Source organism: Sapajus apella, unplaced genomic scaffold, assembly GCF_009761245.1.
Source record: "Sapajus apella isolate SASKATOON/1434 unplaced genomic scaffold, GSC_monkey_1.0 scaffold32, whole genome shotgun sequence".
In the NCBI taxonomy this organism is placed as follows: Eukaryota; Metazoa; Chordata; class Mammalia; order Primates; family Cebidae; genus Sapajus; species Sapajus apella.
In genome coordinates, this window is record NW_022436972.1 from 5400457 (window position 1) to 5544635 (window position 144179).

The window sequence follows — 144179 nt, forward strand, 5'->3', positions numbered from 1 at the left end:
TTTTATGCAAACATTATCTCCGAGTTGTGTGGAAATGATGTGTACACAAACAGCCTCATTCTCCCATCATGCTGTCACTGTGTCTCCTATGTTTGATTGTCACTTGATTACAAGATCATGGGCCTCACTGATGTGGCAGTGCCATTTGGTTCAAGACACCGTCCTTTGTTTCCAGGACCATTGCAACTGCCCCATCACTGACTTACCTGCTACCTTAGTTCATTTTCTATTGCCATAACAGAACACCACACACGGGGTACTTTATATAGTAAAGAGGTTTATTTTCTTTTCTGAAGGCTAGAAATCCAAGAGCATGGAGCCAACATCTGGTGAGGGCCTCATGCTGCTTTATAACATGGCAGGAGGTATCTGTGGTGGAAGAGGAAGCCAAGGAAGCCAAATTCAAAGTCACTTTTGTAACAACCCACTGTCATGATAACTAAATCCCTCCCATGAGATCTAACTCACTCCTGTGAGAACAGCATTAATCCCTTCATAAAGGCAGAGCCCCTGTGACCCAAACGTGTTTTGGAGGTCCCACCACATCTCAAGACCACATTTCCGACCAAATTTTAACACAAGTTCTTGAGGAGGAACAAACTATATCCAAACCGTAGCACCTTCTGCCATCCTGGACCCCTCAGAATTTATTCCCCTGATTGCTGCCAGTCCACTTTCTGAAACAACAATTTCATTGCATTATTCTCTGCTTAAACCCTCGATGGATTTCTTTTTCACCTCAGCATAAAGTCCAAATTCCTCAAGGGACATGTATGACTCTTCAGGACCCACCGCTACTCACCTCCCAGGCTTGTCTCCTGCTGCTAAGACTCAGATCCAAGCCCAGCCAGACCGAGCATTATGGGATGCACACCTAGGCCCTCGCTCATGTCACTCCTGCTAGAATGCTCTTCCCCTCCCCATCTTCACCTGTGTTATTCCTGCTCATTCTTTGTCCTTCTCGAACCTCAATCTTGGGTTAAGTACCTTTTCCACATTCTAGAGTATTCCACATGATCTATCCTGTGATACTTCATATACTGTTTCTACAAACAGACAAATCTAAGGCAATTTTTCTAAAGGTTCTTAGTTAATTGGGGGGACTAATTTAATTCTAAAAATTCTTGAGAAATATTTTCCAGTAAAAATATCACATTGGTATGCAGAATTATCTAAAAACTAATCACAAAATCTTAAATCAATACACAACAGTTTTCAAACATCTAAGAAAATTATTTCACTTTAGAAAATTCCTATTTAAAATTATTTTCACTATACTGCAAATATAAAATTTGTTCTGATTTTTTGAGTTTAAAGAAAGCCCTTTTTTTGATGTTAATTTACCTATGAACTCCTTCCAAATTGTCTTTATGAAGAAATTGATGGCTTAGATATTATTTCTCTTTGCACAGTGAAAACCACCAGCTGATATTTGGAAAGGTGATCAATGCTACCCTGGTTAAACCCTGGTGGTTTCCAATTATGTACTGGCTTCCTTTGCTCTACTTCCTAGAATACTGGTATGACAAGAATTTTTAATGACATGAATGAACTAACAATATAATTATTTAATATATTTCATGTTTAATACAAAAGAAATTTTAATGTTCTTTTCACTTGTATCAAAGTAAAGGAAGAAAGTAAAAGAGTTGGGTAATAAAATGTGATATAAAGTTTTATTTCAGGTCTTACAGGACATGTTTTGGGGCAATAAATTTTTATGCTGTATGTCAGTATTTTTGTTGAAGCTACTAACAACTCCATTAGCAGATGGGAATTCTCTCACTCGATGTACCAAACCTGTGAATCTCCTCCTCAGATAAATTTTATACAGAATATTTTTCATATTTATATGAAACGGAGACTAAGTGGCCTTTGTAAATATCTTCATGGAAGATAAAGTCTGCTTCATAAAGGAACAGTACTTCTGCCATTAATGTCTGAATTTTCTTGTTTGTAGCAGTCTAATGGTATTTTATGATAGCTGAAAAGAAGCTTTCATATTTTGTGCAACCCTCGCGATAGCAAACTTCAAAAAGACCCAGAGAGTGAAGTGAAAATATACTTTCCACTGTGCCTACTGAAATGTTGAGCATAAGTCACATGTACAACTATTTGATTTATGAAGTATATCCTTCATGCTCATATTTCAGCTGGAATCCAACTATTCATTGAATAAGAATGGAAGTATGGAATTCAGATTTTTGGATTCTAGTTCCCTCTTGCTAACTACCTGTGTGATCAGGCACAGAATCTTTTATTTTTCTGGGGCCTTGGGTTTCTCTGCTGTGAAATGAGTTGAACTAGATGATTTCTAAGATCTAATTTTCACAAAGCCTGAAAAGTGATTAAATGAATTATATAAAAATTATACATCACATCAACAGAATATTTCCCTTCCTTGAGCCACCAAGATTTTATATTTTAATAATTCAGAATTTGCCTAGAATGCTTTCTGCCAGGTTTTTGCCCCTGTGGGAACTGAAAAGTAAAGTTAAATGGAATCTACTTGGAGGAAGTATTGATCTTATTTTTCTGTGAGATTAGAACCTGAAGAACAGTGTCTATTATTGTAGCATTTGGTTAGAATTCCAATTATACACCTGCTTGCCAAAATTTCCCAAAATGTATTCTCTTGAACACTAGCTCGGCGTGAGTTAACAGATACTCTGCTCTCACAGAAAGAGTCCTGATGTCAAATAATTTGGAGAAATGGTGGATCAGCAAAATTAAACCAGTCTCATTACCACATTCAGAACATTAAACTTGTGAATGCTACTTTGATTCTCCAATATAGAAATGTAGTGTGCTGCAAAGGAGGGGCGTAGCCTGCTGCCATCAGTAGGTAACCCCCTCCCACCACATATAAATCCCAGCATGAGTAATCAGATCTTGGCCCGAGCAACCAGGTATGTAGATGCTAAACTACACCCAGATTTATTAGAAGTAGTAGAGAGGGCAGATCTTGAACCAGTCCCAAAATGTTCCATTTAAGCAATTTGCAGTTTAATTTAAAGAAAGACTCTCTAAGAATGAGAGATAAGCAAAAATGGAAAGGACTTTTCTGGAGGCAGTGTGCTGTGTTCACAGGAAATGTTCACACTGAGGTCATCAAGAAGTGCAGGAGCCACATACTCTGGGCATTTCCCAGGGGAAAGGTGGGTTGTGCTTTTGGTTAAGGGGACCCTATTCATCAATGCAGATACCTTGTGAAGGTCAGGTGCTTACTCAGCCGGGGCTCTCATGGCAGGGCTCTGCTACCCAGTCATTTTGCTGGAAGGCTGTGGGGTGGTACTCACTCCAGGATCAGAGCTCATTGGTACAGCCTCAGGGACCTGGCTAACCATGAGGCCAAGGGAGGAATATCACTCCCCCTGAAGCTCATCCTAACCTCAGCATGTTCTTCCCCTGCTACCATGGATACCCAGCCAGCCTGACCCCATGTACTGCTCACAGAACAAAGTTCGGAAATAAGGCAGTGGAGCTTAGAAATTAGAGCACGGCTTTTGGAGTCAGATTCCCTGGGTTAGTGTTCTCAGCAGTGTGTGAACTATCTGTATCCCAGTTTCCCCATCACAAATGAGGGGATTATTTAAAGAGCTACTATGGAGTCATTTGAGAATTGAATGAGTTAGTCCACATGAAACGATTCATAGATATTATTATTACTTTGCTTTACTACAGCAGATTCAGTTTTTTAAATATTTCTAAATTTATTCTATTTGAATCTTATAAAACACTATAAATTAGGGCAAATGTTCTGCTTTTTTTTGAGATGAGGAAATTAAAGCACAAAGCAGCTGAATGACTTAGATGGTTAAGAGCTTTAGAATCAGGGATAATTGGTTTTGAATCAGATTCTACCACCTGCTAGCCCTATGACCTTTAGTAAATGACGTAACCTGTCTGTATCTCTATTTGTTCATCTCTAAAAGAGAAATAACAACGGCATTTACTTCATAATGTTGTGAGAAATCAGAGTTAGTAAATGTCAACGCATTTATGACAATTCCCGGCAAATAAGAAGTCAGTTTTATCATTGTTTTTACTATTTCTCCCCTAATCAGTCTTACTCTGTCCCTTCTGCCCCAATGCTTGGTATAATACTTGGTACATAATAGGTGAAAAATAACATTTTATTGAATAAAAATGATTTTATGAAGGAGGTGGGGCTTGGGTTGGCCTCACGGATGACTAGAATTTAAATATGTGATGGAAAACACATTAGCATTTTTATAGGTGACAGAAGAAAGAATATATGTTATACATATACTCCTGGATTTATACATTTGCTAGTATATATTTACTCCTGAATTTAACACATTCAACCTTGTATTATTAATTTTCTCCATTTCCGATTAATGGCAAAACCTATTCAAAGCAGATTATAAAATATAACTTTACCTTACACATATGTTTTATGCATTTGCCGTAAGTTTCATTTTATATAATCAGGCATCAAACTGAATTCATCATCATAAGACATTGTGGGAAAAAAGCAAACTCAAAAACCTTGGGGATATTGCTCAGATGCATTATAAGAAATGATCCACAATAATTTCACAGAGAACTTTCATTTTATCAAAATTTTATTTTTGCCAAGTGAGTCCAGTTACAACTCTGCTTCTATCAGTAACTTGGGATTTTTTTTTTTTATGGTTACAGGCAAAACCTCACGTTTAATTTGCCTAGAGTAAAATTTCTTCTTCAACGGTCAAAGAGACAGCTAAGCTATTATTATGGTTTTTACTTATTATTTGCTACCAATCCTTGAGTATGTTGATTTTTTTGTTCTGTATATGTCTGCCATCGCCGGTAGAGGTACAGTACACACATTGTGGCATCATTAACACTGAATGCTCTTCAGAAAATACAAAAGTGTTTTTTGTTTTGTTTTATTTTGTTTTTAAACCTGTATTTGTAGCCCTTTCCACCCTATAACACAATAGTCAAATACAAATGCAGAAGGACAAGCAACCTGCAGGACATTGCTGTCTATGTTGTTGGCGTCAGATCACCCCCTTGTTTCTGACACTCCAGAGGATCAGCTGAGATTCGCACTGTCAGACTTGACCTAATCACTCCCGTTTGTTCCCCTCCCTCTCCAATTTTTTCTATTCATGGATAATTGTATCCACTGGGCTCTTTCTTCCTTTCTGCCATAATTCTTAACCACTTCAGTATCCACATAGATGGTTGATTCAGCGTCTTGGCCTCTCAAATCCTCAGGCTCTTTGTTTCCAATGACCCGCCACTTCCTCCCACCTCAGCAGCACATATGGAATCTTTAAAAGGCTCTCTTCTGGATAACCACAGCCTTTCCTTCCAACCCTTCTACTCTGTAGTGCCACCCAAGGAACTGTTGGGCCTACCAAAGCATCAACCCAACCATTTTCCTCCAGGGTCAGAGGTGCCCTTCTGGTGCCCTTCTGCCCTGTCTGGTGCCCTTCTGCCCTGTCTAACCCAGCATAGACCCCATGGACCATGATTATAAACTTGGCCCCCTCACTCCTGCCTTCCTCCCTTCACTGACCTTGCAAAGCTGAAAGTTTACTTAAGCCCCACTAGCCACCTGCTTTCCACCTGCAACCAAGTAACTCAATAGCACCAGGGCAAATACACAACTAATCAGACCAACTTCTCTTTAAGTTCATAGAGAGGCTCTCAAATGAGCACACAACCCCGTCCGGCACTCCTAGCATATTTCAAATGTTTGCCTGGACATTACTTCATATGTTACTAAAAGAAATATAGACAATCAGATGGGCACAGAATTGGCTCACTTTACCTGGACTCACCTACATTAAGAATATCGCTATTGGGTGCAATAGGTAGATCATAGAGAATACATTTTAAAAGTATAACTACATTTTTTGTTTCCCTGAATTTGTTAATTGAAAATACTATACCTGCAATAAAGGCAGGCTACTTGGCAGTATCGTTTAAATCTTCATTAGATTTGTTTTAAAAAATACTGCTACATTATACTACAGTTAAGCATATTCCTACGGGTTTGGATAAAAAAATTCCAGCATTATTTGAAGGTGAAGGATCAGTGGCAACAAGAAACTGGTCTATAGGGAACAGGGTTCTGTTCTTGTAACTGTGTCTTTGATTTTTTTTTAATGAATGAGTTGGATGAAGATACACAAAGCCAGCTTATCAGATTCACAGATAGCAGAAAGTTGAATGCAAAAACTAATATGCTGGATCAAAAGACAATGGTAAAAATCTAACATGCTACAAGCACGGGCCAAAACAAGATAAAATTTAACAAGAATAAATATAAAAATGTTCACTTAGGTTTAAAAGCAAGTCTGTGATACAAGTTGAGGATGTAGAACACTGAATGAACAGAAAAAAAAATATACAAAATGCAACAAACCACCACAGCACATGTATACCTACGTAACTAACCTCCACATTATGCATATGTATCCCAGAACTTAAAGTAAAACTTTTTTTTAGAGTATAAAAGTTTTGTTGCATTTATATAAAATTTATGTTCATCACAAAGAAAGTAATAGACTTCCCCTTTATTCCATCCTAGGCACAGGGCAGACCACAGCTGAAGAACAGGGTTCAATTCTGTGGATATGATTTCAAGAGAGATGAAAAGTCTATAGCTCATCAAATAAAGGGGAGACAGGATAGGGTAGCATGGAGACCTTGTGGTGGGTGTGAAGCACATATCTGAGGGGCTACAGAGCAGGCCCTGCAGTGGCTGAAAGACAAATCCGAGGCCATCTGGCATAGTTGAGTCTGGTGTCCACCAGCTTCCCAGCTCTGCAAGTGACTCATGCAACCTCTCCAAGCCTCAGTGGCTTCACCTACAGAAACACTTGGGAGGGATATTATTAATATGAACAATCACTTCATGAAAATGGTATAGAAACTAAATGAGAGGATAATCCATTTGAAGAAATTAGCCCAGTCGTGGCACATAATAAGTACTCCACAAATATCTGTTATTGGACAAGGGCAGAGCTGGCAGAAGGCATAGAATAAAAGTAGATTGCTTCTGTGTAGCCCAAAGTTGGTACTTCCAAAGTTCAGTACGTTTTATATTCAGAAAATATTTCTTTGTTGGGAGGCTCTTTGGTTGCTTGTTTTTGCATTTTGTGTTTTGTTTTTGTTGTACTTTTTACTCTGACAATTTTAGTTCTAGTTAGGGAGGAAAGTTGATAATACTATGTTTTTTCTACATTCAGTCCAGAGAACAGAGGGAGAGAAGTCGCTCTGAACATATCAGGTGTTATGATAATAAGAACCATGATGGGGAGACAAACACGAGGAAACTGTCAAGACCTGCCTGGTTTCCGTCCCCCAGAGTCTCATTCTGAAAACCTTCTCTGCTCCTGCTTTGGAGATGTGAGTTTTGTTTACACAAGGGTGATATTTCCTTACCTGTTACATTCAGGAGGACTGGAGGACAGACAGTAGGAGAGACTCAAAGCAGTTATTTGTCTTAAGCCCCTGCCACTGTGTAGCTTGTCCCAGGCAGAGAGCTGTGAGCCTCTCCTATAATCTGTCAGGAATGATGTCGCAGGGCCTCATTGCTCCATTAAATAGGGTACTCAGACCCTCTCACTGATGTTAACCATGTTCTCCCCTTATTTGTCCCTGGAGAAGAAAAAGAAGTGCTAATCACTTCTCCTTCAGAAACAGTACACACTACAAAACTAGCCAGATGCTTCAATTCCATTTTCTTCCCTAGATCTCCTCTGAGAGACTTAGTCCATTTTCCGTTGTTGTAACAGAATACCACAGACTACATAATTTGTAAAGAAAAGAAATTTCTTACATTTCTGGAGGCTGGGAAGTCCAAGAGCATGGCACCAATATCTGGTGAAGGTTTTCTTGCTGCATCACAACATGGTGGAGGGCATCACAACATGGTGGAGGACATCACACAGCAAGAGGGCCAGGGTGTGCGTATCAGCTCAGCCTCTCTTCTTTTTATAAAGCTATCAGTCTCATGATGGTGGTGGCCCCAGCTTGATTATCTTATCTAATACTAATTACCTCTCAAAAGTCCAACCTCAAATCAACATATATATTTGAGGATTAAGTTTCCAACACATAAAATCTGGGGTACAGATTCAAACAATAGCACGCATATTACAGATTCAAACAAGAGCATGCTCAATGCATTTCCACTCTCCTCTGTTTGACGTCTCAATCGGTCTTTTTAGAAATGCCTTTCTTGAAAGATTATACACTATTGGGGGGAATGTAAATTAATACAACCTCTATGAAAAACAGTATGGAGATCTTTCAAAGAACCAAAAATAGAACTGCCCTTTAATCCAGCAATCCCACTACTGGGTATCTACCCAAAGGAAAAGAAATCATTATATAAAAAGACCCTTGCACTCATATATTTATGGCAGCACTATTCATAATAACAAAGTCATGGAATCAACCTAAGTGTCCATCAGCAGATGATGTGTACCATGGAGTACTATCAGCCATTAAAAAGAATGCAATCATGTCTTTTGCAGTAACATGGATGGAACTGGAGGCCAAATCCTTAGTGAAGTGACTCAGAAACAGAAAATTAAAAACCATTTGCTCTCATTTATAACTGGGAGTGAAACAGTGGGTACACATGGACATAGGGAGTGAAACAATAGACACTGGAGACTTTGAACAGCAGAGGGTGAAACACCACCTATTTGGTACTACGTTCACTATTCAGGTGATGGGTACACAGAAGCCCAGGCTTCAGCACAACAAAATACATCCATGTAACACAACTGCACTTGTACCCCTACATCCATAAAAATTAAAAATTTAATTTCAAAAAGAGAAAAGAAAAAAAAATGCCTTTCTTGTCTTCTTCTCTCTCTGGACTGCCTCACTCGCTTTCTTCTGTCCTTTGGAATTAAATTTCATGAAAGAGTGCTTCTCAGAGCCAGACAGAGGAAGTGCTGTGGTCATGTTCTGTTCTTTAGTTGGTGATGGGTGGGGATACTCATTTCATGACTGTGTCTTACAACTTACATGTATGTTACATATGTGCTTTTATAAACATCAATTAAGACAAAAGAAAAAAATAGTAGCCTTCATGTGTCTCTGTTGCCTTCTTGCGTATTTGCTCCTTAACACACAGGAATCTGGACCCTTCCCCAGAACTCCACTGAAATTTCTCTGCTAACGTGACCAATGGCCTCTTCATCACTAGGTAGCTGTTCTTATTTCACTGGAACTCTATGAGGTATCTGATGGGATTAAGGCTCCATGACTCTCTTTTCCCCAGTTTTATTAGAGTATAATTGACAAAACTGTATATATTTATGGTGTACATGATGTTTATGTATATATTATTTAGTCAAGCTAATTAACATATTAATAATCTCACATAGTGTTTTGTTTGTTTAAGGTCTACTCCCGTGACTCTTAAACGTGTTGCTTCCTATTTTCTGGGCAACCTCTCTCCATCCTAGTTTGTCATTTTCTCAATATTTCCTCCTAGGTCCTCTTTTTCTGCTTAAACACCTGTAGCAGATGCTGTTGGTTAGCTAATCAGCCTTCATTCCCGGTGGCCTCCTCCCTGACCACTTCCCAGGCAGGATAGACCATTAAGAGAGCTCCGATGAATGAAGTTTATGCAGGAGGCCGTAAGGTTTACAGCGAGGCTTTGCTTTCCTCATACTTTCACTATTCTCCGTCCCTCCTGCTAGAATGCAGACAGGATGACTGGAATCACCCCAGCAAACCTATAACTAGATGCAAAAGGAAAATGTAAGTTAAAGAGATTTCTACACTGACTAAATACCCAACTCAAGACTTGATAAAAAAGGATAAAATCCTATTTTTTTTAAGCCACAATTCAGGCTTTCAGTTGGAGCCAAATGCAATCCTAACTGACATACTCTCAAATGTTATCTCAGAGCTCTATTCTCAGTTCCTTTTTCTTTTCATTTAATACACTCTCCCTGACTGATTGAACCAAAACCACTGACACCAATACTGATGATGGAGAAATCTACAGCTCTACCCCAAACCCTTTCCCCTCTTCTATGAAGGTACGTTGAAGTACCTTAAATTCAATGTGTCCAAAGCTTCCCCCCTAAGCCTCTTCTCTTATACTCACTCCTGGTTACACATTCCCTCTTTAAGCAAAGAGAAAATAACCGTAAGATCTTCTCAATTACCTCTTAATTCTATAACCAAGTAGGGAATAAATCCTCTTCAATTTCATTCAGCCTCCCAAATTTCCTTCTCCTTTACGTTGAAGGATAATTTCACTGGATACAGAATTTTAGGTTGATGATTGTTTTAACACTAAATATTTCACCCCACTCTCTTCTTGCATAGTTTCTCTTCAGGGCAAGTCTGCTTAAGAACAGAATACTCTGGGCATATTTTTAAATGACTACTTTTCCCCTCCCGCTGCCAGAAGCACAAAGGAATTTTTCTCTGCTCTTCAGAGAAGCAGATACGGTTCCTGGAGGTAAAAGTCATAAAAGTGTGGAAGCTCCTTTAAGACTGGGACCTCCTGGAGTTTTTAACTCTCAAACTTGTCCACACTGACTTTCTCTAGCGATTTGTCAATCACAGATTATGTTTTCCTGCCCCAGTACTGGTTCCCACAGAGTTTTTGTTCCTGGATTCTGCTCTGGTAGGTAGTGATTCTCTGTAGATGCCTATCTAACAATTTGGCCGCATTGATTTAGCTAAGACCTCAGTTCTCTGATGGATCTAAGTTGTTGATTTTCTGTTTGTTCATTTTTTTTTCTTTTTGCCTGAACAAGACAAATGACTTCCCTGCTCTTTGCATGCCAGGCTGGAAACCAGAAGTCCTGAATTTGTTCCTAAACTATCTCAACCAAACAGCCATTGCCTTTGTTCAGGCCACCATCATCTATCCCGCACATTGATGCAACAGCCTTTGTACTGCCTCCCTTTGTAGCATCAACCCTCTTACATTCATGTATTTATTCAAACAGAGCATTTATGGAACACCTGCTTTGCATCAGGCACAAACTAAGACCACCAATGATGCAGCCTAAGCACCAATTTCTGGAGTGAAACTAATCAGCTCACTTCCCTGCTTAAAATCCCCCATTACTCCTCATGAGCAGGAGGTGGAGGCCCAACTCCACAGCAAGGAGTTGTTGCCCTTCTGTCTGTGACTACGGGTCATCTATTTCAGACCCATCTCTCCTCTCTTACTCTGCAGTTCTAAAGACCCTTCTCCCACCTCACATCATGAAATGTCATCCTCTGTGCCTCTGCCACTTATTCCCCCTGCCTGGAATGCTCTTTCCCTATCTTGCCTAACCCCTCCTAATCCTTTAAAGTTTAGCTTAAAAGTTAGTGGATCCTTGCCAGAAGGATAGTTTTAAATAAAAGATACCAAGGGATCCATTTAAAAAAGAAACCACTTGAGGGTCCAACTGTAAGTTCTCTCATAAGCTCCATTTTTTATTGTAAAATAATGCTTTAAATTTTTATAAACTATATGTTTGTTACAGAAAAGACAAACAGAAAAAGCATAACAATGGGAAAAAAACACCCATGATACCTCACTCAACAAAAAAAATGCAGATAACATTATGGACCGCTTATCTACCATCATCTTTGTGCTCAAATTGATGATGTACTTTAAGACCTCAACATTTCTCAACAGTATTAAAGACTCTTGGTACCCACAATCTTTGGTGGCTGCATGTTTTTATTATGTATAGACTATAATTTGATTAACCCCTCCCATGTTATTGAATGTTTTGTTTCCAATTTTTGTTATTATAACTTATGCTATCCTGAATATCTGTGTGCACAAAGCTTAGTCTGCATTTCTGTTTATTTCCTTGTGAGAGATTCTTAGAATTTGACAACTCAGAGAAGATACAGAGATTGTTTTTAAATTTTTTACTTATTTTTTATTATACTTTAAGTTCTAGGATACAGGTACAGAACGTGCAGGTTTGTTACATAGGTATACACTTGCCATGGTGGTTTGCTGCACTCATCAACCCGTCATCTACATTAGGTATTTCTCCTAATGCTATCTCCCCTATCCCCCAACCCCTGATAGGCCCCAGTATAGGATGTTCCTCTCCCTGTGTCCATGTGTTCTCATTCTTCAACACTCACTTATGAGTAAGAACATGCAGTGTTTGGTTTTCTGTTCCTGTGTTAGTTTGCTGAGAATGATGGTTTCCAGATTCATTGATGTCCCTGCAAAGGACATGAACTCATTCTTTTTTAAGGCTGCATAGTATTCCATGGTGTATATGTGCCACATTTTCTTTATCTAGTCTGTCATTGATGGGCATTTGGGTTGGTTCCAAGTCTTTGCTATTGTGAATAGTACTACAATAAACTTATATGTCCATGTGTCTTTATAGTCGAGCGATTTATAATTCTTTGGGTATATACTCAGTAACGGGATTGCTGGGTCAAATAGTATTTCTGGTTCTAGATTGTTAAGGAATTGCCACACTGTCTTCCAAAATGGTTGAACTAATTTACACTCCCACCAACAATGCAAAAGTGTTCCTATTTCTCTGCATCTTCTCCAGCATATGTTGTTTCCTGACTTTTTAATGATCACCATTCTAACTGGCATGAGATGGTATCTCATTGTGGTTTTGATTTGCATTTCTCTAATAACCAGTAATGATAAGCTTTTTTTCATATGTTTATTGGCTGCATAAATGTCTTCTTTTGAAAAGCGTCTGTTCATATCTTTTGCCCACTTTTTGATGGGACTGGTTTTTTTTGTTTTTTGTTTTTTTTTTCCCTGTAAATTTGTTTAAATTCCTTGTAGATTCTGGATATTAGTCCTTTGTCAGATGAATAGATTGCAGAAATGTTCTCCCATTCTGTACATTGCCTGTTCACTCTGATGATAGTTTCTTTTGCTGTGCAGAAGCACTTTAGTTTAATTAGATCCCATTTGTCAATTTGGCTTTTGCTGCCCATTGCTTTTGTTGTTTTAGTCATGAAGTCTTTGCCCATGCCTATGTCCTGAATGGTATTGCCTAGGTTTTCTTCCACAGTTTTTATGGTTTTAGGCCTTATATTTAAGTCTTTAATCCATATTGAGTTAATTTTTGTATAAAGTATAAGGAAGGGGTCCAGTTTCAGTTTTCTGCATATGGCTAGCCAGTTTTCCCAACACCATTTATTAAATAGGAAATCCTTTTTCCATTGCTTGTTTTTGTCAAGTTTGTCAAATATCAGATGGTTGTAGATGTGTGGTGTTATTTCTGAGGCCTCTGGTTTGTTCCATTGGTCTATATACCTGTTTTGGTACCATGCTGTTTTAGTTACTGTAGTCTTGTAGTATAGTTTGAATTCATGTAGCATGATGCCTCCACTTTTGTTCTTTTTGCTTAGGATTGTCTTGGCTACACAGGCTCTTTTTGGTTCTATATGAAATTTAAAGTAGTTTTTTCTAATTCTGTGAAGAAAGTAAATAATAGCTTGATGGGCACAGCATTGAATCTATAAATTACTTTGGGCAGTATGCCCATTTTTATGATATTGATCCTTTCTATTCATGAGCATAGAATGTTTTTCGGTTTGTTTGTGTCCTCTCTTATTTCCTTAAGCAGTGGTTTGTAGTTCTCCTTGAAGAAGTCCTTCACAACCCTTGTAAGTTGTATTCCTAGGTATTTAATTCTCTTTGTAGCAATTGGGAATTGGGAGTTTACTTATGATTTGGCTCTCTGTTTGTCTATTATTGGTGTATAGGAATGCTTGTGATTTTCACACACTGATTTTTGTATCCTGTGACTTTGCTGCAGTTGCTTATCAGCTTAAGGAGATTTGGGGCTGAGATGATGGGGTTTTCTAAATATACAATCATAGATACAGAGATTTTTCAGACTCTTGATACATATTACCAAACTGCTTTACAGAAATTTAGATGACTACTACCATCTGCAGTGTTAGAGTTTATGTTTCACAAAATCCTCACCTGAATTGAATACCTTTTTAAAATTTTTCACATATTTCTTTTTGTTATATTTTCTTTTTATATTTTAACTTCTTTGCTTATTAGTTAAAATAAACTTTTTAAATATGCTTACTAGTATTTATGTTTCTTCTTTTATGAACTAAGTTAGACTCAATTAGCCTCAAGTTTCAGAACTGAACAGTGTTACAGTAAGAAGACTAATTCTCTTCAATCATCAATCAATTTGAGCAATTGTATACATTCTTATATAATGTTATTAGTTATTTTTCAAATTAAGTTGAGTTTTTAAAGGTATGTTTAAATACATGAGGAAGGACTCAATTTACTCAACATTAACTGATAAGCTATTATGTATCTGTCACTGCTATAGACAAGATATAGAAAGAAAAATTAAACATATATTTGCCCTCAAGATGTTTACACGTTACATCATAAATGGTACAAAACAGGGTGATATTTACTAGTGAGCTGGAAATTTAGAACTCATTGTGAGTTCAGAGAAGAAGATCTAATTCCTTCCAATGAAATGGAAAAGTCAGAGAAGGGCAGAAGATTTTTGAAAGGAGCACTAAGAATAAGAAGGAATTTACTAGGCAGAAAGGGGGAAAGGCATACCAGAGAAGACTTACTTTGCCCCATGGACAACGTTATTAAGAAACCTGTCTTGCAATGAAAAGGTGATATGCTTGGTGGGCTTGGAGAGTGAGGTACATTAGGGATTTGTAAGAGCCTATAGTGATTAGTTCGAGGTTAAACTATGAAGAAGCTTATATGTATTGATAAGGAAAGTGAACTCATCCTTTCTGGGTAGAGAGTCAACAGTTTTTAAAGGAAGGCACTATTATTCCTATTTCACAGATGAAGAATTTGAGGTGGAGAGAGGTTAAGTAAGTGCAAAGCCTTGTTAGGAAGTGAAAGAATTTGAACAGTATGAGTCCTGAAACAGGGCTCTTTAAAGCACAGTGCTGTAATCCTTTCCATTAGTCCCCTCATCCTTACCATGCCCATGTGAAGGAGGCACTAGGAGCTCTGCTAGGAACTGAAGACTGCAGAAGGGGAAACACATTCCATTCTCTCTTCAGATATCACACATCCACATCCAACATGTGTGCATGCTCACACACATCACATCACATCACAACACATCCCATCCCATCTCAAGAGAAGAAAAGGTACTCATCTACCTGGACGTGACAGATAGTAGGCACTGAAAGAAATCAGAGTATTTTACCCCAAAATATTTTTCTTTGACATATTTTGAAATGGCCCTGCAAAGCTGTCTCTTGTGGGAAAAATCTACTTTCTGTAGAGAATCCCTTTCTTTCTCCAAGTCTCCTTCCTAGTCCAGGAGAGAGTCTAACTAACAGTCTGGTACCTTTTTAGGTCTGATAAGAAACATTTACAATCTATTCTCTCTGAAGCCTGCTAGCTGGAAGCTTCACCTGCATAATAAGAACCTTTGTTTCTACAATCTCTTATCTTCACCTGCCACTCCTTTCTATTGATTTCAGATCTTTAATCAGGAAATCTTTGAACCCACCTATGACCTAGAAGCCCCCACTTTGACTCGTCCTGTTTTTCGGTATCAAGATGTTACCAGAAAGGGGTTCCAATCCAAGACAGGATCCAACCAAAGGGAGGTTCTTGGACCTCACACAAGAAAGAATTCGAAGTGTGTCCACAGAGAAAGAAAATGTATTAAGATAGTGAATGGATGAAAGGATAGCTACTCCACAGACACAGCAGAGCATTCCCAAAAGCAAGAGGAGGGATGCATCTTAGGTACAATGCTTGTTTATATATAAGATAACATGGGGGAGATATGCTCCACTTGGCTTGTGACAAAGGATTGTTAATCTTTGTGTCACTACTGTCTTCTACAAGAATCTATATTATTATCTTCAAGATGAAACTTAGTCTTAAACTAAGAATGCTTTTGTTCTTAAGATTTTGGGAAATCAGAATGTTTCCTAGGTCTGTTATTTCCTGGGTCTGTTAAATCCTAAGTCTGCTTGATACATATTATTAACTTGTTCCCTTAACTGTAAGTACCTGTTGGCTAAGAATGCCTAACCTCCTGGGAATGAAACCCACTAGGTCCCAACATCATTTTACCCAGCGCCTATTCAAGATGGAATCAACTGGTTCAAATGCCTCTTACATAGTTTCCCCCTCCCTTTTACAAGGAGACCCTTAATCCTAAGGGTTGTAGAGGGATGAAGAACCATCTTCTGTAGCTTTTTCAGTCTCAATAGGGGTGATGATATTCCTGTCTAACTATTAGGGTATCTTTTATCCAGGGTATGGAGGAGTTCAGTCAGAAGGTGTCAGTATGGTGAAGGTCATTCACAACTCTGAGTCCTGACAAAAGGTGATATCTGGAAGATTAATAAGTATCCAACTTAAGAAAGCATTGAGTAAGCTTATCTCTCATTCCTATACAAAGAGTACAACAGCAATATATCCCACAATAGCAAAGCAATATAAGTAAGAGTGTTCCAAGTAAACTAAATAAGAAGACTTTCCAGGAACTGGGCAATTGTTGGAACCAAGCTAGTATGGGGTTGACTGATAGCACATCAGTGGCAGTGTCTAAAGCTTTCATAGCCTGGTAATATTATGTGGATAGTCTAGAACATATACACAAAACTCAGTTTTGATCAAAGCACAAGCTCCCCCTTGAGCCACTGTGAAAACGTCCAAAGCCATTTGGTTCTGTAAGGCCACCTACCTAATTTGAGAAGTTTCCTCAGCTAGGAGGGTAACGGCACAGAGTGTGATACTGAGAGATGCAGCTGTGTGTTTGGCTAAGGCTTCCACTTGCAGCTCCATATCAGTCGTGGCTGCCCGTGGGGAAATTATAGCCATTGGATAAGACCACAAAGACACCTCTTTTTGTCACCTATAGCAATACTTTACTATTTCCCAGTTAGATAAGAGAGAGTCCAATTTGGTGAGGATATGTCCTAGGAAAAAAGGGTGTATACTTTCCAGTCCAATTATAGGGTAAGTCCAGCTAGCCATGAGTTCCTCAAGCCCACAGCCATTCCCAAAGAAACGCGTAAGCAACTATTTTTGGCAAATTATGTTACTATCCCTTCCAAATGTGGTCTATTAAAAGATGGGTCTGATTACACTGCTGAAGTGGTAACTATCCTATATCACAGGTTTCAGTCTGGTGGTGAATACAATACAGCTAGTGCTCAACTTACGACCATGATTGGTTCCGACAGGCCGGTCGTAACACGATTTGGTCGTAAGTTGAGTAGGCTATATGTATAGTACTGTGAAATGATTTATAAAAATCTTTAAGTCATATTTTATCATTATTGTTATATATCATAATTTTCTTTGTTCATTTTATGCCATTTGTATCATCTCTACACCATTTTGTTTCTTATTTTTACATTCGTCAGGTTTAAGTACAACACTGCATTACCAGCACAACTGGTTTAATATTTGCAAAACATACAAAATTACAAAATACAGGTGTAAAAAATACCATAGGAAACATTTTCCCAATTGCAAAACATATCAAAATATATAAACATGTACGAAACATTTTATTGGCCGCTGGTGCTTGGCTGCGGATCATTGATGTCATCTGAGGCAGCAGTTGGGGTTACCGGAGTTGGTTTTTTCATAAACATGGTGAGCTTTGTCTGAATTGTATGTTTCTTTTTTTCTTCATAAATTTCAAGATACGGACGAAACACATCATGCGCCATCTGTTCAATCCTTGCAAATCGTTCAATGTTTGGGTCCATTGTTTCGAAATGTATAAGAAGTTTGTTGGGAGGGGTTTGATGAAAAATATCCAAGACACAAAACACAAATTGCTGTACCGAGTCTGGAATAACAGTTGAAATGGTGCACATGGAGATGGTAGTGCTGCCGGAAGCTGGTCCGCACTGTGGTACACCCAGCTGGGCAACGTTTGCACTGCCAGACGCGGAGCAGTCGTGGCTAGCGATTGTGGTCGTAAAGTCGAATGGTCGTAAGTTGCATAGGTCGTAAGTCGATCAATACCTGTACTTGTATTTAGATACAAGTATTTAGATACAATACTTGTATTTAGACAGCTGTCATCCACCAATGTCCATTGTGTATAGTATAACCTAAAGTTGAATTGAAATGCAGATGTTTTTTAATTAGATGAAAAAGATGCCTTTTTGTCTCTCTGTAGGAGAGGAAGAGGCTGAGGCCCTTGATGCTACAGTACATGGGAAAAGTGGGTTTGTGTTTACTATTTTCAGTTTCTCTATTATAACAACATTCCCATACACTTAGGCTGGCTGGTTTAACACACCAGGGCAATGGGAAGTAGAGAAAAGTGACAATTCTCCACTTACCCAACACGTGGTGTGATTTTCTAGAGAGGCTGAAGTCTGTGCCCACTCAGCAAATAAGCCACTCACTGTGTGATCCCAACTTATACCCAAAAGTAGGATGTAAGTCCCTATTTCATGTTACCTATCCCTTTCATTTCTTCTGAGCAGGAGCCAGAGGCTACAGGTTGGCTCAAAGGAATAAACAGTATCAGTCTCTTCTGTTCTGGCAGCCCACGGGACTTTGTAAGAGAGGGGTTTAATTCGATATAAGTGAACCCAGCTGTTTATTATGTAAAAAAGTTTTCACTGCTTCTATATTATCCAACTTCTCTTCACTTTCAATGTCCTGGCCTCCAAAATTAAAGAAAACCTGAAAATACCATCTGTATTTTTAAGGCCTATTGTTTCATCTTCAGCACCTCAAAGGCACGAGAGATATACAAGTTTATTCAGTGTCTGTGAATTGTTCCCGTATGAATCAGCAAAAGCAAGTGAGGAGGTTCAGGATACCTCCCTCCAAAATATAGCACTTTGGCATTTGGGGAAACAGCAGAAACAGGAATATGCTTCTCCCCTTTCCCTGCCCTTCTATCCTGAAGCAGATCATAAAATCTTATTTCAAGAGGTGCTTTCCCTACCCAGTGGAATGGAGCACCCTTATCCTCAAAGACAGAGATACCAAGAAGAATCTGAACAAAGCAGATTTGCTATGATCTCCCAGGCTAATATCATTGGATCACACCCCTTTTGTCCAATCATACTTCCCCACAGCTATCCACTTCACATTTGGCATACAACTTCGTCAAACTTGGCCTAAAAATACAACAGGTTTCCTGTGTGTTTGGGTCTTTATTTCTGAAGCTTCCTGTGTCAGATAACACATATTAAATACATTTCTATGATTTTCTCTTGTTAATCTGTCTTTTTATTATAGGTGCCTCCACTGTGAACCTTGTGTTGAATGAGAAAAAGATGCTATTTCTATTCCCTACACAGGGAGTTGAAAGATTTGATAAATAAGAATTGTGGGCCAGGAGCATTGGCTCACACCTGTAATCCCAGCACTTTGGGAGGCCGAGTCGGGCGGATTGCCTGAGGTCAGGAGTCAGACCTGGCCAACATGGTGAAATCCCGTCTCTACTAAAAATACAAAAAAAATTAGCCAGGCATGGTGGCGTGAGCCTGAATCCCAGCTACTCAGGAGGCTGAGGCAGGGAAATTGCTTGAACCAGGGAAGTGGAAGTTGCAGTGAGCCAAGATCACACCACTGCACTCCTGCCCGGGTAACAGAGCAAGAGTCTGTCTCAAAAAAAAAAAAAAAAAAAAAAAAAAGAATTGTACTATATTTTGGTGGGCTGCCAGACAGCAGCAAGTAAAGCACAAAGGCGGTGTGCCTTCTGCCCAGACTTGGCATGATGGCATGAGAGGACCTCTCCAGACTTACACCAGAATTGACCACCATTTGGAGATGGTGTTAAGGTTCTGTATGTGATTTAATGCACTTGAAGCCTTCATTTTTCCCTACAGTCTGCTTCTTCCCCAGTAGAGGCACAATAATCCTTTGTCAGAAACCCAGTGCCTGTCATAGTGATTTCTTTAATTTCACCTTCATGTCCTTGACATTATACCTTTTATTTTGATTTGACTTTATTTTTATTTATAAAATATATTTAAATATTTATAACTATTTTGATTGCCCAGTCAATTCTTTATAATCTGCCTTTTTGCATCATTCTAATTATTTTTTCTATAAGTCCTATCTCCTTTTCTCAAATGGTCACTACTGCCTGCACACTGGGGAGTTCAATATCCTCAGTTTCATCAGAGTCTTCCTACATGTCCCCATCCCAACTTTCAGGATTCTGCTCTTTCCCAATAAATGCCCTTACTCTAACAGTAGAGGCTGAGAGTTCAACTTTTCTTATAATTCAGACAATGACATGATGAAGACTTGTGTTTGATTTTCAGCAATTCCAGCTCTGTAGTTACGCAAATGAGGCTTCTCCTTCAGAGCACACCTAGAAGCTTTCAGGCTATTTATGTGAAGCTGGAGCCAGAAATTCAAATTCAGGACCTCATCCTTTCCTTTTGTTACTTTTTCCAACAATATTAGGTGCAACTAACCAACATCATTTCATTCCTTCATTTTCCAAAAACGTTCACAGGTATCATATACAGTTACTAGGTTTCTTGCTTCTTAAAAATCGTCAATTAGGAATATCCAATGCAGATATTTTGGGTCTCTCTATAAACAGTTTATGCCATGGACTACCAGTGCTCTCTGTATTATTATTGGAAGTAGAGTTCTTGGTATTTTTAAGCCAAATCAGATTAGAGAGTCAATTCCAGAAACCCCCAAAACAATGAAGAAAACTCATTTTAAAAACTCTTTTCCTCTAGAATTCCACTCTCAGTACCAAAACCTGTTTTAATCAGGATTTTCCAGAGAAACAGAAGCAATTGGATTTAAGTAAATATATTGGGAAGGGAATTAACTAGGAATATTGGCTCCGTTGGATATGGGGACTGAGAAGTCCCACAGTAGGCTGTCTGCAACCCAGAGAGCCAGGAAAACCAATGGCATGGCTCAACCCAATCTGAAGGTCTCAGAACCCAGGAAGTTTATAGTATAATTCTCAGCTTGAGGTCAAAGGCCTGAGAGCCCTCAGTGCCACTGAGAAGAGTCCAAAGGCCAGACAGAGAACCTGGAATTCTGCCATCTAAGGGCAGGAGAAGAAAGGCATGCCATCTCCAAAAGAGAGATGGTAAGAATTTTCCCTTCCTCCACCTTTTTATTCCATCAGGTTTCTATCAGAATAGATGCTGCCCACTCACATTGATCAGTCCACCAACTCATACTCTATCTCCTCCACACACCCTCGCAGACACACTTGGGGCTGCCTAATCATTCTAATCAAATCCCAAACCACTTGGATTTCCCTTTCAGCAGAAGACAGGTGGGCTCAATGCTTACTGAAGCATTAAGAATAAATAATGCTTTACCAGCTATCTAAGTGTCTCTTAACCCAGTGAGGTTAACACCCAAACTCAACAATCACACCCCTTTCCTCAAATAATCACTATTGCATGCATATTGGGGAGGCCCAAGGAAATGATGTTGGAAAGGCTGGGCATACTTGTTAATTTGTACTAGTTATGTGGCTGCTCAGATTTTTAAAGAAAACATAAATTACACAACCTTGAATTGCTAATTCTAAAAATCTACCTCTTTTCATCTGAGACATAATCACCAGCAAGATAAAGTAACTTCCACAAAAACACAGCTAGGAATTTGGGTTTGGTAGAATAAGTTTCAAGAACTAGATGATTTTCAAATTATTTGGGATAAGATTCAAGATTAAATAAAGAAATACATGTCTAATATTTAAAGCAAACATTTTGTTTTTTCTGGTAGAATTCAGATGTTGACTATCTATGGTATCTTATATGAGTAAACATGGAACATTGATTGCCAAGATAAACCAGAGATAAATAAACACAATTATGGGAAATTTCTTCTGACATATACACATTATCAGATTTGAATTTCTGCTTTGTAGCTTAAAGCCATATATATAATAATCTTTGAAAGATGTATTAATTCTATAGAAGAGAGTAATTTTCTCCAGGAACTGAGAAATAGTACTGTATGCTTATTATGGACAGAACATCTGTTAATCATGACTTTTTTTCTTAATTCAGGAATCTTTAAATAAACAAAAAAAGAACAATATCCAATAAGAGAAACATTAAGGCATCAATAGGCAAATACATAAAGAACCTGAATAGAAAATACACTAAAAAAGGAAATATGGCTAGAGAAATAGGAAAAAAATGAAGGTTTAAAAGTTATTGTTGGACTTAGAGAGAAAACTACATTTGTTTAGTATAATACAGATGGGCCAATTCTAGCTGTGAAAAGATAGCCCTAGGACAAATGTTCCCTTCACTGAAAATAACAGTGTAGGTCTCTCTCACGTTTTTTTTCAGAGGTCTCTTTACCCCTGTCTTGTGAGACCTGAAATTGAAATAAGAGGCAGGGTAGGAGGATAAAGAAATATAAAAATGTTTCCATATTTCCTGAAATCCACTCATACAGTTTGGATGTTTTCCCCTCCAAATCTCATGTTGAAAGATGATCCCCAATGTTGGAGGTGGGGTCTGGCGGGAGGTGTTTGGGTCATGGGGTTGGATTCCCCCATGAATGGCTTGGTGCCAGCGTCATGGCACTGGGTGAGTTCTTGCTCTGGCAGTTCACACAAGAGCTGGTTGTTTAAAAGAGCCTGGCACCTCCCCCTTTTTCTCATGCTCCCACTTTAACAGTGTGATGTTCTTGCTCCCCCTTTACTTTCCACTGAGTGGAAGCTTCCTGAGGCCTTGCCAGGAACAGACACTGCCATTACACTTTCCAGTACAGCCTGCAGCACCATGAGCCAGTTAAACTCCTGTTCTTTATAAATTACCCAGCCTCAGGGATTCCTTTACAGCAACGCAGAAACAGACTAACACATCCTCCCTGATGGCCACTCAGGCACTGGCTCAGGAAAATGCCTCTCTCCTGTTCGGGCTCAGATTCCTTTCTTCTTTCATTCACTGGCTCTCTCTCACAGCGTGGTTTCTTATTGCACTGACCTGGGGCTAGAATTGAGCTGTTTCTCCGTTTCCATGTCTGTAACAACTTGGTGGTCTGATTTTAAGCACATCTACCTTATTCATCTGCTGCATTTCTTTAGTGCTAGTTATCTCTATTTCAAATTTGCTCTTGCACAGACCCCTGTGAATGTTGAGATGGAAGATTCTCCTACAGTGTTTGTTCTCCAGTGCATATTCTTCCCAGAGCAGGCTCCAAGTTCTTCAGAAACATGTTTTCTGTACATATAACCAATTGCTCCTCAGGGAGGAAGTAGAATCCTGGACTGTTTCAGCTACTCTGGAACTTGGAGAAAGAAAGCAGCTTCAAAGAACCTGCAAAGTTCTTCGCAGACCTTCAGAAGTCATGGATTATCTGATTGTGGCATGCACTCTGACAGTCTTCACCCACCCAAGCACCTGGTGTTTTGTTTCCAGATTTTGATGTTTAACTATTTTATGCTCACTTCTTTGCGAGCTACATGCACAGGAATATGGTAACTCAAAAGCTGGCCCTCCCGATCTTCCTAACTCTGCTTTCTCTCCATCAATACTTATCTTTGAGGACCCATCCATTCCCAGTCTTAGCCCCCAACTCAGTCATCACTTTTACCCAATTTGCAATGATATCCCAACAGAATCCCAGACCCCTGTGTAACACAAATACACCATCTCAAGTTAGAATATGACCTCCAGTGAAGACATCTCAGAGAAAGAATATTTTAAGAAAACATACTTTTTGTAATCATAAATAAGTATATTTTAGTCATGACATATCTATTATTGATTTATACAGTATGGTTATGCTTAGAATCAGGATGTTATTTTCTTAGCATGTCCCTCTTTCTTTGAAACTTAAAAAATAAAAATGACTAAATACCCTTAGTACGTAACATTTTAAAGGCAGGTAATATTGGAGAAAGTAGCAAAGCTAGATTCTTGCTTACTTCAATGCTGCTATCTTAAAATTCTCTTGTACTTCTGTACAAACAATATTTAGGTCATCAAGCAACTATAAAGAATAAAAAATTTTTCTATCAAGGGCTTATAATATTAAAGAGAGAAATCCATCAAGGTTGACAAATCAGATTTTCATTTGTTTTCTGAGAACTACAAAACATTAAATTTATTAATTTACTCATTAACTACATGAATCCTAAGATTCCTTTTAGCAAACAATTTTTAATTATTTTATCAATCTAAATCTATTTAAGTCTAAAGCTATGTGAGTTCTAGATTGTGTTCATTTCAATAAGGGAAACAGCAAGAGAAAAAGAAATTGAAAAAGAGAAAAGCAATAGAAGGCAAAGAGAAGAACACAGATGAAGCAGAAAGATGGATGAAGGAAAAATCCCCCATTCACTCAGTCAGCAAATATCCATCAAGAGTTTCATCTGTGCCCAGCACAGAGCTAAAAAAGAGAAAAAGGAAAAAGAAGGATGGAATCAAAAGAACGGGAGAAGCCTATTGGTTTCTGAATTAGAGGGTGTCCGGGGTTAACTGCTATTCACTAAAGCTGAGGTGTGTGCAGCATTATCACCTGGAAGACGAAGTCACCTCCATTCGACATTTTATTGAGCTAAAAATCTGCAGATGACAGTTCTCCACAACACATCATTAAACCATCACAGACTCTTAATGAGATGGAATGATCCCAGTGATATAATCACACTGGGGACTGCAGAAGCACATTCCAGGCCCACACTCATATAAGGGATATTTGCCAGGAATCAGAGGAACCAGGGCAGAGGGCCAAATTTGGTCTTAGTTGGAGGTTTGCCAAATACAAAGTAATCCAAGATGTTGGTCCAACAAATATTCTGCAGTATGCAGTCATGTCCTGAGTTCACAGTTTCATGTACTGAAAAAAATGAATATAATCAGGGGCTACTTTTTTACGATATGCCAACCTCTTTATATTCTTAAAAGATACATTAAATGAAAAGTGCTCAATTACAGATGAAATATATAATTGGTGCCTGTTATAAATTTCAGAAAGATTCAATTTATTAAAATTAGTGAACAAAGAGTTTTTAAATTGCAGACCTAGTTCAATCTATTGCTAGTTAAAGACATACTCTGAAGATATATCAGCTTCTGTCAGTTCTTATTTCAACAAATGAGGTTTTCTGCTTTTTTCAATGAACAGGATTTTCTGGATTACTGACACAGTTTTTCTCTCTTACTTCCTTAAAAACCAGATCAGTTTTCTTTCCTCCCTCCCTACGGACCCCTCCAGTTTTCTGATAGCAGTGGATTCAGAAATATGCCTGAGAAAATGTAAAGCAAAGAAGGATGAAATATATCCTGCTTTAGAATACTGGAGAAAAAGCTTTATAAAGCTGTAATATTCTTATTTAGCAATTGTGTTTGGTAAACTTATTATTTATCATTTAGACATTTAAGCAAAAGTGAGATAAAAACTTAGTATAGATTTCTTCATATTTTCTTAAATTCTATTTGCATTTTGTCAAATTATTTTACTGAACTGTAAAATCTTTCTTTATATAAACTATTTTGAAGGCTTCAGTGTATCATGAAATATGATTTTCCTAATGTCTTAGGCCCAAGTGGTTTTCAGAGAAAGATATTTTCGTTTTATATTGAAAATCAGTGGACCACTAAGACTAAATGGAAAGAAATTATAAATATACTATGGATGGGAATGGAACTATTTTAGTATTGATCCTAAATATATATGCACCCAATAGAGGAGCACCCAGATACATAAGGCAAGTTCTTAAAGACTTACAAAGAGACTTAGACTCCCACACAATAATAGTGGGAGACTTTAACACCCCATTGTCAATATTAGATCAACCAGACAGAAAATTAACAAGGATTTGTTAATTTGTTAATTTGTTTTAAAAAAAAAAACAAAACAAAAAACCCTTAACTCCCATTTATTCATTTATGTGATAGAATTTCTTAGAGTTTACATCTATAAAAAAATGGAACATAGAATTCATGCTAAACTCTGTCTCATTTTAGGATTATATTAATGCTTGAATATATTAATGAATTAAAAACAGAAGGGCCCAACTATCTAATTAAAGATTATTTTATAACAAAGTTTTACTTTTTATAGTCAATAGTTGCTTGTCAAATTAGTAATATATTTATGTTGTTTTAATCAACTATTTCAAATTGTTATGGTAACATCATAAGCATGTAATCTTGATCACAGAAATTTAACTTTTGAAAATTTGGTATTTGTACTGCTTTTCCTTGCAGAGAAGTTTGGTGAGGTGATTAACAACAGAAACACACTTAAGTGCGTAACCCACAGATCCTATAAAACAACTACTCAATAGAAACCACAAAACAACTAGTTGTTAACTAGTTAACAACCTCACGATGGGAACAAAACTTCACGTATCAGTACTAACCTTGAGGCTGGGTGTAGGCCAGAGTCCTGACCTTCCAAATAAATACTTACTTTGGGAGGCCGAGGTGGGCAAATCACCTGAGGTTGGGAGTTTGAGACAGCCTGGCCAACATAGTGAAACCCTGTCTCTACTAAAAACAAAAAAATTAGCTGAACCTGGTGGCACGTGCCTGTAATTCCAGCTACTTGGGAGTCTGAGGCAGGAGAATCACTTGAACCTGGTAGGCAGAGGTTGCAGTGAGCCAAATTGCACCACAGCTTGGGCTACAGAGTGAGGCAGCATCTCAAAAAGAAAAAAAGTAAAAAAACTAACCTTGAATGTAAGTGGCCAAAAAAATCCCACTTAAAAGTCACAGAGCGGCAAGATGGATACACAAACAAGATCCATCCATTTGCCGCCTTCAAGAGATCCATCTTACCTGTAATGACACCCATAGGCTCAAAGTAAAGGGATGGAGAAAGATCTACCATGCAAATGGAAATCAGAAGAGAGCAGGGGTCACTACTCTTAGATAAAACAGACTTTACACCAACAACAAGATAAAAGGACAAAGGCACTACATAATGATAAAGGGTTCAATTCAATAGGAAGACTTAACTACCCTAAATATATATGCATTTAACAATGGAGCACCAGATTCATAAAACAAGTTCCTTCAGACCTACAAAAAGGCAGCCACGAAATCATGGTTGGGGACTTCGGTGCCCCAGTGATAGCATTAGACAGATCATTGAGGCAGAAAACTAACAAAGGAATTCTAGACTTAAACTGAACGCTTAACCAATTAGAAATAATAGATAGCTACAGAATGCTCTACCCATCAAACACAGAATATATATTATTCTCATCTGCACATGGGACATACTCTAAGATTGAGCACTTGCTTGGCCATAAAGCAAGGCTCAATACATCCAAACAAGTCAAAATCATGTCAACCATACTTTTGGACCACGGTGGAATGAAAATAGAAACCAATACTAACAAGATCTCTCAAAACCACAAGCTACATGAAAATTAAACAACTTATTCCTGAATAACTTTTGGGCAAGCAATGAAATTAAGACAGAAATCCAAAAATTCTTCAAAACAAACAAAAACAGAAACAAAATCCCTGGGATTCAGCAAAAGCAGTGTTAAGAGAAAAGTTTATGTGCAAAATGTGCACATCAAGAAATTAGAGAGGTCTCAAATCAATGATCTAATATCAAAAATAGAGGAACTAGAAAAAAAAAAAAAACTTATCCCAAAGCTAACAGAAGAAAAGAAATAACTAAAATAAAAGCAGAACTGTATGAAATGGAGATCCAGAAATCCGTACATGGAATCAACAAAACCAAAAGTTGTTTATTTGAAAAGATAAACAAGATTGATACACTGCTAGTTAGAGAATTAGGAAAAAAAAAAAAAAAAGCACCTCTACACACAAACTAGGAAATCTAGTGGAAATGAATAAATTTCTGGACACACAACCTCCCAAGATTAAATCAAGAAGAAACTGAAACACTGAACAGGACAATATTGAGTTCCAAACTTGACTTAATAATAAAAAACCTACCAACCAAAAAATAGCCCTGGGCCAGATGGATTCACTGCCAAATTCTACCAAAAAAAGAGTTGATACCAATTCTACTGAAACTATTCCAAAAAATTGAGGAGAAAGATGGCTACTCCTAACTCATTATACAAAGCCAGCATCACCCTGCTATCAAAATCTGTCAAAGACATGATGGAAAAAGAAAGTTATGGGCCAATATACTTGATAAACATAGATGTAAAAAACCTCAACAAAATACTAGCAAATCAAACCCAATAGCTCATCAAAACGTTAATTCAGGCCAGGTGTGGTGGCTCATGCCTGTAATCCCAGGACTTTGGGAGGCTGAGGTGGGTGAATCACCTGAGGTCAGGAGTTTGAGATCAGCTTGGCCAACATGGTGAAGCCCCAGCCCTACTAAAAATACAAAAATTAGCCAGACGTGGTAGCACATGCATATAGTCCCAGCTACTTGGGAGGCTGAGGCAGGAGAATTGCTTGAACCTGGGAGGTGGAGGTTACAGTGAACCAAGATCACACCATTGCATTCCAGCCTGGGTTGCAGAATGAGACTCTATCTCAAAAAAAAAAAAAAAAAAAAAGTCGACTTTGATGAAGTAGGCTTTATTCTTGGGATGCAAGGTTGGTTCCATATATGCAAAGCAATAAATGTGATTCACTGCATTAAAAAATTAAAAACAAAACCTATATGATTATCTTAAGAAATGCAGAAAAGCTTTCAATAAAATCCAACATTCCTTCATGATTAAAAACTTCAACAAACTAGGCATCGAAGGAACATACCTTAAAATAGTAAGAGTCATCTACAACAGACTCACAAGAAACATCATTCTGTATGGTTGGAAGTACTCCCCTTAAGAACTGGAACAAGACAAGGATGCCCAGTCTCACCAATCTTATTCAACATACTACTGGAAATTATAGGCACAGCAATCAGGTAAGAAAAGAAATAAAAGATATCAATAGGAAAAGAAGAAATCAAATCATCTCTCTTTACTGATAATACAGTTTTATACCTAGAAAACGAAAAATTCTGCCAAAAGTCTCCTAGAACTGATAAATCACTACATTAAAGTGTCAGGTACAAAATCAATTTATTAATACAAAAGTTAGTAGCATTTCTATACGCCAATAACATTTAAGCAGAGAGCCAAATCAATAACACGATCCCATTTACAGTAGCCAAAAATAAATAAATAAATAAAATAGTATTACTTCTAGCTAAGGAGGTGAAAGATCTCTATGAGGAAAACTACAAAACACTGCTGAAAGGAATTATAAATGGCAGAAATTAAAAAAAAAATCCCATGCTCATGGATTGGAAGGATCAATATCATTAATATGGCCATGCTGCTCAAAGCAGTCTACTGTTCGCTATTCCCATCAAACTACCAATGTGATTTTTTTTTACAGAATTAGAAAAAAACTACTCTAAAATTCATATGGAACTCAAAAACCCCAAAGAGCCAAGGCAATCATAAGCAAAAAAGAACAAAGCTGGAGGCATCACCTGACTTCAAACTATACCATAAGACTCCAGTAACCAAAAAAACGTGATACTGGTACAAAAACAGACACACAGACCAATGGAACAGAATAGAGAAACTAGAAATACCAGTGCATACCTACAACCATCTGATTTCTGACAAAATAAAGAAAAAGTAAGCAATGGGGAAACAACACCCTGTTCAATAAATGGTGCTGAGAAAACTGACTAACCATATACAGGAGAATAAAATAGGACCCCTGCTTTCACTATATAAAAAAATTAACTCAAGATAAATCATAGATTTAGATGTAAGACGTCAAACTATAAAAATCCTAGAAGAAAACCGAGGGAATACTATTCTGAACGTCGGCCTTGGCAAAGACTTTATGGCTAAGACTTCAAAAGCAATTGCAACAGAAACAAAAAGACAGATGGAACCTAAGTAAATGAAAGAGCTTCTCTGCACGGCTAAAGAAACTACCAACAGGGTAAACAGACACCCTAAGAATGGGAGAAAATATATACAAATTATGCAGCTGACAATGTCTCCTAGCCAACAATGTCAAATTTATAAGGAATGTAAAAAAATCAACAAGCAAAAAACAAATTACCCCTTAAAAAGATCAACAAGCAAAAAACAAATTAAGTAGGCAAAGAACATGAATAGACACTTCACAAAACAAGACATACAAGAGGCCAACAAACATGAAAAATTACTCAACGTTGCTAATCATCGAAGAAATGCAAATCAAAACCACAATGAGATACCGTCTCATACCAGTCAGAATGGCTATTATGAAAAAGTCAAAAAATAATAGATGCTGGTGAGGCTGCAGGAAAAAGGGAATGCTTATATGCTGTTGGTGGGAATGTAAATTAGTTCAACCACTGTGGAAAGCAATGTGGAGATTTCTCAAAGAACTCAAAACAGAACTATGCTATTCGAAGTGTCAATTGCACTCGTGAGTATATACCCAAAGGAAAGTAGATTGTTCTGTCAAAAAGACACATGCATTTGTATGTCCATTGCAGCACTATACACAATAGCAAAGACATGGAATCAATGTAGGTGCCCATCAGTGGTGGAATGGGTAAAGAAAACGTGGTACATGTACCCCATGGAATACTGTGCAGTCAGAAAAAAAGAACAAAATCATCCTTTGCAGCAACATGGTTACAGCGGGCGTCATTATCCTAAGAACATTATAGGAACAGAAAAGCAAATACTGCCTGTTCTCACTTATAAGTGAGAGCTAAACATTGGCTATACATGGACACAAAGATGAGAACAACGGACGCTGGGGACTGTTAGAGGGGGAAGAATGGGAGGGGACAAGGGCTAAAGAGCTACCTTTTGGTTATTATGCTCACTACCTGGGTGATGAAATCAATCATACCTCAAACCTCAGCATCTTGCAATACACCAAGGTAACAAACCTGCACATGTACCTTCTGAACCTAAGATAAAAGTGAAAAATAAATAAGTTTTTGCCTGGGCACAGTGGCTCACACTTGTGATCCCAGCATTTTGGGAGGCTTATAAGCATTCCCTTTTTCCTGTGAGCCCTTGGATCACAAGGGCAAGAGTTCGAGACCAGCCTAATCAACATGGTGAAATTCTGTCTCTACTAAAAAGGCAAAAATTAGCTGGGTGTGGTGGCACATGCCTGTAATCCCAGCTACTCAGGAGGCTGAGGCAAGAGAATTACTTGAACCCAGGAGGCGGAGGTTGCAGTGAGCTGAGATTGCTCCACTGCACTCCAGCTCAAAAAAAAAAGTTTGTAGTCATAAATTATATAACATTAAGATAAAAGTTTGTGAGAAAAATGGAGTGAAAAAACTAGTTCAAAATGTTAAAGTAGCAATATGAAATTTCTGTTAAATATTGTTTATCTAGTTTTTAAAAATTCAAAGATGATAATATTAGTGGTTATGGGATTTCATTCAATGTAATACATTCAACAGAAGACTGTAACAGTGATATACCAGTTTTATTTTAAAACATCAGCTTTTAAAAGATGCTAGACTTCATATTTTGTAACTTATGAGAGTTTTAGGTATGAATGAAAAATTGGTAGGAGCATATACAGTTTTATAAAATTCTTATAAAATTTTTGAAGACTGCTGGGCGATAATAGTACTTCTGGCTATTCACTTGGTCATTCAAAATGCCATTTTAACACAGGGAGAGGAAAAAGATTGTGTGTGTTGAGGAAAAGAGTGATCTCAATGTTTTAATATTACAACTCTTATAGATAGTGTATATACTAGATGGATAGCACCCATGTTTAAATCCCCACAAGACCACCAGAAAACCTACTGCCTTGTGCAAGGCTTTATTAGACCTATTGCCCTAAAAAGGAAGCCCATCTTGACATCCTACTGGGTCTTGGAGGAGGGAAGTCAGGGGAGGATATCAATAGGATTGGAGTTCTAACTAATGTCATTTAGGGTGGGTCATTCGCAGTGAGAAACTGATTGAGATTGGGCAGAGTTCAAGATATAATAGTTTAGCATTAGTGTACACAGCTATGGCAGGGCCTTGAGGTCAATCTTGTTAAGTTTCCTACTATTTACTAAACAAGCTGCTAGCCCAGAACCAATTGGTTCACTGTAGTTTTTTGGAAAAGAGTCATGTTTAATTATTATTTTGTAGCTTTAACTTCTTGGACAAAAAGTCCTAGACAAAGAGTTAAATTCCACTGACACAGATAATGCCAGCTGTCAGTTCTGCTGGTAAAGCTATGCAGATATAAAGAGGTTCAATCTCAGCCGCATATCCACTTATATGTAAGTCAAGCTTAGGAGTCTGGATGTTTATTAAAAAACAAAAACAGCAGAGAAGTGTGCTTGTGTAAGATTGGTCGGTAACATTACAGGTCCTGAGTTTAGTAAGAATGAAAAAAATGGAGGTATTTTTGTGTATTGGGTATAACGCATACCATGAAAAGATATAACTAAGAATGCTCTCCAAAGTTAAGCTTGTCCTTAAAACACTAACTTAACTTGGTCCAGATTTTCATTGCTCTTGGAGGATAGGACTTGAGTTAGAGCACTGAGTGATTGGTTATATTTGGAGGCCAAAAGGAAAAAGAGGGCAAATAGGGAGCCCACACTTAAGAAGTTGAGGTGCAAAGTCCCGGTCTTGCTGCAGCCTCCCTGCCGTGGCTGTCAACACAGGATCTATCTCAGCCAAGAACTGTTCAGCCTTCCATGCTGACCACTTCCTGGTTAGAGATGGAAAACCAGGAGTGGTGTTGGCTTGGCAAAGCCTCGCTGGTTATGTTTTATTTTTCAGTTTACCACATATGGTCTCAAAAAGTGCTTTCAGTTTAAATTTTCTCACTCCATTTATAGAAGAGTTTAACTTAAAATACCACGTTCCATAGAAGTGTTTCACCCTTCTGCGGCAGGTTGAACTAACTGGTTTACATGTAGGAAAATGTCGTTTGAAAGTTTAATCACTGCAGAAGCAACATCATCCCTTAAGTAGACAAATAGCCACTAGTAAGTACCTTCACCTTGTGAATAGGACCCTAAGTAAATGAGCTAATGAAAGCTGGGAGGAAAGAAAAACTGTATTGTCTTTGTGGGGTCTTTGTGACCCCCCGTTTTTTTCTCTAGGCCAGAGGCTCTTGTAGTGTGGTTCCATGACTGGCAGTACTCAGCTCACTTGGGTACTTGTTAGAAACATGAATTCTCAGGCTCCACTGCAGATCCACTGAATCAGAGGCTGGGCGTGGGGAGTCTGTGCTTTCACTTTCCAGGTGATTCTAATGTTTAAAATATTGAGAACCACTGCCCTGTGCAGTCCTCTGGTTCACCTGGACACTTCCCTTTCCATAAGTCCTCCTTCAGCCCAGCTTGGCTTCTATGAGCTATAGGCAAGGATTTCATTGCAAACCAGAGGGAACAGCCTGGACAGTTAACCTTTGTTTACTAGCTCCCAGTTACCCCTTTTGCTTTGGCTGAGCCCTACTGGAAAGAGTGGCACAGACCTGACAACTCTGGCAGCCTTCCCAGTACTTTTCCGCATTTCTGATGATTGTTTGTTAAAATTCATCTAAAATAGCCCTCAGTCTCTCCGAGAGGCACATTCACTCCAGTACTTTCATTTACACACTTGCCCTTCTTTGGGCCCATACCTAATATACCTTTCCCATTTGCCTGGATGTTTCCCGAGGCTGACAAATGTTTCCAAAGCTGCTATAGAGGCTTTGATCTCGGCTATTTCATAGAGTGTCACCAGGGGAGAAGTCAAGGCAGTGATCAGTGGTGATATCTTGTTCATTGATTCCTTTAAGGAACATTCTTCAGTGTCTAATATAAGCATAGTATTACGGAGGATTTTATAAAAAAATAAGGCAAACTCTCTGTATTTGTGGGACTTACAGTCTTGATTCTGGACTGAAGGATGTTGAATAGGATACTTTGTATGATACACACTATGAACAATGCATTGTGCTAAGTGTATTGTATTTGTTAGCCCGCTTAACTTGCCTGTCAATCGTCTGAGGTGGGTGCTGTTATTGTTACCTCAGAAATAAAGGTGAGACCAAGGAGGTTAAGTAACTTGAGAGAGTTAAAACATGTAGAAAGTTGAACAATTAGGATTTGAACCCAGGCAGTTTGGCTCCCAGTGTTTGCTCTTAAGCACTACACCATACTAGCTCTCAGGAGTTTAATGACAGATAAACACTGACAAATCATTAGAGTGGTAAAGATAAATTGTGGGCATTAAAGAAAGGAGTGATTCCTTGCTGCTAGGTAGTGGTGCCAGATTTTACAAGTAAAAATACAGGATACCCAGTTAAATTTGAATTATTGTAACTGCCTATGCACATGTACATTGAAATACAATAAAAATATTGCTTGGTACACATGAATACTAAAAATTATTTGTTGTTTATCTGAAATAAGCTACAAGTATCAAGTTATCTACTGCTTTCTTTAGTTATACTTCCCCAGTTTGGTTCTCCTTAACACTTTATTGTTTTGCGGAATTTGCTTATAAAATTTCTTGTAGTTATAGTCTGTGTTCCATTTACAATGCAGCATAGTTTATACAGTGTTCACATAAAACTTACTGTGTTCTTTTGCCTATCAGGTGTTTTTTTCTGAGAAAACATACTAACATTTGCATTGGGAGTTGGTATCCTTAACATGTCCTGACATAAAGTTAACAATTCTGATAATTGCTCTTCAAACAACATTTGTTAAAGCACGTAATAATTCGAACTCAGGGCTTAGCTTCATTGTCTATTCTTAAGGATTATGCCACTTTTCTCTCTCCTTTTTTTTGAGACAGAGTCTCGCTTTGTTTCCCAGGCTGGAGTGCAGTGGCGTAATCTCGGCTCACTGCAACTTTTGCCTCTCAGGCTCAAATGATTCTCCAGCCTCAGCTTCCCCAGTAACTAGGATTACAGGTGTGCACCACCACGCCCAGCTATGTTTTTTGTATTTTAGTGGAGATGTGGTTTCACCATGTTGCCCAGGGTGGTCTTGAACTCCTGAGATCAGGCAACCCATCCTCCTCAGCCTCCCAAAGTGCTAGGATTACAGGTGTGAGCCACTGCATCCAGCCTATGCTGCTTCTCTTCATTGAAGACCTTTAAAATGTTGTCCACTGGCACAAATAGAGCATTATTGTTAATTTTTATCCCTCCTTTTTAAACAGTACATATGAAGACTCCCTTTTCTATTGAAGGACAACAAACACATTTACTAAAACTTTAAAACAATGAAAGACCACAATGGTGAGTAGCTAACTATTCAACAAATCAAGTTTTGGACAAATAGGTAGACTCTGTGTCCCCTAACCCTTGCTACTGGGGAGTAACTGGGTCCCAGACAATGAGATGTGAGCAGAAGTAGTATGAACAACTTCTAGGAATGGATGATGATAATCTTCCTGGCAACTGTCTTGCTCTTTCCTGCAGACAAGCATAGCAGCCCAGGAAGCCATGTGCTGAAGACAGCTATACCACAAGGTAAAAGGATCCCAAGTCCCTAAATTGATGCTTAGAAAAGAACAATCTTTTTGTTTGGGACTTCCTATCTTAGGGCCATAGATATTTTGAGATTTCTGTGTTACTATAGTTAATGTAAATGTAACTAATGTGAATTCCTAAAACAACACAAAAGGAAATATTATCTTTTAGAAGAAAATCACACAAAAAATGTCAAAAAACCTACACCAAATTAGAAGTGTTAAATCATGAGTCTCTGTTAATCTGATAGACGTTAAGTCCCATTTTACTTTCTTAGTTTCCTGTCACTTGGTTGTGTTTCTGAGTAGGGCCTTTCCCTAAAATCTGAGAAAGAGAACTGTCTGATCAGCCTTATATAAACTCAGAGATAGGCCGGGCGTGGTGGCTAACACCTATAATTTCAGCACTTTGCGAGGTGAAGGCTGGTGGATCACTTGTTGTCAGGAGTTTGTGACCAGCCTGGACTATATGGTGAAACCCCATCTCTACTAAAAATACAAAAAAAATTATCCAGGCATGGTGGCAGGACTGTAATCCCAGCTACTTGGGAGGCCGAGACAGGAGAGTCGCTTGAACCTGGAGGTGGAGGTGGAGGTGGAGGTTGCAGTGAGCCTAGATCGCGCCACTGCACTCTAGCTTGGGTGACTGTGTCTTAGAAAAACAAACAAAAATAGAAATAAATTTAAAAAAAAAACCCAGAAAACAAAAATAAATTCAGAGAAATTTCTCAGCTCAAGCCTTCAAAATATATCTTAAAGAGCAAATATTATATTTACTCATAACATTTAAAAATATTGCTAGCAGGTATTTTAACATGGTCCTCTTTTTCACCGGTCATATCATTAGTGGATACATGGCTTCCGTATATTTCAGCACTGTTTTTTGTTTCTTAAATGAAAGAACGTGGTTACGCAGGCTTTCCTTTATTTTATTTCTTCAACAGGGCACTTCTTCTCTGGGGAACCAGGAGAATACAAAGATAAAGACCACAGGAGGGAGGAAATAAAAATCAAGATATTTACATGCAAAGGCAAGCAGGCCTCCAGTACGGAGAGCGTTCATTTATGAATACGTAGTCTTATCTTAGTTCAGTGTCTCTGACTCCAGAATTTTAACTTCCTAAGGTAACATTTATGTTAATCAATATTTTCCTTGACTATGGTGGTTTCCTGGGAGATAAGCTATGGTGCATAGAAATCAGATTACTTTTATATTCCTTGGACAAAAATGAGAGCATTTAGCTTTTCAAACTATTGTAAAGGTACAGTGATTCTGGGAAACTCATCATAAGTATCAACGTTATAGGTTATAATTAGCTGAAAGAAAAAAACATCTCTCTGAAATATGACTAGCCTGTCATAGGATACAATGATTGCTAGGAACACAGGGATGCTGTTTTGCCAGAAAGTAAGATGTATGATCTAGATAACAGACTATTTTTGACAGTTATGTGATGGCTCTGAGAATTACATAAAACGTAAAATTTAAAATTGCTAGTTTACCTGCCCAGCTTCTCTAGTCAGAGCCTAATGCAAAGTGTGGGAATCCTGGATTATTGCAACAACCACTAATTGATCCTCCTTCAGATTTTTCACATCTAATCCATCACCGTACAACCAAAATGAGCGTTATTTTCCCCAGCTAAAGCCATTCAGTGGACTCATATGGCTTCTAATTACTTATAGAATAAATTCCAACGGCTTTAACATGATTTTTAAGACACGGTAGCATCTGATTCTGCTTACTCCTTTCACTTTTATCAGTTGTTGAGTAAGAAATCTTAATATTTTGGGGGCTAAAAACATAACAAATGTTTCTATGTAATACTCTCTTTTACTAAATCTCGTTTTATGGTCATCGCTTACCTTTTTTCTTAGGTAATTTTACTGAATGGCTAATACCAGCGTAACTACAAAATTCCAAGATTTTGTAATGGTATACAAGAAAAATGACTCTGTCTTGTACACAGTTACCCAATAATTGCAATTTATTTAGTGTGTATCCTTCAAAATATAGTCTAATTATACAAAAATGTTTATTTTTGCTGCACAAATGGTAGCATAAGAAACTCACTATTCTTCGCCTTGCTTTATTCTATCATCTATCTATCTATCTATCTATCTATCTATCTATCTATCTATCTATCTATCTCTATCATCTATCTATCTATTCAACCATCCATCAATGTATCTTTCTACAGGCAGATGTATGCATTGAATTTTAGTAGATATAGAACTATTCATTTTAAGTTGACTTCACAGTATTCCATTGCATGGCACAAAAAATGTTATTGCCTTAGTTCACACCCTCTAGAGAGTAGAGCCTGATGCAAGAATTAAGTGCTAATTCTTTATTTGAGAGGCACAAGCCTAGGACAATGTGAGGGAAGAGGGAAGTGAGGCAAGGCAAGGTGTGAAGCACCGTGAGGTGACGTGCGACCATGCAGCCTCCTGCTTCACGACAAGCCATGAGGAGACACAGCAGGGTGCTTAGTGCACTTAACACAGGAGGCTTCCCCCGAAGGATTTCAAGGAGGAAACACATGTCAGTGTGGTCCACAATGGAGGAAAAGCAGGCCATATTATCTGCCTGTTTCTCTCCTGTCCCTATTTCCCATTAGCTAAGCTTCACCCCCAGCTAATCTTCGCACTTCTAAGTGGTGTCATCAGGTCCGTCAGCAGTCATTCAGGAGACCAGGTGTATGTGGCATAGTTTGGTATTTTATCCAAATCCGTAATTGGAGGGTTGACCCACTCCACCACAGTAAGTCACCCAATAAAAAGAGAGTTAAGAGAATCAGAGAAGAAATATAAGATTGATGTCCCAGGGGATCGATCCAAGATGGCCGTTTAGGAATAGCTCAGGATTGCAGTTCCCAGTGAAAGCACAAAGGGTGAGTGGACGCCACATTTTTATTGCCCACAGACTAGGCAATTCCCAGGCGGAGGAGCTCCACGGTCGCCAGCGCGGCTGTTTTGTCGGCGCCCCGGAGCAGCAGTTCTCCTTACAAAATACACTGGTCCGGGTGCCCTTTTGCTGGCGATTGGAGCCACAGGAAGTCACCCATTCGTCTGTTTAAAAAGGGGACTGAGCAGGGAGCCAGGACAGTAGATTCCAGGGCAAAAAAAGCACCACGAATATCAGTGCTGCTGTTTAAGCCAGCACAGTGAGTTGTCGCACGGGAAAAAACACAGACATTGGCGCCTCTTCAACAGGCGGCTGGAACACCAACTTAAAAAAAAAAAAAAAAAGGCTCTGAGGCAGGGAGCCAGACAATCAGGCTCTGCTGGTCCCACCCCCACAAAAGAACAGCAATCAGAAACTCTCTGGATTCAGAGTTTCACAGCAAGCGCAGCTGAACCCGGGACAGTCCAGCTCTGTGGGGGAGGGGCATCCGCCATTACTGAGGCAGCCCACCACGACAGAGGTAGTCAGCCAATGCTGTGGCAGCCCACCATTGCCAAGGCAACCCACCACTACAGAGAGGCTGTGCCCTAACAGAGGCGGGCCACCCTTGCCAAAGCAGTTCTAACTATGCCCATATAAACAGGACTGCAGGGAAGTTCACTCGGCAGCTGGGCGGAGCCCACAGCAGCTCAGCAAAGCCTCTACAGGCAGACAGTGACTAGGCTGCCTCCTTGCTGGGCAGGGCAGCTCTGACGGAAAAAAAAAAGGAGAAGGCAGCAGCATAACGGAAACTCATAAAGCCCTAACTCCCTGGGACAGAGCACCTGGGAACAAAAAGCAGTTTATGAGTTCTGCTGTAGCAGATGTAAACGTACCTGCCCAGCAGCTCTGAATGAACAACAGAGCTCACAGCTCAGCATTTGAGCTCCTATAAAGAAGAGACTGTCTCCTCAAGCAGCTCCCTGACCCCTACATATCCAAAGAGACACCTCATAAAGGAGACATCAGATTGACACTTGGCGGGTATCCTTCTGGGACAAAGATAGCAGAAGAAGAAAACTGGTAACAACCCTTACTATTCAGCAGCTGCTGCAGGTGAGCCCCAGGCAAGCAGGGCCTGGAGTGGACCTCAGCAGACCTACAGCAGAGGGGCCAGACTGCCAGAAGGAAAACCAAGAAACAGAAATAACCTCATCATGAACAAACAGAACATCCACTCAGAGACCCAATCTGAAAGCCAGCAACTACAAAGTCGACAGGTGGATAAATCCATAAAGATGGGAAGAAACCAGCGCAAAAAGGATGAAAACACCCGAAACCAGAACACCTCTCCTCCTACAAGGGTTTACAACTCCTCACCAGCAAGGGAACAAGGTTGGATGGAGAACGAGTGTGATGAAATGACAGAATCAGACTTCAGAAAGTGGGTAGTAAGAAACTTCTGTGACCTTAAAGAACATGTTCTAACCAAATGCAAAGAAACTAAGAACCTTGAAACAAGATTTGACGAAATGCTAACGAGAATGGACAAAATAGAAAGGAATATAAGTGAATTGATGGAGCTGAAAAACGCAACACGAGAACTTCGTGAAGCATGCACAAGTATCAACAGCCGAATTGACAAAGCAGAAGAAAGGGTATCAGAGGTCAAAGATCAGCTCAATGAAATAAAATGAGAAGGCAAGAATGGAGAAAAAGGGTAAAAAGGAATGAACAGAGTCTCCAAGAAATGTGGGACTATGTGACAAGATCTAATCTACATTTGATAGGCGTACCTGAATGCGACGAAGAGAATGAATCCAAGTTGGAAAATACTCTTCAGGATATTATCCAGGAAAACTTCCCCAACCTAGCAAGGCAGGCAAATATTCAAGTCCAGGAAATACAGAGAACACCACAAAGATATTCGTCAAGAAGAGCAACCCCAAGGCACATAATCGTCAGATTCACCAGGGTTGAAATGAAGGAGAAAATACTAAGGGCAGCCAGAGAGAAAGGTCGGGTTACCCATAAAGGCAAGCCCATCAGACTCACAGCAGATCTCTCAGCAGAAACCCTACAAGCCAGAAGAGAGTGGGGGCCAATATTCAACATCCTTAAAGAAAAGAACTTTCAACCCAGAATCTCCTATCCAGCCAAACTAAGCTTCATAAGTGAAGGAAAAATAAAATCCTTCATCCTCCAGCCTGTTTCTCCTTTCTCTGTTCCACTTTCCGTAAACTGCCTGATCAGGCTTACTAAAACCTAGTTTCCTCCATTCTTCTCTTACTTGGTGGCCACAAATGGCTTCATGTCATTTGTTGCATCAAATCCAAACAAAGTCTTCATGCCAAAAATTAAAGTTCTCCATGACATGCACCATCTAATATATTCAATTCCTTTCCATAATCCTGAAATGCACCTGTTCTCTAGCCTTTCAGTTGGCCTTCAACATGTCCCCTGAACTTTGGGATTTTGATAGTGCTGTTCTAATTTTTTCTTCCCGTCTACCTGTAAGAGTGCTACAACTCTTTAAATAAATATATTTGAAGAAATAATTACTGTAGTTTTATAAATGTGGTAAGAACTGAACACCAACAGATCCAAGAAGCTCTACAAACTCCATGGTACAAGAAGTGTTTTTTTTTTTGTTTGTTTTTTTGTTTTTTTTTATAAAGGACATATTATAATCAAATTACTTGAAACCAACTATGAAGAGAAAATCTTAAAAAGAACCAGAAGCGGGTAAAAACCCATATTACATACTGGAAATCAAAAATAAGAATAATCAAAGACTTCTCATTGAAAATAAGGAAAGAAAACAGGAAAATATTATTTTTAAAGCAGTGATATTAAAAAAGCAAAAACAGCCTGGTCACGGTACGGTGGCTCATGCCTGTAATCCCAGCACTTTGGGAGACTGAGGCAGGCAGATCATGAGGTCAAAAAATCTAGACCATCCTGGCCAACATGGTAAAGCCCCGTCTCTACTAAAAATACAAGAATTAGCTGGGTGGTGGTGCACACCTGTAGTCCCAGCTACTCAGGAGGCTGAGGCAGGAGAATTACTTGAACCTGGTAGGCAGAGGTTGCAGTGAGCCAAGATCGTGCCACTGTACTCCAGCCTGATGACAGAGTGAGACTCTGCCCTCCCCCTCCCCCCCCCCCAGAAAAAAACCTATCAGGTCTGGGAGAAAAACTAAGATAGTCTATGAAAAACTTTTAGATGCTAAGAACAAAGCATAAGATCATTAAAACAGATATGTAAAACCATGTGACAAAATCCAACATCCATTCATGATTTAAAAAGAAAACACAAAACCCTTGGCAAACTGAGAATGGAAGGAAAACTTCTCAATCTGATCAAGCGAATCTAGAAAAAAAAATTACATTACACTGGGTGGTAAAAGACTGCATGCTTCGCCCTAAGATCAGGAACAGTCAAGGATATCCACTCTCATCACTTCTATTCAACATTGTATTGAAGGTGCCAACATTTGCAAAAAGGCGAGAAAAAAGATACAAAAGGCATATAGATTGGGAAATAAGCATAACTGTCTTTATTGACAGATGGAATGATAATCTATGAAGAAAATTCTAAGTAGTTTACAAAAAAGCTACCAGAATTAGCAAGCAGGTTTAGCAAGGTTTCTTTACATGAAGTCAATATGCAAAAACAATTGTATTTCCTATACATGCCAGAAACAAAAAATTGCAAATGATTTTTTAAACATAGGGTCTTGCTCTGTTACCCAGGCTGGAGTGCAGTGGCATGAACATGACTTACTGCAGCCTTGAACTCCTGGGCTCAAGTGATCCTCCCCCCTCAGCCTCCCAAGTAGCTAGGACTACAGGCATGCACCACTGCAGTTGGCTTTTTTTTTTTTTTTTTGTAGACACAGGTTCTCACTATGTTGCCCAGGCCTGGTCTCTAACTCCTGGCCATCCTTCTGCCTCAGTCTCCCAAAGTCTTGGGATTTTTAAATAAAATTTTATTTTTAAAAGTATAATTTCCTATAACATCTAAAAGAATGAAGGATGCTTTTAATCAAATATGTGCAAGATTTGTACACTGCAAACTACTTTCATGGCTGAAAGAAATTAAAGAGGACCTAAGTAAATAGCCACTAATATCATGAATCATGATGTGTATGAATCAGAAACTCCTATATTGTTAAGAAGTAAATTCTCCCCAAATTTATTTATAGATTCCTCACAACCCCAATCACAATGCCAGCAAACGTAGAAATTGACAAGCTCATCCGGTGGAAATCCAAACCACCTGGAATAGCATAAACAACTCTGAACAAGAACAAAGTTGAGAATGTGTTTTGAAGACTTACTACAATGCTGCAGTAATTAAGACAGCGTGGTATTAGCAAAAGGATAGACTATAACTCAATAGAATAGAACGTACAGAAATAGACCCACAAAGATATGATTGATTAATTTTATCAGACCTTTCAGGGTAATTCAATAGGGAAATGATAATCTTTTCAACAGCTGTTGCTGGAGCAATTGGACAGCCATATGCAAGACATTGAACCTTGACTCTTTTCACATGCCATAAACAAAAAATAACTCAAAATTTATTATGGACTTAAATGCAGGAGCTCAAATTTATGTAAATGTAAACATAAAAATTAGTGATTTTATTGTGTATAAGCTATAACTCAATAACTTGTTTAAATAAATGTTTTCATTATTCTTCAACACATATTTTGTTTATACTGTGTGCTAAAAGAATGAGTTAAAATTATCTTCTCTTAGAAAGCTAGTATTTTACAAAGACCCAGTTTAAATCATAATCTCATCTAGCACCCAGAGGATTTGTCCTAGGAAAGTCTTACAGATTAAAAATCTCCATTTCCTATGAAACGCAGAATTGCATATGATGTTTCAGTTTTTCAGGAGTGTTCCTATATGCATTCACTATATCCACTAAAGGCTTCATATATCACTGAACTTGGCAATAGCTATAAGAACTATAGTTCCAAATAATTCTGTATATAGTTACCTCAAGAGATTTGTTTATGAAACACTTCAACAGCAAATATCTTAAGGTAAAATTGAACAACATAAAAACAAGAAACTGATAGAAGAATTCTGCTTTAGGAAAGTCAAACCGCTCCCTCGGTAAATATTTCTTAAGCGCCAAGCTCACTTATATGCCATAGAAACCTATGATGACGTAAGCTTTGGCCAGCAAACGAGCCATTCCTGCGAAAACTGGTATTTATTACCAAATGGACTGGTGTTCTGTTAACAATATCTGAATGTGATCCTGCCTGATACGGTTGTTGATATGCTAAATGACTTCCTAAGTAACTGGTTGTTAATCATGTCAAATAGAAAAATAACACTGCCAGGTGTGAGGTGAATAAAAACTGTAACTATTATTATCATATTCTTGGAAGAGAAGCCTTCTCACTTTCTCATCTTTCCTGAGAAGAAAAGAAAATAATAGATATAATTCTGGAATTCCCTGACCACTTCCGTGGTGTTCTTCAAAGTATAGCTATGACATTTGGAAACTTCTCATTGTTTTCGTTTATTTTTATTTTTAAATTTCTTTTTATTTATTTATTTTGAAACAGGGTCTCACTCTGTCACCCAGGCTGGAGTGCAGTGGTGCAATCTCTGTTCACTGCAACTTCTGCCTCATGGGTTCAAGCAATTCTCATGTCTCAGCCTACCGAATAGCTAGGATCACAGGCGTGCGCCGCCATGCCCAGCTAATTGGGGTGTGTGTGTGTGTGTGTGTGTGTGTGTGTGTGTGTGTATCTGTGTGTGTGTGTCTGTGTATTTTTTTAGGTAGCGACAGCATTTCACCATTTGGCCAGGCTGGTCTTGAACTCTGGCCTCAAGCAATCCACCTGCCTCAGCCTCCCAAAGTGCTGGGATTATAGGTGTGAGCCACTGCGCCCAGCCCCCAGTTTATTTTTTTTAGCTGTTCTCCGTGGTACATGTTCACATTATAAGTGTCTGTTACTGACTGCTCTACTACATAGGTTCTTTCTCTCAGCACATCCACTTTTCAAATACCGTGTTGTTAGACACACATCAGTGAGGACATGTCCCCACCCCCCCATCCAATCTTCCTAAGTCATATCATATTAGATGACATATATGTTCTATATCTATAATAATGAATAATATGTATATTAAATATGGCTAAGTGAACATCATGGATAGACTTGGATATGTATAGAACAGAAGGAGGTTTCTGCAGCCTCAGGAGGCCTGTGGAAAGCGAAGAAAGTTCAGATTCTAGACAGCTAGCTGGCTGTGCTCCGTGATGTGTGTATATATATATATGTATATATATATACATATATATATATACATACAGAAACTTCAGGCCACTGTTGGCATCAGCCAGTGAGATCACTTCTCTCACCAGTACCTCAGCCCCTATCTCAGCTGCTTTCCTGAATCCCTTTGAGATCCCTTGGTCCTTTGTAGAGCCCAGGGGACTCCTAACATAAAGCCTCAGAGCAGTTATCCTTGCATGCATCTGTCTCAGAGCCGGCTCTGTGATTTTATAGAGAATTTCAGTCTTTCTCTGGCTCTGTGCTTGAAAAAGAGATCTAGTTATTTGACCTCATCAGTTTGATTGAAATAAACTACTCTATATTCCATGAAAATGTACAAACATTTCAACATTTTCACAGAGTTCAGTGTTTTAATAGTCTTTTCCCCATTCATTTGTTAACCTCTGCATGCCTTAAATAGCCATTCTGAAATCCATAGCATTGTACTGAAGGATCCAGCTAATTTTCAGCATATAATTATTGTATGACTTCCTAAGTAGCTGGTTGTTAATCGTCTCAAATAGAAAAATAACACTGCTGGCTATGAGGTGTGATTTTTCTTTTCTCTCTTCCTTAGGTTTACCCAACTGAAGCCTGTGTATGCTAGTCACATGATAAATGCTCATTAGATAGTGATCTGGTATTAACTGTATGTACCCCTAGTACTTGAGTGCCTTAGAGTTTTAATGACTTTTAATGAATATCTCCTACTATATAACAACTGAGTGATTTTAAAATTTTAATTGCATTTCTCTTTAGCTTTTCAATCCCTTTATTCTTAGAGTATTTTAAGGAAATATTTTTAAAAGTGAAACTCCTTGTTTCCCAGACTGCACCTGTTCCCTGCTTTCTGATGTCTATTTCCACCTGCTGCCTAGACATTGCTATCTGGACGTTCCTCAGCTTTCTCAGGCTCCGCACATGGAAATACTCAACATCATCCTGATCAAATACTCCTCTTCCTAGGTCTGTTGCTCATTGGCTCAATTCAGAGACCTGAGAATCACCTGAGGCTTCCCTCTCTCTCCCTTCCTCCCATGGCTCATCATCCCATCAATTCTTCCTCCAAAATACATCTCACATCTGTTTCCTCTCCCTGCTCCCCCTGCCATGCTGCTGGTTCATGACTTCCTAGAAAACAGCAGTATCTTACTGGTGTTCTTGCCTTCAGGTTCTGTCCTCTCCAGTGCATCCTCTGCATGAGTCACGCCAACCTATTCTCCCCTCCTTGATTCAAGCTTTGCAACTACTCTCCCTTTCCTGCCACGTGAAATTTACATTTCTTCCCATGGCTTAAAAAGCACTTAACAGCCGGGCGTGGTGGCTCATGTCGGTAATCCCAGCACTTTGGGAGGCCAAGGCAGATGGATCACTTGAGGTCAGGAGTTTGAGACCAGCCTGGCCAGCATGGTGAAACCCCGTCTCTACTAAAAATACAAAAAAAAAAAAATCTGGGTGTGGTGGTGCATGCCTATAGTCCGAGCTACCTGGGAGGCTGAGGCAAGAGAATGGCTTGAACCCAGGAGGCAGAGGTTGCAGTGAGCCAAGATTGCACCACTACGCTCCAGCCTGAGTAACAAAGACTCCATCTCAAAAAATAAATAAATCAATAAAAACACTTCACATGCTCCCCCTCTTCTACTTGCATGCAATGCCCTCCCACAGCCTCCTTCACTCCAGCAATCTACATATGCCACACCCCCTTGTTCTTCATCTTAAATGTAAACTCAAAGTTTCATGAATGAATACACCAATAAATGATATAAAAATATGCATCCTGACTGTCCCAGGATTGCCCAAAGAGGAGCACAGTTAATTCTGCCATTCAGAGATTAATTCGTATATTGAATATTTGGGCCTTGCTTCTGCTCATTCATTCTTTCATCTAAATGAACAGTGTAGGGCATCCTGGGGAAGATGTTTTCATCTTGCAAACTCTTGGGATAGGAGGAGGAAATGGCTGTCAGCTGAAGGCTGGAACACTTGCTGCTGGTAATCATAGCTGTTAACATTGCACCTCTTTAGTTACTTAAATAATTCTCTGTTTTGATTCCATTTTACACAGGTTTTTAAAATAAGCTGCAGAAACGAGCTATGCTTTCAGGACTTCATAGCTCCCAAGAATTAGAAACAAACAACAAAAAAAAGAATTCTACTTGATCAACTTAGTTCTTTTTCTTTATCTTCTCTCCCTCATTCTGCCTCTGTTCCACTCTCTTCTCTAAGCTGTTTCACTTTGCAATACATTGCTGGTAAGGAGTTGCAGGATAATGCGATCTTAACTTGTTTTACCCTAAGCATGTGATTCAAAACTCTTGTATCTAAAGAAAAATGGTTGGGTCATTAGTAAAGAATATCTTTTTATCTGAAAAAAAAAAAAATTCCCAGGTTAGTGGGATGAAAACTTTTCTGCATACTTCAGGCAGCTGTCAGAATGAGGGAAGTGAGGTAATCGAAAAACGGAGCACAGATCAGTGTTCACGTTCAAGCAAAAGGCAAGATAGGAGGAGAGAGAGGAATAGCCATTGTGGGTGTTTGAACTCAGATGAGGGCCCCTGTGGGCTCAGCCATGTCTGTGTTTTATAATCCTATCAAATGTAGGGCTGGCAAAATGAATTCCAAAAGAATTTAGATAAAAATGATTTTCGACTTTTCACTTTAAATCAAAGATTATTACCCAGCAATATATATGGTTGACACTCTATAAATAAAAACACATTTATTTAGAGTAAACTTAATACACAGACTTGGAAATTTAAACAGCCACCCAATAATGTTGTAATTTATTTTATGTTTCCTCAAGTTCTAAAATGAAGGCACTATGAGGTTATGATACATATGCATTAGAAAATAGCACCTGTTGACTAAATGCAGATTGAGGTTCAGTCATATTACACGGAATTTCCAAAAGACAGAAAGAATTTAGTTAATGTTCAGGAATCGTTTTGTGAATAATGAAGGGAATTCCAGCTCTGGAAGTAATCTTGGAATAATTCACTCTAAGAAACTTGGGAATAGTATGTAATGTAGAACACATTCCCAAAGAAAAAACACTCTGCAAAGAAAAATTAAATTTATGTATTAATTTATTCAATATACACAGCACATGCCTCTAGGCTAATCACATCAGTTTTAGTCTTGTAAAACTAAGGATTACACTGATGATTTCCAGATCTATCTGTCTGTTTAAGTTTTACTGTGGCAAACACAACAGCAACGATAAAGTCAAAGTCTCAGTGACTTACACAATAAACATGTATGCCTTGCTGATGGGTCTGTGGCTGTTCTGTGGCTCTTCCGGGCCTGGCTGAACTCGGGTTCAAACATGCCTCATGTGACTCTCATTCTGGCTAAGGAAAGGGAGAGTACAAATGACCTTGCCATACCACAAAAGCACACATGATGTTTTATATCTGCTGGAAGGTGGCATATGTCACATCTAGTAACATTCATTTGGTGAAAACAAGTCTTATGGCCAAGGCAAAAGTCAATGGAGAAGAGAAATATACACTACCTACCGAGAGGCCCTGCCAAGGCACATGGCAAAATGTGGGGTTGGCGGGGGGGCATATTCTTATCACAGAGAGGGGAATAATTGGGAATAATAATCGAATATACTATAATATCTCTAATACATTTTTTTAGTATCTACCTGGTTTTTGGTCTGGCCCCACCCCATATGTATGGGCGGGATGCTCTCAGTTTCTCTCTCTCTCTCTCTTTTTTTTTTTTTTGGGTAAGGAATTTCACTCTGATTGCCCAGGCGGGAATGCAATGGCTCAATCTTGGCTCACTGCAACCTCTGCCTCCTGGGTTCAAGTGATTCTCCTGCCTCAGCCTCCCGCATAGCTGGGATTACAGGCATCCGAGGATACTCTCAGTTTCACACAGTTACTTCCTTCTACCCTTCAGACTTGCGTTGGTGTGTGTACCTTGGTAACACCAGGAGAATAGTTGACCCAGTTTCCTAATCTCTCAGTCTGTCAATCAAGATGGACAAAGTTGAGGTTTTACCTAATGACCTTCACAACTCAGATTGCTCCCTTCCCTGAAATACTATCAAACTTTTGGTCTGCATTTTTCATTTTGATTCTTACTTAACTTCTTAGTATTCATATATCTTGTGCATGACTTTATTTTATGCTCCCATTAAAAGATCTCCCATTAAAAGTTTTGTGGGGTACACAGTCTTTAGTTGTCAGTTATTTTTTCTCAGAACTGTGAGAATTACTATACTTCTTCTGGCTTCCATTGCTGTCATTGGCAAGTCTGCTAACATTCTAATTTTCCCTTTGTAGGTCACCTGTCTTTTCTCTCTGGTTTCTTTTATATTATACAATTTCAAAACTGAATGTCTAAATATGGATTTATTTTATTTGTCTTGCCTAGTAAAAGTTGTTCTTGCTGTATCTATAATTCTTGTATTTTATCAGTTCTAGAAAATTCTCAATAATTATCTCCTCAGATATTATCTCCTCTTCTTTCTATTTTCTCCTATAGGGACTATAATTAGCTGTATGTTGAAAATTTTCCTGCTTTCCTTCCAATCTCTTCTTTCAATTTTTTTTTCATTCCCTGTTTATCTATTCTGCCTTCTGGGAAATTTCTTCATTCCCTTATTTCCACTTATAACTTATTTTCTCAATTATGTAAATTGACAGCTCTTTACCCTACCCACTGAATTTTAAATTTTTAGAAACATATTTTTTCATTTCTGAAAATTCTCTGTTACTTTTTGATGGTTTCTTATTTCTTACTTATTCTTGTGATTGCAGTCTTTAAATATTTTATACTCCAAAATTGATCGTTTTAATATTTGAAGTACATGGGGTTCAAAATTTATTTCTTTGTTTCTGTCAACTTTTGCCCATGTGTCCTTGGTTGATCTTTGATAATGAGCTAATATTTAGTTGATTTTAACCTCGGTAAACTTGAGGGGTTTAAATTAAGGTTATTCTTCTCATGGAGTTTGCATTTCTTTTGCAATGGTGCTACAGGACACCACCTGTTATAGTCTTCAGCCTGATCCTTCAAGGAGGCTCTGGCTTAGCTCTCCAATTTGGCCACTGACTCAAAGCCTAAAAGTTGTAGTGCTGATATTTGCATTTTTTTTGCAAGCCAGTCTTGCCTTTTACATTTGTTTACCGGGCTCCATTGCCATTTCAGCATTTAGTTTTTATTTTTGTCCTGCATTTTCCCTTTAGACTTGATTCCCTTATTTTGAAGACTCCAGAAATGCAACGAAATTGTTTTATGTAGGAGCTATTACAGCATTTTCAAGCATGAAATCTTTCCAGTGTATCTAATCTACCCTACTGCCAATAGTGGATGTCTCAGGGATATTTTTTACTCTGTGTTTATGGCTGTGCTCCTTACAGTTGAGCTTGCCAAGAGTTGAAATTCCCAGACAAATGGAGCATGACTTAAATTATTTTAAACTTAGAATATCAAAGAACACTTAAGGCCAGGCCTGATGGCTTATGCTTGTAATCCCAACACTTTGGGAGGCTGAAGTGGGAGGATTGTTTGAGCCCAGGAGTTCAAGACCAGACTGGGCAACATAGGGAGACCCCATATATACAACAAATAAAAATAAAAAATTAGCAGGTGTGGTCACATACACCTGTGATCTCAGTTACTCAGGAGGCTGAGGTAGAAGGATTGTTTGGGCCTGGGAGGTTGAGGCTGCAGTAAGCAATGATTGTACCGCTGCACAAGACTCTGATTCAAAAAATAATAATAATAATAAAAATAAAAAGCTTAATTTAGACTTTCTTGATCAAAATGGACCCTATGCCAGAATTGGTTTGCTCAACTGTTGGACATACTATGTTGACTATGCTGATGAGATCATGTGATTGTTAAGTTTGCTCTGCCCACAGGGTGCAAATAAATCTTACTGAATAATGACAATGCTATAAGCTCATGTATAAAGGCTAATACATAGTTACAATCACAAACACTTAGCTAGTATGGCTGAATTACTAAGATTTTACTATAACTTGATTTATGATAAGGAGACTATTCAAGTGAATGTTGCCAGCACTGGCCTGCTATCATGAGCTTGGGATTCTGATATTTATTATTCTATAATTTATCTTTTTGAGGACAGATCTTATCTATTCATATAATTTCCTCCTTGAATATCACTGTCTTTTTCCCACAAAACAGAAAGTGATACTAACTGCTAACGGATGAGGTTTTGTGAATAAGAGGCTATATAAAATGAAAAGGCCTTAGAAGTCAGAAGTATTTACAAGGCTATACTCTCATTAAGTAGATTAAATGTTTATTAAATATCTTAATTGAAAACATTAATCTAGAAAGATAATGAATGATAACCTATATGAAAAACTATCACACAATTATGAAAATGTGTTAAAATTAGAGTTTCTGACCATTTTTAAACAAATTATGTTCTTGTTTTAAGAACTGTATATTTAACAATGGTTTCCAAGATGTACATAAAAATTACAGCAGAAGATAAGAAATGCCTGCTCCCTCCCCCCACCACATAGAACTAGGTAGTTAGTACTTACAGTAAATAAATTCCCTTAAATTAGGGAGAATTATAGTGAATTTTGCTATACAGTAAATAATATATTCAAATGAGCTTTTATAGTATTATTGCTGAAAGTATGGGTGCTACCAACAGGAGACTGGAATAAAGGGATGAGCTGATTCAGGCAAGGATCAATGAAATACACTGTGCAGATTCGAAGTTAATATCCAGTAAGAATTCAGTTTGCACAAGTCTTTCATCTCAGCTCTGCAGGAAGCACTCTCTGGAGCCTCCTTACCAATTGTGGTTCTAAGAATAGAGTAAATTCATTCACTGTTATTTAAACACATACATTATATCCCTGTGTACGTTTCAACCATTTCAGTTTCAGGGCAAAAGGCTGGATATTCACACCAGTTAAGTCAAAGTTAAAACATATTAAATGAAATGGTATTTTAAAGCTTGCATGTTCTACCTTTTAAAACCAATGAGCCAAGATGTTCCCATTATTTATAATTATTGATTTCTGAATGTTCATGTTAATATTTCAAAGATTAACATTGAGAAGCCTAACAGAAAGGAACAACAATTCGACTTTTTGGCAACATAAATCTATTGCTAGGGCTCAATATAATAAAGAAATCTAAACTAAGTTCTTTGACACTTTGACATTTCTTATTTCTCCAAAAATTACATTTTCATAGAAAATATACTTAAACTTCAAATAGACTTATGATGGACAATTCATGGTATTTAATTGCACTTAAAAACTCATGCTCAAAATTTCAGTACCAGAAACTAGCATCCATCATCCTGGCAGCAAAACATAAAACATGAGAAAAACTAATCACGCCTTTAAGTGAAATAAGGCAATTTTTACCTAAAAAGACCTAGAGGTTACTGAGGGGAAAAAAAGATGCTTGAATGTAAGAAAAGATCTTGAAGTATTTATTTTCTTCTTCATTCTCTCTGCTGCTTTTTCTTTTGATTTGAAAGATCAGATGAGACCACCTCTAAATGTATCTGGGAGGTGTCTTACAGAATTTAACTCACTTCATAACAAGAGAAAAGAACTAAATACGTTATATGATAAGTAAAGTATTTTTTATTTTAAATTCTGTCTGAATCCTTGTTCTATCAAAGGCTAGAATGAAAGAAAGGACAAGGAAAACCCCATCTTTTATGATGTGTGATGACAATAGCCACTATAAAATAGTTTTTCAGTGTCGTTAGGACACAGTTAACAACATGTAAGAGAATCTGCATCATGCGGTCACAAAATCTTCTCTCCAAATCAGGACTACAAACTATATTCTACATAGTTATTTCCCTGTTGGTAAAATATAAACTCAGACACGGAAATTCTACAACATCTTTTTGGAGAAGTCTTAATGATTACACTAGGATCAACAGAATCCTATAACCAAAAGTCCCTTTCTATACTTTAACTTGCACTAACCATGCTGTTGAGAAAGCTGCTTTCAGGATGTAAGAACTAGATTAAAATTAGTGTTTTCTAATAGGTGTGCAATACAGAGCTGGAAGCAAGAATAAAATTATCCACTTCAAGAAAAAGGAATATGATTATGGGGGGGGGAAGTATATGAAGTGAAAATATTGTTTGAATGTTTTACTGTAATTATTTAACACAAGGCCATATATTTAAATTATTATCTTTTTGTATGTCATTTGAAAACATTTAAGTACATCTGGATAGAAGTGGGGGGTTCTTTGTGCATCTGTCAATAAGTAGCTTTTTGACATTTGTTTATTGCATGAAAATATACTTGTAAGGAGTTTCATAGCCTATTCAGTGTAAGCCTATCTCCTTCATATTTAAGAACTTCGATATATGTTTGGATTTAAACAAGAGCAAATTGTTGTACATGCTTTGGAGGAAAAAATATTTTAAGTGATTAAAAAATGTTTTTTATCTAATAATACCACAGTCCTATTATACCTCCTTTTACACATCATAATGAATGAGTGATGAAGAACACAACTGTAGATTTAAACTAAAATGAAATAAAAAAGAAAGAACAAAAAAGACAGGCTGCATAGTGACAAGAATCTGTCTCCCCTCATGCCAGTGAAGTTCTAGCTGTGAGCATGCTCAGACCATGGGAGGCACCCAAGTTACTCTATCAGAACTCCTTCTGAGGTATGAGGAGGATACGTCTAATAACTCAATTGCTGTAAGCTTATTATTCTTTTTCTGGTTTTAAACATCTCTTCAGCCTCAGAGTGATTGCAATGTTCCTTCTACTTCATTTCATCGTTCTCATCAATGTCAAAGGTAAGGCTGCTACTTTCTCGCTGTAAGTGCAATTCCCAAAAATTACATTTCTATTTAGTTCTATGGCAGTTGTAATACATTTATTGGGGTGTTTAAAAAAACAGACATCAAATTTGCCTTGTATTTGTCATTATCATTAATTGCTTGTAGTCCCATATAGCCTAGTAATTTTTAGATGCAACAAATTTTTCATGGAAACATGGCTTTGTATGTTAGTAAAGCTGTAAATAAAATATTTCAAAAAACGATATTGACTATCAATTAAAATGTAGAAAACATTTTTAGGATTGGTTTTAAAAAGTATGACAAATTAATAAACTAAAATTGTGTTTTGTGGAATTTCAACCTGTCCATAAAATTCATGTAATTGTTAGTAACTATCTTGTATTAACGTAATTAAACTGGAAACTCCAAAGCTACAGGCAGATCTAAAAACCAGTATCCGTCTCTAAAAGTAAACCTGTCTAAAATAAAGTTATTAAAAATCCATAAAAGTGCATTTAGTTAGATAATTTTCTTTTGTTTTTAATTTGTGGACATTTTTATTTCAGTCAAACTCTTAATTTTTAAGTCAGTAATATTTTCATTGTAAAGCTGACCAAAAAATAAAACCTAAATCTTTACTTGGTTTTAAAGAAAAAGACTTGTTGTCAGCCTATTCCTTCATAAACAACCTATTAATTATACCCAAGGTTTGCTGGGGCTTATTATTATTCAAAAATGTTTCTATTTTAATTTGTATTTTTTCTTAAAGAATTTTGATAAGCCTCTGAGAATAAAGGTTAAAATTTGAAATTATTTTTATTTTCTGAGAAATTTGTTTTAGGATTTTTAAATATTCGATTTTATTAAGTGGATTCCAAGTGAATATTTTAAATCTTGAAATAAAAGGCAATACTTATCAAGTATTATTTTAAAACTTCTAACAAACAAAAGATTTTTAAAAGACTTAAAATATCTCAATTTTATTTTGAATTTAAAATAACACTAAAACTTTCCTTCAGGTATTTAAAAATATATATCTCCATACACCTAGCATGACTTTTAGTTTATATTTTAATATCTCTTACATGAAAAGCTAAGTATCGACTACGGGGAAACAGTATATGAACTCATCATGCATGCAATACAGTTGTAGCAGGCGGTGTATTTCTTTCATTTAAGGTCCTACTTTAGAAATTCATGTTCTATCCACATTTGAATATTCAATTTTATATGATTTTAAGAATATACAGCTACAAAGTAGTTTCTTAGATTTAAGACATGTCATAGAGATCATGTGTACCCTTAAAAAATTATTTAATATGTAGGACTGTAACCATAGTTAACCAGTTTTACTATACTTTTGCCTTTACTCATGATAATGCATTTAACTGATTTTGCTTAAACCTTTTATGAGATGAAAAACATCTATTACCAAAATAACATTTGTGATTTACCATGTGTAAAGGCATCCTTTAAACTAAAACAAAAATTCAATTAGATAATTTTTGTTTGATTTTATTTCTAAGTAAATGCCATATTTCAAACTCCTAGTACCAACTTAATACATATTTACGGATTAATTATAATTCTCTGGAAAGTTTTATTTTCTAATTTTATATTACTTTTGACTGCTAATTTAAACCTTTATGTTTAAAATGATTTATTTTCAAAGCAAGACACATTAATCAATGCTTTGACATCTTACTCCTACTTACAAAAATAATAGGATTTGCTATATAATTAGTAAAACTTATTTCTTTTTACAATAAAATTGTGGACAATTAAAATGGTAAGGCTTTTCATAGTAACCAAAGAAAGCTCATTTAGAATTGACTAAGACTAAAGGTTGTCTTTTTAATTTATATAATATTTGTGATAGACTCTTAGGCCAGATCTAAACACAATAGAAAATTAGAAATTATATGGTTGTCTTTTCTCCTCTGACCATTATCACTCTGGAGTGCCTAAAGAATGAGTGATATTGACTGCCTTAAGCTACAGGCAGTAATAGATAACTACACATAACATATCTTATTACTATTACGTGTATTTTATCATTAATTTATTCACTGTATCTCTGTTAACCAGCTTCAAACCACTTTTTAAAAAAACATTTCTTAATGGACAAATTAGGGAAAATATTACAAATCAAAAACAGGGGCTTATGTAGGAAATTAGAAGCATGAAGTATTGAAGCTGCTACTTGGTAACTACCAATTGCTACTTACTCAAGTAATTTACTTAACCTCCAAAATACGCAGTTATCCAAAACTCGACCTGAGCAGTGTTTTGAAGGAAGCAGTGTTTGACTGCCCCCTAATGGCCAGGCTCAAGACACGCCTGGGATGGGCCTTTATTAGGGATGTCACTCTGACTTGAGACAAGCTTTTTCATCTGAATTTTAATTTCACACCTTTACATTCATGCTGTGGATAGTTGTGAAAATCAATTACATTTCAAGCCAGTCATCCCGAAGACTGACCTGCTTGCTGGCTGAAAGGAACCCACTGTGAGGGAGGAGGAAAAAGATCGGGAACATGGGAGTTAAAACCTTTAGAGATGTGTTATCTCTGAAGACACCAGCTAAATACATCTCACAACAGATGCTTACTCGTGTGTTCATCTTACTGTGAATAAATATGACCAGATGTAATCAAAGAGTTTTAAGGCCTCTCACTTGAAGTGACAAAATTGCCCGCCATGTCAATTTTAAAGGCAAAATTGGGATGCTGCTTTCTAATAGGTTGATGTTAAAAAAAAAAAAAAAAAATGGCACATTTTTATTCTGGATTATAGTAACCCAAATAAAATTCAATTAACAAAGAATGATTCTGTGTAAATAGTTATGCTACAAAAACTGCACTGAATTTTTAGGAATACTTATCTATTTAAGAGCCCAGAACAGCTTGGTTTAGTTATTTGGTAAATATATGACTTTACATTCATTATGTAAAATAAGTGTGCTTGTTTTACATGTGAAGTAGTAGTGGAATTAGAGGTCTAATTATCTAAAAACAAAAAACAAGCCTCTCATAGGCGTTGCTCACCTGTACTTCCAGGTGTTTTGTATGTATTTTTAAAAATTAAGTTCACATTGAAAGTCAATGTTGTTATCAGAAAAGTGCCCCAAAGCCAAAATAAAACAGCTAATTCAACAGTCATGTGATAAACCGATTTTTGAGTGTTTTAGGATACGAAAAGAATTGAGATTGAGGGCATGCTGTGGTGCACACCTGTAATCCCAGCACTTTGGGAGGCGAGTGAATCACTTGAGGTCAAAAGTTCGAGATCAGCCTGGGAACCATGGTGAAATCCCATCTCTACTAATACAAAAAAATTAGACAGGTAGGGTGGTGCACACCTATGGTCCTAGCTACCTGGGAGGGTGAGGCAGGAAGATCGCTTGAACCTGGGAGGCAGAGGTTGCAGTGAGCCGAGACTGTGCCACTGTACTCCAGCCTAGGCGACAGACAGAACGAGACTCCGTCTCCAAACTTAAAAAAAAAGTAAGAATTGTGATTGAAAAATTTAACTTTATTACAAAGTAAAAAGCCTTTACAATATGTTCAATGTGATTGATAAAGTTCTCCTTTCCTATCCTTCCCCTTCCCACTGTTCTGACTCTGGCCCCTTTGCTCCTGTTCAAGTCTCTCCCTTCTTCTTGCCCATACCCTTCCTGCTGTCTCTCTTTTTGTGCTTTCTCTTCCCACCGTTCTTTATCCTCCTCTCCTCCTCGCCTTTGCAGGCATCTGTCTCAGCTGCTCTCCCAGCCTGTCTTCCCTCCATTTCTGTCTCACTCTCCTAACCCCATCCTTGTCTTCCTGGTGTTCTCATCTCTGAAATCTCCCCTCTGCTCTCCTTGAATCTGCTCTTCCACTCTCTTGCTCTGAGTTCGCATCAGCTCCAGCTAAGCCTTTGTCCTGGCTACATCCCATTCTCCGTAACTCACACCTGCTCCATCCTGACTGGTCACATCTGCCTTTTCATTTCCACTTTGGAGGACATCTGTCCCTCGATTTGCCCCCTTCCTCAAGTATTCCTGTTTCTGATTGCCTCCTGTCTTTGCCGAGCTCCCTCCCCAGGGGCTTCCTGGATCTTCTTTGTCTCCCTTTTTTGGCCCTTGCCTTCTTTCTATTATTTGTCTCTATCACCACAGTCTCCTGACCTGGCCAGTGGTCACCATGTCTGTTGCTTTCTAGAATACATGCCCAAACAGCACCAAATGAGTATTGCATTTCTGTATTACTTCAATACTGGCATGCTGTCTTTATCTAGGTGCCATAATTTGTCTACAATTCTGAAATGCAGAAAGCTCAGAAAACTGAGCTGATCACCTTTGCCTACAAAATCTGGTCAGAATTGGCCAGGAGCTATTTAAAACTCTTTATGCAACTATTGTAAAATTTCATACATTGTGCTATAGAAAAATGTTCATGTGGTTGGTTACAGAATTTTGCCCCAGGCCTGTAGGAAATGTTACATAGCTTATAGCATGTGCATTAACTTTCTAAAATTAAAATAATATTATAAATTCTGCATCACATCTCTCCAAAGGGTTTCTGCTATGATGGTACAGATCTCTATTAGCCATCCTCCTCTTCAGATCACCAACTGTTCTATGCCATATTATTCTTGAGTGGTATAATGGGTTTTTAATTTGCCCAAGGAAATTCAGTGTTAATAGAATGTATCTGATAAAGGAAATATAATTTTAACTAATTCTCCTTTTCTCTGATTCTAGTTTATTTTCTATTCAATCACTAGGTTTTTTTTTCAGTGACTATATGATTTATTCCAATCACTCCCGCTGTGTTTAAAGCTGTCTGTTTGGGTTTCATAAACTTTCATTCTTATTTTATGATATCTTCCTTCCATTACTTCTTTGAGAAATTTAATCATGCAGCGTTTAAACTAGTCTTTAAAGCTCTATCGGCTGGGCGCAGTGGCTCACACCTGTAATCCCAGCACTTTGGGAGGTTGAAGTGGGCAGATCACCTGAGGTCAGGAATTCGAGACCAGCCTAGCCAACATGGTGAAACCCTGTCCCTACTAAAAATACAAAAAATTAGCCAAGCATGGTGGTGCATGCCCATAGTCCCAGCTACTTGGGAGGCTGAGGTAGGAGAATTGCTTGAACCCACAAGGTGGAGATTGCAGTGAGTCAAGATTGTGCCACTGCACTCCCCCCCGGATGCACTCCAGCTGGGCAAGAGAGTGAGACTCCATCTCAAAAAAAAAAAAAAAAAAAAAAAGCCTGTAATCGCAGCACTTCGGGAGGCCAAAGCAGGTGAATCACTTGAAGTCAGGAATTCGAGACCAGCCTGGCCAACACAATGAAACCCCATCTCTACTAAAAACACAAAAATTAGCCTAATGTGGTGGCAGGCGCCTATAATCCCAGCTATTCGGGAGGCTGAGGCAGGAGAATCACTTGAACCTGGGAGGAGGAGGTTGCAGTGAGCTGAGATCACGCCACTGTACTCCAGCCTGGACAGCAGAGCAAGACTCTGCCTCAAAAAAAAAAAAAAGTTCTATCATCTCCTAATTTCCCAGGGATGAATTCTCCATTTTTTGGAGCCCTGGACATTTTTGTAAAGTTGGAAGAATGTTTCTCCTGCACACAGCTCCCCAAAGTAGTCCCAAAAAGTACTTCCATATAACCCAGGGAATGTTCAGATCTAAACTGTCACATCGTAGGGTTTGTGCCTGTGGGTGATCCAGTTCCAAATCTCATACCCATTTACAGAGGTATTACCACTCCTTTCCCTGTTGGCCATGGGCAAGAAGCATTATTTAAATCACATTCTTGGTGGTCAGTTATACCATGCCCTATGCATTGTCAGGGGTTCAGTCCCAGTCCTTGGCTTCAGGAGATCCCAGCCTCTGCCAGTTGGGCTGCACTAAGCCCCTTTCTCAAACTGGCATTGGACTCAGCTCTGATTGCTTCTCCAGTCCCACCTCCCTGCAGAACAAGTGGCTTTTTCTGAATTCATGTTCTATGGAGAGCTTTCTCTCCTATAACCTAAATGTTTTAATAAAAAAATATAATATCAATTTTTTCTGTGTCTATGGAAGAGTATGGTGTGAAAACATATTCAGAGTTTTCTCACAATGGATGACCTTGATCCAGAAGTTTAGCAAAGAAGGTAGCTTTTGTCTTTCAGATTGGGCATTTTCAAAGAGTAGACGTGGGTGAGCATACACAACAGAGATTTGGAATCATGAAGTAAAGTGCCATACAAACATTAACAGGTTAGGAGAGCAACAAGGATGCTGGATTTGGGGTCAGCAAACCCATGTTCAAGTCATAGCCTTGACATGGGCTAGTGTTTGGCTTTTGGCATACCAAATAATCTCTCTGCTTCATCCACAATACTTACATAATTATCTAGTTTCCAAGAACCACTTGTCATGATGTCAAAGATTCCAGAACTTCCGCCCCTGAGGATTCAATAGGTCTATGGTGGGCCGTGGGGTCTGGACATTTAGGAAGCAGCCAGGTGGTTCTGATAAACCTATTCCATAGATCATACCCCTGGAAAAACTGCTCAAAATATACATGGGCTTTCTTTTCTTTGAGATGCTAATTTTTGTTATATTCTTTGTGTGTACCAGGATTGCTCATTGGATTCACTTGGATTATTTAACACATTACTTCTACTTGAAATGGTGTTTTAAATGTGAGGACAATAAAAACAAATTAAGTATCTGGTAAGGGAATGGCTGAATCTACATTGTCTAATTATCAATATAAAGTTTCTTAACAAATAGTATAATTCAAAAACTGTAATTAATATGCTAGTTTACCTATAGAGCAGTCTTGATGTTAATTACCACTCCTGCCTTTAAGAGAAATTAATAAACCCATAACACAAATGGCTAAGGAAGAATCTCTTCTGATTTGGAGCCAGATTCTACTTCTTATTCGTCACTTGGCTTTCATTATCCAATTTTTACTCGATTATAGCTCAGCCAGTAGACATTAATTAGATAGGCCTCTCTCTTTTCCTCTGATTCACACCTTGTCTGGGACATTCTGTTTCAACCCCATAGTCTAAAAATAGTACATCTATTGCTGTAGACATTTCTACTCCTAATTTCCTTCCATTAAACCCATGGTGTATAAGAAATGTGGCAGATACGGATTCTCTTTCATTCTGCCTTGAGAGTCACTATAAAATATGCCCGTAAAAGCCTCAAATTCAGTCTGCGGGTGAGATGATAGTCTCCATGTAAACTTTCTTATTCGTAGGAAAGGATAATAATCTACACTGAGTGTTACGGGAAAACTCTGTTCCCTTATTTGAAGCCATTTCCTTTTTGGCTGTTTCCTGTTTCCCACTTTAAAACACCATTCTTACTGTAATAACTAAAGTTAAAATTAACTACTTGAAAAATAAGTTGCCCTCCCTAAAAGCACAGGCTTGGGCAAATGCTGTTATTTTTGTTCACTTTACCTGTGAATTGCAAGTCTTGAAAAGAATAAAGGATGAGAAAATTACCTGTGCTATGACCCGATTCTCAAAATTATATGGGCTGCCTTGCCCCAGCCTATATAGATTACAGCTGAAAAATTAGGAGAGGCCCTTTGCCACTGCTCCTCTTCCATAGAAGATGGCTAAAAAAAAAAAAAACCAGAAGACAGTGCCAAGCAAGTTTTTCACTTAAAAAACTGAACCATTGGTGTAAGATAAACGAAAAAAAGAAAAGGAGCATAAAGCTATTATATGCACTCAACCTACATTGATGTCATAGGCAGCAGATGTACGCCCAAGTTTGGCCTGAGCTTCTGACGTGGATTATCACTGAAGTGCTCATGTGCTCTCCACTCCCACATATGTAGCTTTAGGTCTATGTGGCTCACTTACAGAAACAGCATTGCTATTCCTGAAAATGTTAAGTTTAGACAACAATTTTTGAGGCAGCTGCTATATACTAAGAACTGAAAACTTTTCTAGCCATTGAGAGAATCAAAATTAATAAAATAAATTCCCTTACTTTTAATGGCAAAAACTGTAATTTATTTTTGCACCAGCCTAATACAATAATAATGACATGCTATAAATATTACATAGAGGTATGTGCAAGATGGTTTGTGTAGAAGAAAAGGTAAGATTGTACTGAGGAGTGGTTTGGGAAGGTCTCAGTAAAGTTTTTACAAAAATAATTTCTGAGATGAATATCAAAGAAATAGGAAATGTATCTAAAATGTAATTTCAGTTTAGATACACAGAATACCACATGCTACAATCTTAGCATCTTAATTATCTTAAAAGTCAGGGCTGCCAGGAATGTTTTCCTAACTGAATACAAGATAATTGTAAAACTGAAGGAGAACTGTTCACTGGCCCTGCTTGATCTGAAATCACTTCGGATTTGTTCATTTTCAAGATTATATAGCATGTCATTGAGGAATATTCCACAAGTTTTCATCCATTTTATTTTTCAAAGATCCTTGGATTGTTTCTAGCTTGGGGCTATTATGAATAATGCTTCTGTGAATATTCTTACATGAATCTCTTGGTGCACATGTGCATGAATTTCTATGGGCATTTACCTAGAAGTAAATCTACTGACTCATAGGGTTTACACAACTTCAAACTTAGATAATGACAAACTGTTTTCCAAAGCAGCTGTTCCAATTAACACTCCCACCAGTGTATGAGAATTTGCATGATTTTACATCCTCACCAAATAGTGTATTGCTGGGCTTTTAAAAAAAATTATACCCATGCTAGTAATCTTAGTGATATTTATTGTGGTTTTAATTTGCATTTCCCTGATTATGAATTAGATTTAATACCCTTTCAGATGTTTTTTGTCATTCAAATATCCTTTTGTTCAGTACCTATTCAAGTCTCTTGCCCATTTTTCTATTTACTGTTCATTTTTTCTTTATTGATTAGTAGGACGTCTATACGTTTGCTAATTACAGACACTTTGCAAATATCTTCTACTCTTCAGCTTGCTTTTACTCTCTCTTAATGATGACTTTTTAAAAATACATTCTTATTATATCATCTAATTTAGTTATCTTTTCCTTTATGATTTGTGTTTTTGTTTGAGTTTTCTTCTTTGTATTCTCCTTAATACATCTACCTCACAATCATAAAAAATTTTCTCTTATGTTATCTACTAGAAATTATATTGTTTCACATTTCATATTTCAATCTATTCTACCTGGAATTGACCATCCTCACTGCTCTGTGGTACAAGTGATTACATGTGTGTCTGGCTTTTTCCAAACTTTCTATTCTGTTCCATTGGTCTATTTTTCAATCTTTGTACTGACATGACGCTGTCTGAACTATTGTACCACTATAATAAGTCTTGCCATACTGATAATGAGTCCTCTCTCCTTGTTCTCCTTCTTCAATGTTGGCTTGGCTCTTCCTGTTCTTTTGCATTTCCACATGCTGCCTTTGAGAATCAACTTATCCATTCCTACACACATACTCTCAGGATTTTTGTTCAGATTGCTTTGATTCTATAGATTGATTTGGGGAAAGAATGAACATCTTTAAAATATTGTCTTCCACTTATTTAGGTTTTAATGTCTTTCTCTAATAGTATATACTTTACGTAAATGGCTTGCCCATTTTTGTTACATTTATTCCTAAATACATGACCCTGTTCATGCTATAGTAAAAGGTGTGTTTTTAAAAAACATTTCATTGTCTAATTGTTGCTAATATTTAAAAATATAATTGACTTTACAGAAACTTTGCAAAACTCACCAATACTACTAATTTATTATTTTGGATTTTAATATTCATACCATATTATTTATTAAATCACTGTTTTATGTCTTTTAATAGTCACACCAAATTATATATTAAATCACTGTGTTACGTCTTCTCTTCCAATATATATACCATTAATTTACTTTCCTTGCTTAACTCCACTGGCTAAGCCCTCCAAAACAATAACAAATAGACATAGTAATAGTGGACATCATTGTCCTCTTCCCAGTCTCAAAGGGAAAGCCTTCAAAAACTCACTCACATGCTGTGGGGTCTTATAGATAACTACGCTTAATTAAATCAAGTAAATTACTTTCTATTTTTAGTTTGTGTAGTTTGTTTGTTTGCTTTGTTTTGTTTCTTGAGACAGTCTCACTCTGTTGCCAGGCTGGAGTGCCCTGGCACTATCTCGGCTCACTGCAATTTCTGCCTCCTGGGCTTAAGTAATTCTCCTGCCTCAGGCTCCCAAGTAGCTGGGACTACAGGTGTGTGCCACCATGCCCAGTTAATTTTTGTATTTTTAGTAGAGACAGGGTTTCATCCTGGTGGCCAGGATGGTCTCGATGTCTTGACCTAGTTATCCATCCACCTCGGCCTCCCAAAGTGCTAGGATTACAGGCATAAGCCACTGCACCCAGCCTTTCATAGTTATTTTAACGTCAGGATCTGGTAGTTCCACCTCTGGAGCCTCTCATAAGCAGAGTAAAAGACAAGTGACAAACTGCGAGAAAATATTTGTGGGTTACAGAACAGAGGGCTAACCTCCCTAAAGAATTCTGGTTGCATTTCCAGATTCCGTTTTCTCACACGTAGTTCCAAACACTGTTCCTGACTATTGCTGTCAGTAATGAAAGTTTCACCATCTCATCAGCATGAATTAGATGAAAGACAGTCTTTTCAAAGGAATAAATTTTTCATAAAGCCAAACGTATTCCTTTGAAAAGATTGTCTTTTCTTCTGTAAATACGTTCTAATTTTTAACAATAAAATACTACTTTTCTAATAAATCAATGTTAAAATGTGTGGTAACTCAGGGTTTTTAAACCATCCTTATTTTACAAACTAAAACATCAGTAACTTTTGGCAAGCTTCTCTAAATTCTTTAATTGAATTTATTTGGTCTAAGAAATGCAAAAGTCTAGAAACCTCAGTGTACTGACAAAGTAAACAGAGCCAATGAATTAAGGAGATAAAGAGGAAGAAAAGGAATCTTTAGAAAATATGGAGGGAAAAAAGCTTAACCTGGTGACCAAGGTTGGATGTGTCAAATGCAGGACACCAAGCAAGACGAGGACTATAAAAGAGCCATTGGATTTAGTGTCAAAAAGGACAATAGAGATTCTGGTGATAAGAATGTCAGTGGAGCAGCAAGGTCAAGATGGAAGCTGTGGATTTAAGAACAAAAGTGTGATAAGGAAGTAGAGACACTGACTTACTTGTATGGTTCTTCTGAGAAATTTAATCGTGAAGGGGAGGAGAGTATATCTCAGATTTACAGGCAGGCAAATATAACAGGATTTGGGTTGGTTGACCGGTTTATTTGTTTTGAAGATGGGAGCTGTACAATGGAGAGACAAAGATATTGAAAATAGCCCGGAGCAGTGGCTCACGCCTATAATCCCAGCACTTTGGGAGGCCGAGGTGGGTGGATCACTTGAGGTCAGGAGTTCAAGACCAGCCTACCTGACATGGTGAAACATCATCCCTACTAAAAATACAAGAAAACATGAGCCAGGCGCGGTGGCACACACATGTAATTCCAGCTACTTGGGAGGCTGAGGCAGAAGAATCACTTGAACCCAGGAGGTGGAGGTTGCAGTGAGCCGAGATCACGCCATTGCACTCCAGCCTGGGCATCAAGAGTGAAAATCCATGTCAAAAAATACGCATATAATATAGGAAAGAAAGGAAACAATGAATGCAATGAATGCCTGAGAAAGTGAGGTCGAGTGGAATACAGAACATAGATGGAAGGCTTTACTAAGGGAAGGAAAAGAGACTTCCATTCTTTGTGCAACACAAAAGAAGCATCCAGGGCCTTGGTCTAGTCCTGTGCAGTTTCCATACACTCAGCAAGAGCAGCCTATGTTGACAGTACCCACACTTGCATGAGGTGGGTCCTGCCCAAACACACACTGCAGCTTGGGATGCAGGTACATTCATAAGTGGATAGGAACAGAATCTGGGACAATTCCCACTAAGAGGAAGAATGGCCGTGGAAGTTCCATGTGTCATAGCATTTAATGCCTCTGAGAGGAATTAAAAGACAGAGAGAGGCAAAGGAACCAAGGTACCACCTTCTCTCCACATTTCCCAAACCAAGTTCCCATCGGGCTTCCTCTCACCTGTCTCCTTCACAATCCCCCTTTCCATCTTTTCCATGGTCTTCTCGCCTTCACCCACCACACTACCCATTCTCTCCATTCACTGCTCTCAGCCAGGCTTTAGGAAGAAGGTAGTCTCTCAACTCACGCAGAACAAGATGAATTTTACATACTAAAAGATAAGATTTTAACCTAAAAGAATGCATCTCTAAAGTTGGAGTTTTGGCAGTTTACCAGTCAGCAGAAATAATACTTTTGGAAGAGAAGTCCTCCTTATTCTCTGAAATCACTTATAACCCACAAGGGCCACAGTATTCTGTTCGTGACCCACATAAAGGCACCCAGGCAAGGAGGATGTGGGGCTGACATCCATCCCTGTTAAGCATGATGTTGGCAGTTTGAAATTCTTTTTTTTTTTTTTTCAATATAAATCAAAATGTATTGAGCCTACACTCTGTTCCATGATGTTAGGCATCATTTCCCCAAATCTGTCTTTCAAACATCAGGGAGTCATCTGAAAAGGGAGAGGAGTAATATTTTCTGCTCCCCGCCAAAAAGAATACCTGTGAGTAGCGTCCTGAGGGAATTTCAGCAGCATGAATTGGTGGTTTGTCCCAGAACAAAATGACAGAAAATAGAGGTGGGGAGAAATTCTGTTAGGACAGGAATCTCTGAAATGGAAAGGAGGTGGGGTAAATATGTGTGAATGAAACTGGATCAAAATTCTGAATATAATGATGAATGTGGCCAAGATACACCAACCAGGCAGGGAGGACCAAACAGTTGCATAAAAGGGTAGGATTGCCAAGTTTAAAAAACAATGACAACCTCCAAAAGGCCAATTTCTCTTTGCCTACCTTAACATAAAAGCCTTTGAAGACAGAATTCCCTAGCTTTCTTCAAACAACAAATCATCCACCCCGCAAAGGGGGACTTTTAGTAAAATTTACTCTTCACAGAAGTGGGGGGTGCTCCGGGCAGGTGCACTCAGCTGATGGAGCTGCTTCTCCTTGGCTTCTCAGTGGAGCTGCCAGGGATGGTGCTGCTGCTGCCCGCCTCCGAGATCCCAGCCCCTGAGGTAGGAATGGATGCTGTCTGCCTTGCTGACTGACAACAAAATGCAGCACATAGTAGGCACTAAGTTAACACTTTCTGGATGCTAAATGAATGTTTCCTCTGGTGCTGCAGTTAGTAGGCTCTTTAGAGCAGATAGCACAGACTTCATCAGTAATTTCCATAGCCCCTCTGCAGCTCCATTGCCTTCCTCGGTGGCCATGTGGTCTGACTTGGGTTGAACACCATTAAGGGTGATGCACTCCTCCTTGGCCTGTACCCTCTGTGCTCCTCCTGGAGCCATCGTCCCTGGTGTTACAGCCAGAACATCTGGCTGAGAGGATACAGGCTTTCTTCAGCTGTATGTAGGACTAGCATTGGCAGAGAAATAGAGAAAGCAAAGGGGACTTGTATATCTCCATCAATTCTGAAACTGAGGACCTGAAATATGATTCTCACCTGCTGTTTCCCAATAACCCAGAGAGTGTCGATAGGCAGCAAAAAATAGCCTTGGGAAGCAGTCCAGATAGCTTTAAAAAGCCATCCAAACTTCATTTTAAAACCTCTTGGCACAGACACATCCAGAATATTGACCAGAAGACAGAAGAAGAGTGATGACTGAGCAATTCTCTTTCATATGTTCGAGGCTCCCCTCAGCTGTGTGTTTGGCAGGGGTCCCATGGAAACCACTGAAGAAGCCATCAGCATTGGGGGGATGCAGACATCCTCCATTTTCAGACTCCCCAACCTTCAATCAAAACTGTTTCTTTCTACTTTCACAGATGGCAGGAAGAAAACACAACAGAATACACATTCTACAGACAGTTAGCAATTCTTTTTTCACTACGTACCAAGTACAGCAGGGGTTCTTAATTATTATTTAATTTGTATAATGACAGAGCAGAATGATAAATGAAGTGCATGAAAGACTAAACAGTATTTTCTCATCAGAACAACAGCCGAAATCTGCCGCTTTGGGAAGGTTAAATTTCGAAAAGCGCTCTCCTTCTATTCTTTTCTTTTATTTCTAAATGACTCATTAATTCACATGTTCATTTAAAAAATTATTGAGTACCAAGTAAGTACTAAGTTAGACAACAGAGATATAGGCCGCAGAGAGAGGAGGGTGGGGAATAGACTGTATTCATTTATTTTCCTTCTACATAAAATTTGTGCTTTGAAATGTCTTCAGGAAGATGCCACTCTGGGGTGGAAAATAGGGAATTATGAGAAATGTAGTTGACGGGTTCTATTCATACATGTTCAGTCTCTTCCACCCCTTTTTTATCCACACCTGCTAGATGCGACTCAATTTGTTTTTCCTAGGGAAAAGGAACCCATCTTGATTCCTTTTATTTATGACAGTTGATTGCTTATTTGTCCCTGCCTCCTAGATGGTCTGCATATGTGAGATGGGCATTTAGTTAGGTCCAGCCCTCAAAGAACTCACAGTCAGCCGGGTGAGGTGGCTCATGCCTGCAATCCCAGCACTTTGGGAGGCCAAAGCAGGTGGATCAAATGACCAATATGATGAAACCCCATCTCTACTAAAAATACAAAAATTAGCTGAGCGTGGTGGCATGCTTCTGTAGTCCCAGCTACTGCGGGGGATGAGACAGGAGAACTGCTTGAACATGGGAGGCGGAGGTTGCAGTGAGCTGAGATTGCGCCACTGTACTCCAGCCAGGGAGACGGAGCAAGACTCTGTCTCAAGCAGAAAGAAAAAAAAAAAAAACCCTCAGTTATTTTCATGATAAACCCTGAAAGGAAACACCACGTGCCACCTTCAAAAGATCCTACTCACACTGCCTTACCTTTCCATTTCAAAATACTCTAACCGAATGCTTAATCGCTTCTTCTAAACATTAAGAAAATATTGTTAGGAGGTTGTATGGACATTTTCCTTGGTTATTTATCATTTACAGTTCTCCTTCAGCTTTCAAAAGAAATTTGAAATACAACAAATCATGCATGTGATACCGCTTTCAAGACGGAGTAACATAAAGAAGTAGGGGAAGCTTTTGTTTTAGTCCCTTTTATTTCTTCCAAAGAAATCACACGAAAAATCATGAAATGTGATGGCACAGGAAGCTTCCATTTTACAGAGCTTCCTTCTTAACATTCTATTGTCTTACCTGGTGTGGAAATTGCCTGTGTGCTGACATTAACCCAGTGTTACCATGGACCAGGCGCTGTCCGCACTTCATAAGCATCAGCTTGTCTATTCCCCAAAACACACCCACAAGGGAGATGCTGTCATTAATTCCACTTTAAATTCGAGGAAACAAAGATTTTTTTTTTAAATTTTACTTTAGGTTCTGGGGTGCACGCGCAGGTCATGCAGGGTTGTTGCATAGGTGCATACTATATCCAGCATTTCTCCCCGTGTTATCTCTCCCCACCCTTCCTACCACCGGCTGTCCCTCCCCTAGCCCCCACCTCCCAACTGCCAGCAAACTGACACAAGAACAGAAAACCAAACACCGCATGTTCTCACTCATAGGCTGGTGTTGAACAATGAGAACACATGGACTCAGGGAGGGGAAACAAAGATTTAAAGAGGTTAAATAGCCTGCTCGAGGTGGCACAGCTAGTGAGTGGCAGACAGGATACGAATCCAGGTCTGAGTGTCTCCGGAGTGCATTATCACTAACGAATGTGTTTAAATAGTGGGTCACATCCCATTAGGGGATCATGAAATTAACTTGGAGGCTTGTGATCCCTTCCCAACTGAATAGAATAGCAATGATCAGAGGTCATCCCACATAGCTTTAAAAAAATGGTATTTCAGGAAATGTTGTTTTCATTATGTGGATGTGGGTGTGGGTGTGGGCATGAGTATGCGTGGATATGTGCTAGTGTGTGTGGGTATGAGAGTGAGTGTGGGGGTGCAGGTGTGTGTCTGGAGTGTGGGTGTGGATTGTGATATAAATCACAGGTGTATGCTGGATTGTGATATAAAATACCTTTCTAGGCTGGGAGCAGTGGCTCATGCCTGTAATCCCAGCACTTTGGGAGGCTGAGGTGGGCAGACTGCCTAAGCTCAGGAGTTCGCGACCAGCCTGGGCAACGCGGTGAAACCCCATCTCTATTTTTAAAAAATACAAAAAAATATCGGGTGTGGTGCTGTGTGCCTGTAATCCCAGCTACTTTGGAGGCTGCAACAGGAAAATTGTTTGAACCCAGGAGGCGGAGGTTGCAGAGAGCCAAGATGGCCCCACTGCCCTCCAGCCTGGGCGACAGAGTGAGACTCCGTCTCAAAAAATAAATAAATAAAATGTTTCTAACTGTAAATTACTGCCTTAAAAATTTTCTGAGCTACCATACAAAGATATATTGACTCTCTCTCTCTCTCTCTCTCTCTCTCTCTCTGTCGTTCATGTTCCAAACACAGGAGGACTACCCGTTTTTATAAATCTGCCTCCTACAGAAATTTTTACAAGCAAGAAGTTAAGGGATTTTTAAATCTATGACTCAGTATGCCTCTCCCTGCATGAACAGGCTTAACAAGCCAAACCCAGTGCCATGCAGCAGAGAAGCCTTCCTAAAATAGTCACAGACTTGACTGGTCTTACGCCTAGTTGCCGATAGTAAATCTTTCATCCACTACTGCAGCAATAGCAGAGAAAATAATTTTTGCTTTTGTAAGAACAAAACACCAATGAGCAGAAAAGCATCCCAAAGCCATGCTCTGAGTCTTCCTCCTCAGTCAGAAAAGACCCCAATGTTGTGGCCATGGCAACATCTGAGGGTGTGCACCCACACACACAGCTGCCCCGGAGAAGGCCAGAGGCTCTGCTTTTCAGTGCCTGCTGGATCTCCAGGGTCATCAGAACTAAACGATTCAAGCTCAGATAATCTATTCATCCTCCCTAATGACATCACTAAAGGTTCATGTGCATTTGTAATTTAGACGTAGCTTTAGTGCCTAAACTCCACTCCTACCCTTTAACAAATGACATTACATGGTAATGACAGCAGTAGGTTCTACCTCCTTTAGGAGAGTCTCCTGTGGGGGCTCAGGGGAGGACATCTCTCTGCAAGGCAGCATTTGCGCGGAGGGCTCAGGCCTCACAAGGGCATTTTCCCAAGAACCAAAGTAGATGTGCCTTCGTGTTCTCAGTCATTTCCTCATCTTTATTTGGGGATCATGCTAACTGTACACAGTTGCCATTAACATGAAATCAAGTAACTAGGAAATCCCCAGCACAGAGTAGATGCTGTTCCTCAAAGTTTGCTCCTTATTCCTCTGCTATGTTAAAAATATCACCTCCCACATCCGCACAAGGAAATTCATGGTCATGATGCCAGCCTTCAGTGGCGTGGTTAGGAGCACTATGCCCACATCCCTTTATCCCTTCAATGAGTCACAATGACCTATAGCCATTCCTGTGTCTACACTCTCCTTAAATAAATTTCTGTGAAGTTCCAAAATTTTTTTTTTTTTTTTTTTTGAGACGGAGTCAAGCTCTGTCACCCAGGCTGGAGTGCAATGGTGCCATCCTGGCTCACTGCAACCTCTGCCCCTCAGGTTCAAGTGATTCTTCTGCCGCAGCCTCCTGAGTAACTAGGACTACAGGCATGTGCCACCATGCCTGACTAATTTCTGTCCTTTAGTAAAGACGGAGTTTCACCATGCTGGCCAGGCTGGTCACAAACTCCTGGCCTCAAGTGATTTTCCTACCTCAGCCTCCCAAAGTGCTGGGATTACAGGCACGAGCCACTGCACCTGGCCAGAACTCCTTTTTGAAACATCCTTGACTTTCGTAATTTTATTACCCAACTTATGAACATGTCTCTTTATTTTCTGAAAAGTTTTCTCTCAAAATGGAAAGAATATCTCTTACATCTAAATTGCTAGAATTGTTTTGGTCATCCTATTCATAGATATAATAATTTTGTAAAATGTCAGTTATATTTCCTTTCTTTAGTTTCTTATTCAGCTCAGCAGTTATTCAACTCTCATTGGTCTTCTCTTACGTACCCTGCACCAGAAGATTATTTCTATCTAGACCTGATTTATGCTCCTTGAAATGCAGGTTCCTGAATTGATCGATCGCCTCGTAGTACAATGGCAAAGGGTATGCCTGTGGGGTTAGAGGGATGATTCAACCCCACTCTGTGTCACTTCCTAGATGAACCACTACAGGCAAAGTATGCAACTTCCCTAATTCCAAAATATGAACGATAATATCACCCATCCCATAGTCTGGCTGAAAGATTAATGATGATAACTACTGTGTGAAGCATCTGGCAAACAGTAGACCCAGTAGACACCAGACATGAGTGTTCAATGGTCAATCCTAGTTGCCCTCATTCTAATGTGTTTCTGGATTTCTCTCTAGCTCTCTCTTAAACTCTCCCTTTGCAGGTCTATTTTTATCATGCCACCTCAAATTCTTCTTATAAATGATTAATAAGTAAATAAATCTACACATTTGACTGTATTAGCTCATGGTTATACCTTTCCGTTTCCAAGAGTGTATGACTCCTTGATTTCATACAAAACTAGGACAATATATCTGGTTTTGTTTATGATTACCTTGTGGAAGTGAATTCAAAATGAACCTGGATTCTGTGCCTGATATAGCTAGAGTTGGGTATAATCATGGCTGTCTAAAATGTTATAATTGGCCGGGCGTGGTGGCTCACACCTGTAATCCCAGCACTTTGGGGGCCCAAGGTGGGTAGATCATGAGGTCAGGAGTTTGAGACTGGCCTGGCCAACATGGTAAAACAATGACTCTACTAAAAATACAAAAATTAGCCAGTCATGGTGGTACCTGCCTATAATCCCAGCTACTCAGGAGGCTGAGGCAGGAGAGCCACTTGAATTTGGGAGGTGGAGGTTGCAGTGAGTTAAGATCAGATCATGCCATTGCACTCCAGCCTGGCAACAGAGCGAGACTCCATCTGAAAAAAAAAAATGTTGTCATTAAGAATATTATTCAAAGAAATTGCGCACCGAGAATAACACTAGAGGAACTCAACTGTTATGTTTCTTGTGAAAATGAAATGAGACAACATGGAGACAGCGTGGCCATGATAACGCTTTGTTTTTGCCCCCTCTTTCATGTAGATTTTGCACTAAGTGAAGGTAGCACAATCACCCCTCCCTGCCAAAAAGGATATTTTCCCTGTGGGAATCTTACCAAGTGCTTACCCCGAGCTTTTCACTGTGATGGCAAGGATGACTGTGGGAACGGGGCGGACGAGGAGAACTGTGGTGAGTGCTCCCCTCGGCTCCCCATGTGTGCCTCACTTTATGAACACCCCAAAACTATGGGTCGGTTGGACAGTGATTGTGATGAACTAGGAAAGCTGATTTGGTGTTCTGTAGGGACTCCCTTTGAAATACAAATAATGACTCCCCAGTGTATTTGTGATAACGACTTGAATTTTTGTATATAGAGGTTGCTTAAGTCAGAAATACAGTGTCATAAAATGTTATATTTTATAAAAATTGAAATTATATTTGAAAATCTACCTGGTACTCACATTTTAATTTTAAGGGGCTTCCTATGACTACCTCCTTATGGCTGGTAATTTGGTTCAGCTTCAAGAATATTCACAAAGTACCCAAGCACGGTGGCTGACACCTGTAGTCCCAGCACTTTGGGGGGGCCAAGGCAGGTGGATCACTTGAAGTCAGAAGTTTGAGATCAGCCTGGCCAACATGGTAAAACCCCGTCTCTTCTAAAAATACAAAAACAAACAAACAAAAATTAGCTGGGTGTGGTCGTGGACGCCTGTAATCCCAGCTACTGGGGAGGCTGAGGCAGAAGAATCACCTGAACCTAGGAGGCAGGGTTACAGTGAGCTGAGATTGTGCCACTGCACTCCAGCCTGGGCAACAAGAGCGAAGCTTCATCTCAAAAAAAAAAAAAAAAAAAAAAAAAGAAAGAAAGAAAAGACTATTCATAAAGTGTGAATGGGCCTAGCTAGAGAATTAATTGATAAAACAGACCTATACTGAGTGCCCACTATGTGCCAGGGGATCTCCAAATCACTGGGACACAGTGAGCTCAAGGGAGACAAGTATCTTGACATTGTGGAGTTCACATGGGCAATGTGAACTAAGATGATAAACCTGTATGCAAAAATTAAATAATCTCAATATGATAAGTAAGGAAATGAAACAGGATAATGAGATAAAAAGAAACTTGGAGGGAGGGATACCTCAAGGACGTAACCAGAGAAAATCTTTTTAAGATGGTGACACTTGGATTGAGAACTAAATAAAAAAAAGAAAGAAACTATGAAATATTCTAGAGAGGCAGAATTCCAGGCAAAGGCAACATCAAGTGCAAAGGCCCAAGGCTGACTGAAACAGGATAATGTGTTTGCTGGTGTGTGACTCAAGCAGAGTGAACAGGGATATACACAGGAAATGAAGGGGTAACCAGAGGCCAGATCACAGAGCATCTTACACGCCAATTTCAGCTCTGTTCATTGAAACAAAAAAATATTCTTCTCTGGAGGAAACTGATGCCAAGAAAGGCTGACATGTCTAGTTAATCTGAAAGAATCCTGTGTGTTTTCTGCCACAGAGAGCTACCTCTCTTCAGCACTGCCAACCAACCATCGAAGTGGGGCAGGAAATCCCACGCATGCATCTCTAAAATCTGCTGTCCTTCCCCGGGGTACTCAGGCATGCCTCCCTCTGAGGGACACAGCCTCTGCCCACACTTCCCATGGATCACTTCTACTCATTCTTTAGGGCCCAGTTTAAGTGTTCCCATCTCCAGGAGGACTTCCCTGGCCCCCTGAAGCTGTATCACTGGTCTAGCATGACGGCAGTTTCTGTGTGTTATCATAGCACCCTGGGTGTATCTGTACGCTGCACAAAGTAGAATGCCTTATCTTTTCACTGTTGTTGTTGCTTTTAGTTTTAGTTTTTTGTTTTTTTGTGGGGGGCGAAGTCTTGCTCTTGTCACCAGGCTGGAAGGCAATGGCTCGATCTCAGCTCATTGCAACCTCCGCCTCCTGGATTCAAGTGATTCTCCTGCCTCAGACTCCTGAGTAGCTGGGATTACAGGCGCCTGCCACCATGCCTGGCTAATTTTTGTATTTTTAGTACAGAGAGGGTTTCACCATGTTGGCCAGGCTGGTCTGGAACTCCTGACCTCAGGTGGTCTGCCTGCCTTGGCCCTTCCAAAGTGCTGGGATTACAGATATGAGCCACCACGCCTCACACAAGGTCTCTTCTCAAAAAGTTTCTTTCTAGGAAAATAAATACAATTTACCTGAGTCTCATCACGATGAGTCAAGAGCAGTAGAGTACACAGTAGGCACTCAATCAGTGCTCAGTTTTGGAGGCAGCTCTCTGGATGCCAATGGGCAAGTTAGTCAAATTCTTGTCCTTTCCTCTTTGCTGCATGGGAACCAGAGACCATGAATGTTTACTCCATGGGGATTTCTGAACCCAAATTAAATAACGCAAGTGAGGGAGCCATCATAGTAGGATCAATGAGAATATTAATAAGAAATAGAAATAAAGATTCCAAGGATTGAAGCAGACTATGGGCAATTATTTTAATTTACTTAGGTATTTGTGTGAAAGTCAGTATCTTACATTATAATGCATATTTTATTATTTTATAGTGTATACTGAAATAACTATACTTCACAATTAGGCCTCCTTTTTAAAAAATATGATTTATCACAAAAAGAAGAAAATTTGGCAAATAAATTATATTTACATAAGACAAATTGAAAATATATGACAAATTGAGGAAATGTGATTTTTCTCAGTAAGACTCAAAACCTTTATTTATTTATTTATTTAAGACAGACAGAGACTCTGTCACCCAGGCTGGAGTGCAGTGCCATGATCACGGCTCACTGCAGCTGTGTGACCTCCTGGGCTTAAGCTATCCTCCCACTTCAGTCTCCCGAGTAGCTAGGACTACAGGTGTGCACCACCACACCCAGTTAATTTTTTATTTTTTGTAGAGAGAGGGTCTTCCTATGTTTCCCAGGCTGGTTTGAGCTTCTGCATGCAAGCAACCCACCCACCTCCGCTTCCCAAAGTGCTAAAGTTAGAGACAAGCGCCACTGCGCCCAGACAAAAGCCTTTATTTTTTTTAAAAAAAAACATTGCTTTTGCTTTATTAAAAAAATTCAGATTACATAAATGTTATCAGAACTCAATATATCTATCAAGTGTCTGCACATACAGCAGTATGCTCATGACAAAAACTAAATTCAGGTATTTTCTTCGGAGATCCTCAAATTTAAGGTCAAACATGGAAAATGTTAGTATTAGAAATACTTGATATTTTCCAAGACATTTATATTTATGTAAAATAATCATATATTTGCATTGTAAATTTTATGATACATACATTTGGAGTATTGTTCATGTAAAAAAGGGAAACGTTGCAGATGTCTGCCTAACTTTTTCTCCCTTACTATCTATGTATTTAAAATATCAATCATTCTATTACTTAAACATATTTTAGTTTAAAATTATCAAACTGTTATATTTTTGTAAGATGGTATTTAATTTCTAGAATAACTGACACACATCAATCACCATTTCACAGGTGACACTAGTGGATGGGCGACCATATTTGGCACAGTCCATGGAAATGCTAACAAGGTGGCCTTAACACAGGAGTGCTGTAAGTGGTTTTGATTCAAAGACAGAATCACCTTTGCGAAAAACATGATTTGTGGTACACAAATTTATATGGGTAATGTGACAAAACCCCTCGAGAATTTCCATTTCAGTTCAATGCATTTCCCTGGCTAACAGGTCTGCTGTCTGCCTGTGGGATTGGAAGGAGAAAAAAGAAAACAACCATCTCCATGTATGCTATTTTCATGCATTACTCTCTGATTGCAAGAATATATAAGTATTGAATAATTGTGACAAATAGTAAAGTTCTTATTCCTTTTAATTATTGTATTCAAGAAAGATATTAGGCACTGAGAGGACAATGATGATGGGGTTCTAACCCACAAACACTTCACATGTAGCAAGAAAGACCGCTCCTTACAAAAGTGGTGATGATACAATATTCTTGCTAAAGGGGAGGAATAAAGTTTGCACCAGGGAATGGGGAAGCCCATTGGAAGAGATGATGGCTGTGCTGGGAAAGGGGAAAGAGTCCCAGAGAGGATGACATTTGAGATGGACTTTGAAGTCCTTGGATGGAGGAAAGGATAAGAGGTGACAGGATGAGCAGGGGAGCAAAATCAGCAAAACACTGGGGTCAGAAGATGCACTGCAGGCTGCAGGATGCCTTTTCACACCATTCTGAGTGCATGAGGAGGAGGAGCAGGAGCTGGACCTCGAAGGCTGGAGCCAGCCCATGAAAGGTTTTGGTGCACACCTTGAAGTGTGACCTCTATCCCATAGATAGAATTTTAGGGGTGTGTGTGTATATATAGAGACATAGATATATAACTATGGAGATGAATGTACAATAACATACATTAGTAAGTATATGTAAATGTATGTATATAATGTACATATATCAAATACTACACTAATAGTATTTTATGTACTTTATAATACCGGTTTATAATTACCACTTATGTATTTTATTATATACAAGAATATTCTGTATGAAAATTAGAAACTAAAAAGGATAAAATTTAAAAATATAACCAAAATTTCGACTATTTTCTTCCTAATCCACAGTGGGTTATCTTGCACACATCCCATTTTAAAGGTCACTACTGTATACAATCGCCAATCACCACAGTTGTGGGTCTTATGTTTGTTTGGTTTGGTCTTATATTTATTTTATTTTGTAATGAGGAGGAAGAACACATGATCAGAAACATACGTGAGGAAGATTCTTTCACTAGAATTGCAGAGAATGTATTAGAGCAGTGAGTCTCAGCCATGGCAATGGTGCTTGCAAAGAATGTTTGATAGTATCTGGAAACATTTGTGTGTGTGTGTGAGACAGGATCTCACTCTGTTGCCCAGGATGGAGTGCAGTGGCACAGTCACAGCTCACTGCAGCCTCGAACCTCCCAGGCTCAAGTGATCCTCAGCCTCCTGGGTAGTTGGGACTACAGACGTGCACCACCATGCCTGGCTAATTTTTGTATTCTTCGTAGAGATGGTTCTCACTATATTGCCCAGGCTGGTTTCAAACTCCTGGGCTCAAGCAATCCACCTGTCACAGCCTCCCAAAGTGCTGGGATTACAGGCATGAGCCACCCATGCCCAGCCTGGAGACGCTTTTCATCATCCTGATGGAGGAGGGTGGGTTGCTGCTGGCATCTAGTGCGTAGAAGCCAGGGATACTGCTGAACATCCTACAATGCACAGGGCAGCCTCTCATGACCAAGAACAATTGACCCAAAATGTCAATCATGCTCAGATGGAGGAGAAAGAATGATGATAAAAGAGATATTGGTTATTATGTTTATTGCAATGCTCAGAAAACACCACTGAGAAGATTGAGGTAGAGAGAGATGCAAAAGACATTTCAGAAAAAGAATTCAGAGAGGCTGGGGGCATGATTGGCTTGCAGGTGACGGAGGGTGAACAATTAATGCTCACATTTCTGGTTTTGGTGACACACCCAGCTTGACCATATGAAATTATTATATTGATAAATAAGTTTCCAACCACAGGTTTTTAATTTAATCATATAACCACTATTTTAATGATGGTTATGTCAATAAACATTGACGTAAGTATCTGAAAGTTATCTTTAGGAAGTTGAGCTAATTAACATATACATACTGTATAGACAACATAAAATATTTTCCAACATGTATACACTAAAAGCATCCTTTAAGCAGATACTCAGTAGAAGTTTGTCGGCTTTACTAATGAAATTCAGTAAAATTTATTTTTTAAAATAACATTTGGATAAAAGTGATCTAAAAGAAGCAGGGCAACTGAAAAGAACTTATTATTACATTAAAATCAATAATAACAAAATACATTCAAAAATAACTCTCACATTCTTAGCTCTATCAGTACAAAATCCACAGGCTAAGAAATCAGACTCCAGAAATACTTGCCCTCTCTCTCTCAAACTCCTCTCTCTCCTCTGCCCTCTTCTCTCTTCCTTTCTCTTACACACACACACACACACACACACACACACACACACACACACACACACAGTGACTGATCTGTGAACCAATGTGGCCTGGCTTCTCTTGGGATTTCTCACTCCTTTACATGCCATTATGTTAGTAACTATGTAAGTCCCTTCAGAGTACATCCTAAATCCTTCTTTCTCCTGAATGCTTCAGATATACAGATCTTTGGTTATCTCAGCTTTGCGGCTTCTCTACAACTTTTACCTTCAACTTTCAACTTCATAGTAATGAAAAACAAGGAATCAAAATGAAAGAATATCTGGCTGGATGGACTTTAGTAAGGTGCCAGGGTGGTTACGGTAGAAACGTCATCTCACTCTTCTCATGGCTCTAAGGGAAGTTTGAAAAAAGAAAAAAATTGAATCTGATTTTAAACAACAAGCATTTATTGGGCAACTATTTTATGCTATTCAAACGAATTGAATTGACTCAGTCATGTCCATTAAGAATTACTCAATCATACTGCTTTTCATTGAGGTGAACTTAGTGCTGCTTCACTAGGTGAGTTTATGATAGTTAACACTTTGTGGTTTTTTTTTCTAATCACTTGGTAAATACCTCTGAAATGACTACTAGAAGCTAGAACTGAGATTAATACATTGGTCTACATTTGAGTAGGAGAGAATTCTTATTTACTTTTATTAGCAGCTGAATGAGTTCATTTAACAGATGTAAATTTTATACATTCGATGAAAAGAGAGCACTATCGGTTATTAAAGACAAAGTCATAATTAAAGAAATGTATTCACTAGTGAAATCTTACTCTTTTTCTCCCATCAGTTCTAAAACACTATCCACAATGCTGTGACTGCAAAGAAACTGAATTGGAATGTGTAAATGGTGGCTTAAAGTCTGTGCCAATGATTTCTAACAATGTGACATTACTGTAAGTAAAACTTAATTGTTGTTTATATTTGTCCCTAGAGTCACATGAAAACCAAGGAAAAACCTAACAATGTTGCTTGAATATTAGCAAAATGATAGAAACTCTGTTTAAAACGACCAGTCATCAGAGAATTCTGCATGCTTCCTATTCAATGGGAAAAAGTGGTTTACACACTGTGTGTTAGCTTAGCCTGTGATCAGTTAGCTCACAAATGTCTGTGGGTCTGGAGTTCTTATTTTCAATTGCTTTTTGATGTATGTATAATTACTACTGTGCTTGTGCTGAATTTTTTTTGTTTTGTTTTGTTTTTTAAGGAAGCACACTCACTTATTCTATGTCATTTTTAACATTGGTAATCTATCCAAGACTGCAAAGATATAAAAGATCCGTGAAGCTAGTAGCTGTGCTATATCATGCAAAACTTTCTGTACTTTGCATAAAGTTCTTGAAAGCCTCAAGAATCTTCAGTCATGTCATCATTTGGGCATGCATGAGTGGGTTGGGATTTTTGGTTGGTTTTTGGTTTTGTTTGGTCTGGTAATGCACCCAGAGAGTAAAAACAAGGAAGTTAAATCACCATGGACTTTCCAGTCTATTATACTAACCAGCTACTGTCAGATATTCACGAACTACTTTATTTTGCTATATAAAATTTTTACCCTCCCATGAAAAATTTTTAGTCATTGTCATGGTTTTTTTTTTTTTTTTTTTTTTGAGACGGAGTTTCACTCTTGCTACCCAGGCTGGAGTGCAGTGGCGTGATCTCGGCTCACCTCAACCTCCAACTCCTGGGTTCAGGCAATTCTCCTGCCTCAGCCTCCCGAGTAGCTGGGATTACAGGCATGCGCCACCACGCCCAGCTAATTTTTTTTTGTATTTTTAGTAGAGATGGGGTTTCACCATGTTGACCAGGATGGTCTCTATCTCTTGACCTCGTGATCCACCTGCCTCGGCCTCCCAAAGTGCTGGGATTACAGGCGTGAGCCACCACGCCCAGCCCATTGTCATATGTAAATATGGATTAGTATAATGGACATCATCAAATATTCTTTTCCCAAGCATGTGGCTTCTAGGGAAGAGTTTGGTTGGCCATAAAAATCCATAATGAAGTTTGCTTTACATGTTATTTTAGGTCTCTTAAGAAAAACAAAATCCACAGTCTTCCAGATAAAGTTTTCATCAAATACACAAAACTTAAAAAGATGTAAGTAGCCATTAATAGCATATTTATTAAAAAAAAATTCCTTGTGGTGTTGTAAGATGTTTTTTATCTAAAAATAAAATAGAAAGTTTATCTTTATCATTATTTATGTTTCTAAATGTAATTAAGATTAGAAAATAAAACATTTAAAAGCATATTATCTTTCCATTTCATAATTTAAAGGAGCTGAACTCATTTTGTTTAAACTTTTTCAGAGAATTAACTTGGAGTCGAGGTAAAACATCTCAATAGAAAGGCACACATTTTATTATTTTCCTCAAGATTATTTGGAAAATGACATTGCAGACTCAGAGGCACTTTTTAACTTGAAAAAAAGAGTGATAGCATAGACAAGAACAATCAGATCATTTCAAATACATAATGATAGGGTACAGACATCCCCCAGGGTGTTAGGAATGATAACACAGGAGCAGTACAATCAGTGATATTAACATATCTGAGGAAAGAAAATGCCCATAAATAGGGCATGATCAGCAAAGAAGGTTTTCTATGACAAAGAAGGGCCAATATTCTTCCAGCATCATTCAAGAAAGAAAACAAGGATCTAGGAAATATAATCCCTAGAGATGATCTCTCTTGGAGGGTCAGGACGCACCATCAATCTCTACCACAATTTTCATGAACAATCTCTTGATACTATCCATATCCCTTTGCTTTGATTCCCTACTCACCAAGCAACCTTAGGATGACGAATTTAATTTTCCAACCTCTTTGTTTTAAAGTATTTGAAAAGCTGCATGGAATAGAGAATAAGAGCATTCGTATCACTGGGATGGGGTATGTGCTATTCACATTAATAAATGGAGAATATTCAGGTTCATGTATCAGTCTTTTGCAAGTCAGATCGATGTCTGTCAGTCCCTCTGGACCAGTCACTCTGGGGCACTGGAGGGGCTACACCTGCTGAGATGATCATTAGACTAGATAACAAAATTAGCAAGAGAATGCTGTACATTCTGCAACGCCCCTTGGCGGTACCATCACCCTATTGTTTTATCCTTCAATATCCAGCATAGAGGAGAAAAGTTTCTAGAAATGTGAAATTTATGAAAATCCAGGAATGAAAATGATCTGAATCTTTGCTGATACTGGACACACACATTTGGTTTGAAATACCATCAAGGATTTGTGTTCCTGAATTTAGGTACAAATTTCCTCATACAAGAAAGGAAGTAGCAAATGGAAGTCCACGAGGTAGAGCCTTGTGTGGACATCAATACTCAATCATACTTGGGTTTGACTGTGGCCTCTGTAAACCTGGCTGCTCTCAGACCTGCTGCTTCATCCTAAAGTATGTGGGTAGGTTGTCCTGTTGTCACTGTCACCCCAGAGTAGCTATGCATTGGCTCTGCATGTCCAGATTCCTCTAGAGAGGAAATTCTAACCACATTGTTCCTAGTCTTCCAAGAAATCCCTAAAATCACAACATGTTCTTTAGATGAATCAATATTGTCTTTGCACTGCCTGAATAATACATGTGGGAGGAAAAATAAAATAGCACTAGCAGAAAGGAGGGGAAGAGATGTTTGTTTCAGAATTCTTGTTTCATAGCAATTGAAATTCTATTTTCTAGAGTCATATAAGTTTTAAGGATTTCCGGTTAAATCTTTTCATTATACACGAAGTAACTAAAGTCGGGAGTGGTTAAATGACTCACCTAAGATCTACAACTGGTCAATGTAAGACCCAGAATGAGAGCCAATGTCTTCTGATGTCCAAGGTAGTACTTACTTTACCAAAACAAGAAACCTTAAGAGGGAAAGAAATCGTTCTAGCATTCAACTGAATTTCTACCAGCACAGACTGTCCTACCCCATGTAGAATTCCCTTATATATGTTTTGCCCCCTAATTTGGTGGCAAAGCCAACTTCTGGAGAGGGAGAAGGGTCACTAGAGGGTCAAGTAGGAGGGTTAAAATTCGACTTCTCAGGCCATGTCCTTCCTTGGTCTATTAACCCATAACTGTGTTCTATACCAGTATCTCCCTCTGCGGTCCTGGTCACTGCTAGCCCACTGAAGGGAAGACTATAGAAGCAATTTAATAATTCAGGTCCCCAATTTTCCAAGTGAAAAAAGACAGGAATTAACCTTTATTGTCAAGGTTACCTAGCAATTTCTCCAAGTAAATGTTTAATTCTACTTTGTCGGAGAAAACAGGAACCACATCGTAACCTGAATATTACCTGGCAGGGCTTCTCCCCATGAGAACTGCTGTTTGATGATTTGCAGGCAATTTAATTTTCCCAGAGACTCATAGAAAAGAGGTTATGAGACTCTCATCAATAAACGTTCACTAAATGTCTGTTATATGTAAGATAAAGCACAGGGCGACAAAACACAATTGCTTACAGTCATCTGCCACTTTTTGAAGTTAAAGATACTTGGAATTTTCATTTCAGTTTTGATCCCCAAAGTCTATGAGGTGGGGCAGACACCATTACAGCAGTTACAGGAATGAGGAAAGCCACTCGGGAAGAGAGGTTGTTTGCCCAAAGTCAGCCAGCTGACAAGCAGTAGAGTTTGGCCTCAAACCCAAACCTTCTGATCATGCTCCTTTGGAATCCCATCCATGTAGTCCAGGCTCAGAAGGTGTTATTGTCAATGAAATCACCCAGTGAGTAAACTTTGATTTGAAATAACTCAAGTTCTTTACACTCAAATATCCCAGAGCAGCTCATAAGCTCAGTGATGCTTCCTTAAATCTCCTATCCACCCCACCCCTTAGCACACTCCTCAGCTCCTCCTGCTCTTTTCCAAACCCCCAGAAAAAGAGCTCCCGGCACCTGTCCTACTTCTTGTCCCTCCATCTACTCTTACCCTTTTCTTTCCCAATCCTCATACAATGACTCTAATAACCAATGTGGCAAAGACCACACCATCCCCAGGAAAGCATGTCAGTTCTGGCCTCGGCCAGAACTCTTGGTTTCCGATAGCAGGACAGCAGCAGCTAGCAAGATCCACATATTCATTCACTCCTGTGACGAATACTTATTGATACCTACAAGGTGCTAGGCACCAATGAGACAGCATGAATAACACAGAAAAAAAGCCACAGATGAAATTAAGCCTGTGGAGCTTAATTTCCAATCAAGACAGACAGTCAATAAACAAAGTTGAAAATATATAATTTGTTAGGTGGTGGTTAGGGCTATGGAGAAAAAAAAACAGGATTAGAAGGTGCTGTGGAAATGGAATTTCAAACAACTCACTAATAATTTTGTCCACATTACCACTGCTCAAGGTGCCTCTAAAGCTCCCCATCATTCCTAAATTTACCCCCAAGAGATTGCTCAGAACACATCTCATCAGTCTTCTACATAAATCTACAGATATTTAAGGCTAGCTGTCATTACCCTCCACCACACCACAAATCTCTTCCCTAAGTAGCCTCAGTTCCTTAAATTCTTCCCTAAAGGACATAGTTTCAAATCTGTCCATCATTCTGGTCATAATACTATATATGTTTGCCTACATCCGTCTTGATGGATGATATCTAGAATACATGTAATATTATCCCTGTAACATGACCGAGGCAAACAGGGAAGAACTAGCATCCCTTTCCTTCTGTACTCCATGTGTCCTATGATTATATTGCTCTTTTGATGACTTCTTGATACCCTTAAATGCTAGTGATCTATAATTTGTGTTGCTGCTAACTGATGAGTGTGCTACATCTTATACTCACGCATTTAGCATTTGAGAGGTAGTTGTGGGTCCTTAAGTACATCCCTAGTCAATTTCATCCTCTCAGATTCAGCTTTTCTTACCAGAGTGCGAGGGTCTTTTTGTATTTTCCATCATAGTCAATATTCCTCCCATAATTCTGTCATCTGCAAATAAGATCAACTATCTTCACCCAGGTCATGGAGTAAAATATTGAAGAGAACAGCACCAAATTTTCTTTCTATATTCCTTCATCATCATTCTTCAGATAAGAATATGTATCATTCTTTCTTTTGTCCATAAAAAATTATAAAACTGCTTGATCAATGCCCAATAGACATGTAAAAATGTTTATCACATAGGTCTGCACAGTCTTTCAAAGAATAAAATGAAGTTGGTCTGTCATGTGGTTTCTTGTGAACTGTCCTGGTCACTTTCTCCTTGAGGCATAGAAAAACCAGCATCATATACACCTGTTCTATGATCTTCCCAGGACCAGCATTGAGCTCATCCAACTACAGCTTGTAAGACCAACTTCTTTCCTTTTTGAGAAGTTAAGACTACATTTGCCATCTTGAACTTTCCAGCTGCTCATCCTTTCTCAGGATTCTTCAGCAATTGATCATGATTTGACGTTCTCATTTTTTGGCATTTCTCAATTTCTGGGAAAAAGTTTCCAAACCAGAGAGCTTTAATTAATTTTGATTAACACCTTCTACCATCTTGGACTTTCACTGACCTGCCATCTAGCCTTTCCATTTGCTTCAATCCTGAGACCATCTTCTTTGATTCAGAAGACAGGAACAAAGTAGGAGTTGAGAAATAAGCAGTTGTTCCTTGTATATTATCTCACATTATAAAACAGGTTCCAGGAAGCAAACTGAGACTTTCCTTAACACTTTCTTGCTTTTACAATAAAACTAGGTACACATTTTTACTGCTCACAGTATTCTTTACTGTTTTGCACATGACTTGGGTCAACTACCATTCTATTTTCATGAAGCCCTCACTTTCCTTCCTGAAGGAACTACTCTCTGACAACCACACCCTCTTCATGGGCTGGACAGCCCTCCTGGTTCTCTCCTGGCCTATTGAGCCTCATGTCGTAGCATACATGGTAAGAACCTAATGAGGATTAATAAGTATTTGCTGAATGCACTATGGGTAGGACTACCATGTAGAACTAAAGAGAAGGTGGGGAGCATCTTCACCAGGGAGAAGAAAGAAACAAGCAGAAATGCTCATAGGATGTTGAGAAGAGGGTGAACAGGCAGTTTGTCTAGAGGGAAAGCATTCCCATAGGAGATGATGGAACATATGCTGGAGAGGTCATTGAATCATGATTGCCAGCTAAGGTATCTGAATTTTATTCTGTTTGAGCAAAGAACATACATACACAAATATGTGTTTTAGACCGTATTGAGCTAATAAGGTTAATCTGCATATTTAAGTTGTATTCAGATATAGCCTATGACAGGGGTCTCCAGCCCCCAAACCATGGACCGGTACCAGTCTGTGGCATGTTAGGAACTGGGCTGCACACCAGGAGGTGAGTGGTGGGTGAGCAAGCAAAGCTGAGCTCTGCCTCCTCCTGTCAGATCAGTGGTGGCATTAGATTCTTACAGGAGCGTGAACCCTACCGTGAACTGCACATGCAAGGGATCTAAGTTGTGCTATGCCCTCTTTAAGAGAATCTATTGATAAATGTAACACACTTGAATCATCCTGAAACCATCCCTGCTCCCTGTCCATAGAAAAATTGGCCAGGCACAGTGGCTCTTGCCTGCAATCTCAGCAGTTTGAGAGGCCAAGGCAGGTGGATCACTTGAGGTCAGGAATTTGATACCAGCCTGGCCAACATGGTGAAACCCCATCTCTACTAAAAATACAAAAAAGAATTAGCCAGGCATGGTGACATGTGCCTGTAGTCCCAGCTACTCAGAAGGCTGAGGCAGGAGAATTACTTGAAACCAAAAAGTCGAGGTTGCAGTGAGCCGAGATCTCACCACTGCACTCCAGACTGGGCAACAGAGCGTAACTCTGTCTCAAAAGAAAAGAAAAGAAAAGAAAAAACATTGTCTTCTATGAAACCAGTCCCTGGTGCCAGAAGATAGGCTGGGGACTATAGTCCTATGAGATACAAATTTAATGTCAACGGAGTCTCCAGTCTGGAATGCTCTAAATTTTCATAGTGGAGTTGAGGTCATTTAGGTATCCAGGAAAACAAATTCCTAAATCAAAATTAAATCTTAATTGCCAGATGAATAAGTGTTGCTTAAATGATCTGAATGCTTTTACTATTGATCAGTTTATTCATTTTAATAATCTTTTAAAATGTCAGGCCTTTCTAAGTTGGGGGTGGAAGCAGTTTCCAATGACCTTCCAGAGAAAGAAAATACAATTTAGGAGATTGACTATGATACTTTATCACTGCTACCATGGAAACAAACAGCAGTTCTCCTCCTTATTGTAACATAAACCTTTTATAAATGAGGAATTCCTTCTTAATCTGGGTTCTTGTTAAATACAATCACTGGCAACAAAACGTAATTCAAGGTGTCTGCCTGGCTCTTGGATACAAAAAGGCACATTCAAAAATAGCCTATAAACATGCATGTCATTAAAGCATTTACTTGCTTTAGTTTCAGGTACATAAATTCCTGGTGTTTCTGCTTGAAAAGTCCTGACAGCTGAAACAGCAGGAATTCATGAACCCATAAATTATTCTTAGAAAAGCCATTCGGTGTAAAGTATATTAAATGGGCTCGTATCTCAGCTCTGAATAAAAAGAGGGCACCACCTGCCAAGTTGTCACGTTTCCAAATATCCCCTTATATTCTTTAAGCTACTGTTCTGCAAAGAAGACAGCAGTTCAAGTTCAGCAGCCTAAGTCTGAGACATGGGACCTGGGAGGGACTACAGTTCTCTATGGGGTGGCAGTCAGCCAACTAAACAGAAGACTAGAAGCTCTTCATTATTATTGTTATTATTATCATTATTATTTTTGAGACGGAATCTTGTTCTGTTGCCCAGGCTGGAATCCAGTGGCACCATCTCGGCTCACTGCAATCTCCGCCTCCCGGGTTCAAGTGATTCTCCTGCCTCAGCCTCATGAGTAGCTGGGATTACAGGCACGCACTGCCACGCCTGGCTAATTTTTGTATCTTTAGTAGAGACAGGGTTTCACCATGTTGGTCAAGCTGATCTCGAACTCCTGACCTCATTATCTACCCACCTTAGCCACCCAAAGTGCTGGGATTACAGGCGTGAGCCACCACGTCCAGCTGAAGCTCTTCATTATTTAAGAATTTGAGTTTTAATTGATGTCAGTGAAGGAAGACAGGTTGTACACAGCAGATGAGTTGTGTGGCTCATTGGTTTTACTCTTTCTTTCCCTTGACTTATAAGACAAAAGCGTAAGGTCAAATTCACAATTTGCAACTGCACCCATCTCTTCAAGATGTGGCAACATGTAGGTAAAATGTATGTTCCGTTTTTGAATTTATCATCTTGAATAAAACGTAAATAGCAGTAGTTAAGTAGTGAATTGTATATTTAAGAGGAACTTCAATATACCTACAATAGAGTATTTTGCTCTTTTACTATTTTCATTTGCTACTGTGACATAATTCATCATATTAACTTTCATTGCATCTGTCTAAGTGCTCTGAAAATGCTAAAACAGATATTGATTTGTGTGAGGTCATTCTATTCATAGCAGAACCTTAAACCAAAACCAGAATTTATGCTGCTCTGTGAAGCATCTCCCTGCAGATATGGCACAGGGAACAGGGTTAAGATGGCACAAAGTCACACTGGGTTTCAAGTTTACTTTGCAGGATTAAACTGATGCTTTGTGTATCACCACAGATGTAACGTTCTGGAGTACCAACCCTTTGCACATGGTGGAACGTAGGGAAAATGATGATATTTGTAAAGTACTTTGGGTAAAAGGCCGGGTTTGCTGATAACTGGAAGCCTGTCCTGGCTTCCCCCCACCCCCGTCCCCTTTCTAATAACCTTTATTTACATTCATTTTCTTGTTTTAACTGAAGTTAAATATATATAATTTGCCATCTTTACCATTTTTAAGTGTACAGTTCAGTGGTAATAAATATTCATTTGTCCCCCTTCATCTCCCCACTTCCTGGCCTCTGGTAACCACTCCAGTCTTGGCTTTCCCTGGCTATCTTGAGGTCTGAGAGAGTCACTATCCTGGCACTCTTACAACACAATTGTGACGCAGAGGCAAGGGCTGGGGAGCTCTGCAAGGCAATAATCACGGTGTGACAAAATTCACAGTACAGCCAGATGTCAAATGAGCATGTGATCTACCAATAGTTTTGCAGTAGAATATCATAACAATGAGTCAGCATTGCGTAATAGTTTAGGAATCAGTTCAAACCAAAATAAGAGAAATGGAAGTCATTAAAAAGACTATGTAGTAATTTGTTACTATTAGTGTAGGTATTGCCTGCCCCTGAGAGCCTTCAGAGAATACGAATTCAGAGCTAACTTCCCATTGTACAATGATGACAGCAAATGAAAATTATTTATTTAGATACTCCTGACAGCGAAATTACGGAATCAATACTGTATTGTTAAGTTGCTTCAGAGGTTAAGTCAGTCCTGATCCTGTGAGTTGAAGTTGGCATACTTGCCCTGGTTCAACTACTGATGTCCTTTGGTATGCTGAGTACCTAAATTGCCTTGTCCTCCTCGCTTTGCATCACGAAATAGAAAAGAATTAAAACTTGCCCTCTCCTTTATTCATGGGAATAGAATAAAAATAAATGAGGAGTTAAAGGTGTATCTCTGTGCAGAAAGAGAAAGAAAGTTCAGCAGTGAAAGCCTGACCAGTCTCACATGGCCAGCAACTCCTGCCAGTCAGAACAGCCTGCAGAAACAAGACTAGATCCTTCCCCAGACACGTAACACTGGAGTTCAGTGGTATGAATCAGAGATGCCTCAATCTCATTGCACGAGGAGAGCATTGAATAGTTCATAGCCATTTCTCACTGACAATATCTCCCTAACATGAGAATAGGACATTGAACTTTATAAGTCAATTTCACAATTGTCTTCAGGTAAAGAAAGTGAAGAATGTATTCAACAACCTAATATAGTCCATAAGCCATAATCACCTGACTCTCCTATCTTATTCCTACCAGATTTCTTCAGCATAATTGCATTAGACACATATCCAGGAAAGCATTTTTTGGATTATATAATCTGCAAATATTGTGAGTAACTTCTTTCTCATTACATTGCAGGCATAATTTTTAAGTAAAGACTAAAAGGATAGAATGGTACTTTTTCAAGGCTCAATGTGATCATAAGGAAATGGGAGAAATAGGTTATCATAAAGTACTTAGATTAGTTATTACACTGAAAGAACTATTAAAAGATTCCTACTTTTACCAGAAGACATATAAATGTTCTCCTTAACCTTGTCTTCTCTAGCTTGAGTCGTTTCCACAATGTTTTAGCATTTTATTTCTATTCTAACTCTTGCTAACTTGCTATGTATTTTCTTAAAATGCTAGTCTACTAAACATGTGACCAAAAAGGACAAAAACAAAAATGGCCCCACATACTTCGTTATTATACCCTTACAATCTAATGTGATGTAATATCCCAAAACATTTTTTTGTTTGTTTTTTTTTTTTTTGAGATGGAGTTTTGCTCTTGTAACCCAGGCTGGAGTGCAAAGGTGTGATCTCAGCTCACCGCCGCAACTTCTGCCTCCCAGGTTCAAGTGATTCTCCTGCCTCAGCCTCCTAAGTAGCTGAGATTACAAATGCACGCCACCACGCCTGGCTAATTTTGTATTTTTAGTAGAGACTGGGTTTCTCCATGTTGGTCAGGCTGGTCTCAAACTCCCGACCTCAAGTGATCCACCCGCCTCAGCCTCCTAGAGTGCTGAGATTACAGGCGTGAGCCACCACACCCAGCCAATATCCAAAACATTTTAGGACCACTTTCTCTGCCCTGGCCCTGGTGTTGCACACACTGGGCTTGTGTTATCTGTACTTTCTGGACATCCCTTGAACTTTCCCTCTGCTCATTCAGGAGAGTGCTTGCAGACGCAGATGTCCATATTCATAATCATCATCAGTGGCTAATATTCTGATTATATATGACTAAAATGGGGTATTGAGTTTGCCTAATTAACTCACCCATGCTGTTTGTAGATATCTCAACCACAACTGCATCACAACGCTCAGACCTGGAATATTCAAAGACTTACATCAGCTAACTTGGCTGTAAGTATTCTAATTCTTTCTCCCATAAAGGACCATAATCTTGATGATATACAACAGTACTCATAGAGTTTCTACTATTTGACATATATTGTTTTATACTTACTTTTCTGATTATCATATAATCTGCAGAACTTTACCTAGGCAATTCAATGTCATGTCAAGTAGTGGTTATGTGAGAAGCTGGCCAAACTTTTTCAGGGCGCCTTCTTAGCCCTGCAGTAGGCTTGCTAAGCTATCCATCCATCCAGTGCTCACCAATAGCAGCAATCCTTAACCTCAGCACTACTGACATTTTTTCTCACTTAATGCCTGTTTTGGGAAAGGGTAGGATGGGAGGTCAGAGTATGTCCTGTGCATTTTTGGATGCTAAGCATCATTTGTGGCCTCTACCCACTGACACCGGTAGTATATCACTTCTCCCAAGATATAACCCTTCTACCAAGAGTTGTGACAACTGAAAATGTTTCCAGACATTGATGAATGTCCCTTGGGAAGAAATATTGACCTCTGCTGAAAACCACTGTGCTAAAAAGTAAGCAAGTTAAGAACTTGTTCTGCTTTCCAGAGCATTCAGAGAAAAATCTGAAAATATGATAGCTTGTGGTATTTCACCACTTTCCAGACTGAACCACCAGCTTCGTTCCAAGAAATCTCAAGTCAGATGTCTCTGCTTTCACCAGGAAAATACACAAGGGGGAGGTTGGAAGGTTTTCTCTGTTGTTTGCCCATTTTCTGCAGAAGGTTGTCCTGATCTAGTGGAAAAAGCCAGGGCTTCAGCTTCATCCAGGCCTTTGAGTGTGCCTGGCCCCTAGCTCCATGCTTAGTCTTCCAGGCAACTTTTGCTTTGCTTGCTTGCTTGTTTTCCTTCCTTCCCGTTTTTTTTTTTGGAGACAGGGTGTCACTCTGCCACACAGGCTGGAGTGCAGTGATACAATCTTGACTCACTGCCTCCTCAATCTCTGGGACTCAAGCAATTCTCCCACCTCAGCCTCCCGAGCAGCTGGGACTACAGGTGTGAGCCACTACACCCACCAGCTAATTTTTGTATTTTTAGTAGAGACAGGGTGGTTCTCACCATGTTGCCCAGGATGGCCTCCAACTCCTGAGCTTAAATGATCTGCCTGCCTCAGATTCTCAGTGTTGGGATTACAGGCATGAGCCATTGCACCTGGCTCAGGCAACTTTCTTAATCTTCCTAGACCTCTTTATTTTCATCTGTAAATTATAATTCCTTTCCAAGAGGGATGTTGTGAGGATTACATCACATAACAGTTACTCAGTTCTACATGCAAAGCTCCTGGCATATAGGTGCTCAATGTGGCTCCCTTCTCCCAACCCTACCGTCACAGGCCACTGCAAATAAGAGGAAATACAACCTGGCTGCACAGGCAACAAGATGAATAGAAGCCTGTTTCCCCTTACTCCAATTTATTCTATAAAATATGGTTTTAAAAAGTGGCTTGGATATGCAAACAGTTTCACTCTGTCACCTGCAAAGCTCCCTATGAATAGTGTGACAACCATCCATTGATTTATACACACCTTATTTAACGTATCAGTTTAACACCATATGACCGAAGAACCCTCTGTGATTTCCTAAAAATTATATTTTCATTCATCCTTCAGCTCAACCAACCAGTAGGTTAGAACATTTATGGAGCCCAAATGAATTCAATGCACGGCACTGGTGCCAGACCCAGGTACCCAGAGATGACAGATACGACCTGGATCTTTAAGTCTAGCGGGAGGCGGAGGCAGCAGGGAGAAAGCAGAACAATCAGGATCCGACTTGATAAGTGGGATGGAAGCTGTAGGAAAGTGGAGGAAAGAGTTGCTCCAACCACAGAGGGAAGGAAAAGCGCTCAGGGAAGAGAGAGGTGAGCCAAGTATGGAAGCACATGAAGGAGTAGGCCAGGTGTTGAAGGGAAGAAGGTTTTATTTCACAAATGTCTCTAATATTGGAAATGTTTCTTGATACATTTTGTCAGAATTCTAGATGACAATCCAATAACCAGAATTTCGCAGCGCTTGTTTACGGGATTAAGTTCCTTGTTTTTCCTGTAAGTATTCATCAACCTTTCAATATATCTGTCGATAAATTGCAATGACATCTTGCACTAGCTAACAAAGAGATCTTTTAAAAAAACCAAGCCCACAAAAATTTTGATTAGTCAAAACTTCTCCTGTGTTTCCAGCCATAGTTATTGTTAATATAATACTTCCTGGTGATGGCTCAAAGGGAAGAGCTGACCAGATTATACTGAATATTTTAAGCCTACTAGTTGATTTTTCTATCCCATTAATTTCCTTTAGTACTGAGGCATGTTTTTATTTTCAGTGGTTGACCAAAGATAGTATTAATTTTCATATCCTAACTAGGTTTATATTTTCTTAAAATCTCCCAGGAGTTCATCTCCAATTCAATTTTTAACAGACGAAAATGCGCCTTTGCCCAGCAAGAGTCACTGAAACTTTCAAAATCTTTGTCCTGCCAAGAGACCTGGTCTCACAATGATATTTTTACTGTTTATTAATATACTGGAATGATTTATCAGCAGGGGATTATTATGCTCCTTTATAATTGATCATATAACATCATTATTTTTCCATTTGTCAAAAGGAATCACAATATCATAAATTAATCGTGTAGCCCAATATGCTCATGAGTTGTTTTCTTTCCCTAAAATCCCCCTACTGTCACAAAATTTAATGCAGTTTCCAATGTAGCCCTATAATATTATAAATGATTAATAATGCCCTTAAGAAGAAACTTTGGATGTATGGCACTGGAAATGATTACAACATGAAGTTTACAAGGAAAATTACCATGAACTGCAAAATTATTACCCAATATATACTTTTGTTTCATCTCATAAAATTAAACTGTATAACATCTATTTCCAGGATATATATCATACTTATGCATTCATGGTTTCTTTGACAACATCTGCTCCCTAATTTTTGCCATAGACATATTTTAAAGACCATTTTGAAATAGCTGTATATGTTATTCATCATAAGATATTAATTTTAGCATGCAAGTTTTGAAATTTTAGAATAAAGAGCGTCCTAAAAGTGTCATATCATTTTATTTCTAATTAACATTTTCTTTGTGTAAAGGTCTATGGTTAATAACTACTTAGAAGCTCTTCCCAAGCAGATGTGTGCCCAAATGCCTCAACTCAACTGGGTGTGAGTATTTGTTTAGGATTTAATTTGTTATTTGCCCTGATTAAGGAAACTAGCCATAAAGTTAATTTAAGGTTGCCTAGAAAGTCCATCTATAATTTCTTTCCAAAACCAAAATTTGATCATATTACCTTCCCAGTTTCAAAATTCTTTGAGGGTTCCCAAAGGGTGAGGGTAAAGTTTGACCTTGCCTCTGAGCACCCAAGACCCTCATTTTCCATTCCTTAGTGCATCTAGATGCTGTCCCTGCCCCTCCTATGCATGTATCAAACTATACCTCCTACAGTCAATTCCCTAAGCTTATATTGTTCCTTGGACTTGAAAAGTCTTGCTCCCTTATTCTTTTGACTAACTTAACCATTTCCTTCAAAAGACAACTTAAACATCACCTCCAGGAAGCCATTCCTGACACACCAACCAGTTTCAGCAGCTGCCTATGTACTCCCACCCATGGCATCACATACAAAACTCCACCACACTGCCCCTTTTCTATACCTCATACCTATCTCAGAGCACTATCATCATATAATCATTGGGTTACTTGCTTATGTGGTTTTTTTTTTTTTTTTTTTGAGACCAAGTCTCACTCTGTTGCCCAGGCTGGAGTGTAGTGGTACAATCTTGGCTCGCTGCAAGCTCTGTCTCCCAGGTTCAAGCGATTCTCCTGCCTTAGCCTCCCAAGTATCTGGGTTTACAGACATGTGCCACCAGGCCTAGCTAATTTCTGTATTTTTAGCAGAGACGAGGTTTCACCATGTTGTCCAGGCTGGTCTTGAACACCTGACCTCAGGTGATCCACCCACCTCAGTGCTTATGTCTTCTGTACTGTTCCATAAGTTCCGGGAAGGCAGAAAGCTATCACATGATTTCCTACCCCTGCATTAGGACAATGACCAGCACATCGTAGGTGCTCAAAAAGCCTTTGCTAGGATGGCTGTACTAAACCATTTCCACACCTTGTTAGCTTTTAACCAATACCCGTTTAAAATACTTATTTAATTTACATAGTAGCTTCACCACCACTACCCACCACTCCCTGCCACATATACCTTCACAGTCTTCTGCAACAACCAGGATTGTCACATCCATTGCTTTCCTGTTCCATGAAAATGAGGGTACCACTGCTGGAACTCTTCCCAGTCTAATCGTGCAACTCAAGCCCATAAGATGATAAAGCATTAGTACTTGAGCTTTTGATCCTCACTGGACTAACCTCAAAATCTCCGTTATGATCCTGTTAGGTGATGTTGTGTTTACTTTCTGACTTTTATTTTTATGTATGTATTTAAATATATGTTGCTAAAAGGCTTCTAAAACAACAGAGGTCTCGTGTAAGTGTGCCACTATTAAAAACGGAAATAACAATCTGAACACCATAAGAATGAGAATAGGTGACAAGAAAATACTTAGAGCCTAAATGAGTGCATCCACACAATGGGAAACACACAGGAAAGAGTAAAAGTAGCAGAAAAATATTAGGGGCTCAGCCTGCTCTCCCTCCCCAAAAGGGGCATCAGTCAGCAGGAGGTGAGGAACCAGCCTCAGAGTTGAGGGTTCCTGAGACACTCATTTTCACAACGGGCTCCCACAAATACTTGAGAAAAAAATAAGACACCCAAGAAAAATGCATGGGTAGCAAGACAGCCTGATTGCAGTTGACAGCCTTTCAACACAGAGGGCAGGAAGCTGAGAGGCCAGACAGGAAGAAAGGCCAGATAGGAGAAAACTTGCCCTGGGGAGGCTTCTCCTCCTCCCTGACTTGCTATCGAGTTGGACAGTTGCTCCCACAACTCCAAAGTGTCCTACTTCTGAGAACATGAAAAACATTTTTTCCATTCTACTTCACAATATTTGGATTTTTAGGAGAGTATGGTGTTTGTTATTTTTAATCACAGTATATTGTGTGAAAAACATACATCTCAAGTTCCTACACAAATCTCCAAGATGATTTTAAAATAGGATTTTCTTTAAAAGACAAAGAGATTGGCGATTTTAATGTAACTATGAGAAAAGTTCAGAAGCAGAGAGATAGCTATTGCCATATTTGGGGAGGACTGTAAGAAGCTGACTGTGAAGAGAAATCAGGAGACTTGGCAGAAAACTTGTCTGTTTCTTAGTCCCCCACATTGTTCAAAGTGGGAATGTCAGAGTGTTCCAGAGGATGCTGCCCAAGTGTGTGGGATGCCACTGACCTGCAGAATCACCTGGCATAATGAAATCTCCCCACCAGTGCTTCTGAGACATCAGCGGGCATCGTAAACAACAGGCAGACTTGCTGAGACACAGATGGCTGGACTTCAGTGCTAGAGTTTCTGATTCAGTTGGTCTTGGGCGAGCATCTGCATTTCTAGCACGTTCCAGACAGCGCTGAGGCTGCGTCCCCGCCATTCTGAACAGCGGTGCACTTGGCATTAGTGTCCTTGAGGCCTCATAGAAAGAGCCTGCACTTTGGCATCACACAGATCGGGGTTCACATCCTGACTATGCCATTCAGAATGTACAGGATAACTTTGGCCTGAGATTCTCCTTCAGCAAAATAGAGACAAAAACATCTACCTGATGTTGGAGGGAAATGTGAGGTTATAATGATCAATGATGCCACAGACATGATAGTTAAGTATCTAGGCTTCAGATTCTGACAGATCTGGGCTGGATCAGTTCTACCACTTGCTAGTTGTGTGGGCAGAAGGAAAGTGAATCACCAAGAGCCTTGGATTTCTCTTACGTTAAATGGGGGGTAATAACAGCAATTTGGCAGGAGTGCCGTGTTATGCACATAGAACAGGCCTAACACCATAAAAGCCCAATCAGTGGTAGTTTATGATGGGTTGGGCAATATTATAATTAATAGCATAGTGTTCAGCACAGAAAGACACCCACTAAATGTTAGGCTGCCCTTTCTCTCAGTTTTATTAACCTTAGTTGGAAGGGGGAAGGAAGCATAATGTTAGTTATACTAACCCTGAAATAAATAGGGGAAAGCACAGTAACAACTGGAATAAAGTAAAAGTAAACTTGAGAACTATTTTAACAAAAAGTATCTGTAAGTACATGATTTGTACCAAAAAAAATATTAAAAATATCTTTTCTCCATGACTTTCAGGGATTTGGAAGGCAATCAAATAAAGTATCTCACGAATTCTACGTTTCTGTCGTGCGATTCGCTCACAGTGCTGTAAGTATACAATGGACTTCACGAAATGAGGGGAAACTCTACATATTTGGAAGTTAAAAGAAAAACATCGACAAAGACTTTTTAAAATAGCATTTTGTTTACAGCCTTGGTCTGACACCGCAGTGCTAGAAAATGCACGCATTGATTTATTGATTTGGATGTTGGGGCTGAGTCTCAAGTTAAGGTGCCCACCCTTTAGGGACACCATGTGCCTTCCTTATTTCTGTGCACCTTCTCAGATGAACTGGGACCTGAAAGTTCCAGTTTCCTAACCCCGTGGTCACCAAGGAAAAGAAATCATGTATGTGGAAGTGGTTAGCTGTACCATGATTAGCTGTACAATGATTAGCTAATGACTCTTACCACTTGATGTTTTTCTCCCTAAAGAAAAAAAAAATCATAATTTCATTTTAAAAGGAAAAACATCTAATGTATTCCGATTGGCCAAAGATTCTGACTCGTGATTCTGATCACCGCTTATGTTTTTCATAGGGGCGGGAAGGCAGATGGTTTGGTCAATCAGTGCATTCATGCTGGAAAGCTTCGAAACATGAGTGTGTTGGTTTTGTTTTAATGATAGTTTTCCACATTTAGTAAGTACTTAGTAATGTTTGTTGATTGGATGGGTGACTGGAAAAAAGAATGGAAAATGAAAATTAAAAGAGACATTTTCTAAAATAATTAGATCTAAACAAAGTGCAGCTTTCTAAGCCACTCTCAGGACCGCAAATTGCTCATGAAAGCGCTTCCTGAAGAGAACATGGGGATGTCCTCGGTGAGAAAGTTCTTCCTTAGGTTCCACTCCAAAAGACACCTCCCTTGAAGACTTCAAAGGAGGCTTATAATATTCCGCCTGGATCAGTGGTCTCTCCCAATGAGAACTGATTACTACAGCAGACGCAAACCCACATGCTGATTCTCGCCATGTCTTACAGGTTTCTGCCTAGAAATCAAATTGATTTTGTTCCAGAGAAGACATTTTCTTCATTAAAAAATTTAGGAGAACTGTAAGTAGCGTCGTCTACTAGGAAAATATGATTGCTTCTTCGGAGATTACAAATTTAAGTGACTAGTGAGACTGCTTTGCCACTAGTAGCAATCAAATCCTGTAGACTATTGGATATTAAAAATCAATTAAGAAAACCAACATTATCCTGAAATCCAAAGCACATTCAAATCTGACAGTGGGCTTAATATGGATTTAGCCTACACCAGTTTCCCTACTTGTTTCCTTTAGGTGATTTCTTATTTATATGTGTTTGGGAATAAATGAGTTTTCCATGGCTTCTTAAACACAGGGATCATTTATTTCTACTGGCTGGAGTACAGTTAATTCTCAATAAATGTTTGATAATGAATAACTGACTAATTGAAATAATATTAATTCATTATAACTGAACAAAGGAACAAAGATGCTTGCTATTTCTTGAGAAATTATGACATATAGCAAATCCCAGTGTCTAGAATGAGGGTTGGGCTCACTGAAAAATATTCAGGGAACTCATATGAATTTTTTCTCTTCAAATATTTGCTTTATATATCTAAACCTTTTAAATAATTTCTCTTGCTTTTAATTCATTGCTCCCCACATAATTACATATCAATGGAAGTTAAAACTAAGTCTGTTACATTACACATAGCAGTGATTAGGATAGGAAACTCATCTTTCTGATCAAGGCCTTAAAATGGAAATTAATTTCTGAACTAACCTCTCCCCTGTTCTTTACACCTTATTTTGAAATCCAGAAAGGACTACAGAAAATAACTCAATAAGAGTAATCGAAAAAATAACTCATGAATAATTAAGGTAATTCAATCTAATTAATGATCATCATAAATCAAATCCATACATATTTATGAAGTGTCTGGTATGCGCAAAGTACTACATTAGAACTGAAAGTATGATCATTTTACAGCAAAAACTTAAAGGCAGCTCACTCAGAGGAGACTTCCTTTCAGGATGTTCCTGCTCAGGCTCTGCAGGGTGACTGTGGACTTGAGTTGCATGGTGGAGGGGAGGAACAGCCCAGAACAAACAGAGGGATAAAAGTTTTCTTAACCCTCTTCTCATCCTACCTATAGGCAGAGGCACACCAAAAATAAGAGCCTACTTAAGAGATGCAGCTTGCTATTAAGATCTATAGTGATCCATTGCAATTCATTTAGCCTCAGAAAGCTAAAAGAAATTCAGAAGCGGGTAGGCTTAACTTGAACAAGGCATTCATATGCTTGAGTTTACAAATGTTAAATGATTTTACTGTCCCTTCATGACAACAAACCCAACGAGGGAGGAACAAGCACAAGTACATGAGGCCCCCAAAATCCTTTCCTCCAAACGAATGTGCTTTATTTTTCTGGGTAACCCTTTCAAAGACATTTTCTAGGTATATGAGATCATCAACATATTGCTGTATTGTCAGGCTCTCTCTGGCCTGTACGCACCTGCAGTTTCCCTTCTGGGCTGTGATCCAGGTGTGCTCCTCCCACCTGGACCACCACCAGGTGAGAGACATCTCAGTCAGCAGGACCTCAGGCTGTGGTGTCACAACAGCACCTCAAAAGCAATCCATTTGAAACAAAACTAACAAGAGACCCTAATCCGATGGCCAGCTTCTTCAGCTGGACTTAACCAGCTCAGTGCCTCCTTCCTGGCAGCCAGGCTTGAAGACTGTTCCATTTCCCTCTACCTCTCTCTTAACACATGTTCAACCAGACCCTGAGCCCTGCTACTGTCCCTCTTAAGCCCTCATCCGCTCTCACCTGGTCCATGTGGAAGTTCCTGCCTCGTCTTCCTCCCCCAACTTCCAGGCCTTGCTGCCTGTCTTTTATGCTTCTGACAGGATAATCATTCCATAACCTGGAGCAAATGATGCCACTGCCCTACTTAATGTCCTCACTCCTTGTTGCCTGGTGTTTAGCAAAGTCTTTGACACAGTTCTCAAATGTTAATGTGCCAAAGAATTCACATGGGATGTTGGCTTGAATGCATGTTACCAGGTTCCCACGCAGAAAGTCTGATGTGATAGTTCTGGGTTCCAGGGATGTGCCCTTTTTATAAGCATCCTTGGGGATTGGATGCCTGGTCTGTGCTATGAAAACTACTGCCTTGAAGAGCATGCATGACCTTCCCATCTTGTCTCCACGCACTCTCCAGGTTGATGTCCTCTACCTCTCCTTGCATCTTCCATCCTCCACCCATGTTGGATCACTTCCTGATTCCTAACAGGGTCACTAAATTCTCAGCATCTGTGGTTCAGCTCATGCTTCACACTGACCTGAGAAGCTGTTCTTCCTTTACCCCACCTAAAATCATCAACCTTTCTTCTAAGACTTCCTGAAGTCCCAGACCAAGATTGATGACTCTTTCCTCTATGTTTTCTCTGCACTTCTATAATAGCACCAATTTGATTCTTTCCTTGTTTCTATCTAGTTGTTACTCTAAATGTAAGCTTCTTTACAGAAAGAGCTATATCTTCGTTTTTTGTAACTCCCACATATCCATCAGCAGTTCCAGAGTGTCAAAAGAGATCATTTTTGTTTGACTCTAAGTTAGGCAACTATATACCTGTTTTATCTTTAACACCTTCTCCAGCTCAGAAAAATACTCTGGACTCTTAAAGATTCACTTCTTCTGAATTTTACAGGTCTCTTTTCCAAATTTTATAGTAATTTTCATAGAATTCTGTCCGGATTGGACAGTTCTATTATATTTAATTCTAAACTCACAATTTCTTCTGCAAAAATAGTCCTTTATAAGAACATATTGCTGGGCGTGGTGGCTCATGCCTGTAAGCCCAGCACTTTGGGAGGCTGAGGTGGGCAGATCATGAGGTCAGGATAAGACCAGCCTGGCCAGCATGGTGAAACCCCGTCTCTACCAAAAATACAAAAAATTATCTGGGCATGGTGGCACACACCTGTAGTCCCAGCTACCAGGGATGCTGAGGCAGGAGAATTGCTTGAACCTGAGAGGCAGAGGTTGCAGTGAGCTGAGATCGCACTACTACACTTCAGCCTGGGCAACAGCATAAGGCTCCGTCTCAAAACAAAAACAAAACCAAAAAAACATATTAAAAGTGTGTGAACTTATTCAAGATTGTCTGGGCAGATACTGAGTGAACAATATTGTCTTAGTTGGAATGCAAAATAAATCAAAGATGCAAGACTTGACCTTGAAAAGTTTAGCTGGATAAACAAAAGACAAGGTATATGAAGCAAGTAGCGATCATAGAAGCATGAAGAGTGGAAGTGTACAAAGAGTATCTAGAGCAGGGGGAAATTAATCAAAGTAGACATGAAAGCCAGGTTGTGAATGTGTTAGAGAGAGGGTAAGAGGAAATTCCAGATAGGAACTGGATGAGCAAAATGTTATATGTCTGTAAGTGATGGAAAGCCTATCCATTTGGCTGACTTATATGGCCCTGTTGTGCAACAAGTTATCAGGTTGGTTAAAGTGGATTCATATTTTCTGTTACATCAAATGGGATGATGATAATTGTGAGGAGTAATAACTCTGTCACTTACTTCCAAAGTAATTGCTTTGGGTTTTCATTGTCGTCAACAGGGATCTGTCTAGCAATATGATAATGGAGCTATCACCTCACCTCTTTAAAGACTTGAAGCTTCTACAAAAACTGTAAGTTCTACTTCTCACCATATCAGATTTAAAGGGCAACATTTTGAGCTTCCAAAATAATAACACCTTCATAATTCTTTTCCTCTCCCTTTTAATGGTTTAAAAAAAAAAAAAAAGGAACCTGTCATCCAATCCTCTTATGTATCTTCACAAGAACCAGTTTGAAAGTCTTAAACAACTTCAGTCTCTGTAAGTGAAATATTACATTATGTTGATTATAATTTTAGTGGATGTACTTAGAGACACATTTATATTTAAATGGTTATTTTACACACAAGAGCATGCATTTCAGACGTTTGTGAATATCACTGATGCTGTCAAGTACATACTGAATGACAAATAAGCCTCACTGTTTACCATTTTTACCATTTATGTATTTACCATGTATAAGGTCATTTCTGTACTTGTAGAAGTTTTCAAGAATGTCCCTCTTGAAAACTAGGTTCAAATGGCAAAATCTCATCCTACAGTTTTCACAAAGAATTAAATTTGCAATAGTTTTGGTTCTAAAAGTTTAGTTAAAACAAATTATTTTTGTCTTGCCTCCTTTCCCCTTTGCCCTTTACTACAAGGATCTACTTGATATTAGTCTACAGTGTATTGTTTTACTTTTAAATACGTTTTTAAAAACTATCCCACAAATACACGCATTCAGAAAATTGGTGTACAGTGTTTTTGAATTTCAACCACATTAAGTTTCAATGGTGTCAAGAACTCTGCCACTTTTCCCTTGAACTTCATGATTTCTTTCCAAGGGATGACAATTGCTGGCTAAAGATTGTCTCTTTTCACACAGAGAGCATACTACATTGCCTGGCTGCAGCCTAACATGTTTCTTCCTTTAATTCCGAAGACCAATTCTTAAAATCATCTTTTATTCTTGCTAATTTTCTATTGGAAATTAATGCAAGGTTTAGATTTCTCTCTCATCAGATATTAGTAAGCATCCACTGACGAAAAGACCTGGTCCCTATTCTCAAGAAGCCAGAATATTAAACATATATATATATTTTTTAATGTAAGGACAGATCTCAGGATACGGGCAGCATGATTCTTCCCTTACTCACCACCTACTGCATTTCTGAAAGCCAAAAGACCAAGTCACTGCATAATGCCTTCCTGAAAGTCAAAGCAGCAACTATTTATCACATACTTTTCTTTATTCATTTCTACTTTTTTTTTTTTTAGGGTCTTTCTTTATTTTTCTTTTTTGAGATGGAGTCTCGCTCTGTCACCCGGGCTGGAGTGCAATGCTGCGATCTCAGCTCACTGCAACCTCCACCTACCAGGTTCAAGCGATTCTCCTGCCTCAGCCTCCCAAGTAGCTGGGACTACAGGCACATGCGCCATACCAGGCTTTTTTTCTATGTTTTAGTAGCGGCAGGGCTTCACCACGTTGCCCAGGCTGGTCTCAAACTCCTGAGCCCAGGCAATCCATCCACCTCAGCCTCCCAAAGTGCTAGGGTTACAGGAATCAGCCACCACGCCTGGTGATCTTTCTTTTTTTTTTTTTCTAAGATTAATTTACCCATTTATTTCACAAATATGTCTCAGTCACCAACTTGCACAAAGCACTGTCTTAGCACTTGGGATACAGTGGCCTCTGCACTTCAGGATGCTATAGGTTATTAATCAAATAATCACAGAATCCTCATAAAGCTAAATCTGTATAAGTCAGGGAGAGAGCCAGAGAGAAAAAAAAAAAAGGAAAATGAAACTTTTAGAAAGGGCTGTTTCCAGCTAGAGGAACTATGCAATTACTCAGTAGTATAACAGCTCTCCCAGATTTCATTTTTGACTTCCAAAAAGCAATGTTTCCTTGAGCAAAGAAAAACTCAGAACCATGTTGGGAAATCCTTATTCTGATTAGTCAAAAAGAAACCAGTGAGAATCAGACATAGCTCAAATAAACATTAAAAGGAAAAGGCCGCTGTCTTTTTAGATTGTCCTCCCTCCATCTGCTTCCTGAGAACATGGCAGTTTTTAATTCATACCATCATAAAGAGATCTTCAAAGTGTCCACATTTATAGAAGAAAGCATTGAGGTAAACTAAAATAGGAGTGATCCTTGAATCCCTTTAAGGACATTTTATGGGGCCTGAAGGAATTAAAAGGAATTTAATTAAATATAATTTAAATTTAATTAAAGGAATTCTAAGGCACACCACTGGTGTCTTAGAAAACTCCTGAATTGGAGTTCCTCTTGCTATCTCTGTGGTTTTCCGTCCTAAAGACACATAGGCCAGAAAGAACTGACCATATTTTAAAATCCAGAGTCTCACAAAACTCACTGCAGTGATGCTCTCACGTTGGGAATATCATCTCCTAAATGAACCCTCTCATTCCCATGGCATTACTTATATTAATAAAATCAAACTACAGAGCCAATTTCATAATCACACAAATCACCACTGCCATTCTTAAATCAAAGAAATGAATGAATATATTCTATTAGAATGTAATTCTGCATGTGAAGTGATACAATCAGTGCCAAACTTCAGGAAGCATAAATAGAAATAGCAGGTTTTTTTTTTAAGATTGCAAAATGTTTCATATCTTTTTTTTTTATTATTGTACTTTAAGTTCTGGGGTATATGTGCAGAACATGCAGGATTGTTGCATAGGTACACACATGCCATGGTGGTTTGCTGTCTCCATCCCCCCGCCACCTACATCCAGCATTTCTCCCAGCGTTATCCCTCCAAACCTCCCCACGCCCAACAGACCCCAGTGTGTGATGTTCCTGTGCCCATGTGCTCTCATTGTTCAACAGCTGCCTATGAGTGAAAACGTGGTTCTTGTGTCAGTGTGCTGAGAATGATGGTTTCCAGATTCATCCATGCCCCTGCAAAGAACACAAACTCATGGTTTTTTATGGCTGCATAGTATTCCATGGCGTATATGTGCCACATTTTCCTTGTCCAGTCTATTATTGATGGGCATTTGGGTTGGTTCCAGGTCTTTGCTGAAATAGCCATTTTCTAAGACAATGTATTTTAAAGCTTTCATCCTAATGTGCATTGGTAACATAAGATCTTGAAGCACTGTATTTCAGATATGATGAAGAATGCAATTATTAAAATGTTTCATCTCAACACCATTAAACCTATTGTGCGTATTTTCCAGAGACCTGGAAAGGATAGAGATTCCAAATATAAACACGCGAATGTTTCAACCCATGAAGAATCTTTCTCACATGTATGTATGTATAGAAAATGGAGGAGGAAGCATGGTAAAATGTTTCAAATGCTCTCATGTAAACTGTCTAATATATCACTGCAATGTGTTTTTATGAAACAAAAGTCATTTTATTGAGAACTTTTTAATTTTGTCACCTTTGGTCCCTGTTCAAATAGAGTTCAATATTATGATGTGCCGACACGAATGACCCTTCTCTCTGGAAACACGCTGTTTATCCAATTGAGGCCCAATAAGAGATCAGGGTACCAGAATGCCACATATTACACAAGATGAAGTCACTGGCTAAATGGTACTAAGGCGACCTGGAAACATTAATTCACCTCACATGAATGAGCAGTCGGCTGCTCTAAGATTTGAGCCCTTAGGAAGAAAGGTGCCATATAAATTCCAGGTGTTGTTACTGTTACTAAGTGCACTACAAAATGGAGGTAATTAATCTTTATAGTAGTTTTTGATAAGTCACTTTAGTATATTTGGCTAAAGTGCACTGTGTAAGTTGTGTTAATATGTGTGTTTATAACATAATTATTTCTTTATCAACTGTGTAATCTATGTGTTCATAATTTCAAAAATTAACCATTGTTATCCACAAAAATAGGGAGGATTTCATATAAGATTACAAGTCGGGTGCAGCAAGTGGATGGAATGGTTGCTGCGAAGGTGCCCTTTTGGGAGAACATTTTGTTTATGTCTGTGCAGTAGGTGTGATTACTCAAAGACAAGTGTCATTGGATGCATTTCCACATGGTTTTGTTCATTTTTTTCTGTGGCACCATTAGATATTTAATGAGGATAACATTTCCTTGTTGTAGGCAGAATATGAGGTCTTCTTAGAATAGAGAAGCTCAGCCTATGTAGAACTTGATGGAGGAGCTGCTATATTAAATGTAGACCTCAGGCCAAGGTCAAGAAGGGCTCAGCAATTAACAGAAAACACATTAGCTTAGTTACTTCTCTGCTAAGTAACCTACTTACTTTCTTTCATATTCCCTGTCCTTTGTTTATTAAAACACCCCCACCTCGTCACCCCCATCCCTTTCACTTGACAACAAGTAGTGTGGTCATAACACAAGGGGGCCTGAACCACTGAGAGATGCTAGATGTTTCTATCTGAAGATAGCCGACATAATAGAATTCTAAAAGAACCAAGAAGTCAAGCCAAGTGTGTGCCTGGGACTCCAGGGAAGGAGAAGAAAAGAGAGTTCGTTATAGGTCAGATTCCTTTAATTGGATGATAGATATTAGGAAGCTGAAATGTAAGCTGCTTGAAGGCAAGAATTGCCCCGTTTCTCTTTCGGACATATCCAGAGCTAAATTATTCCTCATCCACTCGCTGATCCAAGAAGTTGTTGAGTACCTACATGTGCCAGGCACTGCTTTAGACACCAGGGACACAATGATGAACAAAAGAGAGGATGTCTGTGCCTGAGAGCTTCCATTTAGCTTTGGGAACCAGAGAGTAAAGGGGCAAACAAATAAATAGTGAGTAAGTATACAAATTTAAATAGAGCAAGGTAAGGGACAGAAGGAGGACTAAGGATTACCATTGAGGTGGGGTGGATGGAAGGTGAAGTGAGGTGACATTTGAGCAGACCTGAATGGAGGGAGAAAGCAGCCCTGGCAGTATCCAGGGGAAGAATTTTCCAGGAAGGGGTATAAGCAAAAGTGAGGCTCTGAGCAGGGCATGAGCATGGCTTGTCTGATGGTGTGTGTCTGGGTGGAGTAAGCACTGCAGGGCAAGAGGCAAGGTGGTGCAGGCAGCCAGTGTTGATGGCAGGCAGCCTTGGTCTAGAAACTGAACTGAGAAATAACAAAAAATGAATTTGAATGACAGCAAAGAGTAGAAATGTGAACTTAAAAAAGTAGCAAAAGAATAAAAATAGAATAAGTTTTATGAGAAGAAGTTCTAAACACACAAGTTTGGGGAATGGCAATGGCCGAATGACCTCACCAATTAATTCCAGCACTTCCAGATGCTTTCTGCCCAGATCCCATCTCCACCGACCACACACAAACTTATTTTCCCATAGAAATTAAATCCTTCCCAACCCTGGTAAGAAATCTGTGTTTAAGGCAGCTGCCTCTCTTCCCAGATCCAGTGAAACTGCATTTTCCTAGTCTCAGAGGCCCTTCCTTCCTACCAGTGTTAGGGAAGAGGAGGCTGGTTAAAGTGAACAGACCTCGGTGTTTGAAACTCAGGGCAAGACAGAAATGTTCTCGGCAAGCGACAACAGACTTTTCCCATCCCAAACCCAAGCCCCCGAAGGTTTGCTAGAGATCACTTTGACAATGATAATCCACTTTTCATAATATCTTACAGAATAATCAATAAACCAATGTGACTGGGGAACACAGAGCCCCTTAAATTTCAAATTTTCATATCCTCCCCAACTCTCCTCAGCCAAGCCACTGAATTCCTATGACCTTTAGGTTCCTTATCTTTAAAAGCATATTGCCTAGTATTTCATGAAGAACTCTTTAATTACGTAAACACTACTAAACAAAAATAAATGAACCTAGTGAAGTTGTATACCTAGCATACAGTTGCAGCCCCGATAGGATTGCAACTGTAGTTTCTGCATCATTGCTGCAAAGTGACACTTTTTTTCCCTTTGACTTTAGTTATTTCAAAAACTTTCGATACTGCTCCTATGCTCCCCATGTCCGAATATGCATGCCCTTGACTGACGGCATTTCTTCATTTGAGGACCTCTTGGCTAACGATATCCTCAGAATATTTGTCTGGGTTATAGCTTTCATTACCTGCTTTGGAAATCTTTTTGTCATTGGCATGAGATCTTTCATTAAAGCTGAAAATACAACTCACGCTATGTCCATCAAAATCCTTTGTTGTAAGTATGTTTCCAATATAAATAGATTTAGGATATCATCTGTGAGCTGTGCGCTCTCTCTCTCTCTCTCTATGTGTGTGTGTATTTATTGGCTTTCAACAAATGGCAGTTAAAAATATCCTGGGCATATTTTTTTTCCTAAGTATAAAAGTTCTAGCTCTTTGTGGCTCTGTTTTAGGTTGTATGACCTTACAGTGGTCTGCTCTCAGGAGTACGTCTTGGGAATGGGGTAACAGGAAACCAATGAGTCAAGTGATAGATTATAAAGTTTTGTGGGTGATAAAATTAAGCTTAACTTCAATTACAATGACATCTATGTTCATTATGCACAGAAAATGATTCCCTTTATTAACTATAAAGATAATACATGTTAACTGTTTAACAACTAGCCCTTCCAATTTCCAGCAAATTCCTGTTTCTATTTTTTTAAACTATAAAATAAAAACATAGTGTAGTACTTTAGAAATATTACAGATTTTTTTTGAGACGGAGTTTTGCTCTTGTTGCCCAGGCTGGAGTGGAATGGCACAATCTCGTCTCACCGCAGCCTCCACCACCTGGGTTCAAGTGATTCTCCTACCTCAGCCTCCCAAGTAGCTGGGATTACAAGCATGTGCCACCAGGCCAGGCTAATTTGTATGTTTAGTAGAGATGGGGTTTCTCCATGTTGATTAGGCTGATCTCGAACTCCTGACCTCAGGTGATCCACTCACCTCAGCCTCCCAAAGTGCTGGGATTACAGGCATGAGCCACTGTACCCAGCTAGAAATATTACGGGTTTTTAAGTCCATTCACTTCTTGATACTCTGGTAGACGTTTATACTAGTTCATTTAATATAAGGCGAAAGGAACCAGATCTAATAAAAAAAATAAAATGCTGGAAATAGACTTAATCAGACAACTAAAACAGAGACACTGGAAACTGACAACATATGCTGTTTGGATTCTTCCACAGGTGCTGACTGCCTGATGGGTGTTTACTTGTTCTTTGTTGGCTTTTTCGATATAAAATACCGAGGGCAGTATCAGAAGTATGCCTTGCTGTGGATGGAGAGCATGCAGTGCCGCCTCATGGGGTTCCTGGCCATGCTGTCCACTGAAGTCTCTGTCCTGCTGCTGACCTACTTGACTTTGGAGAAGTTCCTGGTCATTGTCTTCCCCTTCAGTAACATTCGGCCTGGAAAACGGCAGACCTCAGTCATCCTCATTTGCATCTGGATGGCCGGATTTTTAATAGCTGTAATTCCATTTTGGAATGAGGATTATTTTGGAAACTTTTATGGGAAAAATGGAGTATGTTTCCCACTTTATTATGACCAAACAGAAGATATTGGAAGCAAAGGGTATTCCCTTGGAATTTTCCTAGGTAAATTATATTTTTTCATTTCCTGTAAAAACATGATTTTGCTAGAAATACTTTAAATTTCAGCAAAGGTGGATTTGTCTATTTCAGAAAGTGAGGTCATATAGTCAAGACTGTGTCCTTTTTTTAAAAAAAGTTTTTACTATTATATTTATTGAAGTTTTTATTAAACTTTTTATTAGACAAGATTTAGCATGGGCCACAAAGACATACTACCAGGATCTCTGGATGATTTTTTTCATTAGCCATAAGATCCTTTGATTTCATGTTTACATGAATGACTATGAGCTGGAAGAATTCCAGGTTAGTGCCTCATCCTGTAACCCTACCAAATTATTTAAACTCATTTTTTTTTTTTACAATCTAGTTATGAGTTAAACAAATAATCATAAAATTCAGGAAATTGACAAGTGAGAGATATCTGAATGGAAATACCAGGAAGGTTTATTGCTTTTATTAAATACAGCTCTTAAGTCAGCAATGTTAGGATGCTTAATAAAGCTCTTTCCTTTCCAGTTTTCTCAATTCCTCCTAATATTTGGGAAAGAAGACCCTGTTCTCTTACAAATGAATGAAAAGTTTAGCCTTTTAAAGTTAAAAAGACTTTTTTTCTATTTTCTAATATGTATCCCTTAATTTTAATGGCTTAAAATTAAGGCCATTCCCATGTCCCATGTCCTCTCTTGGGGCCAATACTCTTTTGACTCTCCCTTCTAATCTTTTCTTCTCACCCAAGGAGTCAACAAGCTCTCCTGTCCTTTCTTTTCCATCAAAATTTGCTTCTGTTGCTGCTCCTTCCAGTCTCTACCCTCTGCTGTTGCCTTATTTGGAAATCTTACTACCTCAACCCTGAATTATTACCTTAGCCCTTACTGGTCTTTTAACCTGTGTGGCCTTCCCCTTCCTCCAGTTTATCTGTTCACTACCATTGTTATAGTCTCTGACTATCAAAAGGTCTGTGTACACTTCTACTCAGAGACCTTCAATGGCTCCCTAGTACTATCAAGGTCAAGTTTAAATAAGTCACTTAAAACTCATCATGAAAAGACCCTAACTCATTGTGTCCACTTCTTCTCTACCTACTCCTTCTCTTCCTCCTCTAAAAAACAAAACGCTTCGTTTGCACCACTTTAGTACTACCCCTCACACACTACCCTATTTGTTAGTTATTTTATCATAGCTATATCATTCCCAGGATCCAGAGTATTGTAGGCTATTCTTTGTATTTCCTTGACATTCATCTCCTCATTGCTCCTAGCATAGGTGCACTTAACAGAGACTCCCTGAAATACACACACACACACACACACACACACACACACACCCATGACATGCATTGTCTCGATAAGCATTTATTCAGCACTTACTATAGGCTGTGCACTATATAGTATATTAGGTGCTGGAGATACAACAAATCCAGCCTTAAAAACCTTACAGACCAGAGAGGAGGAAACAGGCAAGTCAACATGTCCTCATATCACACACAGGCTGATAAATGCCATGACAGAAGAGTACAGCATGTTCTAGGAGCCCCAGATCTGAGGACCAGGGAAGGCTTCCCAAAAGAAATGAATTCAAACCGAGGCCCAAAGGATGAGGACGCATCAGCCAAGTGAAGGCAGAGGAGCGTGGGGTGGGGTCTGTGTTCCAGGAAGACATAGTGGATTCCTAGGCCCAAAGCCAGGGAACAGAGTGAGATGAAGGGCTGAAGAAACTTGGTGTGAATCACACTATGCAGGCATGGAGCTCAATCCAAAAGGGTTAAGTATTTGGGATATATTCCAGATAGATAAAGACATAGTCTCACACACACACATATACACACACACACAATCATCATCAATTTGCATATGAGAGGAGGAGTCCCAGAACTCTAAAGTACAATTTTTTTCGGTTTGAAGAATATAAGAATACACAATTTTTAATTTTCTATTTGAAAATAGTTTTCATTTTAGAAAATGTACAAAGATAGTAGAATTTTCCACATATGCTCCATCTGGTTTTCCCCATTGTTAACATCTTTCTTATGTTAATATCGTGCATTTAGAGCGTACACTTTTTTTTTTTTTTTTTTTTTTTTGAGACAGAGTCTTACTCTGTCTCCCAGGCTGGAGCACAGTGGCACTATCTTGGCTCACTGCAACCTCCACCTCCCAGGTTCAAGTGATTCTCCTGCCTCAGTCTCTCGAGTAGCTGGGATTACAGGTGCCCACCACCATGCCCAGCTAATTTTTGTATTTTTAGTATATACCTGGTTTCACCATCTTGGCCAGGCTGATCTCGAACTCTTGATCACAAGCAATCTGCCCACCTCGGTTTCCAAAAGTACTGGGATTACAGGTGTGAGCCACCATGCCCAGCCTAGAACATAAACTTTTGATCCTTTTTGTAAGTCTGTTATCAGAATTTGGACCATGGGAGCATCTTCCAACAGAGTGATTTTATTTCACACTTAACTAAATTTCTTGGAAAGAGGCCTAAGACAAACCAGTTTTATAAAATTTTACCGTATGGCTTTATACTGCAATTTCATGGAATAAGAAATGTTTTGGATAAAAATAACAGATAACTTTAAAGTATTTTTTCCCTAGACTTCACCAATCTTACATACAGTCTAGGTTCAGATTAATATTTTTTAACAACTTTAAAAATATATGCAACTCGTATGTTCACTGTGAGAAATGAGATGATCACTCAAGATTTTAGTGACAGCAAGAATAAAGCAAGCCAAGTGACTAAGAAATCAGCATGAAAGGGAATAGTGACCTTAAGTGGGGATCTTGTGAATATATTTGGGGCCAAAAGAGTCATTCACAAAGTTGAATTTTGAACTTTTTTCTTACTTTTTTTTTTTCACTAAATTAGTTTAAAAGGTTCTGAACCTTAAGTTTAAATTGCTATAAGAAACGTGAAGAAAAATAAACAAAAATGCACTTTTGTTCTATGTATTATTCTTAAAACCAAAAAAGTTAGGAATAATGTTTCTCAGACAATTATATTCATGATAAATTCCAAGGTTATTTTATTCATGTTTATAGGATAAGAAAATGGGGTTGTATTTATTTTTTGAGATGTGAGTATGATTGCAGTAATCCCTTAAGGTATGAATTTTCAGAGAGCTAAAACCAAAAATAGCTTCTTTTCATGCTTCAAAAGAGTTAGAGTTTACTTTATGATATGCCTAGATCTGAATTTTGGAAGCATAGAATTCTTCATAAGGGCTTATGTATCTGAAATCTCTTTTTCATCTGGTGAACCCAATTGCTTTGTTTTTCTTCCCTTGAACCTGGGTTTTAGCTGAACACCACTGGGCTTATATAAAGGAATGCTTCTTGGAAGTACCCGTGGAAGAGGCACTGTATTTAACGTCTAAGTACAGGTTGAGCATTTTTAATTGAAAATCCAAAATTTGAAATGCTCTAAAATATGAAACTTTTTGAGTCCTGACATGATGCCACAAATGGAAAATTTCACACCTGACGCTTTTGCTTTCTGATGGCTCAATGGATGCAAACTTTGTTTCATGCACAAAATTATTTACAATATTTTACAAAAATACTTTCAGACTATGTGTATAAGGTGAATATGAAACATAAGTGAATTTTGCATTTAGACTTGGGAACCACTTCCAAGATATATCATTACGTATGTACAAATATTCCAAAATCTAAAATTCAAAACATTTCTGGTTTCAAATATTTTGGATAAGGGATACTCAACCTGTACCACAGTAATTTTACTGTTGACTTTTACGCCTGAGAAGGTAAAAGTGTGCTTTTCCCAACAGGTGTGAACTTGCTGGCTTTTCTCATCATTGTGTTTTCCTATATTACTATGTTCTGTTCCATTCAAAAAACCGCCTTGCAGACCGCAGAAGTAAGGAATCACATTGGAAGAGACGTGGCTGTTGCAAATCGTTTCTTTTTTATAGTGTTCTCTGATGCCATCTGCTGGATTCCTGTATTTGTAATTAAAATCCTTTCCCTATTCCGGGTGGAAATACCAGGTCAGTCTCTTCTATCATTCCCAAGTATAATACATCGTGCCTTCTTACATCCTTCTTTTGATAAGGCCGGAATCTAAGACATATAATAAATTATCCATAAAAACCTACAGTTTCAATACAAAGAGTTATTATTTCCCTCCATGTTTTATAATTAGTATTCTAAAATAGCAACAGAGTAGTGGTACAATCCAACCAGGAATAATAAAAAGCAGGAGCTAGAGAGAAACTAAGTCTGAGTATCTTGCTTCTACCTGAGCAAGACATTGGTTCTTAACTAGGAGTATGCATAAAAATTCAATATATATATACCCAGGTTCCACCTGGGACTCTGTTTTGTCTCTAGAGGCTAAGACCTATAGATGGATGTTATGTAAAAGTTGCCCTGTGATTCTGATGCACACACATCTGCCTAGAACATGGTCCTAGTCATGAAATGGCAAGCTGGGCTCTGCGGAGCACAAGATATTTCGAAAGCGTCTCCTCCAAAAGGCCAAGTTCCCTGCACACACCCCTACTTCAACCAGAGAAAATCAACTTTCCTTACCGGAATTTCATCTGAAGCCCTTTCTGGGATCTAGAGATCTGAGCTATTTAGGAGGCACCACCCAGGGCTTTAACCCAACTCTTAGTAAAATAGTTTGGAATTATCTTCAACCTATGGCTTCAGCCAATTACAGATCTACTTGGGAGTCGATCCAGGACAGTAATTGTGTCTCATACATCTTGGCTCCCCAGTGTCAAGCAGGATTCCTGATACTTTGAAAGCCCTTATGAAAGAGTGATGAATGCACAGATGATAAACAGCTGTAACAACCTGTGTCCCTCCTGTGCACAAAGTTGTGAGGTTGTGTCAAATGTCTCGCTGCACAATGCCACACAACATTCACACCATCCTCTTAACCTATCAGTTCTGTCTCCACAAGGCACAGATGTTCCTCAGGCCGTGTAGGATGTGGAAGTGGAAATTAGGAAGGAGATCAGGGCTGAAAACTTGGAAGCCTTTGCTGGGTGGTGAGAGCAGAGGCCATAAGAAGGCTTTGTGGGAGGTCACGTGGGAAGAGCCAATGGCACGTGAAGAACAGAGTTAATTAAATGTTAATGGTCTCAGTTGTTCACTTGATGAACAGCCTCCAATCTATTACTGCTACCTGGACACCTCAATTTTACATCCTAACGTTTCAAATTCAGCAGGACAAAAGTGTCCATTGTCGTCCACTGCTCATGGAATAAAGTCCATGTGCTGGGATGAGCATTATAATATTTCTTACCTTCCACCCCACCCTCCAACACTATGATCCAGGCCCACTGGAATGACTGGGCTTTGTTTTCTGCACTTTTCTGAGAAAACATCAGCTTTTGCTGAAGCTGTTCCTCCAACCTGGATTATACTTGCAACCTCTAAGATTCTAGCCTACTAAACACTCCTTCCCATCCTCCAAGGCTCAACCCAAATGCTCTCTCTTCTATAGTGCGGTGCCATTTCTGACCTCTCCTCACCCTGCTTCCATGCCACCCAGTTGCTTAAACATCCATGATGGTTTGTTTACGCCTCATTTATCAGCATCCTGTGAACTCCCTCATAGCAGCACTATTTCCAAGTGTGTCCATTGTGTCCTTCAAATTATAAGCTTGGGGAGGAGGGATATGTCTTATTCCTCTGCACATTTTCCACAGTGTTTTTCACACAGTGTTTTTGAGAAAATACTTAGTTAACTAAAGAAGCTGAGTGGGTCCACGAGTGATAGAATGAGGGATCAGTCTCATCAACCCCCTTACTGCTGTCTCGATGCCTTTTTTTTTTTTTTTTTTTTTTTTTAAAGATGGTGGGAGTCTCTGTTGCCCAGGCTGGAGTGCAGTGGTGTGATCTCAGCTGACTGCAACCTCTGCCTCCCGTGTTCAAACGATTGTAGTGCCTCAGCCTCCCGAGTAGCTGGGATTACAGACGTGCACCACAACACCTGGTTAATCTTTGTATTTTTATTAGAGACAGGGTTTCACCATGCTGGCCAAGCTGGTCTCAAACTCCTGATCCCAAATGATCTGCCCCCCTTGGCCTCCCAAAGTGCTGGGATTACAAGCATAAGCCATTGTGCCTGACCCTGTCTCCACACCTTTTGATATGCTTTCCCACTTGCAAGGTGATGCAGGTGGTGTGGTGGAAGAAGGATCCAGCAGCAAGTGAGACAAGGGGTCCTGGGTTCCTCCCCTGCCCCTGCCACTGACCGGTTGAGGGGTCTCAGGGAGACCATCTCACCTCACCTCACTGAGACTATCTCTAGATGGTCTCTCAAATTCCTGCCCATTTTTAATCTTCTGTGAGGCTTTTCTCTCTGTATGAGGCTGCTAAGGCTGCTAGAATGAAGAACCTCCTGTTCTGGAGGCTAGAAGTCTGAGATCAAAGTGTCGGCAGGTTTGGTTTCTCCTGAGCCTCTCTCATTGCCTCACGGGAGGCGTCCGCTCTGCTGTGTCCTCACATGGCCTTTCCTCTGTGTGTGCATCCCTGCCACCTTTCCTGTGTCCACATCTCCTCTTATGAAGACACCAGTCCCGTTGGAATAGGGCCCACCCAAATGACCTCATTTTAACTTAGTCACCTCTTTAAAGGCCATATCTCCCAATACAGCCACGTTCTGAGGTATTGCAGGTTAGCGCTTCAACATGTAAATTGAAGTGGGAACCACAATTTGGCCCATAACACTCCCTGATTTAGAACCAGGGGACCTCTGGTGACCAAGGGCATCTGATGGCAGCAGAGCTCCTCATCCTCAGTGAGTCTAAGACACCTTAGAGCATGATAAGCTTAGTAAATATCCCCATGAAGGGAACTAGAACACTGGAACATTGTCCTGTGGAAACATTATTAGGCCACACACAAGTCTTTCTTTACATTTATAGTTCAATAGTCTGAGGTTTGTCTTGAACACCTCAGTGGAACCAGGAAAATGTCATGATCACAGTTGACAAAGCTTCTTATTGTTTACCCAGCTTCCCATGGTGTTGTAAGAAATGCTGCCTTCACTGAACTAAACCCACCCTGTCCTCACCCTCTAAGAAGCCTAGGGTTTACTGGTCACAGCATGTCACCGACAGTACCTGGGGGTCACCTAAAAGACAGGCCAGAGTTAGCCCAACTATCTCAGAACTCAGCTGCTGCTAATATTATAGGAAGTCTCATTCAGAGTGAAACTTACATCTATGGCCATACCACCCTGAACACAACTGATCTCATTCAGAGTAGAATTTATGTATGGAACTTACATGGCCCATTTGCCTTTGCCTAGTTGAAAGAAAGGGCGATCAGGCATTGTTTTTCTATGAGGTGGAGGTGGGATTCATAATCACAATTCCCTTTGCAAGCACAACAGAAAAAGGCCACTTACTTTGTTTTTCTTCAAACACTGACTATTCAGATCATCTAATTTTTTAAATTAGGCACAAATAATATAAAACTTCATTTAATTAAAGACAGGCTAAAACATACTTTTTTCTTTTATATTCCTTTCAGTTAAAAAAATAAGGACAAGGAAGAGAAGATTGGATAGGAAGAGAGGAAGGCAAATATAAAAAAGGAGAGGAAAGAGATCAAAGGAAAAGAGGAAAAATGGTCAGATAAGCAGTCAGAAAAGAAATGGAAAAGGAAGAAGACAGAGAGGAAGAACAGAAAGATATAAGGAACAAGGCAGGGTCAAGAGAAGAACAAAGTAACAGTATCTGAAGGATAAACAATTTATGGGATTGAGAAGGAGGAGAACAGACAAAGGATGATGAGAGAAAGCATCATAGGTCTTACTAGCCACCTGAGTGGGGAGTTCCTTGAAATTGTGAAGATGTGAGAGGAAATAGCATCATGTGATGAGGTTTGAGGATCTCAGGTCTTAGTGCCAAAAAAGCTTATTAGCAGAGCTGACTCTGGCCCAGCCCACTGGATTCAGCGAGCAAGTTATCCCCCACCCCCTTTAACAGAGAGAGCAGGTGAAGTTGAGGAAGCGTAAGTGATTCGCTCACATTCACCTAGCTAAGTGTCTGGCCACAGGATTAGGCTGCGTTTAAAGGGGAAGATGCATTTCATGCTAACCAAGCAAATGATGCTCTCAGGAAAGACACTATCATTCCAAATTTCACCTCACAAAGAACTTCTTGTGGCCTCTTTCCCTGAATATTCTATTAGCATTTGTAAGGCTGCGCACAAGATAATTTCATCAAGTTTAGGGGATGCATTCCTCTTTGCTCTTCAAAGCTTTTCATAGGATAACAGGATAACCAGAACACCAGGGCAGGGCAATGAGCTTTGAGAACTGAATGGAGTTAAGACCAAGGTCAGATCTGGCTTCTGGACCAGAAGTTTCTTGAACCCCCCTCTATTGTCTAAAAATTATTCCTTTATTTTGTGATTTTCCTATAAAAGTAGGCAATAAAATAGGGGGAAAATGCCTTATATAGCAATTTGTAGTTTATAAAATGTTTTCACATATTTCCTCTTAATATCACAATGATCTACACATTATTTACTGAAACTCAGAAAAGTTAAATAATAAGATCTTGAATTCATAGCTTCTGTGCTCTTCCAACAAAGAGATTTTCCATCAGGTGAGAGAAAACTTAAAATGTACTATATATCCCTCCCATAAATAGCATTGACTGCAAAGTGTTATGTGTATCTTATGACTATTTAAAACTTCAACTTTTTTTCACATGTTGCTTCCTTTTCCAGACACAATGACTTCCTGGATAGTGATTTTTTTTCTTCCAGTAAACAGTGCTTTGAATCCAATCCTCTATACTCTCACAACCAGCTTTTTTAAGGACAAGCTGAAAGAGCTGCTGCACAGACATCGGAGGAAATCAATTTTTAAAATAAAAAAAAAAAGTTTATCTACATCCATTGTGTGGATAGATGACTCCTCTTCCCTGAAACTTGGGGTTTTGAACAAAACAACACTTGGAGACAGTATAATGAAACCAGTTTCCTAGCAATCATTTTGGATCACTGGACTTTCAGTGGACTACCTAAAACAGAGTACAGCTTTTGGAAGGTAACATCTGCAATGCTTTTCATCTTTACCAATGGCAAGCCTTTCTGCACAGAGACCACAGCAGAATGGCTCCTGTCACGGCATTCCAATGGCAGCTGTACTATCTACCAACCATGCTGAGGACAGCACCAAAAGTTCCTCTCCTCACCCTACATGCCTGAAATGCACACATGAATTCGTATATAGTGGGCTGAGGTGCAGCTGATCTCTAGCTAATCAACACAACCCACGAACGAATGACCACAGGTTGGCACTACGTGGTCTTTCACATCGGATTGCACTGTCCATGAAATAAAATGTTCACAACATCTTATTCCAGTGTGGCCATAATAACAGAAGTCTAACATCTCTTTCCTTGCTTTTTCAATATCAGATAAAACCATCAGCATCCTGCTGGACTAATAGCAAAGGATTTCCAAAATATTCATCTACCAGAAGTCCTACTCTGTGAAGGCCAGTGGAATAACCACTTTGAAAACAGAACTTCAGACAAGGTTACCATGCCTAACCTATGATTAGAGAGCCATACTGATGAAGCCTAATGCCATTCGCCTTTTGGATTGTATTTAATGCCAAAAGAGATGAATTCTTAAGGTTACCTAGGGCACAAAGCAAAATTGGATAACTTCACTGCCAAAAACTACACTTTTAATATTCTTAAAGCATAATTTCTTTAGAGCAGTATCCCTATGGCTGGCAAGTTCTGCTTTCATTAAATACGCAGCTAGGAAGTGTTAGAGGGGATTCAAGAATTGTGGTTTTATTTGGGACTGTTTGCATATTCACACTGTTTTGTTCTCATAGTTTTTAACAAAAAAGCAACTAAGTTTGAGGCTGCTTTTTGAAAATGAAAAATATTTGTGAAAGCCAAGACATTTTTTATACTGAAAAAAAAAATTATATGTGAAAATGAGAATCAGGTAAATAAAATTATATTTTGCATTTGTCCATATATTATTTTAAGCTTAACAAAGACCATGGATGGGGTTTATTGACCGTTAAGTATGTTTCTCCTGATAATGAATACAGCCAGGAAACAGTGTTTCAGTTCACATGCCACATTCTACATTTTTCTTTCTCTTCCCCTTTTGCCACACCATGAGGCAGTTACTTAATTTCTTCACTGTTCACTTCATTCAACTTCCTTAATGAGATAAAATGTAAGCAGCTAAGTCCACCACAACACCTGATTACCTATTAAATGGATTCCCTTTATCCAGTAGCATCCAGAAGAAAAAGAAATTCAGAGTTTATGGGTCCCAGCCATTTTAGAAACTTACTTGTTATTACTCACTATTGACTAAAACCATAACGTGAGTTCCTTCATTTTGATCAAGTAAGATATTTCTCATGTGTAATAAAATATTTTCATTAGGATTGTAGAAATAATGTTCACACCCATTGACTATGCTGCCCTTTCCCTTATGGCTTCAAATTTTTTTCCATCTTATCTCTTCAGTATGATAAATTGCTTCCCAACTTGTTTTCCAGGCTTGCTGACATTTTATTAAATGTCCTTGCCAGTCCTTGATCATCTTATGATTTATTTCCTAATACATTTTGTAACACCAGGAGCATAAATAAGGAGTCGATCCTGAGCCTAGGGTATCGTAATTTTAGCACCAACGTGTGTTTCCCATTTTTGTAAAGCATCATTCGTGGTCCATGAACCAAGTCTTTGGGAACTGTGGTTTGTGAAAGCCTGCACTTTGCTATAGAGCAGTGAGTGGCCATGAGGAGAGGCACACAACCAAATACTCTGGGGAAGGTGGCAGCTGCATGGAAAAATGGAAGCTCTACATTGGTCAGCAAAACTAGCGTGAAGTTCCTATCTGATACCTTTGTGATTTATAATCTTATCCTGTACTGCTCTACAAGTAGAAAACCATTAGAAATATGTATTATTTTACCAAATAATAGTCTTTAATCTGGATTGAGTGAGAACTTTTGTGCTAGGCCAAGCCTGTTTCCTAAACATGGTATTTCTGTGTGGTTAGGAAAATATCACCTGTGTTCATGAACCATTTTCCATGACAACATAAGCATATTTTTGAGGCAGGGCTATGTTTTTCAATATAAGCATCAATTAAATGTCACTGCAGAATTTAAAAGGCCACAGGCTGTGCCATCTCTGAGTGGGAGAGTGTGTGGCTAAATCATCTGCTCCACACCCTAACTGTGCATCTGTATATGACTGATACCTTGTCTTGAAGAGGATAAGAAAAAAATATCCTAAAAAGTCAATTTGGAGCTACAGACGAGTATACAAAAAAAGAGTACGTGTTTTATTTGTGTTGCGCATCAATAAGATTGTTTATATAGCTTTGTTTCATCCTAGAGGCTTTTGTTTGTAGCTTTTCATGACTTTTTTTTTTTCATTCAAGAGGCTACTTCAGCAATTGCAATAGACATAAACTATTGTATCAAAAGAGTTTATGTCAATTGCAATTGCTGAAATAGCCTCTTGATGGTCAGGAACTTTAGGAGAAATTACACTTATTTGAGCTTTATGCACAGGTAGCTCTATCACCTTTCCCCAACCCTACCCTACACCCCAGCTCTGCAGCTCCCATTCAGCAGGTCTCCATAGCATCATGAAGCCACAAAAGCATGCCCATCACCCCGAGGTTTATCTCTTAAGGCTGACTCTGGTGCCAGATTAAGTTCATATTTGGTGACGCACTACAGATTTGTTCATGCAACATTTTCAAGACTTTTTCTCACCCAAGGTAAAGACTTACCTTACCATCCTCAAGTTAGTAAACAATGCAGAGCTCCCAAGAGTGCACATGATAGAAAGGAGAAACCATAGAGTGTCGCCAATCATATCTAACCTATTATTTTATAAATGTCCCAAGAGGATCTGACAGAAATATATCTTCCAAAATTAACCAGGAAAACATGTAAGACACACTCCTTTTTCCTTTTTTTCAATGTAGCATAAATGGGCATATACAAAGTTGCCTTAGACAACTTCATTTAAGAAACAAAATATTAATTGAAGATAAGAATTTATATTTCCTTATTCCTTTACCCTGGTGAATAAAGAAAAGGAAAGCAATTACAAAGATCTCTATATTTATCTGTTTATATATTTGCCTGTTCATATGTCAGTTTTCTGACATTCTGCTTATGCAAGATTTAAGATGCATATTTAATAATGATCATTTTCATTTCTGAGCCAGGAAAATGAAATGAAATGAGACTATTCTCTCTTTAAAAGGCTTTTCAGTAGGAGACTTCAAAGTCCTTGAGAAATATTTCCTAAAGCCTTATAAGCTGCTAGAACCTATTTCTCAATATATTTCATTAGAATTGTCTTCAGGATATTTCCCACATGCCACATACGGGAGAAATAAATTACAAATGAAGAAATCGGGAACAACAAGGCCAAGTTACAAAACTGCACATCCAGAAATGTGAACCTTCTGCTGTCTGAAGCCCATGGTAACACTTCTTACCTCTAGGCTCTGAGCAAACTAATAACTATTTTCAGTTATAAGCTCATAACTGGTTTCAATATAAGAAGACATTATTTTTAGACCACCTGAGAATCGATAATGCTTTTACTGGTTTCACAAATTTCTGAATTTATGATGCTAGGGTGTTTGATTCAGCAATGACTTTGTAATAGAAACCATACCTTTCCTACTACAGGCAACACACATTTAAGGCAAGGAAATAAAGGTCGAAAGTCAGGGGGCTGGAGCTGTAGTTTCCGTTCAACTATCAACTGCTTACATGACCTCAGACAAACATCTTTACATCTCTCCACTTATCTGTAACTGTATTTCCTTAAGATCAAATCACATAAACAGATGTCTGGTGCCCTGTCTGTCAAATCTCTTTAGTGGATAAAGCCACATATTAAAGGTCCAAGGGGTAAACATCTAAAAATTTACATCAAGTGCAAAGATCATTCCATTCTCAATTCCTCTGGGATATTACGCATTGTTCATGAAGAGTCAATGCAAAGGGCACCAATGTTCAGCAATCCAGTCCTTCGAGGGGAGGCTTACAGGACCCCATTCTGCTGTGAAAAGAAAGCTGAAGCAAACCACAGACAATGAAGCATTTCTAAACCGTGGCAGCTTACCAAAGAACAACATTTAGTACCACTTAAAAGTTGGGTAATCTATTGCTGGCAAAATGTAGGAATGCCAAGATCAGGAAGATTAACATGCAATTGTTTTACCACAGATAACAGAATGATCTCTTCACTCTTCACAGAAGTGTAGTCTACGACTGCCTATATTATTCTCTAAGCCAGACGTAAATGCACAGGAATGCCTAGCACGTACAAGTGGGCATATGGCTGGGAAAAGTGTTGTAGGATAAAGAGATAACTATTAAATTTCCTTATAGAACCAGGATAGAGCATGTGGTTCTTCACCAGGGTTGATGCCCACCTCAAGTCTTGAGCCATCAGCAGCACACTCTTCCCTGTGTATCATCAACTTCTCTTTCTCTCTGCTGGCTCTTTCCCCTCAGCTCTCAATGCTCAAATTTCTCACATCTAAACAGGCATTCCTACCACTCAACACCCTCTTATAGCTTCTGTCTTATTCTCAAATTGCTCGTTACAGCTAAACATTTTGAAATAATGATGAGCTCTTCATCATCAACATCTTACCTCACTTTGACTTCTCAACCAACTAAATGTGGCTTCCACACTCAACACACCACCATACCACATTAAAGATTAATGTCTGCCCTGCTGGATTTCAGACTTGTGTGGGAGCCTGTTGTTTGTCCTCATTAAGGTCTCCAGGATGACAATCCAAATGGCATTTTCCTTTCTTCAGCTACTTCATCTTCCTGGAGAATCAGTCGCTGATGACCATTTTCTCAATATATCTAAACTCCTCTCTTGGAATGAAGGATACTATTAATTTCTGTTCTGAACCACTTCCCTGGCTCTTCCTGCTCACATCTTTATGAACTCTCTTTCTCCTCTTGGCTCTTAAACTTATGTAGAAATTTCTGGAGGTTTAGTCTTGGCTCCCTGATCTTTGCCCTCCATACAAATCTCTCTGGCTTCAACCTCTCTAAGGCTGTCATAGATAAGTTCATTTGTAAAAACTACCTTTTAAAAACATAAATACAACTAAAATGAGCTTATTTTGACTTTTCGTACTAAATCTTTTTTTTTTTTTTTTTTAAATTTGAGACAGAGTTTCGCTCTTGTTACCCAGGCTGGAGTGCAATGGCGCGATCTCGGCTCACCGCAACCTCCGCCTCCTGGGTTCAGGCAATTCTCCTGCCTCAGCCTCCTGAGTAGCTGGGATTACAGGTACGCGCCACCATGCCCAGCTAATTTTTTGTAGTTTTAGTAGAGACGGGGTTTCACCATGTTGACCAGGATGGTCTTGATCTCTTGACCTTGTGATCCACCCGCCTCGGCCTCCCAAAGTGCTGGGATTACAGGCTTGAGCCACCGCGCCCGGCCTTCGTACTAAATCTTGACACTCACTCTTAAATCTGTTCCACAAATTATGCAGTAAGTTTTATTGAGGCAGGTGTGCTGTGGCTCACACCTGTAATCCCAGCACTTTGGAAAGCCAAGGTGGATGGATCCCATGAACCCAGGAGTTCAAGACCACCCTAGACAACATGGTGAAACCCTATCTCCACACACAAAAAAAAAAAAATGCAAAAAAGTAGCCAGCATGGTGCCCACCCTCCATAGTCCCAGCTACCCAGAAGGCTGAGGTGGGAGGATCACCTGAGCCCAGGAGGTCAAGGCTGCCGTGAGCCATGACTGTACCTCTGTACTCTAGCCTATTGTGAAACCCCAAGACAGAGTAAAATCCTGTCTCAAAAATATTTATGGCCAGGCACGGTGGCTCACACCTATAATCCCAGCACTTTGGGAGGCCAAGGTGGATGAATCACCTGAGGTCAGGAGTTCAAGACCAACCTGGCAACATGGTGAAACCCTGTCACTACCAAAAATACAAAAATTAGCCAGGCGTGGTAGCAGGCGCCTGTAATACCAACTACTCAGGAGGCTGAGGTAGGAGAATCACTTGAACCCAGGAGGCTGAAGTTGCAATGAGCTGAGATCGTGCCATTGCGCTCCAGCCTGAGCAAAAAGAGCAAAACGGAGTCTCAGAATATGTGTGTGTGTGTGTGTGCGCATAGAAATTTCAACAACATATATATATATATATATAATTGAAATTTCTATCCTCCCTGATGAGAATAGGCTATTCTCACAAATTCATCTTTAAAAGTGATGGATTTTTACATATTTAACAAATGGGTTTGAGACCCACCTGAATTTGGGAGGCGGGATTTTTATTAAACAGGATAGAAAATTCCATAAGCTTAAAATAAATAAGTGATCCAGGCTGGAGAGGGGAGATGAGAACCCTGGTGGGTCCATATATAAAGTGCCTCTCAATTCTGTTATTTTCAGCCCAAGACCTCAGTTTACATAAACTACTTATTGTTTATTTTTTCCTGGACCAAATCATAAGGCACAAACAGATCAACTAAAAGCATGAAATCTAGAAGATGATCTTAAGGAAAAGTTTCACAGACCCCACTGAAGAAGCACTGAGTGGTGGGGTAAAAACTTCAATTCACATAATGGTTGTTTTAGGCAATGATATTAACTGACGCATCTTTCTTGTTTTTATGTCACAGGCAATAACCTTAGAGATAAGTGCTGTATTATTCTATTGCTTTTGAAACAGAAAATCTTTTGGTTGTCATTGTCCAAAAGATGGTTCCTTACTTCCTTTGAATTTCTTATTTCTACCTAGCCCTGCTCTTTGTCAGCCAGTAAGAAAAGAGTTGGACATAATGTATAACTCAAAAGTAATAACATTTTTAAGAAAGTGAATCCCTCTAAAGTGCAATCATCTGAAATTCTGCTGCCCACTATTCATTCATTTATTCATTCAATAAATGAGCCTTGTGAAGCCACCTGGAGCCAGACATGCTATCCAACAAGATCATCTCCAAGGGCAGCTAACGCCACACCTAAAGAAAACAACTGCTACGGTTGCACAGCAAGTCTCATGTTGACATGTGATCCCTCATGTTGAAGATGAGATCTGGCAGCAGGTCTTTGGATTATGAGAGCAGATCCCTCATGCATAGCTTATCGTCATTCTCTCAAATGAGTAAGTTCCTGCTCTATTAGTTCCCACAAGAGTTTCTTATTTTAAAAGTGTCTAGCACCTCCACTTGCCTTTACTCTTGTCATGTGATTTTTGCATAGGTCGGCTCCCCTTCATCTTCCACCATGACTAGAAGCCGACTGAGTTCCTCACCAGAAGCAGATGCTGCTGCCATGTTTCTTGTGCAGCCTGCAGAATGGTGAGCCAAATAAACTGATTTTCTTTATAAATTTCCCAGCCTCAGGTATTCCTTCATAGCAACATAAGTGGACTAAAACAAAATTTGTACTGAAGAGTGGAGTTTTGCTATAAAGATACATGAAAATGTGGAAGGCATTTTGGAACTAGGTAATAGGTAGAGGTTGGAAGAGTTTGGAAAGCTCAGAAGACGACAAAAAGACAAGGAAAAGTTTGGAACTTCTTACTCGAGACTGGTTAAATGGTAGTGACCAAAATGTTGATAGAAATACAGACAGAAAAGGCTATATAGAGGAAGTCTCAGATGGAAATGAGAAACTTACTGGGCACTAGAGCAAAAGTCACCCTTGTTACACCTAGCAAGGAACTTGCTGCATTGTGTTCATGCCCTTGGGCTTTGCGGAAGACCAAACTTAAGAGTGCTGTCTTAGAGTATCTGGCAGAAGAAATTTCTAAGCAGCAAAGCATTCAAGAAGTGGCATGGCTGCTTTTAACAGCTTACAATCAGACATAAGAGTAAAGGAATAAACTAAAGTTGAAACTTACTACTAAAAAGAAAGCAGAGCATAAAAATTTGGAAAGTTCACAGCCTAGCTGCACATTCAAGAAAAAAAGAATATTTTCAGGTGAGGAATCCAATGACACTGCAGAGCAACCACTTGCTAAAATGGAGCCAGGTGCTTACAGTCAAGACAATTAGAAAAAAGCCCTGAAATTATTTCAGAAATATTTGAGGTCACCCCTCCCATCACAGGTCCAGAGGCCTAGGAAGCCAGAATGGTTTTGGAGAAATGGTCTGAGGTGCTACTGACCTCTGAAGTCTATTCCCTGAATCTCTGCCACAGCTCAAAAGGCCCCAGATGCTACTTGGTCTGCCACTCTAACCGGAAGCCTTGACAGCTTCCATGTGGTGTTAAGTCTGAAGGTGTGCAGAATGTAAGAGTTGAGGAGGCTTGGCAGGTTCCATCTAGATTTCAGAGGATGTATCTAAAAGTCTGGATGCACGAGCAGAAGCCTACTGCAGGTGTGGAGCCCCGCCCCCTGTCACCCAAAGAGACACAACCAAGGCAATGCAGAGCATAAATGTGGAGTTGGAGCCCTGCAGACAGTACTTTACCAAGGCACTGCCTAATGGAGCAATGAAAGCAGGGTCACAGCACTCCAGACCCCAGAATTATGGAGTCATCAGCATGATGCAATCTCAGCCTAAAAAAGCAACAGGCGTTGGACTCCAACCTGTGAGAGCAGCCACATTAGCTCTGCCCAGCAAAGCCTGGGGATGAGGCTACACAATGCATTGGGAATCCACCCCTCATACGACTGTGCCTAAGATGTAGGGCATGGAGTCAAGGGATATGATTTTGGAGATTTAGAGATTAGTGTCTGCCCTAATGGGTTTCAGACTTGGGTGGGAGCCTGTTATCCTTTTCTTTTGGCCACTTTCTCCCTCTTGGAATGGGATTGTTTTCCCAGTGCCTATACCACCATTGTACCTTGGGAGTAAAAGTCTTGTTTAGCTATTACTAGCTCACAGCTGAAAGGAACTTGCCTTGAGTCTCAGATGAGACCTTGGACTTTTGTGTTGATGCTGGAATAAATTAAGACTTTACAGGATTATTGGGATGGGATGATTGCATTTTGCAATATGAGAAAGACATGGGATTTGGGAGCCAAGGGTGGAATGTGACGGTCTGTACACGTTTTGTTTGGTTCTGTCAAGTCTAGTGTTAAAATATTATCCCTGGTGTTGGAGGTGGGGTCTGATGGGAGGAGTTTGAGTAATGGGGGTGGATTTCTCATGAATGGTTTAGTGCCATTCTTAAGCCAGTGAGTTTTCACTCCACTTGTTCTCACAGGAGCTTTTTGTTAAAAGAGTCTAGCACCTCCCTCCCCTTCTTGCCTCTATTGTCTCCAGGTGATTTCTGCAGAGACCAGCTCCCCTTTGCCTTCCACTAGGAGTGAAAACAGCCTGAAGCCCTCACTAGAAGCAGATGCCAGTGCCATCTTGGTGCAGCCTGCAGAACTGTAAGCCAAATAAATTACCTAGCATCCGGTATTCCTTTACAGCAACACAAACAGACTCAGTCAACAACCATAGCACGATAACTATAGAACTTCTATAGATTTGCCTTCAGATATCAAGTCCTGCATGTTTACCAGTCTTATCAATTTTACTCATAGGGCATTCTTTCTTATTGTAATATCTTTTTTCTCTACTCTTCTTCCTCCTCTTTCATATTTCTGACCCTTTTTCTTTTGCTCTCTCACCACACACTACGCACAGACACAAACACACGTACACACCTCTTTATCTCTCTCTAAGTCTGCTTTCTTGCCTCCTGGTCTCTGTCCTACCTCTGTATTTCTGCTGTTCTCTCTCTTTCCCTGTGTAGGCAGTGTCTGTGTCTCTCTCTGTGTAGGTAGTATCAAGACAAGATAGAGGCCAAAAGTAAGACGGACACTTGTATTGAGCACATAAGAAAGCAAACTGATTGATAACATTCATTTTCATGCCCTCAGCTTGCAGTAAGTGCCGTAAGTTGGTAACATGGGTCTAACTGGCTGACAACCCTAATATAGCAACAGAATAATAATACCAGTACATCACACCTGAACAGTACTTTATATATTGCCATATACTTTCCAATAGCATTTAATTTGCTGGAAGTCAAGCATTATTTATTCACAAGTGCATGCTTTTACAGACACAAACATACACAGAAATACCTCACACATTGGAATTAATTTGTTTAGCAACCTCACCTTCTCAGAATGTAACTAACTTAAAAAAATAAGCCCAATATTTTTAAAGGACTTTAAGAAACTAAAGACAAACAGTTGTCACAGATCCATAAATTAAAGTTTAGAAGTAGGATGTGTATAAGAAAAATCACGGAGAATTGTATTTGAATTATTCATTCATCCACAAATATTTATTGAGTGTCTACTACGTGATGAAACATTCTAAGTGATTAAAACAAACAACAAACAAACAAAAAAACAAAAAAACAGTAAAAACATAAACCTGCCTAAATGGAGCTTTCATTCTTGGGGAGTAGATGGGGCAAACAAAGGAAAACGAGCAAAATCTGTAATACAGCAGAGGATGAGAAGTTCTAAAGAAAAAAATAAATCAGGAAAGTGAGAGAATTATTGCCAGAGAAGGAGAAACAGCAACGAATGTATTCATTAAGAGGTGACATTTGAGTAAAATAGCCTGATGCTACCATTTCTTCTCAGTTTACTCATCTTTAAAATAGAAAAAAATAATAACTGTTTCACAAAATACTGGAAGTTTTAAATAAACAAATATGCTCTATCACATAGCCTGAAACTCATTAATTACTCAATAAGTAGATACGTCTTGATCTCACAAATTTCAATCATCACAGAGATCCTTATCTATTCAGAACACATTTTTCTATAATTCACATGTAATTTAACAAGGTTTATTTTCCTATTTTATTTATTTATTTACTTTTTATTGTTTTGAGATGGAGTCTCACTCACTCTATCACCCAGGCTGGAGTGCAGTGGCATGATCTCGGCTCACTGCAACCTCTGCCTCCCAGGTTCAAGTGATTATCATACCTCAGCCTCCTGAGTAGCTGGGATTACAGTGCCTGCCACCACACCTGGCTAATTTTTGTATTTTTTGCAGAGATGACATTTTTGCCATGCTGGCTAGGCTTGTCTCAAACTCCTAGCCTCAAGTGATCTACCCACCTTGGTCTCCCAAAGTGCTGGGATTATAGCCATGAGCCATTGTACCTGGCCTATTTTCTTATTTCTAAGCTCAGATATTTTTAAAAAGTATGTATGAATATACATGAATATGTGTGTGTGTGTGTATGTGACATCCATTTGGGTTTGCGCTACAAATTTAGACTTCCTGTGGCCTATAAACTCCCAAGCCAAGAAATTGACCTAAAAATTTATCTTAGGATATGATACCTCTGATGTAATTGGAAGAACCAAACATAAACTTTTCTAAAACACTTGTCTCCAACTCAGTCCCCCCAGAATGTTATATCCTTATATTAGCCTTTATAGACTTTCACAAGTAATGTCTTACAGACGATGAGCTCATAGCCCATTAGTGAGATTCAACAAACACATAAAAATGATGATGAGACTCAAAACCAAAACCAAAACAAAACAAAAAAAATTTAGGCAATAAAAATATCTGATAAAAATCTACAAAATACATTCTTCAAGAATATTTAAGAATTAAAAAAGAAATTGAAACCATAAAATGAATACAACTATATGAATAATGCCTTAGAATTTTTGGGACTGACATTAACAAGATAGCAGGATAGGAGTTTTCAGCACTGACCTTTCAAAGACACATCAATTTGAACTACTATCCATGCATGAAGATACCTTCACAAGAGCTAAGGAACCCAGGTGAAAGATTATGGCACCTGGGTGAAACACAGAAATAAGAAAAGACACATTGAAGAGGAAAAAAAAGACAGTAGCACATTACCCATATCATTTACCCATGACTCAAGCCTGTGCAGCATGCACAAAGAGAAATGCCCTCTGTGTGGAGGAAGGAGAGTGAAGTGGGCACCCAACTTTGCCACAGACCAGAGGACTGGACCAGCCCCAATGAACCTTAGGGCCAACACTGGGCCAGCCCCTAAGCACCCAGACTCCACACAAGCCTATCTCAGCTCCAGGACATCCTTCACATATAGAGGCTCCAGGACTGCCCCAGAACCAGGCCCATGTCTTACGGACCAAGGTACCAGGCCCAAATGCCCACTGATCAGGCACCAAGCCAGCCTGCCCAAGGACTCCAGCAGCAAACCTGCTCATAGGCCTCACCAGCTGTTCCAACCTGAATCCCTAGACAGGCTGATTTGTAAAGGGCTTTCCATGCTGAAGTCCGTTGCAAAGACTATAAAATGCCTACTTCCTCAAATGCACAGATAGCAACACAAATCCACGATGATCACAAACAATCAGGGGAACTTGACGCCAACAAAGGAACAAAATAAAGCACTAGTAACTGGCCCTAAAGAAGTTGAGATCTAGAAACTATGTGACAAATATTTCAAAATAATCATCTTAAAGAAGTTCCATCAATGATACAAGAACACAGAGAGACAACTAAATGAAATCATGAGGAAATAATCTATTATGAGTGAGATTCAACAAACACATAAAAATGATGATGAGAATTAAAAACAAAAACCAAACCAAAGCAAAAAAATTTAGGTAATAAAAATATCTGATAAATTCTATAAAATACATTCTTCAAGAATATTTAAGAATTAAAAAAGAAATTGAGTTATAAAATATGTTTCGATAAAAGCAAACTTTTCTGACATGATAAAAGGGCTATTTTTAGGACAATGTAATTAATGGGAAGTATTATAACCGTTTCTTCACAAGTCAGGAATAAGTCAAGAAGGCCTGCTATTCAAAGTTGTGCTGATGTCTTAGGCCATACAATAAGCAAGAGAAAAAAATACATAAAGATTTAAAAAGAAGTAAAAGAAAGAAATAAGACTCTTAGTATTCATTGACTATGCAATTGATTCAACAGAAACGTTTGAGAAAATCTATAAACTATTAGTATTAAAAAGAGAGCTCAGTACATTTGCTAGGCATAAAATCAATATGTAAAACCAAATTGAACTTTTAGAAAATGTGATTAAGCGGACTTCCGCCAAGATGGCCAAATAGGAACAGCTCCAGTCTGCAGTTCCCAGAGAGAGCATGCCAGAAGACAGGTGATCTCCGCATTTCCAACTGAGGTACCAGGTTCATCTCATTGAGACTGGTTAGACAGTGGGAATAGCCCAAGGTGGGCAAGCTGAAGCAGGGTGGGGCATCACCTCACCCGGGAGGCGCAAGGGGCCGGAGAATGCTCTCTTTCAGCCCAGGGAAGTCATTAGGGACTTTTCCGGACACTCCAGCACTCCGGCTCAGATACTGCGCTTTTCCCACAGTCTATACAACCTGCAGAGACCAGGAGATTCCCTCCAGTGCCTATAACACCAGCAACCCCAGGTTTCCAGCACAAAACTGGGTGGTTGTTTTAGTCAAGTGGTGCCTGGAATGCCATCAAGACAAAACTGCTCATTCCCCAAAAAAAGAGGGCTGAAGTCAGGGAGCCAAATGAGCTGGCTCTGTGGCTCCCACCCCCAGGAAGACTGGCAAGCTAAGATCCACTGGCTTGAAATTCTCGCAGCCAGCACAGCAGTCTGAGCTTGACCTGGGACATTTGAGCTTGGTGAGGGGAGGGGCACCCACCATTGCTGAGGCTCTGGTAGGCTGTTTCAACATTGCCTGTGTAAACAAAGCCAAGGGGAAGTTTACACAGCAACTGGGAAGAGCCCAGCACAGCACCTCAGCAAGCCCTCTGCAGGCAGATAGTCAGGTAGATTCCCTTCTTGCTGGGCAGAGCATCTCTGAAGAAAAAGACAGTAGCCAGTCAGGGACTTACAAAGCCCCCACCTTCCTGGGACAGAGCACCTGGGAAAAGGGGTGGTTGTGGGTTCCACTTCAGCAGACTTAAACATCCTTGCCCAGCAGCCCTGAAGGTAGCAACAGATCTCCCAGCACAGTGCTTAAGCTCCGTTAAGGGACAGGCTGCCTCCTCAAGAGGCTCCCTGACCCCCATGTATCCTAACTGGGAGACATATCATACAGGAGAGCTATGGCTGACAACTGGCAGGTACCCTTTTGGGATGAAGCTACCAGAGGAAGAAACAGGCAGCAATCTTTGCAGCCCCCACAGGTGATTCCCAGGCAAGCAGTGGGTCCAGTGGACCTCCTGCAAACTCCAGCAGACCTGCAGCAGAGGGGCCTGACTGTTAGAAGGAAAACTAACAAACACAAAGAAATAGCTTCAACATCAACAGAAAGGACGTCCACTTAGAAACCCCATCCAAATGTCACCAACTTCAAAGACCAAAAGTATATAAAGTCACAAAGATGAGAAAGAACCAGTGCAAAAAGGCTAAAATCGCCCCAAACCAGAACACCTCTTCTCCTCTAAGGGATCACAACCCCTCACCAGCAAGGGAACAAAACTGGATGGAGAATGAGTTTGACAAACTTGGAGAAGCAGGCTTCAGAAGGAGGGTAATAACAAACTTCTCTGAGCTAAAGGAGCATGTTCTAACCCAATGCAAGGAAACTAAGAACCTTGAAAAATGGTTAGATGAAATGCTAACTAGAATAACCAACGTAGAGGATATAAACAACTTGATCGAGCTGAAAAACACAGCACAAGAACTTCGTGAAGCATACACAAGTTTCAATAGCCGAATTGGTCAAGTGGAAGAAAAGCTATCAGAGATTGAAGATCAACTCAATGAAATAAACTGAGAAGGCAACATTGGAGAAAAAAAGAGTGAAAAGAAATGCACAAAGCCTCCAAGAAATATGGGATTATGTGAAAAGATCAAATCTACGTTTGATTGGTGTACCTGAAAGTTATGGGGAGAATGAAACCAAGTTGGAAAACACTCTTCAGCATATCATCCACAAAAACTTCCCCAACCTATCAAGGCAAATCCAGGAAATACAGAAAACACCACAAAGCTATTCCTTGAGAAGAGCAACTGCAAAGCACATAATAGTCAAATTCACCAGGGATGAAATGAAGGAAAAAATGGTAAGGGAAGCCAGAGAGAAAGGTCAGGTTACCCACAAAGGGAAGCCCATCAGACTCACAGCATATCCTTCAGCAGAAATCCTACAAGCCAGAAGAGAGTGGGGGCCAATATTCAATATCCTGAAAGAAAAGAATTTTCAACCCAGAATTTCATATCCAGCCAAACTAAGCTTCATAAGTGAAGGAGAAATAAAATCCTTTACAGACAAACAACTGCTGAGAGATTTCATCATCACCAGGCCTGGCCTACAAGAACTCCTGAAGGAAGCACTAAATATGGAAAGGAACAATGAGTACCAGCCACTGCAAAAACATACCAAACTGTAAAGACCATGGACACTATGAAGAAAATGCATCAACGGGCAAAACAACCAGCTAGCATCAAAATGGAAGGACCAAATTCACACATAACAATATTAACCTTAAATATAAATGGGCTAAATCCCCCAATCAAAAGACACAGACTGGCAAATTGGATAAAAAGTCAAGACCCATTGGTGCGCTGTATTCAGGAAACCCATCACATGTGTAAAGACACACATAGGCTCAAAATAAAGAGATGGAGGAAGATTTACCAAGCAAATGGAGAGGAAAAAAAGCAGGGGTTGCAATCCTAGTCTCTGGTAAAACAGACTTTAAACCAACAGGGATCAAAACAGACGAGAAGGGCATTACATAATGGTAAAGGGATTAATGCAACAAGAAGAGCTAACTATCCTAAATATATATGCACCCAATACAGGAGCACACAGATACATAAAGCAAGTTCTTAATGACCTACAAAGAGACTTAGATTCCCACACAATAATAGTGGGAGACACCCCACTGTCAATACTAGATAGATCAAGAGACAGAAAAATTAACAAGAATATCCAGGACTTGAACTCAGATCTGGACCAAGTGGACACTATAGACCCCTACAGGACTCTCCACCCCAAAACCTCAGAATATACATTCTTCTCAGCACAACATTGCACTTACTCTAAAATTGACCACATAATTGGAAGTAAATCACTCCTCAGCGAATACAAAAGAATGGAAATCATAACAACCAGTTTCTCAGATCACAATGCAATCAAACTAGAACTCAGGATTAAGAAACTCACTCAAAACTACACAACTACACAGAAACTAAACAACCTGCTCATGAATGACTACTGGGTAAATAATGAAAGGCAGAAATAAAGATGTTCTTTGAAACCAATGAGAACAAAGACATAACATACCACAATCTCTGGGACACATTTAAAGGAGTGTCTAGAGGGAAATTTATAGTGCTAAATGCCCACCAGAGAAGTGAGGAAAGATATAAAATCGACAGCCTAATGTCACAATTTAAAGAACTACAGGAGCAAGATGAAACAAACTCAAAAGCTAGCAGAAGGCAAGAAATATCTAAGATCAAAGCAGAACTGAAGGAGATAGAGACACAAAAAACCCTTCAAAAAAATCAGTAAATCCAGGAGCTAGTTTTTTGAAAAGATCAACAAAATAGATAGACCGATAGCCAGACTAATAAAGAAGGAAAGAGAGAAGAAATAAAAAGAGGCAATAAAAAATGTTAAAGGAGATATCACCGCCAATCCCACAGAAATACAAACTACCATCAGACATTACTACAAACACCTCTATGCACATAAACCAGTAACTCTAGAAGAAATGGAAAAATTCCTGGACGTTTACACCCTCCCAAGACTAATCCAGGAAGAAGCTGAATTCCTGAATAAACCAATAACAAGGTCTAAAGCTGAGGCAAAAATTAATAGCCTACCAACCAAAAAATGTCCAGGAACAGATGGGTTCACAGCCAAATTCTACCAGAGGTACAAAGAGGAGCTGGTACCATTCCTTCTGAAACTATTCCAAACAATACAAAAAGAGGGAATCCTCCACAACTCATTTTATGAGACCAACATCATCCTGATACCAAAACCTGGCAGAGACACAACAAGAAAAGAAAATTTCAGACCAATATCCATGATGAACATTGATGTAAAAATCTTCAGTAAAATACCTTCAAACTGAATCCAACAGCATATCAAAAAGCTTATCCATCACAATCAAGTTGGCTTCATCCCAGTGATGGAAGGCTGAGTCAACATCCACGAATCTATAAACGTAATCCATCACATACACAGAACCAAAAACAAAAACCACATGATTATCTCAATAGATGCAGAGAAGGCCTTTGACAAAATTCCACAGCCCTTTATGCTATCAATAAACTAAGTTTTGATGAATTGTATCTCAAAACAATAAGAGTTATTAATGACAAACCCACAGCCAATATCATACTGAATGGGCAAAAACTGGAAGCATTCCCTTTGAAAACTGGCATAAGACAAGGATGCCCTTTCTCACCACTTCTATTAAACATAGTATTGGAAGTTCTGGCTAGGGTCATTAGGCAAGAGAAAGAAATAAGGGGCATTTGAATAGGAAGAGAGGATGTCAAATTGTCCCTGTTTGCAGACAACATGATTGCATATTTAGAAAACCCCATCGTCTCAGTCCAAAATCTCCTTAAGCTGATAAGCAACTTCAACAAAGTCCTCAGGATGAAAGTCCAGTTTCATCCATGTCCCTGCAAAACTGCAAGCATTATTATACACCAATAATAGATAAACAGAGAGCCAAATCATGAATGAACTCCCATTCACAATTGCTACAAAGAGAATAAAATACCTAGGAATACAACTAACAAGGGTTGTGAAGGACCTCTTCAAGGAGAACTACAAACCACTGCTCAAGAATTAAGAGAGGACACAAACAGATGGAAAAATATTCCATGCTCATGGTTAGGAAGACTCAATATCATGAAAATGGCCATGCTGCCCTAAGTAATTTATAGATTCAATTCTATCCCCATAAAGCTACCAAAGACTTTCTAGACAGAATTGGAAAAAAACACCTTAAACTTCATATGGAGCCGAGAAACAGCCCACATAGCCAAGACAATCCTAAGAAAAAAAAAAAAAAAAAAAAAAAGCTGGAAGCATCACATGCCTGACTTCAAACTATATTACATGGCTACTGTAATCAAAACAGCATGGTACTGGTACCAAAACAGAGATATAGACTAATAGAACAGAACAGAGGTCTCAGAAAGAACACCACACAACTACAATCATCTGATCTTTGGCAAACCTGACAAAAACAAGCAATGGGAAAAGGATCCCCTATTTAATAAATGGTGTTGGGAAAACTGGCTAGCCATAAACAGAAAGCTGAAACTGGATCCCTTCCTTACACCTTATAGAAAAATTAACTCTAGATGGATTAAAGATTTAAACATGAGAACTAGCACCATAAAAACTCTAGAAGAAAACCTAGGCAATACCATTCAGAACATAGGCATGGGTAAGGGCTTCATGACTAAAATGCCAAAAGCAATAGCAACAAAAGCCAAAATAGACAAATGGGATCTAATTAATCTTAAGAGCTTCTGCACAGCCAAAAAAAACCATCAATAGAGTGAACCAGCAACCAACAGAATGGGAAAACATTTTTGCAATCTATCCATCTGACAAAGAGCTAATATCCAGAATCTACAGAGAACTTAAACAAATTTACAAGAAAAAACAAACCAACCCATCAAAAAGTATGCAAAGGTTATGAACAGACACTTTTCAAAAGAAGACATTTATGCAGCCAACAAGCATATTTTAAAAAGCTCATCATCACTGGTCATTAGAGAAATACAAATCAAAACTACATTGAGATACCACCTCATGGCTAGTTAGAAGGACAATCATTAAAAAATCAGGAGACAACAGATGCTGCAGAGGGTGTGGAGAAATAGGACACTTTTACACGGTTGGTGGGAGTGTAAATTAGTTCAACCATTGTGGAAGACAGTGTGGCGATTCCTCAAAGATCTAGAAATAGAAATACCATTTGACCCAGCAATCCCATTACTGAGTATATACCCAAAGGATTATAAATCATTCTATTATAAAGACACATGCACATATATATTTATTGCAACACTATTCACAACAGCAAAGACTTGTAACCAACCCAAATGCCCATCAATGATAGACTGGATAAAGAAAATGTGGCACATATACATTGTAGAATACTATGCAGCCATAAAAAAGGATGAGTTCATGTCCTTTGCAGGGACATGGATGAATCTGGAAACCACCATTCTCAGCAAACTGACACAAGAACAGAAAACGAAACACCACATGTTCTCACTTGTAAGTGGGTGTTGAATGATGAGAACACACAGACACAGGGAGGGGAACATCAGACACCAGAGCCTGGGGTGGAGGCTAGGGGAGCAATAGCAGGGAGTAGAAGGACAGCATTAGGAGAAATACCTAATGTAGATGACGGGGTGATTGATGCAGCAAACCACCTCCATGGCACATGTATACCTATGTAACAAACCTGCACAATCTGCACATGTACCCCAGAACTTAAAGTATAATAAATAAATTTAAAAATAAATAAACTCCCAAATGTAAAAACCATTTAAAAAAAAACAACAGGAAAATGTGTTCAATAAAAGAAATATTTATAATAGCAGCAATTTATAAGCTATCCAGCAATAAATTGCAAATTGCAATGATATTCAAGACCTTATGATAGAAATTGGAACTTTAGCCAAGTGTGGTGGCTCATACCTGTAATTCCAACAGTTTGGGAGGCTGAGATGAGAGTAATTCTTGAGTTCAGGAATTTGAGACCAGCCTGGGCAAAAGAGTGAGACCCCAAATCTACAAGAAAAAAAAATGAAATTGTATTGAAAATTATAAAAGATGTAATTCCAGTCAAAATCCCAACTGGAAACTGCATAGAATTTTCAAAGGCTGACTCTCACTTATATGGAAGATCACAAAGTCAAGAATGGCAGATATAACCGTGAAGTAAAAAATCAAGGAGAAATCATTTCATTAGGTATTAAGACCTACTATGCAGGCCAGGTGCAGTGGCTCACACCTCTTATCCCAGCCCTTTGGGAGGCCAAGAACTGGATGACCTGAGGTCAGGAGTTCAAGACCAGCCTTGCCAACATGGTGAAACCCCATCTCTACAATACAAAATTTAGCCAGGCATGGTGGTGGGTACCTATAATCCCAGCTACTCAGGAGGCTGAGGCAGGAGAATCACTTGAACCTGGTAGGCAGAGGTTGCAATGAGCCGAGATTGTGACACTGCACTCCAGCCTGGGAGAAAGAGGAAGACTCCGTTTCAAAAAAAAAAAAAAAAAAAAGACCTGCTATGCAAATGCTAAAACTATGATGAAAGAACTGATGAATAATTATTGGGTCAGAATAGCATACCTAAAAACAGATCTACATAGAGGATCTTGGCATATAACAGAAAGCCTAAAAATTAGTACAAATGGTAATGGCTGAGTAGGTACTACAAAATCTTACCATTTGCAGATTGAGTCGAATTTTTAAAATTCAGTATCTTTAGAAAAATAGAACAGAATACAGACTCCATAAAATTACATTCACAAAATTTATGATACAATCCTAAATTATTCTACATGCAAAGAACAAGAAAAGTGTGACTCATTCTCAAGAGATAATAAAAATCAAAAGAACTCAGACTTAAGGTGACTCAGATGTTAGAATTAGCAGACAATACTTTTAAAGAAACTATTATAACTATGCTTCACATAAAGGAAAATATGTTGGTAATGAATGAAAAGATAGAAAACCCTAGCAGAGAAATAGAAACTATAGGAAAATAACCAAGTGGATATTCTAAAGCTACAAAATACAATATATTCCTTTCCTTTCCTGTGATTGCTGTAACAATTATCACAAACTGGTTAGCTTAAAACAATAGAATTTATGATCTCACGATTCTGGAGGCCAGAAGTCTAAAATCAAAGTCTCAGCAAGGCTACACTTGCTCTGAGATCTAAAAGACATTCCTTTTATTGTGCTTTCTAGCTTTTGATGACTGTTGACATTTCTTGTCTATGGCTCTATCACTACAGTCTTTGCCACTGTGCTCACAATGCCTCTTCCTCTTGTCTGGCGAATCACCATTGCGTGCCTCTTACAAAATTACTTGTCACTGAATTGAAAGCCAGATTATCCAGTATGATTTCTTCATCTCAAGATCTTTAACTTAATTACATCTGAAATGACAGGGGTTTTTTTTGTTGTTGTTGTTGTTGTTTTTCCAAAATAAGGTAACATTCACAAGTTCCAGGGATTTGTGTAGATATCTTCTGGGAGACCACTTTTCACCCTTGTAACATGCAATCTCCAAAGAAAGAAAGAAAAAAGAATGTACTGGATGAACTGAGAGTGGCATGGAGAGTCAGCAAATTCAAAGAAAGAGCAATAGAAATTATTCAAAATGAAGAAAGGATAGAAAAAATAATGAAAAGAACCTCAGGAGCCTATAGGTCAGTATCAAAAGAGCTAACATGTGTAACTGGACTTGTTAGAAGGAGAGGCAGAGAAGATGAAGGAAAAAGTCCTTTGTAGAAATAACGGTCAGAAATTTTCCAAAGCCTGTGAAAGACATACATTTACAGATTCAAAAAGCTTTGCAAACCCCTAGCAGAATTAACAAACCTTGGCAAGATTTCTGCATCTCATATGAAGTTGTGCGATATTAATTCTAAGCAGATTATGTAGGAATTGACTGGGAACATATATGAGGAAACATTCCACGTTGATGATAACGTCTTGATCTTGATAAAGGTTTGAATTACAGAAGTTTATGCTTTTACCAAAAGTCTACAAACATACACTTAAGATTTTTACATTTTATTGCATGTAAATTTTATCAGAAAATAAAAAAGTAAACAATATTGAACTACAGTTAATATATGCATGCTATACTGTTAAAGAGAAATTATACCCATGTATGCATTTTAATTTTAAATGCATGAAAAATAAGGAAAATTGGTAAATGGATAGAAGGATGAACTGATGAATAGATATTTGATAAAGCAATTACAGCAAATGTTAATGACAGAATCCAGGTGGTGTAGATACAAGAGTTCACCAGAAAATTCTTTTAACTTTGCTGTATGTTTGTTTCACATGAAGATTTTGGAGAAAAAAAATCAATGAGAAAATGAAAGAATATTTAATATATAGTTCTGAGTCAATGGATTATCCATATAGAAAAAAATATTAAATAAAATTCTGACTTTGTGTGATACATTAAAATAAATTCCAGAGTTTTTTTTTAAAAAAACTAAACGTGAAAAGCAAAATTAGTTTTACAAAATTATATACATTTTGAAAAGTGTATATAATAAATATAGAAGAAAACATATTTGTATGAAATAAAGTAGGAAAAGATGTCTTAAGATACAAAGTTATATGCCATAAAAAAAGGTATTGATATGTTTGGTTGCATTAAAATTAAAATTTCTGCATGACAAAAAAAAAATCCTACCATAAACAGAGGGAAAAAACAAGTTGAGACTGGGACAAGGTCTTTGTAACTAAAGTAAATTACGATGGTATTCAGAAATATGAGGAACATCTAAAAATTTTTTTTTTTTTTTTTTTTTTGCATGTTTTCTTTTTTTTTGAGGCAGAGTCTTCCTCTTTCGCCCAGGCTGGAGTGAAGTGGTGCCATCTCAGCTCACTGCAACCTCCGCCCCCCAACCCTCTGGGTTCAAGCAATTCTCCTGCCTCAGTCTCCCGAGTAGCTGGGATCACAGGCACCTGCCACCACACCTGGCTAATTTTTGTATTTTTAGTAGAGACAAGGTTTCACCTTGTTGGCCAAGCTCCTGACCTCAGGTCATCTGCCTGCCTCGGCCTCCCAAAGTGCTGGGATTACAGGCGTGAGCCATGAGCCATCACGCCTGGCCAATTTTTTTTTTTTTAAATAAATGAGAGTTGTTTTTTTTTTTAATATATTGCCCAGGCTGGCTTCAAACTCGTAGCCTTGCCTCAAGAGCCAGGACAACAGGCCTGAGCCAGTGCAGCTCCCTTTTTTGTTTGTTTGTTTGTTTGTTTGTTTTTGAGACAGGGTCTTGCTCTGTTGCCAGGCTGGAGTGCAGTGACAATCTTGGCTCACCGTAACCTCTACCTCCCGGGTTCAAGCAATTCTCCTGCCTCCACTACCGAGTAGCTGGGACTACAAGCGCCTGCCACAACACCCAGCTAACTTTTGTATTTTTAGTAGAGACAGGGTTTCACTATGTTGGCCAGGATGGTCTCAATCTCTTAACCTCATGATCCGCCCACCTCGGCCTCCCAAAGGCATGAGCCACTGTGCGCAGCCACATGCCAATTTTTTAAGAAAGATAAAGGATTTGAAACAATTCAAGAAGAAAACCAAATAGTCAATAAATAAAAATACAAAAACTGCTTAATAACATTATTACTCAAATAAATGCAAACTAACATGAAGATGAAATGCTGATATATACTATTAGACTATTAAAAGTAAGTCTGAAAAGATTATATTTTCAAAGATGTAGTGAAACAGAAAATCTTTTGCATTGGTGGGTCGGAGTATAAATTGCCACAACCACTTGGAGAGTTGTCTAGCACCACATAGCAGAGATGACTGTGTGTATAACAGGCATATCCTATTGGATATACTTTATATGCCTCCCTATTTTCTCCTGCACCATCAGCTCCTTGCCCCAATTCAGCTGCTTTCACTCTAACCAGCTCCATATAAACCTGTGAAGTTCCACCACCTGACACTGACTAGCCAGAATCAGAAGTCTTTGGCTCTTCCTATCACTTCCTACTCAGCAAAAGCATCTGGCCACAGGAGAGTAAGAAGTGGAGAAGCAGGGCTGGGAGTAGAATCTGGCTTCTTGAAACAGCATTAATGATGTAATCTGAAGGCACAGAGTGACTTACTCTCCTTGGAATGAAGTTTGTCCTTAAGAAAAAGTAGAAAAATGAGAGCTAGCAGATCAATTTCCTCTTTCATCCTCCAATGGACTGCTCCTAGGAATACCTTTCCTTACAGCTTAACCAGAGACACTACATACAGCCAAGTGGGTACACCTGCCCCGCTACCAGCTGTGGTGGTATTTAAATAACCTTGCATTGGCTTCTCATTCCCTCTGCCTCACTTTCTGCTTTCTTCAGTTTAACTACTATAGGAGTGACTTCCTAATAAAGCATTAGCACATAAGCCTTGCCTCAGATCTGATTTTTAGGGGATCCAAGGCTAACACTTCCTACACCCAGCAATTCAACTTGTGATGTTCATTCGAGAGAAATTCCTGCGCATGCGCAGAGAGGTGTATACAAAAATACTGAATGCCACACCATTTGTAATAGCACAGAAGTGGCATGGTGGCACACACCTGTAGTCCCAGCTACTCGGGAGGCTGAGGTAGGAGAATCGCTTGAACTCGGGAGGTTGCAGTGAGCCTAGATTGCGCCACTGCACTCCAGCCTGGCAACAGAGCGAGACTCTGCCTCAAAATAAATAAATAAATAAAAATAAAACGATATAAATGTCCTATAGTAGGAATATGGATTAATAAACTATGGTTTGTTCAATCATTATCATAGAACAGTTTAAATGATCTTATGCATCAAAATAGATGTCAAGACAATATTGATTAAAAATAAAGTTACAAAAGATTGCATACAATAGATTATCTATTTAAAAATTTAAAATACACGAAACAATATATCCTGTATAGATCCTATACGTGGTAATGATATATAGTCATGCATCACTTAAAGCCTGAGATACATTTTGAGAAACGTGTTGCAGGCAATTTTATCATTGTGCAAATATCGTTGAGTGTATTTACACAAACTTCAATGGGATAGCCAAATACACATCTAGGATACATGGCACAGTCTATTGCTCCTATGCTGCAAACCTGTACAGCATATTAGTCTACTGCATATTGTAGCAATTGTAATGCAATGGTAAGTATTCGTGTATCTAAACATAGAAAAGATATGGTTAAAACACAGCATTACAATCCTATGGAACCACTGTCAATATGTGGTCTGTCACTGATAAAAATGTTGTTAGGTGGTGCATGACTATACTCCTATTTCAAGAAAGGACTTACTTCTGGTAAAGGAGAAGAAAATACTTTTTAGGAATCTGTGTCTGTAACAATTGTTCTTTAAAAAAAAAAGACCTTGTGTAAATAGGACAAACATGATTATCTGTTTAATTTTGTCAGTATATACATTGTTACATATTAATTCATAATCTTTTCTGTGATCATGACATCTTTTAAAATTAAAATGTAAATGACTCAAGCCCTTGCCTTACATATAACATATAATACTCATTACATATAGCATATAATACACCTATAACATATAATATAGCATATTACATATAGCATGCACTGAAGTCTTTTCAAGATGTCTTTGGAATTTCAGGGGATTTACAATTGGCCAAATGAGTTCTTGTTCTGTGAGCATCTTTCTCCCTGATCCCCAGCTCTGGGCTTCTGCCAGCCTTAACTGCCTGGACCACAGGTCTCAGTCTTCTCTCAATATGTTCCTTCCACCAACACATCAGCATAGCAGAGGGAGTCTTAGAGGAGGAGTGCATTGTTTCTCAACCCCCATGTCATTATGAACATAGAGCTACTGTTTATGGTAGATTTGTACTGATAGTTGAGGATAATGAAAAGTTACAGCTCAGTAAAAAACTTATATAAAATATTCTAAAAGCTCATTCAGCCATTTCCAGCTCTAGGTTAGGCTTACATTGTTTCCATCTTCCTGGAGTTTTCTCTTAGGCACAGGTGCACCCCCCACACACAGACACATTCTCCGTACTCACTGCCAGTCTCCTACCTCCAAAACCCTGTTAATCCCTTCTGCAGAATGCTTTTGTTCTTCACCCTTGCCTCAAACTAAGTTTTAGGTCTACCTTTGCATATCCAAAATAAGAATTCCTTGCTAAACAAAGGGCCTTCTGTTTAAGGTCATTACTGTTCAACTGCACAAAACAAAAAGGAAAAGCTTTAAAATAATAGGTTTCCCTTTAGCATGATCACATTTTTTAAAAGACAGCTTATTCCTACAAGTCTTTCTGAAAACAGAAGGAAAACAGTATGAAAATTCACTCTACCTCTCTCCAGAATAAATCTGCAAGAGTGGTGAGTCTCTTCCAGTTCCCTCACACACAATTACCCAACCTTGCTCCATACATACATATACGCGCATGTTAAAAGCTCTGAAATCTTGGTCCATTTAGCAAAGGGCAAACAATTCCATACATTTTAGTTGATACTGAAGAAATGTGTGTATTATTACCCATATT

The 144179-nt window shown here is 39.0% G+C and overlaps 1 protein-coding gene across 1 annotated transcript; it reads left to right on the forward strand.

The window, feature by feature from the left end:
- Positions 1-17812: 17812 nt before the first annotated feature.
- On the forward strand, positions 17813-118870 carry RXFP2 (relaxin family peptide receptor 2). The gene is made up of 19 exons (XM_032294343.1): positions 17813-17933; positions 53222-53317; positions 72502-72648; positions 75971-76048; positions 79284-79389; positions 80522-80593; positions 89446-89517; positions 90469-90540; positions 92529-92600; positions 93661-93732; positions 96833-96904; positions 97840-97911; positions 101469-101540; positions 101658-101729; positions 104667-104738; positions 107364-107593; positions 108549-108959; positions 112744-112962; positions 117674-118870. Exons 1-19 carry the CDS (start codon positions 17813-17815, stop codon positions 117931-117933), a joined length of 2388 nt encoding a protein of 795 aa, XP_032150234.1. The 3' UTR covers positions 117934-118870.
- Positions 118871-144179: the final 25309 nt, after the last annotated feature.

Coding starts and splice junctions, on each gene's coding strand:
- RXFP2 (XM_032294343.1), top strand. CDS start 17,813: ATGGAGATGGTAGTGCTGCCGGAAGCTGGTCCGCACTGTGGTACACCC. Junction 89,518..90,468: donor TTATATAATCTGCAAATATT/GTGAGTAACTTC, acceptor TGCTGTTTGTAG/ATATCTCAACCACAACTGCA. Junction 104,739..107,363: donor ATGAAGAATCTTTCTCACAT/GTATGTATGTAT, acceptor CTTTGACTTTAG/TTATTTCAAAAACTTTCGAT.